The sequence below is a fragment of the Lethenteron reissneri genome, chromosome 25 (assembly GCF_015708825.2).
Source record: "Lethenteron reissneri isolate LAM-NWPU_2019-01 chromosome 25, ASM1570882v1, whole genome shotgun sequence".
In the NCBI taxonomy this organism is placed as follows: Eukaryota; Metazoa; Chordata; class Hyperoartia; order Petromyzontiformes; family Petromyzontidae; genus Lethenteron; species Lethenteron reissneri.
Window position 1 is genome coordinate 10,333,922 of NC_083803.1, and position 126,634 is coordinate 10,460,555.

Genomic DNA, 126,634 nt, shown 5'->3' on the forward strand with positions numbered 1-126,634 from the left:
TCCCACCAGTGTGCATATGTATGTTGAACTTAGTTCGCACCTAATCGGTCTATAATGTAAATGTTGCTTACATCCAAACTGTGATTGTATAAGGTGTGCACATATTGAGCGTCCACTCTACCATACATATACAATGTGAATTGCCCAATCAAGATAACATTTTAAGTTGTTCATATTCGAAACCGCTGCAACGCCACCATCTGATTTGTGCCTCGGGGAGGTCTCGGGGCGGCTGTGAAGGCGTCCGAGTGAGAGATGTCCCTCCGTTCATTGCGATGAGCTTCGAGTATTTTAGCCACGCCGTTTGAGGCCCATTCATGGCGGTGAAAAGGTCGCCCGTGGCTGTAAATACGATGTCACAACGCTAGGGTGCACTGTGCAAATATATCAGGTCCACGGCTTTTGGCAGTCAAAGACGTAATGTCGTGTGGACTTGAGGGTCATGGGGACAGCATTTGAGTGCGTTGTTGTTTTGTTTCGTATTGTTTATAAATGTCTACCGTTGGTAGATAATACAGTTATATCACTTTCACGGGAAGGCCAATAACATTAGAACACCATCTTTTCGGAGGTCACTCACAACAGCCCCGCTTAGTGTAAATGTCACGAGCCGCCACTGAGCACCGCCCAACATTCGATTACAAATACAGGGGGGGGGAAGGGGTTGAAAAAAGTGCGTCTCATAATCCGGAGAACACGGAAAATTTAAAAAAATCACAGACGGTTGTCAACTGTTTTGCTCGTGCCACTCCCTACAATTGGCTATTCCAAATGAATCGTGGTACGCCTCTGAATGCTAATGATGGCTATAATCGGCCAAGGGGGCGATTGCCCCCAACACTCTCACCACACCCAGCCTGTAATCCCATCAGAGATAATCCAATTTTGTTTGAGCTGCCACGGCAGAGATGTGCAAATTAACTTTCACACCTCCAATGAAACCATATTTGTGGCACAGTGTAAATGTAGTGGGGTTAAAATGTTTCAAGAATAATCGTGATATTCAAAACAGAGCATTAATGGTAGTAAACAACAATGACCAAAATGTATGGACAACAGCGCGAGATAAACCAACGGATTTATTCAAAGCAACAGCACAAAATGCAGTGTGAGGGCGAGCGGACGGCCCAGATTGCAGTCAAGATGAAACACACAAAGCGATGCCTGGAAGCGTGCTGACCGTCATGATAAGGCAGCGAGCTAGCTGCCCGACGCAAGCTCAACGCAACGCGAGGGAGAGGCACGAAGAAAGGAAACCCGACGCACAGATGTAACAAAGAAGCCCCCACTAAAAAAAAAAGTCAATGTAAGAATGGTCCGACCGGCGTGCGAAAAGTAAAGAGAGGATCATCCGCCAATGTGGCTCTGAAACAATCTGCAGCAATTCCATTTTTGTGTCCAGGAACAAGGAGCGCCGCAGAGACGGCATGAGAAGCCAAACACACATCTTGAGAGCTGTCCAAATACTGGAGCCAAGATATGACAATGCAATGGAAGTGTGAAGGCAAGCGAAAGGACACGTCGCATCAGATGCCCGCTGTGTATTTGGGCTACGGCAGTGTGCCACCCTACCGTAGTTGAAGAAGGGGTGATGGGCTCACCGTTTTCTCTCGTGGTGAACTGCTGTCACCTTCAAAGTCACTTTGTGTTCTGCGACTCCTGTCTGGTGATGAATAGTGTTGGGGTATTTTTCTTTTTTGCTGCAACATACCCTTCAAATTCCATTTGGGAGAACGATTGTTTCCATTCAAAGAACCCACGCTCCACACGTGTTCCCTGTGACGTTAAATGCGTCCTATTGTACTAATACGTGGCCTAGATTGTTGTTCCCACGTGTTCCCAGTTGTATGCCTCATTCCCACCCCACCGCCTCTGTGGCTACCCCACACACTTTACTTTTGACCTGCTCCGAAAGGGCACAAAATAAAAGTGCCAACATACAGAGCATAAACTGACCGCCCACCCTCCCGTTGGTTTTGATGACTATTAGCAGCGAAGGCAAAAGCACAGGTTGTAGTGGAACACGACATTGTTACAACATTAACGGGCAGGAATTTTTTTTTTAACATATTTGTCCTAAAAACAACGATGTCATAAATTATTTGGAGATCATCAACACGCGCGCACACACACGCGCGCCTTGCAGAGCTCGGCGTGAGCGAGTGTTTGGTTCTGCACCCTTGGCCTCTTGCTCCCCTCGTTGATCCTGCAGAGACAGCGTGAAGCGGGCCTCGTGTGGATAGGCAGCATATGTCTCGCTGCCGGCGCCGCCCCACGGAGCCGACATCTTCCCACGGGGGCATCGCTGGCGTCCGGATTTCTCAACACCACGCAAGCCCCGGGGTGAGACCTTGACTGCGCAGTGTGTGTGTGTGTTTGACGCAGAACATGGCAGATGTATATAAATAAAGAACCCTAAATGTCCTTGAAATGTGAGCACTTACATTTTTTGCTGTTATTTTTGTTGTTGCCATTATGCAATCTTTATATTAGAACAAAGAAATGCATGAGATGGGTTCCCTTTCCTTTCAATGCTGATGATTTTTTCAGCATTCAACATGACGTGTTGTACATACTCATCGTGGTACGTTTTATTTTCCATTTCAATGTTGGTATAATAGGCTCAGGAGTGCCTCTCTCTTCAGAGTTCAAGCATCGGTGGCTACAACAAAAGCAGACTGCACTGCTGTGAAAATATGCTGCTCACAGCAGTTTCGCAGAGAGCTGCCTTACATTTCTGTCAAAGGAGGCCTCAACGTCGGAGAGGCACCCAGATTTATGCACAGGAATGGATTAATCAATAGGCGGTTCGTTTAGCATTTAATTAATTAATTATGATGCTGATAAAGTGTCCATTATAAACGCATATACGTATGTGTATTTGTATGGGGTAATATAAAAAGTGATGCCTTAGGGCTCTATTAGGGTTTTTTTATTTTCTGGGTCTCCAGATTCTCAAGATTGCCACTGATTATTGTATTTTTGAGTGCAATCCCACGCACATGAGCATTCAGGCTCAAATGACCACCTGCAATGATGATATAAGCTCACGATTGTGTCAGTAAAGGTCTCCGGTGTGTTCTCGGTTTGTACTCGGTGTTGTTTGTGAGAATGTCTGACGTTTCACTCCATGTATTGCAAGCTTCTTCGGGAACTCAATTCAGTTCGTCGAACATCTTCTCGATAGACGTGCAGTACAATATACAAATACTCAGCACATATTATAATCACCGCCCCGTGGACTACTGTCGTTGGGCACTTTTCTCTACATTATAAAGTTCATAAATGCAACCACATCCCAAGACGCTGTGCAAAACAGCGGGACATGGGCACTGTGGGGAAAGAAGGCACATTTGTGTCTTCATTTTACAATGCGACCGAGAGAGGAAAAAGTAGCAAGATCGTGAGTCATCGTTCAACTCGAAGAGTAAATGATCACGTCCTGCAGGTGGTGTATCGATTAGACCGTCCGAAGCGCATTATTTTCTCTAAATGGTTCAATCGTGTCAAAAGCGACATTCGTGATAACCTTTTTCCATCTCGACTGTTTCACAGGAAAACACTCCTTAGTTTTCGCGTCACGTGCCGTCAACCCTTAATTGCGACTGCGAGCAATACGCAAGTTTTCTTTGACGGAGTGAAGCAAGATGCTTTGCCGTAATGATCACCAATCTATTTAAATATCGTAAGCAAAAGCTTTGACAAGGGGCCTGCACGTTGGGCTGATCATGGATTTTCACGTGGGAGGCTGATTGTGTTTGGTTCAATACTGTTTGCCAATTCAACAGTCTCCTATCAATCTTCCCAGCAGATTACGGGAACTCCGAGACTGCAACCGTTTCCTCGGGCAAGTCCGCTACGTGGGAAGTAACAAATTACCGACTGAGAGTGATTTAAAATCAATAATTGGTAAGACGCTGGCCAATCAGCAGGCCTGGTCACCACTTATTTATTCATTTAGGAGCCCTCGCGATAACCATAGCTGGACAATAAAGGTGCTGCAAATGTGCTAATAGTTGAAATAATTAAATATGACACGCTAAGTGGAGTTCAACAGATCCATGAAAGCGGTGGACAGGGTGCGCGCACTGTCACCATTGTTGCAAAATTCAACTTCAACCATTTCTGACACCCTACGGACCTTGGCCCACTAAGAGGCTATGTCAGCTCCACTTCCAATTAAAGCAAAAATCACATTACCGCATGTCAAGTAGATGCAACATATAAGAGAATATAAAACAACAGAAGGCGACTTGTGAGTTAATTACACGCAGTGCACCCCATATGCAGAGGTCTCTAAAATGTAAGGTAATTACAAGGAACTATATTCTGAATTGCATTGACCGAAAGGAGCGATAAATCGATTGTTTGTTGAGAGGATGGTATTTATTATTTATAGTTGTCTTCACAAAGAAAAAAAACCTCGCACATTGTACTCGAGTGTGCAGCTTAAGCGCGAATAACTGTATCATTTTAAGTAACCCTTTGTAAGGGATACTTATTAAAATTTAACGCACACTTTCTAATTAGATTTGCAAAATACTTATGCGTGTGAATGTGCGCACAATGCCAGCTTACTTTAACAGCACGGTGGATAATTGTCAGGATGTGGTCATTTGGTAACATATATTTAAAAAACGTAGCCAGCATCGCAGTCTGATCTAAGCTGAAAGTAATAACTACAGCACTGAATAAAAACGTGTGAGGATGTTTTATTTATTTTTGTTCTGTAGACGCTAGAGAGCTACACTATACTAAGCGCCATATCCATGTGATGATGATCAACAATGTCTACACACCAATGTTATTATTTCGCCTTATCTTTTTTTACCTATAAAAGGCATTTTACAGGTAGGAACTACAGGTTCCACACTGCCCACCAGGGATTATTTGTCTGTCTGTCGTGCATATTTGTCTGTCGTGCACGAATGCGCTGTCCAACCAAGTTCCTACCTGCCCACTCCGAAGGAACGTGTTTTTGTCTGTCTGTCTGTGTGTGGCCGAAACTTGTGTAGGATTTGGCTCGCAAACCGTGGGGTTGACGTTTTTAAAAAGTAGTCAGGTACCACGCCATAAGCCCCGTGCTCAGCCAGCGCTATTCCGATTTCGCGTCCGTCACATTTAAAGTAGTTAATTAGCGATTAAGTGCTGGGTTTTTGCTATTTATTTATTAGTTCGACCCTACCAACTCACACGCGTTCGGTGGGGGGGGGGATTCTCTTTCGTGTGGACACTGCGGAAGGTAGCACGCGCAGATTTACAGCTCCCTTCAAACATTCGTTACCATGACTGTTTGCTCATCACAAATTGCTTTTTATAGGAAAGAAAACATTTAATGACAGGGGTTAAGCAATGTTTTACCCTAAGTAACACGATTTTCCTCTCCGACTACCACTATCTTTGCCTTAGCGACCACGTCTTTATGTGAGGCCATGACACTTATGCACACGTTTTCTCTTTGAAAGTAGGTACATTTCTAAATATCACTGTCGTGCTCATAAAAACCAGGTTTGATGGGAAGAAGAGCCTTTTTCTGTACTCTTGAGGCATCAGCAGCCACGCAATATCACTTACTGCACAGGGGCAAACCAATAAATATACTCAATTACGTCTTCATTCTATCATATTTACACTTGCCCCCGCAGTACGAGGGTGGAGCAGTGACGTTATGTCAATGACGCTTGATTGGTGCGCATCTGCTCATAGTCACAGGTGGGTGAGGTTCATTTTGAATTCGTCGACTTTCATTTATTTGCCGCCCTTGCTCGCGGCAAATGTTTGCACCAAAATGGCAGAACACCCTCGCAGTCGCTACTTTACTTATTATACACGCATGCATTTCCCCTCTCCCTTGCTTCTTTCGACCAAGTAACGTACATAGAAAACTATTATTTACAAACTTATTTAGTCTATATCCAAGTTAGAGTGTGCGAGTGCACGTCCATGTGTGCGTGTGAGTCCATATATGTGTGTGCGTTGTGTCTGTGCGATTCCGTGTGTGTGCGTCAATGTGTGTGCAAGTCAATGTGTGTGTGACAGTTGCTGTGTTTGTTTGTGTACGTCCATGTGTGTGTGCAGTGTGTGTTTAAGTCGATGTGTGTGTGTGTAAGTCCACGTGTGTGTCTTAGTCGATGTGTGTGTGTAAGTCCATATGTGTGTGCGTAGTTCCATGTGCGTGTGAGTCTTTGTATGTGTGTATTTAAGTCGATGTGTGTGTTAGATTATGTGTGTGTGTGTGGGTCCATGTGTGTCAGTCGATGTGTGTGTGTGTACATCGAAATTTATGTCTGCGTGAGTCCATGAGCGTTTGTAAGTCGACATGTGTGTGTAAGTCAATGTGTTTGTGTGTGGGTCGATGTGTGTCAATGTGTGTCAATCAATGTTTGTGTGTGTGTGTGTACGTCGATATGTGTGTGTGAGAGTCCATGTGTGTGTGTGTTAGTCCATATGTGTTTGTGTAAGTCCATGTGTGTGTGTAGGTCCATGTGTGTGTTACTCTATGTATGTGTGTGTTTAAGTCCATGTGTGTGTGTAAGTCGATGTGTGTGTGTGTAAGTCGATGTGTGTGTGTGAGTCGCTGTGTCTGTACATCGATATGTGTGTGTGTAAGTCCATGTGTATTAGTTGATGTGTGTGTAAGTCCATATGTTTGTGTGTGTGTGTGTAGTTCTATGTGTGTGTGAGTCTATATGTGTGTGTGCCTCGATATGTGAGTCTGTAAGTCGATGTGTGTGTGAGTCGATAAGTCAATGTGTCTGTGTGCGTAAGTCGATGTGTGTGTGCATAAGTCGAAGTGTGTGTGTGCGCGTCGATATATGTGTATGTGTGTGTGAGTCTATGTATGTGAGTGTGTGAGTCGATGTGTGTGTGTACGTCCGTGTGTGTGTGTGTGCAAGTCGATGTGGGTGTGTCGATGTATGTGTGTAGGTCGAGCTGTGTGTGTGTGCATCCGTGTGTGTGTGTAAATCGATGTGTTTGTGTGTGTGTGTAAGTCCATGTGTGTGTAAGTCCATGTGTGTGTGTGTCAGTCTATGTGTATGTCGCTATTTGTGTGTATAAGTCGATGTGTGTGTATGTGTAAGTCTATATGTGTGCGCGTTTAAGTCGATGTGTCTGTGAGTCTATGTATGTGTGTGTTTGAGTCAATGTGTGTGTGTGGATCGATGTGTTTGTGTGTGTGGGTCGATGTCGGTGTGTGTATAAGTAGTGGTTTGAGCGTGTCTTTTTCGACCGGGCAACGCCGGGTACTTCCCGCTTGCGTCTTATCGATACTTCGGACTTTAAATGTTTAGATATATCCAGGCTGATGTCATATCATGTTTAATGTATGCCGTTTACGAACAAAAACACCTGCTATCTCGCTGTAATTTTACCAAAGCCATCTGCTAATATGAAGTAAGCCAATTATAAAATAAAAGGTGCAGTCCTGCAATGTTTTGGTCACACCACTGCTGGTGGAAGGCCCTACACTAATGAGATAGCCCCCCTCCCGTAGATATTTGGCCTACTCTTCCACGCTGGCCAGACAATTTTGACCTCCCGATCGACTGACTCTGGTGTACTCATCTATACTGCTGGGTGGACAGATGGGGGGAGGGGGGCAGGGGATTTTAAACATTTGCCCATTGTTTCACCTTAACCACACCGAGATATCAAACCGGTGACCTCTTCGGTGTAAGTATACAATGCTCAACCATTACACCACAGAAGTATCAACATGTCTCATTTATGGTGGTGTCAACTCAAAGTGGCCCCATTGAAGAAATTTGATTTTAGTGACCAAATTTATTAAGTTAAACTATGCCAAAACAGTAATCTCGCCTTAGACTAATGCTGCAAACAGCTGCTGCTGTATCGCACACAAGGGGTAATTTTAATTTCACTTTCTGTAAATAATTGTCACACGTAGTCCAAAGAGCTTTAAACCACTGGGATTTCTGTTTGTCTCTCTCTCTCTGCAGCTTCCGCGTTATCCGTTAACATTCTACGAAACGTAACTAACCAGCGCTGGGAGTGAGGATTGGAGCTGACTCAAATTCGCACAGGTGCCAGAAGTTTACAGCGTGACATTTTCTACAGCTGCTGCTGCGGGGAAACCACCTCCAAGGCCCTCATTACTGCGTGGCATCTGCGTTTCCGGGCGTGGGGCTTCACCCAGCATTATCCGACATGCCCCATTGATCCCATGCCGGGCGACTTCTCTGGAGCCAAGTAGCCTTTATGAGAAATAGGAATTTGATGTACACACACACACACACTGGTCATGGAAGATCTTGCTTTGTATTGCACCGCGATGGCATTTAATAAATTCCAGGACATGCCCATAAACAACCTCCCATTGTGCATTCGCATTCATACTGAGCAATTGTCTAAATTTATGACTGCCGGTTGGAAGGTGTAATTTCGAGAGAATATACAAAACTATACAACACATTTTAATATTTTTCTCCATTGCGATGGAGCAAGCAGAATTGTGTTCATGTAAGAGCGTTTGTGTGCAACATTACACAATGCAATTTTAAAACACATAAGGAATTCCAATTCAAGCGATGGAAAATGTTAATTTTCATTATCTGATATTTTTTCTTCCAAAGATGTGTTGACGTCTCCATTAGTAGCAGTCAGGGCAAACAGCCACTATAATTGGCTTGGCTGGTTCATCAAAGTGTGAAACCACTGCTTTATGTGTACATGTATACATATGCCAAGTATGCTACAATTTGAACCTACTTAGTGTCTCATACATTAAAACAAAATGTGCAGTAGAGTTAAAAAATGCTAAAAGAGAGAAGGAAAAAATCACTGCATGGGATTCAGCCAATTAATTGTTAAAGTGCAGATATTTTATTTTAACAATATCCGTCTGATTCTTTTTAGTCACCACTGCCACGTCAAAAAGTATAATTTTTTTGTATTTTTATAAAAAGTGTGCATCATTTTGAATATAAAAAATACCATTTAAAAAGTCATCATGCCATGACTTTTGAAACACTGAAAAGTTAACTTCTCAAAATAATATAAATTAAATTTTCATATGTCAATTTTATATTTATTTCCTCCAAATTCAGTGTCGGTTGTCCAATCGTTGTCAGTCAACAGATGAAGACGTTGCTATTCGTAAATCTCGCAGCTGACAGTGAATCACCCTGTCAGAAAACAACCCCGGAAGATGAAATCACAGAACTACTTTTGAAGTCGTTTAAAAATACGTGTTTATCTGCACTAGGCTCACACCTTTTTTTAATGCCCTGCACAGAGCATCTATGGCATATCAATCAAACAAATATAGTGAAAACCCAAGTGTATTATAACGCTCTTTTTGTTAAGTCACTAAGACCATCAACTGTCTATATTTGAGAAGCTGGTCGACTCACAGGTAGTTAACATTTGATTTGAACCCAGCATCTCAGTGGTGCTGACAACTTTTTTGTACATTTGTCCAAATGTGGTTTCGTTAAATACTGTACTAATCTTATTTTATACTGTACAGTCCTTGTCTATCCCCTGCTGAATGAAGGCCTCCCCCATCCCATGTTAGTCATCGGGGATATATGACCATACTTCACCAAGCTGGTCAGTGCAGGTAGGTGAATGTGAGGCCCATGATCGATGTTACTGATATTAGCGGTGACCTGGGCCTGAACCCAGGTGACTGGGTTAATTGTGCAGTGCGCTAACCATTGTAGCACTGCTCTCCTCCAGAAAAAAATGTACAGCAGTTTGCTGTCTCAAAGGAAGAGGAGATGAAAGTCTGCTCACCGTGTTCCTTGCTATGTGCGAAAGCACAACGAATGTCATCAAACCCACGCCCAGATGCCCGACAGTAAAAGCGGCCCTTCCCAATGAAATGTGAATTCCGCCCCCCGTTGCTGCAAATAATAAAGCTGAACATTGAGGGCATCTCTGGTGCAAAATGCCATTGCATCACGAAGATGCTCAAGTTTCAAAACATCATGTCCTGGCGCTGAAGAAAGAAACACTAATCTGGACCAAGAGTACCCTCGCTTAAATATGAACAGTTACATCCATATTTGGTCGGCCTTGCAACGTACGTGAAGACCGAGCTGAGGGATTCGGTACAGGTCCTCTCCTAGGTTCTACCCCAGGTCCCTAGGAGTTACTCTCGACCAGACCACCACCACCACCACCACCACCTCGAACAAACCAACAGAAAAACAAAAGCACGAGGAAACATTATTCAGAAACGTGACATTGTAGGGAAGCAAACGCCCACACGTTGCAGAAATGTAAGCAGTCTGGAGTGCGAGCTCTCATACCTCGTCGATATCAAAATCATACAGTGCTTGGTGCCATCAGCGGCACCCTAAACTCCTCCACTCCTGTGGCTTCCTGTGCTGCCGAACAAGATGAAGAGAAACATCACTCTGCTGCTCCAACAATACCTAATAGAACCCCCACGGGAAACCTTCTCCGGATTCGCGCCTCCTTTTGAGCAGCCGAAAATAAAGACACGGGCACCCGCTGATCACAGCACTGCTGGTGGTGGAGTGGCTAGCGCCCTGCGCTACAAACCCGGCCACCCGAGTTCGATTCCTGCTCAAGGCCAACACCAGTGACGGTTATCTGAACCGGTCCTGGGCCTCCCCGAGGTCAACTCAGCCTTAAATTAATACCTGGTGCGGTGTGTAAACATCGTTACTGGGGAGACAAAGGCGACCGGGCGTGGTTGCTGGCCACCCACGCTCGCGTGTGCCGTGCCGGCCTTCATAGGTGCTCGCTTAACGGCACTTGCCCCAACAGTCTGTTGAGTCTACACACGGGGAATCTTTGTCTTTGGTTGTGATCAGCACGGGCCGCCGTGGACGTGGCGGACGGCAACGTCGTATTGAGGATCCGACTGTGGAAGCACCGGGGGCTGTCTCTCTTCCACGACCAACAAGGGCCCTCTCTGCACAGCGCTCCAACGTGGGAGACGCGCGTCCGTCTAGGGGCGCAAACGGAGCGATTCAAGATCGCGGTCACCAACGAACGCGCGCCACGCGTGCAACAAAACATCGCGGTGGCAACTGCTGATGCCTCCTCCTTGGAATTGTTGGGGAAGAAAACAATTATTCGCCTTCAACTTTGAACTGTAACGCGTACGAACAATTGTTACTTTTCCTAGCCCTGCCGTGCGTAAGAGGCCGACTCATAATGCTGAGAAAGTGCTGCGTTGCACTGTGCTCTTTGAAAAGAATAAATGTTTCAGCACTTTGCACTTATTTTAATCTTAGAAAACAAGATCTATCATCGCGTGTTAACTTCTAATATGGAAATGCCTGAGGCTTAAATGAAGAATGGTGCAATACTGTGAGTGGTCAACACGTTTGATGTTTTGCGTAATACAGCAATATACATTGATTTGTATTTATTCACGCTGCTACATAGTAGAGGCGCTCTGCTTTGAGTTGATGTGTTGCTCTGTAGAAGTCTGTCAAGTTCACTCGATACAAATAAATCATCATCAGCCATGAATTATCCACTGCTCGATAAAGGGTTCATGCCAACAGCATACCCGCGATCCTGCGATGACACAATCCATCTCGCTTTCCTCGATGAAAATGAGAAAGTTCCATTGTTTTGCTGCTCCCATCCAGAATGCATTTCATTATAATACCCAGTTACTTTTTGTTTCATCAAACAGTGCAATGTACCACCGAGGCACTTATAAATAGCTCGTAAAGCCATCAACGGTGCTCACTTCTTATAAACAACAACTGAAGGTGTCACTTGAAGCACCCACTGTGGCACATAGTTCACCCTCTGCTTTGTTCCCAGTCAACATGTGTTTGTGCTGCTCGAGTTGCTGCGTGTTCATTAATTGCTTTGCAGTTTTGTGCCGGCGAGTAAAATATGCTGTGGGTCTGAACTTGGATGTGTGTGAATCCATAATAGAGTTTTTTTGGGTTAGATCGTGATCTAAACCAAAAAAACCTCTATTATGGATGATATTGGTCGCAAAAGCCTACGTGTTAAACTGACGTGTGTGAATGTTTATCACAGAGCTGGATAAAATTCCATTTATTGAGGTGCTGTCATCAATTAATCTACCGGTTATCCAATTGATTAATCGAGTAATCAAATACCATACACACCAGTAGGAGGGGCGGAGGGGAGGGGAGCAAGAGTGTCACCTATATCAATGTGTGCCGCTGGACGGGAGGTGATGGGCGGGGATTGGTGATGTCGCCGGCAGCATCATGCTCGGCACGTTGGGCCTGGCTTGTACGGGGGTTTCCCGTCTTCACGAGGCAAGATGTCAAGACAGTTGCTATTACAAAAATAACCGAGGCAATTGACTGCATGTCAACAAAAAGACGAATGATTGTGGTGTGCACATGGCCACACATGTGTGTGTCTGTGTAGGAGTGTCAACCTAACATCAGCACTGGATCACAATATCTCATACGCAATGAATTGGCATTCACATGTGCTCCCTAACAGCATTCACTTGCCCCGCCAGCCTGTGTGGGGTTTTCTCTAAAGCAGGTGTGGAGTACAGCCAAAATACCAAGCAGACAGCAACAAAGAACACCATCAAAAGTTGCATTAGGTATAAGAGTGAATACGTTTCTATCCAGGGAACATTGAACGCTGAACTGCCACACCAATCTTCTGACTCCCTATTCTGGCATCCATTCTGTCACCAAATATCCACAGAGGAACACAAACTGTAAGGGAATGTACACATTTTCCTGCAAACGACAACCACCTACCCATCAAACCAAGACCCCATAAATGTCACCTCGCCACTGACTCAAGTCTCGATCCCTTTTCTGCATTTTCACTGCTGTCACCATTCAAGAATTTCATGCATATTTGGAAGAACACTACTGCTGTGCAAACAGGTTGGAATAACGCATCCGTCCAGAATACATACCTCAATCGAGACCCAAACCATCACACCTCCTGGCTGTGACATTCCTCGAAGACACTGCTATATCCATCAGCCACATCAGAACATCAACAGGCCGATGTGCTCATCTCCTTCATAAATGTAAAAGAAAGACAAACCGCTGTAGTGCGAGTGTGGCCATGCAACCCAAACTATAATAAACCACTGTAGTCTGTGCTCCTTCCACGCAGGAGGAATAGCAACTACTCAAACTCTTTGCTGACGCCCTCTCGTCACGGCTATCAGACCTCGTCATTGGCATTGAGCTCCTGGACATATGTCTGCCACACACAAACAGAATATCTTTGTAGGTGTTTGCCCGTGCACTTGCTCAACGGTATCAAGCACAACAACAACAATAATAATGAGAGCAGCACCGGCCAGATGTTTGTTTGTTGGCCCTGCACACAATGAAAGAGGGTGCTGGGTAGCAGCGCACATGGCTGCCTGCCTTCCCGTCTTCCCAGGAGAGCGCATGCTGCACCAAGTAATCATTTTCGGATGAGTTGACCCAAGGGAGACCCCTCACCACATATGGGGGCCGCTCACCGTGACCCTACACGTCACATGGACATACACTGCATTCTGCCAGCAATAGTTTATGCTTCAGATGAAGCTCGTCATATATATTCTCGGTTGGAGGTGGGAGGGGGAATCAAAACATTGCATCTATCACCTGGAAGCCCCCCTTGTCCTGTCCCTTTTACTTAGCTACAGTTCCGGCAGAGAATCCAGCCATGCAGCGTGCTCAGTAAAATTCAAACGCTCAACAGAATTATAATGCGGCGGTGGGGGTCTATGTAGAATTTGTCGTGTCACTTGCTTTATGTACACTGCACACCATGGCATTAATATCCCACAAGGCACTATTAATATTAAGCAAACATGGGGTTATGTTTTATTGTCTTAATATGTGCTTAAGTGGTTACGTATCGTAGAGCGTCACCGCCTTTGGCAGAATTTGCCACGTTTATCGGACACATTATGCGCACACCTTTACTGTGGATTATTTTCATTAAAAACAGGAGCGATGTGTGTTCATACATAATAATTAACACCATTTGAAGAAGAACAACCAAAACACTGTGCTTATAAACACATTAACATAATAATTTGGAGAGTGATAGCTTTGTTGTTTTTTAAACGTACAAATTTCAAGTTCATAAATAAATATCACGGAGAATGACCAGGGCTGCCTGCATGTCAATCCAGCTTGCTATCGCCCTCTACCGACGCTTATCAAGATAATCCCTTACCACGGGCCGTGCTGCACGGCAATTTGTCTCCCTTCTCGGTAACTGCACTCGGGATGGCAGCATGAGAGGAGGCCCCTAGGTGGCATTCGTCTGTGACAATTATGTTTAGGTCTCGACAGGCCAGAAGAGACTCACATTCGGAGGCCATAGAGCCAGCAACCCTTGCTTAGCAAGAAAAATTAGCGCAAACTGATGCCTGGTGCCAAGGTTTATGCAAAGCCTGTCCTTGCCCTCTGACGATACCGGGACAAAATCTTACCTCATTCCATTTACTGACTAAACCTGTGTAAAAAATTCACATAAGCCCTTCTGCAAACCGCTCTGAACTCGTGACACCATTAGCAATCGTGTTTACACAAATGCTAGTTGTATTTGATTACAAATTAGTAACAAATTAGCGTAGAAATTACATCTTGTTTATTTTCACAAGGGCGTCAGACTGTAAAACATTTTACAGCGGAAAACATTGCACCGTTATTATTAATATTCTGAGGTCTTCACTCTGCTAAAGAAATGTATAAATTACTCAAAAAAAATAATGTTTGGCACGAAGACAAAATATATATGCGGAAATAAAGAAATAAATCCAAATTTGCTGCACCATAAAGCACAATGCAGTCAATATCTGTTGGAGGCAATGACGGCAGGTGACGTTTTACTGCTGTGAGACCATTCCAACTCCGTGAAGATAAACACGCGCGTAGCAGCAGACTTTGAGGCTCTCGAGGTCAAATTTTTCAACGAAACTTTTTTCTAAGAAATGTTCTGATGCAATGCACTCAATGACATTGCGACATTTGTGATTTACCCCACTGAAACTCATTAAGGCATATTGATGTCCGGAAAAAATATAACAACGCTTTAATGTGTTGCTCGCGATCAATGCTTTTGCCAGTATCTCCTTCTTCGAGAGCCAACGATAAATGCGAACATGCAGAGGCTTTGTGTGAAATATCCAACCGGACATCCACGATCAACAGCTTTCCGAGTAAAGCAGCACAGAATTAAAACACGTAGCGCCTTGGTGTCCCACGTGGCAGCTTAAAACACCTGAACCGAACTGTCATGCCTTCCAGGATGCTGGCGATAATTAGGTATTTTGCAAAGAAAGGCTGCACATATTGCACGTGTCTGCGTTGTGTAAATTTGACGTGCACGGTCGTTAACATTCAAAACCACAGCTCCTTATCAGTTCATCTCACCCATGGATAGTTTGCCTAATTAATATTTTTTGGATGAAGTGTTTGCTCTTTTAGGATGGCATAACATTCAAATGGCATATTTTTAAAAGGCTAATTATATGTGTAGTGGTACACTATGCAGTGCGATAGCATTAAAGTTTAGAATGTAAATTTGTAAGCCTTTATTGCAATTCCCAAAAATACTCTATCAACACAATAGAATTGGCAAACAAGAATAGTGCCCGAGTAGCACCAGAGTAGTGTGCCAGAAGACAAATGAATGCCGACATTTATAAGTAACTCATGTGATAAGCCATTGATTACTGAGTTTCCCAATAAGAAAAAGTTGCCTATTCAGCAGACCTTTAACTGTCGGGGAAACAGTTCCAAGTGTAGCCGGTGTGAGCTCACCCGTGATGAATCACGCGTCTATGATTGTGCACTGTGTGGCACATGGGAACCTAAGTAACAATTTGTGCATAGCTACGGGTAACCAGGTACGTTTTTGTTATTACTATTATAAGTGAATGCGACGGTGATCAGGGATTGGACCCATAGCCCCACGTGCACGGTAGAGTACGAGGTACACTCACCAATTTAGATGTTGGCGGACTTGGTGCCAGGTAAGCTGCACGTGGCATTATCTCCAACAATATATAACTGTTCAACTGATATTACTTGAGTTTCAATCGACTGACAGGAACACGGTAACGTGAATCGACTGTTGATTGAGTTGTTGGTGGTAATGATGATATGCACAATTAAGACATTGATATTAAAGTAGATGTCTACGTATAAAATACGTATAATTGAGTGGAGAATATTAACACTGGCACTCAATCCCATTGATAGAGAAATTGAGCTGCGGTGTTGTGAAGTAGAGGGTGTTTCTGATTACTATTGCAGGTATGAGATGCATACATGTCAACCCACACGATTTACCCCGTATTATTGTACAGGGAAATTGAGTTTTCAGCTCCATACGACGTACAGCAGTTTCAATACGGGCAACAACAAAATGTTTTTGTCTATTTGTTTGTGTTTTCTCTCCCTTGTTATGAGACTTTTTAGGATGTACGTCGATATTTGAATTAGTCTGTATTAAGGTAGGCACTGATAAGGGGTTGACAGGTATGGAGATGTTCACTTAATTTTTTATTTGTATTGTTTGCTGTTTTTTTGCGCGGAGAAATCGAATAATAAGATGACGTCCCGCCTCGTGGTGAGTTTTTATATATTTATTATTATTACGAGTGTTAATTACTTACTCTCTGATTCTTTCGGTAAAGTCACGTAGGTAGAAAAAATAATAGATCATTACTAATACGAATTATATTATCATTAATAATACATCATTAACATTAATAATAATAGACCATTAATGCCTCGTCTACAGCAGTCTGATTCTCTCACCTGAAGACGGTCGCTTGTTGTTGCGATCGAAACGTCGTGATCTTTTATTATTTTTTCTACCTACGTGACTTTACCGAAAGAACCAAAGAGTATGGATTCCTGCGGTCACGAAAACTTCAGATCAAGAGTGTGTTAATTACTTGTTTATTTTTTATCAATCCAACTCCAATCAATAGATATAACGGAGTTGGAAGATGATTAAAGTGTTTTGGTGATCAAAAACTTTGAAGCAGTTGTTTGGAAAAGTTTTTAACATTTGATATTGTGTTGCGGTGGACTATTCATTGGGAAGGCACAAATTGGCAGACTTAGAGCTTAATTGTAACATTGAGCTACTGGGGTGTTTTTTCACAGACTAAATTCCTGATTCGGGTATAAGAAAGAATTGTTTTATATGTTCATTGTCAGTAAAATATGATTTCTCTTGTTAATATAATCGTATAGAAAATATAATTATTAAAATTACGTATTGTTTTGTTTAAGCATTATTATCAGGGGCTGTAGGAGGTGCTACATATGTTTCGGGCAGATGCCTGACGTTAGATATGAAAAATGTTTCCGGTTAAATGTTTGTTAAAAAATATGTTTCAATGTTCGATATGATAAGCGGCTGTTATCATAATTGCGATTTGGGCGGACTTGGTACTGTGACATGGAGGGTATCTCTGATTGCTATTGCAGATACGCGATGCCCTCCTGCAGACGACTTTTAAAATAAAGTTTTGCCGTTTCACAAAATCCCCTGATGCTCAGCTGTTGAGAAGTGACTCACCTCTCGGCAGGACAGAACACATCGCTCAGTCACTACTCATCGTCTCCAAACTTTATTTTTGTTGTTGTTGTCTATGTGGCCGGCGTGTCACTCCCTGCACAAGGATTCGCGACGGGAGGAGAGGGCGACAGAGCGGACCAGCTACACAAGCAAACTTTAATTGTGGTTCTAGATTTGAAGCTTGATACAGTAAATTTAGCTGTGACGGTCCCACCTGATGACGGATACTTGTGTTGCCTCCGAAACGTCGTGATTTATAATTCTATTTCTATTATTATTTCTCTTATTTTTTATTTTACCTACGTGACTTTACCGAAAAAACCTAAGAGTATAGTTTAATTGTGGTTCCAATGTAGTTACGTCTTTGCAAATAAAAGTATCGTACTGTGTATTCTAAATAAATGTGTACACATCAGAAGGTGTATGAAAAATAGCATCATTATTTAAATTCAAATGTTAAGATTGGCATTTGGAAATGCCACAATAAAATCAACGATGCAATCGTGTGGGTATAAGTGTGCACGTGTGTGAACGCGCGCGTGTGCGTGCGTGCTCATGGGTGTTCATTGCGAGTGGCCGCTCACGGCCAACACCGGCGACGATGATCTGAACGTGTTCTGGGCCTCCCCGAGGTGGAACTCAACCTCAAATGAGTTGCCGGTGCGCTGTGCGTCGTAAACATCGCCACTGGGAAGAGACAAAGGCGGCCTGGTTGTGGTTTTCACTTCAAGTTCATTTATTAGGTATAGCCCTGTGAGCAATTCGGCTCTTGAATCGGGTGCAACCGCAACACACAAAAAACATGAACAAAAAACATCTTAAAGTGAATATGTAACTGAGTGCAAACAGAAAATCCAAGAAAGGACAGCAAAATATTGCAGAAAAAAACACCGTACACCAACGCTGTGTGCAAAAATCCCAGTGGGATGCAAGTCAAACAACCAACTTGCGCCCCCAACACACACAGTCTGTTGTTACAGGCTATGAGTCGGCCCCCACTCCCCTGCATGCTACAGCAGGGTGCAGTTGGCATTGTTTGCGAAGTGAAGAGATCCTTTGGCCATTGGTAGCTTCCGTGTTAGAATAAGGGTGGGAAGTTGCTTGGCAACCGTAAAGCTTTGGCTGAGAAAATAAAAAAACCCGTACAACCCTCGGAGATTTAGCTGGAGAAATGTAATAGAGTAACATCGTCATTAAGGGCTGAAAATGGCTTCGGGCGTGGATTTACCAACTTTGAAAAGTGTCCTTAAGCACTTGCGCGACCTCGGTATGTGACATGCGACTTAAGACCCCATCGTTCACAAACCCATTATTATTATTACAATGTGGCTAAAGCGTGTACTAAATACGCCGCACGCTTACTCACAGCTCCAAGGAGTCTTGTGCAGTAATGTGTATCCAGTAATTCCATCTATGGCTGGAATAAGCCCGCAAGGCAACGGAGCTCTCTCTGTCAGGTATAATTTATTTCGTTGCTGTGTGTTTGTAGAAACTGTTTGCGAGCCATGCCTAGCTAGCACCGTGTGCGCATCACCGCGACTTAGCCCACGGCAAAAGTGTTGTGATTTTTTTATTTTGCCCGATAGAGTGAACGCTTGGTAATGCGACAGCACGCGGTGCTCAGCTCGCTAGCTGCCCTTAGTTTTTTTTTTGGGAAGTTAATTAAAACGTTAATTCAGTGACTGAGCACAATGTTCATGTGTGTGCATACTTATTGAATACGTTCAAATGTCAATTCTAGATTTAAAGGTTTCGTGACTGCAAGTATTCATACTTTTTTTTTCACTTGATCCAGTAATTTCGGAGGCAACACAAGACGGAAGCTTGTGTTGCCTCCGAAACGTCGTGATTGTATTTATGTTAATGTTTTACCTACGTGACTTTACCGAAAAAAACAAAGATTACGTTCAAATGTCGGTGGGTGTATGTGTCATTACGTGTTTGCTGTGTGTGCGACGTAACACGAATATCACTCTTTCCATCTCAAGGGATCGTGGAGGTGAATTATTTTAATAAATACGATGGTGTGTTTATATAATACGATGGTGTGTTTATATAATTGTAATAATTACTTATAGCAGAACATGTATGGTTGCATTTTTTTAAAATCACAGTGCCGGTTTGTACTTTTCTAACCCATCGTTTTATGTTTTCGTCTCGTCTCAGCACATCATTTCAAGAAGGATGAGCATGGATTTCAGGAAGAGGAAATTAGTCACTTTGAAGAAATTGCCATAGCCATGGAAGAACTTGTAAGGATAAAAAAATGCATTTCCTGATATGAAACGTAAATAAGTATAGTATACTCTTTGGTTCTTTCGGTAAAGTCATGTAGGTATAAAATAAAATAAATAACGACGTTTCGGGCGTAACACAAGCGTCCATCATCAGGTGGGAAAGCATGGTCTGCATTCCGAAAACGGACCATGCAGACCATGCTTTCCCACCTGATGATGGACGCTTGTGTTGCGCCCGAAACATTGTGCTTTATTTTATTTTAAACCTACGTGACTTTACCGAAAGAATCAAAAAGTATGGATTCCTGCAGTCACGAAAGCTTCAAATCAAGAAAGTATAGTATATATCCCGCATTCGATCATTCTAAACAACTATCCATTAAAATACCGTAGGTCAAATGGAATGAATCATTACACCCACACACTGCAGTCGAGGAGACAAAACAGCTGAAATAATTGCAATATTAAGAACAAGACTTATATTTTCTAAATTGCTGCTTCCGATGAAGGTCAGAAAGGATTTTCTTTGCATATAAATGCTACCTCTACAACGTGACACGTTGGCAAAAAAAATATATAGGAATGCAAACCTGTGATTTAGTGTGGCTATTTTTACTCCCAGTTCTATGCTGTGACAAAAGACACAATATTCAACTGTGATTTTACAACTTTTCAAAGTCATATTAAAACCTACCACACTGGAAAACTGTCCAAATTTAGATTACAGCAATGCTCTCATAATGGTTATAGTTTAAGTTTGATCTTGCCCTAACTGAGATATTCTTAATGTTGGATTTCATGTATCTAATATGGATAATCATAAATTCCATGGACACTGGATTTGTTAGTCTTGCTTCGGTTACCTTCAGATGGCATTAATCCACAGCACTAAAACTTCCTGAATTATGCCATTTATTCCCAATTCAGAGCCAATAACAATGTTCAGGAAAATGAAGATGAAATTCCATTTAGAGAAACAATTTTAGTCGCAGATTAACATTTTAGAAGGGGAAAGGTACAATGTTGTTATGCTAGACAGTGCATGGCACTCTGTCATTACACAGCAATGATTAGTAGACGGGAATACATAGCATTCACTTTGAACTTTAAAAAATGTTATGTCGCTCATAAGCCATGGCAGTAGGTCGACAGTTTAGCTTATAACGGTTTTAAGTGCAACATATGGACACGGTGATGACACCGCAAATTACGGTGGGTAGAGAAAACGTGAGTGAGCATGGGAGGGTTGGAGGCCAACAAAATAGCAGGGACTACACCATGAGACCACGTGTGGGTCACAGAGCCGATAATGATGGCCACGTCTTCTCCTTCTGTCACCCCAACTGCTGTTGTCACTACCGTCGTGTGGATGGGGGTGCCTCTGTGAAAATATTGCATAGGGCTGGCCGGCAGAGCATTCTGTAAAATAACTTGCTTCCACGCGCCACAAAATCACAAACAACGTTGTGACTGCATTTAAACAAGCCTCTCTTCCCATAGCTTTGTTTTAGTTTGAGCAATTTATACACATTTTATAGTCCCCATGTAAAAAAAATGCTTTATGTGTATGTCGATCACGAGGTGTAACGGATAGTTGAATAGAATATCCACCCCAATGGTTTTGATCTTGCGGGTTTTTTGTGCATTACTGCAGGATGCAAAAAGAAGACATGCTCATGATCGATTGGAAGTGGAAACCATAAAAGCGAGCCTGCTCAGGCAAAAGCTCCACACCATTCCAAATGAAATCAGCCGGGAAAGAGCCGGTGCGTAGTGGCACGGTAGCATGCCGCGCGTGTAAAGGAGTGTTCCGGACCTCGTGCACTTGACCTTACGATCTGTGAGCTGTTAATGGATCTGAGGACGGTTAATGAATCATAAAGTTTATTGGAATGTGTGATATTGGTCACATAAAACACCACAGGTACGCAATACATTAGGCTTCTGATGACAAATTGATGTATGACCCGAAAGAAATCCCTCGAAAAAAAACAAGCTTAATTCTGTTTTTAAACAAAGCTAAAGGGACCTCTTCCACATCAAGCATATTCAGTCAAAATACGCTTTTTGTGTCTTTCATGATTCGATTAATTTCAAGTAATGTAATTTACAAATGTAAATAAGTCTTTCTTGAGTACATCATTAATGTGCTTTGCAATTGATACAGAATGAAGTTATTCATTTTTAAGAAATACTTCAAATAGATAATTGCATAGGCATGTTTGCGTTCACTCTGGATGAACCTTTCAAGGTTGTGACAATGCTTTGTCTGTTCCAGCTGCAGTCTCGGCAGCGCGAGACACGAATTCAGCAGAGCTCAAAAACCTGCGGCATGGACTGAGCGCAACCTTGGAAGAAATTCAGGAGCTGCAAAAGAAACATAATTTTTTGGAAAATGACAATTCTGCACTGATGTCAGTCTATTGTTACAAAAAAAATCATTTGAAACATGCATGTAGAATATTAACAGCTAACAAAAACACATTACAGAACTTCAAATATTGTACACAAAAGAAAGAAATAGAAGGCAGCATTTTTTTGCATCTGGTATACCGAATACAACGTGAATGGTAGTTCTGCTATCGTCAAAATGTTATTGCGGCGGATAGCAATGCACGTGTTTGTTATGCTCATTTAGCGTTTGGAATTAAATGGGGAGAAACACGAGCACAACTTTTCTGAGATATAGCATGCCCTTACCAAATTCACAAAGGGACTGTTCAAATGAGTTGAAGTGCTTTTTGTTCTTATTAAACTCATAATAAGGCTGATTTCAAGTTATAAAAGTGTAAATGCCATGCTATTTTCTTAACACCAGCAAAAGATTGTGAAAGTAAAACTTTTCCTACACAGTCTAAAAACTGTAAAAAAAAATATTCCCACAATGTTTTGAGATATTTAACTTTTTTTATGTGCTGGAGTTAAATCATATCAATATTTTTTTTAAACAATTTTCAGATGTCTACCAATGCCAAGACAATGTCACGTACCAAAAACATCATGCTCTGTCGCACAGTAACCAGGTATTACATAAATAGTTCATATTATGCAGCCTTGGTTATAACGTGTATATTTTTGCATTCTCTTTTGCAGGCCTGAATTGGAAAAATGGCAATCACAAAAAGATGAAATCATATACCGACTCAATGAACAAATGTCAGAACGAGCCAACATGCAGATCACACTCAATGACACACACAAGCAAATTCAAGAGTCAAGAGAGACCATCAGTCGACTGGAGGTGGCACGGGAAGACTTGCTGAAAGCCATGGCTCAAGAAAGAGCCCAGTTTGCACTGAATAAGGAGGGAATTCTTAAAGAGGTCACATTACTATTTTGTGTTTTTATAAAACTGTAGGGGTGGTTGGCACAGAGGTCAGTGCACTGCTGATGTCCCGGGTTCATATCTAGATTTCACCAAACCATGATTAACCAGGTTCTCAGTCACAGTGGTCTCAGCTCAGGCACCAATTACTGCAAACACAAAAAATATACTTTTGAAATACGCTTCAATTAACTTGACAAAATTACAGCTCTGGTAATTATAAATATTGCCATGTGAAGAAAATCACTATAGTAAATGGGAAAGTGTCAGACCCTAGCGTGCACAAAAGGTCACTTTGATGGATCTCTGAAGTAGTTATTTGATTTCACCTTCCACGAGTTATTCTTCATGATGCGGTGATACACTGCTCTGAGAGCTCCCATTGGACATTTCTTCATCTTTTGAAATTACTTCGGTAACACAGTACACAGTTGGAATAGAATTGGGAAAAAGGAGAAAAGTATGCTTTTGAAAAAGTATTTTCATAAAGCTAACTCTGCACTCTAAGTTGGATAATAAAATAACATCTCCCCATTCTCACCGTTAACATTTTATAGGCTGTTGTGTACAGTAAAACCATAAGCACTGGATGCATGCACTTTTGATTCACAAAAACCATGAATTATTAATTTTATGTAAATTACATCGAATGTATCTCCGCGTGTTTGGTAACAGATGGAGAATGAGAAGAGTCTCGTGGGAGCACAGAGGGAGATGAATGCAGAGAAAAGAAAGGATGTGGAGCAAGTGACTAAGGAGCTGAGTGACCAACAATGCAGACTCGATAACCAGTATCAGGTACACACCGATAGCAGTTTACTCCTGTGTAAATAAAAAAACATGTGGAAAGAAGAACACTTTTGTTGTTCAAAATGTATTCAAGATTATCTTGTGACGGCGGGGGGCTTACAATATGCATTTTCCTGTCCCATGAAAACACTGAACAAAGTTGGACATCAGCAAAAAGAGTGTTTTTTTTCTTGGACGATGAGATAAAATGCATGTGCTGTTTACCAAAATGATATCCTACCACTCGTAAACACTGACTTCAATTCCCAACCACGGTTAACATCAGTGATGAGCGACATCTGTACTTGTCCTGGGACCCACCCCCCTTTCATCAACCGCACTAACTAGAGTAGGGAAGTATGGTCAAATTAAATCCCATGACTGACAAGGCATGGGGGGAGACTTTCATCCAGAAATATGTTGATAGCTTAATTTTTTTGCAAACATGTCAAGAAACATCGACAATGACAGTCTACGCAGCATTTGTTTATGTATACATTATATATATATATTTTTTAAACATCGACTTTGACACAGAATCCTTCTTCGCACACATAAAAAGAAACGTTCCCAGGATCGTCCCGTTGTTATTTTTTGTTATCGAAGCTGTCTTTTGAAATCTGTAAGTCTTCCCATGACATTAAAAGTCACCAGATGTTGTCATTTGCTTAACAACACAGCACTCAGCCTGATGCGTGTACATGTACAATAGTTCCCCCCCACCACCACCACCACCTCCATCATTGTGAAATATTCCTCTTCCAAATTATACGTCCCAGTTTTTAAATCCTTTATATTAAGTTCACTTGCTTGCTTGCTTGCGCGCTTACGACCGTGCAAATCTTTCGGTCGTTTTTTAACCCACTTCCCGTGATCCAATCGAGCTGACATTTTGCACACAGACTCGTTGTGTGTGACAATTTATTTTCGTGAACAGTTTTTTTCCAAAATGTTCCACTTTTTAGGAAAAATAAAAATAAATTTTTAATTTAAAATACCAATGTGATAAAAATGAAACTCTTACTCAAGAAAAACAGAAATGAATAATAAAATAAAACCGATGCCACGCATATAAAGGATTTATAGTGAAAAACTTAGTTTTTACGGGTAAATTTTTTTATATTAAATACATATATATATACCTCAAAGGTGGCAACCATATCTGCACTATATATTGAGATCACCTCCTCGAAGGCAGCCTGGAGCCTCATTAGCGTCGTGCGCCTTGTAGCTGCTGAGTCGCGTGCAGGGTTCGCTGGCGCTGCTGGAGGCGGCTCGCGTGCGGGAAACGGCACGGCAGGAGCAGGGGGTCCAGCAGCAGCAGGAGCTGCGCAAACGCAGGTGCAAGAAGCCACTCGCAGCAGAGCGGTTGCACTAACAAGAATGTGTGTAAATTTCGATTTAAAGCTTCTTTCGTGACTGCAGGGATTCATCTTCTTGCTTCTTTCGGTAAAGTCACGTAGAAGGGAAATAATAAAATAATAAAAATAAAACAGAATAAAATAATTCTCACGACGTTTTGGCCACAACGCAAGCAGCCGTCCTCAGGTGAAGAATGAAACACCACCAAGCTTGGAGCACCACCAAGTTTGGAGCGTATATTTATATATATATATATTTGTATATATATACACTCCAAGCTTGGTGGTGTTTCATTCTTCACCTGAGGACGGCTGCTTGCGTTGTGGCCGAAACGCCGTGAGAATTATTTTATTATGTTTTATTATTTTATTATTTTCCTTCTACGTGACTTTACCGAAAGAACCAAGAAGAAGAATATGTGTGTGTGTGTGAGAGATTATCTGGTGCATCTTACCGGTCATCTCAGTCAGCCAAAGTATGGCACCTGCAGGGTCTGTCCCGAGACCTGTCAGCGAGCCTTCGACACTTCACGTGGCCTCAAAGTGCACCTGGCCTGGCACAGGCGCCGTGGTGACGTTACCGTCACCTAGTGGCGAATGGCGGTTATTGGTATTGATTATAATCATACTCGTAGTATATGAGAATACAGGCAGACCTCGCTTAGTGCTCAAGGTGCGTTCCTGGAGAAGTGAGCGCTAATCAAATCAGCACTAAAAGGGGCCATTATATCATTGTTTTTATGGGGATGTGTTCCTGACAGCGTTGTTTCTTTCGTATGAGCTATATATGAGAGCTTGATTGAGGTATCGGTAAGAGCGCCAATAATAATCGAGATGTTAAACATGATTTCATGAATAAAAAATAATTTATTATTACGTCGGTAAGTATCTACCCACGAGTGTATTCTACAGAACTTCTATAAGGCAGCGGTGGGAGACAAAGCGCGATAACGAGAATCGGCAGTCTACGGCGTCGCGCTAAGCGAGGTCTGCCTGCAATATTTCTGGCCGGATGATCTGCATGGATTCCTGTCTGGCTGGGTGCCGCGCTCCAAAGCGCGCAAGCGTCGGGGTTGGTGATGTCACTGCGCACATTTGCGTGATGACATCACCCGCATCCCCAAAGCGTTGAGCCGGGCTCATGCGTGCTGAAGTCACACGTCCCCCAAGCGTGTATCCCACGCAAATGTACAGGATATCATGCTATAATATAATCATACTGTCTCTGTCACACTACCATATTATATTAGAACAAAGGAGGGAGGTGAGGGAGGGAGGGGGACAGAGGATGGAGAGACAGAGAAAGGTGCAGCGAGAGAGTAAAATGGCATGCAACGGATAGGAAAGAAAGAGAGAAAAGCGGAAAAAGGACAGCGTGGGAACGTGATATGCAGTGGGAGAGAGGCTTAGGAAAAGGCAAGAGAGATTGAGGTGGGGAAATGAGAGGTGCGAATAAGGAAAGTAAGGGTGAGAGGTGAGAGGTGAGAGAGAGAGAGAGACACAGGGAAAGAGATAAGGGGGGTGGGTGGATAAATGTGCGAGATGAAGTTGAGAGAGGAGAGGCGACAGAGGAATTGAGAAACAGAAAAAGCGAGACATAGAAATACATTTTGATATACAGTACAGAGAATGAAATAGAAATATGGAGAAATACAGCACTATATATAAGAATAATAATACTTTTTTCCAGCTGATTGACTGGGAGGGACATACACAGTCACGTCTAAAGGATGTGCTAGTTGCTCGTACTGTGCAGGGACTCCTCGAGTTACGAACGAGTTAGGTTCCAGAGGTCTGTTCGTAAGTCGATTTGTTCGTAAGTCCAACTTTACTCCTGTCGATTCCAAACATGTTGGCCAGCAACTACACTAAACACGTAGAATGGATTTAAAAGTTGTATAATCTCCTGTCGATGTAGATGCCACTGGTTCTTCATGTTCTGCATATGGAGATGCCACTGGTTCTTGATATTCTGCAGATGTAGATGCCACTGGTTTTTTGTATTCTGCAGATGTAGATGCATTCCCAGAATTTCTGCCTGGGCATAAATTCTGGGAATACTGGGTAATGACACCAAACAACCACCGCCATCTATTACGAGGCGGTTGAACTTACGACTCTCGGTCGGAACAGGCAGCTGGACATACGGACAGGTTTGTTCGTATCTCTGAAAGTTTGTAAGTCGAATGTTCGTCGGTAGAAGAGTCCCTGTATATTTAATAGAAAGCTTTCATGCCACTGCCATCACAGTATCACCAAAAATAATGTTATTAGAAAGCTCTATGCGATGAAGAAATGCCATTGCCAGAAATGTCGCCCTTTCAGGGCGATGCTATTGATGAGTGTGCTTTAGTTTTTTTTGAGAGAGTTATCGCTCTTTGTGCTTTCATACCACTGCCATCACAGTATCACAAAAAATAATGTTGTTCCATTGAAAGGACTAAGTCGACCGCAGTGGAGAATTGATGCAATGTTACTCACACTTGCGCTATGAATCCGGTGGCACCTAAGTTAGATTTCTAGCCACATCTAATGACGCCAGCAGTGAGTAATGTCTGAATCGGTTCTGAGCATGTGCTCGATACCAGTGTAATATCCTACTACCCATGACAAACTTTGGGGTAGAGCAGTGGCACACATTGGTTAAGGGCACTGTGCTACAAACCCGATAAGCCCATTCACCAACCCTCACTGACCAGCATGGACAAACAGTTTGCATGACTGACACAGCATGGAGAGGCTCATCCAGCAGTGAATAGGCATCGGGCTATTGATTATTTAGATTGTATTAATTAGTGCCTAAAATTATCGTACAATCATTGGATATTGCTGCTGCTGTACAGCCACTGTGACACCACATTGGATGCCTATGATATTTTAACTTAGGTGTTCTAGATACCAATTGTGAATAATAATTCCTCTTATTTACCCAGAGAAGCCTCACTGAGTCATAAGACTTCGTTTCACGAGGGTCTTGCATTCAGATGTTTGACCAATCCATGAATGCCTGTTAAGTATATGGGAGGAAACTGGAGTACACGGTGAACACCCGTGCATACAAGGCAGGGATGTTTAAAGCTCCGCATAGATAGATTCAAGAATAAGTTTCTCTAATACCATTGCCCAGTGACCACATGACAGTGGTCATAAGAAAATAAATAATTCCGTTAAATGACCAATTATAGCTCTGGACCTGCAAAATTATATTTCTGCCGAGATATTAATGTATTGTCTCACCAACGTATAGTCAATGGAATAGTAACTACCCAAACCTTCCATTAAATTCACCGCTTCTTGCACCAACTTTAAATGGGCAGCTGCCCATGGTGTGGCTGTAATATGGCTGCCGTTTTGCAAGAGTTTGCACTCTGGCATTTAAAAGTTTCACGTGACACACACGCACATTGCACGGGTAATGGATGAACACGGTAATTTTTGATCGATTGGTTTGGATTTCAATGGCAGTCGTGTCATCAAATACACGGTTCGCAGATGGAACTAAGCAGCTGCCTGAGAAGAACGGTTCTTTGGGTAAGCGCAGCCGACTGATGCATAATACATCACCGCTACATTCCAATTAACAAATTATGCATGCTGCTGGGTTGCGTAAATTTTTTTCTACAATAAAAAAAACACTCAGACTTCCAGTCCACAGGGAAGGCCTCCTCTAATGGTGATCACACCACAAGCCGGAGTCTTGTGCTGCCTCTGCAGTCTGAAGTCAACGGCATGTTTTAGGCGATAATGTAAAATATAACCTGGGAATTGTCATTGTGGGCGCAGTCTAAATGGCTGTGCACGAGCGGAAGATTAATCAGTAATGAGTGACAGATGAAATATGTGCTTGAAACGCCCCTGTGATGGAACGTTGCAGGGTTGAGCAACTGCAGGTTATGCTGGTGGAGCACAATTTTTATTTTTCATGTCAACCAATCTTCTCCAGTTACTTGCATATGGTTTAAATAGCTTTAGATGTGCCTGTTGATAGACTGGCATGGAAATATGAACTTTGTACAGCTCATGCGAGCTGCTCATTTGTGCATGTTTTTTACAATTTATTTAAGCAAGATAACACGAACAATGCTCGTACTGGAATTGTTGTGAACGTCTTCTTGGTTCTTTCGGTAAAGTCACGTAGAAGGGAAGTAATAAAATAATAAAAATAAAACATAATAAAACAATTCTCACGACGTTTCGGCTACAACGCAAGCAGCCGTCTTCAGGTGAAGAATGAGACAATGCCAAGCTAGGAGCTTATATATAAGCTGCGTTGGAGGTGGAGGAAAGAGCGCCTTAACAAAAGAATGTGCATGTGAAGAGGAATTTAGCATATTCATGGAAAATGCGTAGGAGGTGGGCGGGGGGGTTTCAAAGTCATATTATGCCCATGCATTATGCAGGATCAACAGCACCAAGGGGGGGGTGCAGGGATTAGCAGTAACAAAGGAAAGGAATGTTAATGATATGTAGCTGCAGTTACTCAACCACCACGTAGAAAACTAAAGTATAAACTACATACAAAACTAAAGTATAAATAGCATAGCACCATCAGTATACTTACTATACTCTACACTAAGCTGAGTTACTAACAGCAAGTAATACATTACAATTCTACGTCGTAAAAATTATATAATATGCTTCCATCTAAACTTTATTCTATTGCATCAACGAGCATATACCGTACTATATACTGCCAACATTAAATTATATACTGTATTGCTGTAAACCAACCTATATCTTATACATTTAATATAACACTATGTATTATTCTACCCACCCTAATGTGTGTCGAAATGGTTTATTACGTCCTTCCAATGATTGCTAAGCCAGAATCCATCTTCTCGGTTAAAATTGTCTCTGTGTTTGTATATGTGGATCGCCTCATGAACGAATCTCTCATGATAGCCAGATGGCTTGCAGAGAACCTCTGTCTTGGAGAAGTCAATGTCATGTGAGCCCACTGAATTGTAACAGTGATCTGCCATGGCTGAGGTGTTTGTCCTACCGTGTTTCAGGTCTGCCTTATGTTCACGGATGCGGTCCGAGACATGTCGTTTGGTTTCTCCAATGTAACTGCTACCACAGAGGCAACTTAGTTTGTAGACGCCAGGGTACTGTATGTCTGGAACCACATCTTTTACAGACGGGACCAGATCACGGATTTTATGTACTGTGTTGAATCGGACCTGGATCTTGTGTTTAATCAGGATTTTGGAGATCTTTTTTGTGACCCCAGCAATGTAGGGTAAGGTGATGGTCTTGAAAGGCTCCTCAACAGGATCCTTCTTGATGGTTGGAGTGATGGCTTTGCGGATTGTGTAGTCGGAGTAACCATTAGCCTTAAGAGCTTGGCGTACGTGTTTGAGTTCACTGGAAATGTGTTCATGGTCGGAGATGCCCCAGACGACCTGCTTGTCAGTTTTGATGTGGTTTCCTTATTCACCAAGGTTCCTGTACCTGATACCATCGCAATCATTGAAGACTTGGTTCATCATGGACTGAATGCTGGGGTACCCCCCCTGGTGAGACACTGCTTAACCAATACATACTTCACCTGGAATGAAACTTTCTACAAGCAAACTGAGGGCACCCCAATGGGCTCCCCCCTATCTCCGGTTGTAGCCAACATCTTCATGGAGAAATTTGAGACGGACGCCATCCAGACTGCCACTCTACGCCCGACCTTATGGAAGAGGTACGTAGACGACACTTTTGTCATCTGGCCACATGGCCGTGCTGCTCTAGACCAATTTCTCGACCACATCAACTCCATACACCCAGCCATCAGATTCACCATGGAAGTCGAAAAAGATGGCAAGCTACCCTTTTTGGATGTCCTAATCAAAAGGAGACCTGATGGTTCAGTGAGCCACTCTGTCTACAGGAAAGCCACCCATACGGATGCTTATCTAAAACCGGATTCCCACCACCATCCATCCCAGAAGAATTCCCTCATCAAGACTCTATATCATAGAGCCCAATGCATCTCCGACCATGAACACATTTCCAGTGAACTCAAACACGTACGCCAAGCTCTTAAGGCTAATGGTTACTCCGACTACACAATCCGCAAAGCCATCACTCCAACCATCAAGAAGGATCCTGTTGAGGAGCCTTTCAAGACCATCACCTTACCCTACATTGCTGGGGTCACAAAAAAGATCTCCAAAATCCTGATTAAACACAAGATCCAGGTCCGATTCAACACAGTACATAAAATCCGTGATCTGGTCCCGTCTGTAAAAGATGTGGTTCCAGACATACAGTACCCTGGCGTCTACAAACTAAGTTGCCTCTGTGGTAGCAGTTACATTGGAGAAACCAAACGACATGTCTCGGACCGCATCCGTGAACATAAGGCAGACCTGAAACACGGTAGGACAAACACCTCAGCCGTGGCAGATCACTGTTACAATTCAGTGGGCTCACATGACATTGACTTCTCCAAGACAGAGGTTCTCTGCAAGCCATCTGGCTATCATGAGAGATTCGTTCATGAGGCGATCCACATATACAAACACAGAGACAATTTTAACCGAGAAGATGGATTCTGGCTTAGCAATCATTGGAAGGACGTAATAAACCATTTCGACACACATTAGGGTGGGTAGAATAATACATAGTGTTATATTAAATGTATAAGATATAGGTTGGTTTACAGCAATACAGTATATAATTTAATGTTGGCAGTATATAGTACGGTATATGCTCGTTGATGCAATAGAATAAAGTTTAGATGGAAGCATATTATATAATTTTTACGACGTAGAATTGTAATGTATTACTTGCTGTTAGTAACTCAGCTTAGTGTAGAGTATAGTAAGTATACTGATGGTGCTATGCTATTTATACTTTAGTTTTTTTATGTAGTTTATACTTTAGTTTTCTACGTGGTGGTTGAGTAACTGCAGCTACATATCATTAACATTCCTTTCCTTTGTTACTGCTAATCCCTGCACCCCCCCCTTGGTGCTGTTGATCCTGCATAATGCATGGGCATAATATGACTTTGAAACCCCCCCGCCCACCTCCTACGCATTTTCCATGAATATGCTAAATTCCTCTTCACATGCACATTCTTTTGTTAAGGCGCTCTTTCCTCCACCTCCAACGCAGCTTATATATAAGCTCCTAGCTTGGCATTGTCTCATTCTTCACCTGAAGACGGCTGCTTGCGTTGTAGCCGAAACGTCGTGAGAATTGTTTTATTATGTTTTATTTTTATTATTTTATTACTTCCCTTCTACGTGACTTTACCGAAAGAACCAAGAAGATGAATCCCTGCAGTCACGAAAGCTTTAAATCGAAATTTGTTGTGAACGGTAAAGGGTGCAGTCCCGAAAATGCTCGCTCATGCCACTGTTGCTGGAAGGGCCTCCTCCAGAGGGAGCTCAAGAGAGCCAGCCCTTCTAGACGGTATATTCGCCTACTTGTCCACGCTGACTACATATCTTGGAAGAGGTTGGAGTACCTGTAATATCTACGCCACCACGAGCGACCTAGCGATCGACTTAACCGCAGTGTTCACGTTCACACTGCTGGGTGGACAGAGGTGGAGTTTAAGAAACGTGTCCATTGTTTTCAACTGCTGCACAGGCAGATTGAACCGGATCGCAAGTCCAATGTGTGAACAAACCCATCATGGCAGCAATTCCTGAAGTGCCGATACTTGTTTGATTGGCCAAAGTTGTCGTGCAAATATATATAAATCTTACTGTTTATCTTTCAGCAAACGCTTAACCGAGGGCTTGACACACGCATCTCAAACACTCGGCAAAAGAATTAGCGTCCTCCGTGAAACGCAATCCAAGGTAACATTTGCATCACGCCACCCAGACACTTAAAGCCTCCACCCCACGGTGCACAGGAGTACATGCTCGCTGTGCTCACTTCAACTGTTTCGTGCCAAACTTTGCGTCAGACGAATAAGGCGTTGGCGGACGCTGAAGAGATGAAGAAAAGTCTGCAAGCTCGGCGCTCCGACACAGAGGCAAGGCTCGTCCAGGCACGGGAGCTGGAAGCCAAAGAGCTCGCAAATAAAGAGGACGCAATTAAACAGTGAGTAGGAGGGACAATCTTGATTTGAAGTTTTCGTGACTGCGGGAATCCATACTCTTTGGTTCTTTCAGAAAAAAAATTACGTAGAGAGATAATCTACGTGACTTTACCGAAATAACCAAAGAGGAGGGACAATGTTGCACTGACAAAGGAAATCATTTAAAGGTGTTGAGTGCATATTGAAAGCGCTCTGAGGTGCCAGGTTTTGGAGCATGACCCAGACTGGAACTGAAGTTGGAATCAATGGCCCGTATCAAAGTGATGCTTTAAGCACTACCCACTAACCCAGTGGCCCAGCAGTACACATTAAGTCGTACAATCTATCAAAGTGAGCACTTTGATAGCTGGGAGCTCCATGTCTAATTTAGCATTTTACGTCATTTTGAGCCATGTTGCTAAGTGGAGGTACATTACAACTAGATTAGCACTATTCTTTGGTTCTTTCGGTGAAGTCACGTAGATAGAAAAATAAAAAGTGAATAAAATAATAAAAACAAGAAAAACACGAATGCAGACTGTAGCCTGGTTCTTATTTGGAGTGTACTGCCAATCTATAATGTAGCCTGGTTATTAAGTTTGGTGAGTGTACTGGTCTGGGTGATGGTACTGGCAGTCTATAATGTAGACTTATATTCTTTGGGTCTTTCGGTAAAGTCACGTAGATAGGTTCAAAGAAAATAACAAAATAACAAAAAACTACGACGTTTCGATTGCAACACAAGCGGTCGTCATCAGGAAAAGGGGGGTTATCTTCTTTGAACCTATCTACGTGACAATACCGAAAGACCCAAAGAATATGAATTCCTGCAGTCACGAAAGCTTTAAGTCAAGATTTATTGTAGACTTATTATTGGTTCCTAAAAATAAGCACTGTTTGATAACACTAATTGTGTTGCGCTAATTTGTAGTTTTTTTGCCATTGTGCTGCATAGTTCTCTGATGTGTTTTCGGATTGTACCACGAGTCTTTTGACATGCCAGTCTATCAGCAGCACATTTGTCATGCAGTACAACAAGTACGCAGAGAGCTATCCCAATTTTGTTAGTGTAGCTGTGAAGGACGCATTGACGGTGGAACATTGCCTGGTAAAATATAGCCACTTTCACAGCTTAACAATTCGATTTGACACCAATAACATTCACAGTTTCACACTCATTGGGCCATTTAGAATTAGCTTAAACATAGAGAGCTGTTATCCTGGCCCCTGTGTGGTCACAACTGGCTCCATCGACACTGCAATCGATACTGGTTCTTTTAGGACTTCCCACCGAAGCGGTCTCAGGGATGGTCGATGGAGTCTCATTTATCAGGGATCACTTCTAGGAGGAGTTAAGGTCAGCAATGTTCACGCTGCCAAGATCCATTTCTTTGAGCCATCATGAATTGATTGCAACTGAATGCACCGAGTGCAACAATACTTTGTGTTATCGCTACCTTTTTAAAATATATATGACAGTTCCATTTACACAGGTGTGAAATAATCATTGGTTTATTGTAACATTCCTTTTAACATAGAGACGTAATTCAGACCATACATTTGCATCATTTTATGATTACATAGTAGACAAAAGTGCGCGCAAAAAAACAAGCCAAAGTATCGTGCACGCTCATTAACATCAATAACACTGATGCATCTCATTAAAGCAACCATTACGCGCCACATATTTGCATTTAGATTGCTATGAAATTCGCCCAACATGAATAACAAATATTCTAATAATGCAACTTGAGACAATTATTAATCAACGCATATTTACATTCGAGAGCGTCAACATTGTGCAAACACCTCGCGGCGTAAACCTGTGATCGAAATGGCTGCAGGTTATGCTAGGTGCCCACGAGGGCCACTATTCTGTGATGTAAGCGGAGGTGCTGTGCGTGATTCACCACGTTCGACTCGGTTTCTAACGCACACACGCTCCCCCATGATACCTCATTCCTACCGACTTTCCACATCAGCCGAGCTCCCATTCCTCATGTAAATCACATCATGTTTGCACATTACGCTTATCTGCTCATTTGTCGACATGGGACGGCTGTCTGTGTTTGGCCTCCAAAGACTTAAAAAAGTTTCCAGGAAAATACTTAAAAACCTAACATGTAATGATGGCTAAATATTTTATAACATCTAGGGGCATTTGCAAACATTATGATTTGTTACTCCACTGCTTCCACCCCCCCCCCCCCTTTTCATTCTGGTGCTTACACGTTCGTCAGGTTTCAGGCGTCAAGATCTTTTATAGATGAGAAGACAGAAATGATAGCACGACTCCAGCGGGAGACGGTGGATCTGGAGGAATCCATGCGAGAGACGCAAGAGAAGAGCAAGTGAGGCTGCCACGCGCGGCGCACTGCTGCATCGTCTGACCCTCGCACTCACACGACCCTGCCCTTGTTAACGGTCTGCAGAAAGAGAAAGCAGAATGAACGATGCCGACACTTGGCTTCCCGTCAAATTGTTCGTGTTTGATGCGTGTAAAGCAATGCTGTCTGAACCTCTCATTACAAGAGAAAAAAATGCCACAATTTTTTGTTATATAAATAAAGATTATCAGACACAGCACTGCGTATATTTAAATCATCATTTACCATATATAATTCAGTCGATTTTGATTTCACACTGTGCTATAAACAACTTGAGTTCAATTCCTAGTCACGGTTAACAATATAGCCAAGTGATATCCGAACCAGTACTAGGCCTTATCTTTACCAAACCTCACTGACCAGTGTGGTGAAGTATGGACAAACAACCCCCATGACCAACATGGCACGGTGAGGCCTTCATCCAGCAGTGGATTGACAAAGGACTGTCGTCTAATATTTCAAAAATGTTATTGTGTATGTTCACCACAGCTGCAGGATCTGGCCAAAGGTAAACAATGTTGGAGAGATATGGTGGTATCAACGGCTTTGGCCATGATGACCCTTTTTATCTTGAATTCCATATTTAAAGTGTCAGTAACACCGCTATGCTGAACTGTTTATATTCTATGATGTAAAAGGGGCTACGTCAGATAACACGAAGGGGCACTATGCTCGCATGGAAGTGGCAGTCATGACATTGTTGCACAGAGGTAATGTTCGGCTTATTATAAAGCCCATCTCTATGTACTAATGAAGTCATTTCTGTGTGAGATGGCGGCAGTGAAACATGAATTAATAAGTGTGAGTCTGTTCGTGCTATGGATATACCATGTCCTAGCCCTTTTTAGCATGCCCCACATTCTTTTTTTCCTAATTATGACTTATTTTGTTCACATTTTCACATCTCCCATTTTAATGGCAGGGCAGTAATGAATTCCTACAACCAGCAGCTTGAAGAGCACAAGGAATGGCTGGCAAAGGCACGGCACGAAAGGTGAGATTTATTGGCTTAGGTTAAGAAGAGGAAACATTTATTTTACACGAGATGGGAACCGGTGAGCCACACAACTCTCGGAAGTTCACGAGCTTTTTCCACTCACGAATTTAAAATGCAAAACTTTATTCGCAGCTTCTGACTGCTGAAAGGTTGAATGCATATATCCATTTTGTCTCGTGAGCGTTTTCTGCTAAACAATGCAATCCTCTACAGGATTCCTCCTGCTTCTCGTAACGCTGTGTATCTTTTGTGAGGATGGCGGTAATCTCCGAGAAGGAAAGTATCCAGATGGAGATCAGGGAAATGCGAGCAGAAGCAAACAAGTTCATTCTGCAGCTGGACGGCCAGCTTGAGAAGGATGCGCAGAAGCAGAGAGAACTCACAGATGAGGTTGGTACATTTCCTGCATGCTTAATTACAATACACATGCCCAAATGAATGTTACATTTTTCATTTATATGTAGTGACATCGCGGATGTCACTGTGTGGTGCCGGCCCTAGAGAGGCACGGCGTGTGATGTACTCACATCGCGGACACCACGTATGTAGCGACATCGTGAATGTCACTGGGTAATGCCGGCTCTAGCGAGGCATGGCGTGCGATGCATTGTCATCGCGGACACCCCGTAGGTGGGTGTAGTACCAGCCCTAGAGGGGGCTCGGTGAGCGCTGGGAGAGCGCTCAGTGGCACCACGCGTGGTGTGCAGTGCCGACCTCTATAGGAGGGAGTGGGAGAGTGTCAGCCATGGGATGAGGTTACCCTGGGCCATGGCACTCTGGTTGACCCTGGAAGGCACGTGACCAGTAAGATCTACACAGGGGCCCCAGGTGAGGGCTTGGGGGGTGGTCACGTGTCAGGGTGAGATCCTACGGGAAGGGTCGAGAAACGACAAAGAGGTTTCTTGAAGGTGGTCGTGACCAAGGGCGGGGCCAGCCACGACCCGGGAGCAGGTAAACCGGCTCCGCACGGGGACCGGGGCTCAGCGTTGCTGTTGTCATCTGAAGATCTACGATCTACGTTCTACGTCCAATAAGAAGTCACCAACACGTGGACGAGGACCCAAGCCAGGACCCTGTCCGTTGTAGCTACTCCCAGTGACTATCGTAGTTAGCCTGGTGGTCCACCACCATCGGTTATCTGGAAAAGGGCAGTAACCCCTTTGTGTTAATGTGTTGGTGTTCATAAATGTGTGTTGCCCCCAAAGAGTACGTCTGCGACTCAGTTAAATCCACTACATATGTATGTTAAAATTATATTTTTTGTTTAAGGTGGTGGCGTGGTGCAATCATGCACATAGCTCCTGTTTTAGCCACAGTAGCTTATATATCTTCAGTTGAGTGTTTAAAACAAACATTTTCAGAAATAACTAGCTTGTAAAGGGACTTTTAAATAACATAGAATGGTACATTTTGGCGATGATGTGTTGGCAGTGGTAGATAAGCAAACAAATAACTAAAACGCTGGGCATTCGTCAATTGAAAAATTTACGTAACTGATGTGTCAGGCAATTGCCCTGCTTCATAGCACACGAATGAAAATGGTGTATTTGGGCTACTTAAAAAAAATGGACATTCACTGTATTATCATAAAATATACAATCTAAGCAAAAAGCAATAAACACATCTGAAATGATCTCAAAGCTGAAAACGTATCACCTGTCCTGGATTATAGAAATTGAACAAATTACAACCTATACAGAATTCCACAAGATTCAATTTCATTTGGGAAAGCTTACAAAATCTTGCAAATGTCATTGAAAAGGTGAACTGAAGACGCATCTTTTTTTCCAACGTGTAGTCCAGGCAGCTGCAAACGGAGATAGCGGAGAAAATCCAGATGATCCCCGGTCTGCAGCAGCACCTGACAGAAGAAAAGGAGCAGTGTCGTCATCTGGAATGCGAGCTGACGGCCTGCGTCAAACGCATCGAGGTCTGTGCTCTTAATCTCCAGCACCCACCCCCACACTTACAGGAGTATCTGTATTCTGCCAACAGAAAATGGAAGTAGCGTCCTTATAGGTTGTGTGCGTTTGTGTATGTGCACAGGGGTTTTATTCACGCCTGCATGCATGTTCATTCATTGCAAGTGATACTCTAAATATATTATCCTGGGATTTTTTTCACAATATACTGCTTTAAAAAATACTTCAAATGAGAATTGCATCGAGTTTAATATCTACATGATTAATCAAACATTTCATTGTATGGTTTAGAGCCCGTTTTCCCAAAGTTACCTGAAAATAATGTCCATTATCTGTGGTTATGTAAATACTGATTGGCAGATCTCACTTGCAGGAAGACGTGATGATATCTCAGCATCTTCCCAATAGTTTACCCTCAAACAATGAAGCAATAACACTTGAAGTTGTATCAATTGCGTTCAGGAGGAGTTGGTGCGAGTGACAGAAGTTTGTGAGCAGAAGGAGCAAGAGATGCAGCAGACAGCCCCTGTTCTGCAACAGCTGCAAGCCGAGCTGCAGGGGGCACAGAAGCTGTACAACGAGAGGAAGCACGAGATCGCAGGTGGTGCCTGGGGCATCACCAAGGCCTGGGAGGGGTGCCCAGTCTGTGAATGTTAAGACTAATACGCCCTTTATATATCCAGAAAGCTTCCACGTGGGACGAAATTTGAATAGCCAGAGAAGACCCGCACGGAGGGTGTATCACTCAAAAGCTCCCCTGTGAGGAATTTCATAATCTATTGCGGTACTTCCATCTCTTTGCATTGCAGCCGAAGCCTACAGCACCTGGTGTTTGTTTCCAGACTGCAGCCCCAATAACATTCAGAGGGACTGAGCCCCCTGTTAATTATTAAGTCAAACATTTTTGGAACATTCACATCGGGAATGAGAGCTAGAGCAGAATACATGATAAACAAGAGCAGAACTTACCGTTACTTGTTCTGTTTGGCATTTCACATTTTCAGCAAAGTTATTATTTAAGATGGTTAACCAAATCCATGAATGAGTTTTTTCATGATTAGTTATGTTTGGCGTCTAAAATCAGTTTAAAGTTTAACGTTGAATGTTAAATGCCCCCTTATTTTTAAATAAGGTCAGAGTTCATGGTTGCCAGACAATCCGCTAAGTACTAACCAGACTGGTTAGTAGTTAGCTTCTGAAGGATCATTCAGCGTGATATGGCCTAAATAACCACTCACTTTCTCACCAGCCTGAAATTGAGGCTTTCATAACACAAACGCGTGGCGATGGCAAGAATGAATACCCCATCCTCTAGAATGTCAATTTATTTTATAGAGCATTAGGTACAAACAACCCTCACTTGTACTTACATGCTGGTAAGAGGAGCTGGGAGAGTATATCATCTTACCTGACCATGTAGACGCATTTCTTAATTGCTGCGACATTGATCGATATGACATGTTAAATATTACAAATGCTCCTGTACATTAGTACATCACTCAGAGAAGCCCTGATGAAGCCCTGAGAGGCGGTATCATTCACCATTGCGGAGTACAGACACAAGGCAATTGGTTCCAATGCATATCGGTAGGCACTAACGTATTAAGACATATATATTTTACACCCCGGGTGGGCTTTACTCATATTTTCAAGGATTAGGGCCGAGATGCTGGAGTCAAATAAAACAATCATTGCACCTGCTGTGATCATGGGAAACCACGTGAATGTGGCCTCTGCCGCTGCGCAAACACCCCCCAGGCCCGTGGCTCCTTCACCCTCTCTCAACATCGCAAGAAATTCTGAAAAACAAACTCTGCACTTCGGATGAAAAAAAAGTCGATTTTCATGATGTGATAAGTGGAGAAATCAAAATGTGAATAAAAACTGGCCCTATGTAGGTTACTCAACGATAGATGCACAATCTGAACTCACCTACAGCCACCTTAAAAAAAGCCCGCACACTATTGGACTTTGATCCACGAGAATGCAGATTTACACCGACTGCGGGTAAATCCACAGACTGCAGTAATTTACTGTGCACGTATTTAATGGACAACTCTTCTAAATTGCAGCCATTAAGAGTAAAAGGAGACAGATGGAAGAAATGTCACGTCAGATGCAACAGGAAATCGAAAACTTCAGCACATCAAAGGTAGTACTTAATTATCCACGCCTAATGTAACTGTACCACATTAAGATGTTTAGTGGGGTAGGTTGCTATTGTCCACTGCTGTACATTTCACAGTTGTGTATTTAAACAATTAAATGTTATAGACATTCCATTTGGCCTTAAGACTGTAAGCAAGTGCTATGAACGACCACTTATTTAGACCACCAATGCTTACAGGGCTGGCGTGGCCAGTACCATATCTAACTTTGCCTTTCTAAGCAGTATTGATGGTGACTACACCACAGCCCCAATTAACTATTTTAGCCAAGCTAAAGCAGAACAAAGTTGTTCTTTGATAATTGTCATTGTCACCGTGCAATCAGTAATCAGACCCATGACACTGGGATCGTAGTGTCTGTTACGCTGACTGCTATACCATATGCACACACGCACACATTTGTTACAGGGACAGTTGCAATCAGAGTTGCGAGAGGCCAGAAATGAGTTTCTGCAGCAACTCAAAGACCAAGGAGATGAGCTGCAGGCGCTGGAGACAAACATTTATGAGACATGTGGGAAACGGGAACAAGTTACGATGGAAAACTGCCGATTTAAGCTGGTCAGAATTAACTATCTTCTCCTCCAACAGGGGTCGGGAACCTTTTTAACTTGGGAGAGCCATAAAAGCCAAATATTTCTAAATATATTTCATTGAGAGCCATATAGTATTTTTAACGTATAATAAATGAAATATGTCTTACTTTTAATGCCACTTCTGGTGCTACGTGGTTTTGCAGATGGCCTTGTAGTCAGGTTCATACGTGGTGAGGTTGAGCTTCGTGCAAGCGTGACCCGTGAAATTTATCTTCAAAACTAATTTCTGTTTACTTTAAAATGACACGGTATTATTAAGCAATATCACAAGTATTTTAAAATCAGTTCCAAACTGATTTTTTTTTCAACTCAAAATTGTCTGGGAGCCATATGCCGTCACTGGAAGAGCTATATATGGCTCGCGAGCCATAGGTTCCCGACCGCTGTCCTACAACATGAACGTTGCGCGCGATTAAACGCATTTAGTTGGTTGTTTTGTGACTTAATGTCATCAAGCTGACTTTTAACCTCATTGTAAATCACTGTCAGTGTAATGTCAAGTTTGCAGAAGACATTACCCAACTTGAAACCGATGCTGAAAATCACAAGCAAGCCATGAAAGACCTTGAGAAAAATCGTTACACTTTGGAAGGTTGGTGTTTATTTTAACGTTGAAAGAAGTAACCATCCGATTATGATATACGAAGTAATTTTAATATATGGAGCAATGTATTTTTAACTTCGTTCGCACCGTATGTAACCAACCGTGATAATCGTAATTGCAGGGAATATTCCTTAACAGCTACACAAATCTAGCCTTTAAACTTGTTTACCATACATTTTTTCCCTTTTTTTAGCAAACCTCCAAGAAGGCTGGGTGAAATGTGCCAAGTCTCAGAAGGTAGGATTAATACCGCTTGTGTTCATGCCATTACCGTGCCTAACGATGGCTGTAATAAGAATCTGGGGATCGCTAACCACACTTATTTTAAAGATAGATTTTTCCAACCCATTGGGAGGGAATTTTTCTTTGGATAATCGAGTTTGAATAATGAAAAGAAATGCAATATTTGATCATACAAACATATCGTAGTTGATTGAGCAGAAATCAAAAACACTAACGTGAAATGTCTGCAAAAGAAACTGTCAAAAACAGTCCAGCCGTGTGGGTCACAGTGTTTGAACATGTCTCTCTTAGGAATACGACGAGGGAGATGAGTGCATTGTGGAGAGTCTGCTGGAGCTCATGAAGAGAACCCAGCGACGACAGATGCACATTGGGAAAGTGACCTTGGGACTCGAAGATCAAATGAGTCTCTTTGGTAAAATTCTGGACCGAACGACAAAATCCTGCCCGCTGGGATAGTTTTACTCATGTGCACTTATCGCCTGTGCCCTCAGAAGCAACTGTAAATTTCTTAGAAAAACAAATTCACTTTTTTTGAGTAATTGCACGACTAAGATTGTTTGCATGCATCCATGCAGTTTCTCGTTTAAAATGCCTTATTTTTCAATTTGCACTAGGAATACCTTACAAACTCTGCTTGATGGAAGTGAGGATTCAAGATAGATACCCTTTTTCAAATTTGTATGCAGATGCCAAGATGTCCAAAGAATATTTATGGCAGCTTCACATTTGAAAATTCTTCAAAACATAAAAATCATCTTAAATGAATACTCAGATGTTTGCTTTCTAATAATGTCAGTCTCCTTATGCTTTAATGGATATCAATTGTTTTTACATGTGTGATGTTGTAATCTGTATGTTCATATAAACACTTCCTCTTTTAAGTAAAATAGTAGAAATTTGAACAGCTGTAACACGTTAATTACTTTAACTGATCACCTTGCTTTCACATATCCCCCCTGCACGAGTTGCCATAAACATGAGATGGTAAAGACTTGTTCTTGTTCATTTTATTTTACATCATGACATATTGTACACCTCTACAATATTACAAGCAACAATAAATATAATTACACCAAAAAAGCATACATAACTTATTCCATTGAGTTCAGGTTTTGCAAGCAAATCATATTTCAACATTGATTCAAGAAATTATAGCATCTCCATTTTAACATAAATCACACATTCTCTCTTTATGAAGGATGTACACAAAGGGGTTTATACACAGTTTTTTGTCAGACTATGCTGCTCACCTTGGTCATTCTGAGAAATGCTCATGCAGGACACAAGAAGAATCAATGCAGACTGAGCCTGGCATACCAACAATCTTTATCACCTTTCGGTCTCGTCATTTAAACGAATTTAAACACCCATATTTGCCAAATGTGCTGGCCCAGATTTTTCAATATACACGTTCATTGTGCTGTCCAATGCATAACCATTCCCCCTTCTGTTAACACTGAATCTCCTAGCTGCCTCTGACAACCAAGGCCAGCATGCAATATGGCTAATAAAGATAGTGTTCAAGCTATTCGCTGCTCCACTACCTACTTATCTTGCTACCTGGTGTGATAACTGCACGGCAAAACATATACTAGCAGTGATATTTTCTCTCACCATTACAATTCTCAGTAAAATAGATGAAGAAAACAATTTAACTTCTAAAAATGTAAAAAATAAACCAATGTGAGTGCTGTCAGCAGCACAATATTTTGTACAACCTCTCGTGTAAGATTGGCGGCATCTGCACATGCATTACCAGAGTGCATGTACAACCTCAACCCGCATTGAGCTCCGAGTGGATCCGCTCTGGGTCAGTGAACTTAGCGGTGAGCAGGTAAAAGAGAGCTGGTCCTGGCACAAGTGCCAGCATGGGTAGATCACTCTTCAGGCTTTCCAGGCGGGTGATCGAGATGATGCCATAAGTGTGCACCACCCAGTGGCTCAGCAACACTATCAGGTTTCGCTTGTTGGAGAACAACGTTTGAATGTTCTATGAAAGGGAAGGGAGGTAAACAAAACAAAAACACACTTTTTTATAACATTGCCAAGTTGTGACCTAATCTGTGTGCAAATACTTTATCGGATATCATAACTGTTGACTGTATAAGTCCCGTAGCTGCTGCTATATGTTAACACAAAATGTTGGGAGGCTCCCATGTTAAATTACTGCAAGATGGTGTACTTGATTACATAAGCACAGCTTATTCGCACAGGCACACATAGTGCCCTCTGCTGGATTGTATTTTCCAAATTTCTCCATTTTCAGACTAATTAAATTCCAATGAACACAGTAACATTTTACCATAAAAAAACTACCAAATAAAAGTAACGCATTTAATTGCACAACACAATTTTACATATTGACTGCTCTTCCACTAATTGCGGTGATAAATAAAAATACACTTACCACGATTTTCATTAATGCAAAGTATACAGCACACGTCACAATTGAAAACACCAGTAGAATGAATGGGAAGGCAAAATCTGTAATTGAAGACAAAGGCATTACATTGTTATTTTAAAATAATCTATTTATCGTGTGACCATGCTTAATTTGAACTTGTAAATAACATCACAAAACCATGAGAATAAAATATTAAATACATTCACCATTAACACCCACAATGGAAAACTATGCAATAGACTAAAGCCCCAAACGTAAAGAAGTTTAAAAGGGCCACTACCTGAAATGTTAGCGCATTATATACTATAAATTAACCTATAATATGTGTCTGCAGCGGTGTTAACACAAATATGGTGCATATTTTGTATTTGTTCTTGGGTACTATTGCTAATTTAATTCATAATAATTGAAGAAGAAGATACAATCTGGACAAACTGTAACACTTTTAATGTAATGTGAAAACAAGTGAAGATCAGTAAAGTCAAGGCGTTTATGTGCTCTGTACAAAGGGGACAGGACTGGGCCCTCACAGAGCAAGCCGGCAGACACAGCCTGCACGAGAGTGAGGATGGGGAGAAAGTAGAGCGCGGCATAGATGCTTTGGAAGCGATCCGCCTTGCCCAGGCTGCCGGCAAGGCGCTTCACCAGGAACGGCCGCACCACCATCATGAGCACCAGGCAGAATGCGTAGTAAATGAACACGATTGTGTACCTGTGCGCACAGCAGAGACAGTTATTGACAGGCCCTGCATAACAAGCAAACAACTCACAAAACTAAACAGAATTAATAGCTAAGTAGATGAGATATATGCATCCCATAATAATTGTTTTTTTTTTTACATCACAGCCTGGTTTACATGCAGGCTATTCCGTTGACCAAGCATGCAAACCTATCCAGAGCAATGCACACTATATCAAAAAGAACAAATGCTAGCACACAATCTAGTTTAACGCTGACGTTTCATGTTCTGATAATGGTATCCGTAAGCCCATGGCAAAATGCAACCTTTTGAAATGAAAATGTCTTTCGTATACCAGAATAACCGATTACATCAACAAAAGGAAAATGTAATCCCTGGCTGCGCACATTTTTGAAGCAGCATAACAGCACGACTCGTGCAGTCATCCCGGAGAAGGATAATTGTGCGCAGCGGTGTCATCTGGTGATGAGACCGCTTACTCACAGGGGAAACACTGCCTCCTGCGTGCAGTGGATGGTGTGGATGTAGTCGGGGCTGGGGTTGAACAGCATGGTGTACCAGTCGGAGAGCATGTGCGAGCGGCATGAGCGCACGTGAAAAGAGCCCAACGGGTCACTGAGCAGCACCGTCACCACGGCAGCCGCGCTGCACTCCAACACTGCGGAAAAGTGCAGCAGCAGCGCACTGCACGCAGCGAGAGGGTCACTTGCTGACAAATGGGCATCGCTGGAAAGATAATGGGTGTTCTCTTCACTGCACAGACGAGTGTTTGGAACAGCATGAACACTTCAGGATAATTTTAGCCAAAAAAAAAATTTCATTCGTTTTTAATACGAATAGAAATGCAGCTTTGTGATAAAGGGACTTACATGAAAATAGTTTATTGGATCAAAGAGTTAAAATTTAGGAATTTAAATAATTCCAACTTAATTTTATTATCACTTTCAACAGTTAAAAGGAAAACAAGAAGAGAATATAATACAAGCCTTTTGTTACTTAACTGTTATTCCATGAATATGCAGCCATAACCGTTGGACATTAACATATGGCTGGGCATGAATGTATAATTGTACCTATTTAATCATAACTTCGGTACATATAAATGGTAATCTTGCAAACATTACAAAACATAAAAAAATGTTTATAAACAATAAAAGAGGGCTCATCAGAAAGCCCACATACATCTATAAGCAGCAAATCATGAATAATCACGTGTGACACATTCGACAACATATTAGCCAGCTTGGGATTTGGACACTCGTGATCTTATGATAAAAAAACATCAGCAGCTGCTTTGTGACAGCAACCATATGGGCACCGTGCACACCTCTTCCTCCGCGAGTACCACTCGATGAAGAACCAGTGCAGGATGAGGGGAAGCATGGCCATAAAGCCGAGGTACAGCCAGTCATAAAGGTTTGGAGATTCCTCGCAGCGTTGACAAAACTTGTCCTTGTCCGGCCTCTCGCCCCGAGGGCACGCCTAGATCAAAACAGCCGTGCAATCACTCTCATGAAGTGCAAATCAAAACACCACGATAAAAAAAAAATTCTTAAAATGCAATTCTTAATTGTGTGCCATAAGTATACAGCAATTCCTCACCAACCACATGGATTAGGTTTCTGGAAAATACCGTGGTAGACAAATCATAGCTTAACTTGCTTGTTTATTAACTAAACACAGTACATTACACAATAACATAATAAAACATAAATAAACATTACATTACCTTTAATATTAACGATGATGATGACGATGATGACAGTGAGATGATGGGGCAAGGGGTAGTTAGAAGGGGTTCAGCCCACCCTCCTCACCCCACCCTCCCTCTCTACTTCTGGGGCATCAATGACAGATGAGTGGCCAGGCGTACATATACGTTATCAGAACGGATTCTGAAGAAAAACTTAAATAAAATAACTTTATCGGTACGTCTTCCAACCTGAAGATGTGCCGATAAAATTATTTTATTAGAGGCTCCTACAAGGCCATGCAGGAGGGCGTGTGGCACAGTTTGGTGCCAGCTATCAGAGTGTGGTCATGTTGCTACAGTTCTCTGCGGTGAGTACAGTACAATGTATTTTAAAATAACGGCGCTCTGCCTCTAAATAAAATTTACGTGACCTGCTTGAGCGTTCCAAGATTCAACGGTGAGCAGGACCCACGCTGCAATTTGCCGATATCTCGGAATGGGAAAGGTAAACGTGAATGTGGTTGCGGTGCGACGCTGTCTATGCACTGCGAGAATTACAGCACACACAACAAAAGAGACGAACAGCCGTGGCACTGAAGACAACTGCAGCCGATCAACACGTAAAGGCGTGTTGCGGACCCGTGCTTACCAGCGGATACTCAAATTTCCAGACCGCGGTTGGTAAATTGGTTTACAAATAATAAACCGTGTATACATGAAACCGCGTTTGTCAAAGTATTCCTGTATTACAAAATGAAAGCAAAGTTTAATGTAGAGATGTGCAGATTAACATGTGCATTTATCTTTACAATAATAACAGAGAGACGAATACTCACGCCACATTCACTGTATGTATCATTTCCGCCGAGCTGGCGTCGCCCGCAGTAGATGCCAGGGCACAACTGCTGCATGTCCACAGCTGGAAGGGAATAAGTGCATTATAATCATATGTATATCTATAATGACATTTTAAATGTTTGTCCTGGTTACAAGTGTTTTAATCCATTTTGAATAGCTAATTGATAAATTAATTTTGAGCCAATATGTAATTAGTGTCATCATGAAATTGTGACTTGTATGCTCAAATCAGGGTCTTAAAACGAAAATCCTGAATCATTTCTTCAGCATATTTTTATTTATTTATGGTGCTATGTAAATTGTTGTTGTATTCCTCTCTGACCATTTGATATAAACCAGCCAACAGCCAAGCAAAGTAATCCAATACTTAGCTTTCATCCTTTGCTAGCAATTTGGGGACATGCATGCAAATATTCATTTTAAAAAGAAACACAGGACAGTTGTGGCACCTAGAGTATGTAAGCCACAGGACTTAACTGACCAACTTTCACTAAAATGTTTGTCATTTTGTCCATGACTGCCCAAGCATCCTATAAAGTATAACCTGCACTATAATTTCTGCTAACAAGGATAAAGGTACTGGCATTTATTCAGCAAAAAACCGACACAGAAACAAACAGCCTCCAATGGCCTGAGGTTTAAAAACCAATCCGCTTTGATCATTGTAGCGTGATGACATGAAAGTCAAAAGTACACAAAACCCTTAAATCCCCGTGGGGTATTTTAAAAAACATATCAGTGGGAGGTTTGGAAATTATTTCTGTGACCGTGCCCTGACTTCGCTAATGTTCTACCATGGCATGACTTAAGTTGGCTCATTAAGCCTCTGATTAAATAATTGCCTCCATGACATCTGCTGAGTGGAATTTATGGACAATGGCTTGCAAACCTCTTCACCGTCATACACAGGGCAGATACAATCCCAAGAGAATTCAAGCGAGCTAAAGTCATCGCCATTCTGAAACCAAGAAATCCCTCCAGCTACAAGCCAATATCCCTTTTCCCTCCACGCTGATGGAACGTGCCATTCTTGCCAGACTTTCTCCCACTATCGATTCCCAACTGCCTCCCGAATAAGCAGGATTTCGAACTGGCTTTAGCTGCTGCAAACAGATAGTTGCCTTCATCATCCTCATAGAAGCTGGTTTCCAGCATCATCAGATAACTGGTACAGCAATGAGTGACCTCTCTTCTGCCTATAAACTGCTTGACGTCATGGCCTACTGCTGAAATTGGCCAAAATTATCAAACGTTGTACTATCGCACGATGCTCAGCAACCGTACTTTCAGGGTACACCTCTCTGGTAAACACATACACAAGAGAATAATGAACAATGGCGTCCCTCAAGGCTCATTAAGAGCACCGCCACTATTTAACATATATCAGAATCTTGATTAGGACTGGTGGACTCTGATGAGCTATGAAGCTCTTCACTGATGTCCAGTAAATATATGTGGCCTGCCATAGGCATCATCTAACAAGTTCATATCTGTAGATAACATAGTCCTTGCTGTACAGGGTATAAAGCTCGAGAACATTGCCAATACAGCTGATCTAACGTTTTGGAGACATTTCCATCACTGGAGACTGACCAAATCTTTCCAAAGCCACCCACAAATGCTTTCCAGCTGAACAATCATGCAGCAGATGTCACCCTTGATGTGTCCTTCTGTGATCCTACTCCTAGATAGATATCTAGGGGTTAGCATGGATAGAAGCCTGACCTTCAAGCCCCACATTAAACAGATCTGTGAGAAGACCAAAAGAAGAATCACACTGCTACAGAAACTTGCCTAAACGACCGGAGGCGCTTCAGCCGATGTGCTGCAAACTTCTGACCAATCACTACTTAGTGGCAGGCTATTGTGCTCCAGCCTGGTCCGGGAGCTCACACATAAAACTGCTCGATGCATTATGGAATGCGCATCATTACCAACACTGAAATAGACACTTAATTCCCTGGATCCCTGTTCTCGCGAATATTCTGCCAATAAATATCCACAGACATGCTAGCTGAAAAGGAGTTCATACCTTTTTTTCACAACGACAACCTACCTATCATCCAAGACCTTAACAATGTACCTCAAGTCCTGATACCCCTTCTGGGATGACACCATCACCATCCTAATATCTCACCCAGATACAAAAGAATGCTGACAAACAGAATTATAAGAACACGGACATCCAGAATTTGAGATGGAAAAAGAGGCCACAATTTAACTGTGGTCATGCAATCCAAACTATGGACTATATATTAAACCACTGTCATATCCGCTAATTCAATGGAGGAACAGCAAAACAACAAGCCCTCTCCTGAAGCTCCCTCGTGGAGAGCAGACCTGACATTGGCATTTAGCTCCTGAATATATTGCTGCCATACGCTAGAATAGAATAGTGGAATATAAATCCATGCAGTTTGTTATTTGGAGGGACATGGTAATATTACCATTAATACCACGCAGTAATAACATACTTATCCAACAATAATCCATGCATATACCAATACACCATTAGGCAGTAAACTCATCACACAGCAATACTTCAATTACAGTGATCCACAGATACACACTAATGCTTTACATTATTACATGCTATGTGTAATATTAAGGAGATTGTAGCATAACATTTACCAAAAAATTTACTCAGGGCACATGGAAACCAATAACTGATATTGGTTTGCAATATCCCAGAAGTTTATTTACATTTTCAATACAATGAAAATCCCTGCATGGGTTAATAGGGCACTGCATTTAATATAATAACACAGGCAAAACGCATCTATTCTCATATCAACTACACTATTCACAAAATCATCTCATGTATTAAATGCACCTTTTCCCACGTTACAGTTGCACAATTTTGTGTCGAAAGAATAAGGAAGTCACATGTCCCTTGTCCATGGGAATTGTACTTTTATGTAGTACAAATGCAAATTGTTAGTGGTGTTCGAATGTTAACAATTACTGTAGTAGCTTATGAGTCTGTCTGCGTAAGTACATGCAAATACATTTAGCACTGTTACAAAAAACAGTGCTAAATAGTTGATCATACAATCAACTATTTTTTAAAGTTAATCTGAGTATCTTATCCCTTATTCACAAAGGCGCCCTGGGCATTAGTGGCAAAATATGAGCGTTACCTGTAAATACTGTAATATTTACTGTATGATACTGCCTGATAATAGAATACAGCAAATGAATAAGATGTTGGCAAGTGTTTTTCTTACCGAGAGATAATGTATTGCATATGTAATGTTATAGGTGCCCTCCCAAAACATTGGTCTATTAAAAATTGTATTGTACAGTTGCATTAAACAATTAGGCTCAGTGACATATTAGAGTATATAAAATCAAAATCAATCCTCACCATCAAATAAAAATGGGTAATTTGAACAAAAAAACACAGAGTTGAATAATACCTCTGAAGAGACAGCTGTCATTTTCACTCTTTTTATAATCCTGTACTCAGTGCTTTCTGCTTATTTATGTAATAACATGCCAAGATAATAAGTAATGTGAAGGGTTTTTTATATTCTCTAAGATTTAAAGAATATTCTGGCAACAGAATTATATTAATCAGAGCACAAATTGAAAAGTTAGAGCAATTTTAAATTAACCGTTTCAGCCTTCTGTATTCAAACACTGCAACCTCTTAGGGGTGATTGTGATGTCTTCCGAACTTTGGTGGTAACAGTCTGCAGCCACTAACAGAGTTATTGTTGGGGTGGAGAGGAGCCCTGCCAGCAGCCATCCAGGAAACCCGAGGCATAGATGATAACATTCAGGGAAATCTGGTTATTTTATTTACACTCTAAACGACCAAATAATTTCATAAAGACAATTTATCAATTTTCTCCGCATGTCTGTATTTGATGCATTTATTTTGAAAAATGTGAGGTGGTGTATGGGGATACCATCGTAAGATACAATCTTTTCAGAAATTCATTCAGTGACCCACTTTCTGCAGAAAAGCTGGACTTTTTGTCAAAGGTCTAAGATTTTTTTTATTCATGATCTACTATGCTATATCCACTGCCGGATAAAGGCCTCAACAAGTCACCATCATCCTTCATGGTTCCACGATGCAACAATTCACCCAGCACCTACACATGAGCTGATTTTATGCTCAATCTCTTCTCGTGTGCTCTCACTCCTTTGACCACTGGTTCGTTATCCTTGCCCACTGGCTATATACAGTGGTGACGTCTCCTGCCTAAGCGCCAGTTTATTCCTTTAACCTGCATCGTTCTCTAATCCGTGGTATTCTTTCTTTCTCAGTGTAATCATAAGCATGCATCTCTCCACGCTCCTCTGTGTACGTTTGAGATTGTTTTCCATCCTCTTTATCGATAACCATGTTTCTGCTCCATTTCATACAGGAAATAAACACGGATTAAAATGTTTCCCCTTCAGACACATTGGGATGTTGCTTTTCATTACCAAGTCCAGATTTCCAAAAACATTAAAATTAACCCACATTATATTGATCTCAGTTCTAGTTCAATAACTGCCATTGGTTCACATTATGTTGCTGTTTTCCAGCCATGTTCCCTTCACAATGTTTCTACTTATTTAGCAAACTTGTTGTACGTGAATTTTGTTTTCCCAATATTTACTTTCAGCCCAACATTGCAGCCTTCTCCATGAAGATGTTCTACTCTTGTCTGTGATTCATTCCCATTTGACGTTATAATGACTATACAACTAGAAAATCTGAGATGATTAATAAGTTCTCTATTTGTTTGCCTTTGTTCCTCCAATCAATTTTTTGCAAAACATCACCCCATGTTCCTGTGAATAACATTGGCGGCGAAACCGTGTCTCTTATTTAGCTGGCCTGCCGCTCCTGACACAATTATACGACTCAGCCACTTAAATGTAAAATTATAGTTGTTGCTCCACGTTAGCCATACGAAGAGCGTCTTCAAAGTCTGGGCATTATGGTATTTGATCTAAACGGTCAGTGGTAGAACACGTCCACATTGCTTACGTAGTTTGTGTGGCTTATATACATCGTCCATTATTCAGCTCTCTGTGATAGTGAACAATGTATATAATAGTACTGTATAAACATGCATTTGCTAGTGATCAAACAAATCTGTTTAGCACGTAGGCTTTCGCGACCGACCTAACCCAAAAAGCTCTATTATAGATTTTTAAAATGTTGGCATCTTATAACTTTTAGGTTGACGTTCTAATAAAAACACAAAGGACAAGTATTCAGCATTACAAACCAACAAAGAATACCAAGGTAGAAATACATATAAACAATCGACAACACGTACGCATGGTGTAAGGAGACCGAGATGTGGTGGGAGAGGTGGTCGCTCCTCGCCGCCTCTGGCCGGGTTTGAGGCTTCGTTGCCGGCTGCCGATCCAGTCGAGGTCGGTCACGCACTTGCGAACTAGGCCTTACCGGCCTTAAGTCCTCAAAAACGCACTAAACACGAACAAAAACAGCCCAGTTAAGCCGTGCAGCCATCGCAAGAGTTACTAGTAAATGTTTAAAATCACAAGTGTAAGTTTATATTGACGGCGCTTTAGTTAGGGGGGTGAACGCGTGAGACGGAGACGCACCAACCCGGACGTGACCGGGTCCCCCCCACGCGATGCCAGACCAGAGGTTTAATTACTCCGTATTCTTTTAAGTTTCGTTTTTAAGATTTTTTATTTTGTTGACAATATAACTTATAACACAGGTGAGATGTTATACGAGGTGACGTTAAGGTTTCAGGTTTAACACGCAGGCTTTCGCGACCAATGTTATTCCATAAGATTTTTTTTTACGGGTGAGATCGTGTAAACATGTTTCGTTTATTTAAAGTCACGTAGAAGGGAAATAATGATAAAATAAAACAAATATCAAACAATAAAAATTCTCACGACGTTCCACAGCGAGAACAGCTGTGGATTTCACACCTGATGACGATTGCTTGTGTTGCAGTCGAAACGTCGTGAGAATTGTATTGTTTGATATTTTTTATTATTTTATTGTTTCCCTTCTACGTGACTTTACCGAAAGAACCAAGAACAGGTGTTAAGATGTTAAAACACCTAACATAAACATTGTGAAAGCAATAATGTCTGCGTTAACCACACGTACTTACACCATTGGAACCTCCTTTGCCAGTAGCACAATGATACTTGGTTTTTTACCCTTTTATCTGGCAACAAAACTGACACCTTTTTTTTACAAAGAGTCATGTTTGCATTGACCACAATACCTGCAGTCGGAATGCAAACAAAAACACAACTCTGATAATGTATGCACTGTCCTTGAAATTGTGCCTTTTGGTGTCATCTGGTCCAACACCATGTGAGACTAGGCTCTAAAGAAAGCTGTCTCTGGTGTGGACCAATCAGTTTCAAAGACAATGCACAAATTATCAGTGTTATATTCTTAGGTTTTTTCGGTAAAGTCACGTAGGTAAAAACATGAAAAAGTAAAATAAAATAAAAGTAAAATAAAATAAAAATTATTTTATTTTACTTTTGCATGTTTTTACCTACGTGACTTAACCGAAAAAACCTAAGAATATGAATCATTGCAGTCACGAAAGCTTCAAATCTAGAATTATCAGAGTATTGTTTTTTGTATGCATTTGACTGCAAGTATTGTGGTTAATGTAAGCATAATTCCTTGCAAAAGGTATCAGTTTTGTTGCAAGAAAAAAGGGGGAAAACCCTATTAGTTAACAAACCTATTCTTATTCTTAGGTTTTTTCGGTAAAGTCACGTAGGTAAAAAAATATAATTAATAAAAGTAAAATAAAATAAAACCTATTCTTACATTTTGATACTGGCCAGGGAGGTCCCACGATGCAGAAACAAGTTCGCTCGGCTAAACAACCCGAACTTTGATTCCATTATGTAACACAATTTTTGCTAATGGTTAGTGTTATTTTCTAATTGCTTATACCTCAAAAGTACATACAATAGCTGTTATTCATCCCAAACAAATTTTGCTTTTGTGACCAGAACTTGCACACGTTTTCGCATTGAAAATAGGTACATTTCAAAATATCACTATCCTGGTCACAAAAGCAAAGTTTGTGGGGAATAATAACCATTTTCTGTACTTTTGAGGCATAACCAATTAGAAAATAACACTTACTACCCAGGAACAAACAATAATTGTTACACAGTGACTATTACATCCCGAAGCGTTGTGCATAATAAGCGTACGTGTCTGTAGACGGACCGCAAGTTAAACTCTCCCACGGTCCCATATCTCTTAGCGGTAAAAACAACAACAACAAGCTTCGCGGTGCTGTCCGCAACCGATACAAAAACAAAGTTTTTATTTAAAAAACAAAGTTTTTATTTTAAAAACGCGTTTGTAAAACGGATGCCTCGGAGGCGGAAAAGGAAAAAGCCGCCGCCCGCTCCCTCACGGGATCCCGTAGCAGCTGACGCCATTCACGTGACCGGCCCCTTCCCGCGGTGCGAGCAAGTGACGGTCGCGAGCGATACAATCACAACAACAACAACAATCACCAGCGGCAATTATAACAACTATGCTTGCCTCTGGTCATTCATGGTGACAATTATAACGATGACGGCTAGACCGTGTCGATCTGCTGCTTGCGAGTTTTAAGCCAGGCAACTTTCAGGCGTGGCGGCCACGGAGTGAGTGGAACGCGGCGACTTTGTGGACCTGAATTCAACCAGGTGAGATCACACTGAGATGTGACCGGTTGACGGGCTTAATGATAATTCAACCAGGTGAGATCACACTGAGATGTGACCGGTTGACGGGCTTAATGATAATTCAACCAGGTGAGATCACACTGAGATGTGACCGGTTGACGGGCTTAATGATAATTCAACCAGGTGAGATCACACTGAGATGTGACCGGTTGACGGGCTTAATGATAATTCAACCAGGTGAGATCACACTGAGATGTGACCGGTTGACGGGCTTAATGATAATTCAACCAGGTGAGATCACACTGAGATGTGACCGGTTGACAGGTTATATGATTATTCAACCAGGTGAGGGGCTATATGATTATTCAAACAGGTGAGATCCCTTTGAGATGTGACCGGTGAGGGGCTTATATGATTATTCAACCAGGTGAGGGGCTATATGATTATTCAAACAGGTGAGGTCCCTTTGAGATGTGACCGGTGAGGGGCTTATATGATTATTCAACCAGGTGATGGCCCACTGAGATGACTGGTTGACAGGTTATATAATTAATTATTCAACCAGGTGAGGTCCCTCTGACCGGTTGACGGGCTATATAATAATTGAACCAGGCGAGGTCCCACAGATGTCACCGGTTGACAGGTTATATGATTATTCAAGCAGGGGAGGTCCCTCTGACCTGTTGATGGGCTATGATTATTTAACCAGGTGAGGCCCCACTGAGATGTGACCAGATAACGGGCTATTTGATTATGCAGCCAGATAAGTTCCTTCTAAGACGTTACCAGATGAGGTCCATCTGATTAATCATTCAACCATATTAAGATTATTATGGCAATACTTTATTGTATAAGGAGAGGTTTCTCATTCAATGTCCCATTGATTATAAACATTTTTGGGAGAATGAGTGCCTGAGCAATGCCCATTTTCGTGCATTTGCTACGCTTGAAAATACTAAAATATACCTTATGCTTAGTGCTCAATGGGTAGATGTACTTTTGCAATTTTAAAAGTTCTGCTCTACCATGACTAAGTTCTGTGTGTAGAGCCTCTCACGTGTGACCAAATTTCATACACTTTATAAAACAAATTTGAGTAAGTGGTGTGTAAATGATTCATATTTCTTAATCTATTGTATGTTATAATCATATGGTGGCAGTTGTTAATACTCTTTGATTGAACCATGGCTGTGAATATATTTTTTTAGTACAGTAAACGAGTGCTTATTTCATGGCAGCTAAATTATCATTCTGTAATAAAAGTGTTGTTGTTCATGAGGGCACAGGGCCATGGCATCCAGCAAGTACCAAACGGTTGTGGAGGGGGAGGCCTCGGAGACCGACTCAGATGAGGAGGTGTGTACCACTTCAGTATCAGCAGAACCCAGCGCATGCGTGCTGGTCACAGGAGAGGCTTCCGAAACGGACGAGGATGAAGGGGAGGAAGCAGAAGAAGAGGTGAAAGCTGCCCATAACAACGGTCTGATACAACACGAGGACCTGACCTCGCTGACAGGGCAAGGTGCCATCTCATCGTTGACTGTGGAGAGGAGACCCGGGAGGGTGGAGATCTGCGGCGAGACAGAAGTGCCCGCGCAAATCTCCCGGCCACCGGGGACGAGGAGTTACAACACGCTGCTGCAACTGAAGCTCCGAGAAAGCAATGCGCGTCTGCGGGGTGACGTGGCCGAGATGGTGCGCAAGGCATACACCACGGCCGCCAGGGACGTGCGCAACACCACGCAGCGGCTGGGCGACTCACAGGTGGTCATCATAGAGGCGTCAAACAGCCTGCACCAAGCCCTGGACAACCTACACAGCATCCGCGACAAGATGGACATCATCACCAGCTGCAATTTGCTGCCAGAAATCCACCTGCCTGCCGAGTACAAGCCTTCCTGATGCCTCTCACTGAAGGGTTATCTTATACACCTGAATAAATACAAATATACAAATCCCAGGAACACGTTTGTTGAATTCATATAACATGTTTTTCAATGTATTTGTTGATTTGTCTTGGTCCATGTAATGTATAAATAAATAGTTTTGCAGAATTAATGTATCATTATGCAATGCATAACTATACTGTTTATGCAATGCATACTGTTATTGCATTGCATAAACAGTATGTTTTGTAATCGGTGGCACAGTGGTTATGACCAAGACTAACGTAAATCGTGAATGATATGTGAACCTATCATAGTCAACCCTGGCTGACCAAGAGCCCCCATGAGCAACAGGGGAGGCCTTCCGGAATTGTTTGGCAAGGGCTAAAATCATGATGGTAGAATCCAAAATATTTAAGCAATGAACAATAATTTTTATTTGATCCTTAATTATGTGTCAGTGCAAGACAAATGGCTTGAATTACTTAAACAAATTATTTGGTGTGTTTTCTTCCGTTTTTTGAAGCAGCAGCAATTTGTAAAAGAGGTGTATCTCAATTTTCACTTGATTGTTGCCAGATGTGAAATCCTCAAAATGCTGGGTACTATACTGCATTTGATCAATTCTAAAATGCCTTATAGGTCACTTAAATGTTTAAAGGTTATGCTTTACAACAATGTGTACCTCTAGACATTTATTTTTATCCCCCCTCCACCGAGTGTATTGTTATTCTGCCTGTGTAATTTCTATTGAGATATGTGCACCTACAATGTGAATGGGTCGTGCACCTCATCACCTAATGTAGGTGTTATATGATATGTCCTGAACTGTAATGTATCTCCTAAACCATATGCGAGTTCTGTCGAGTTATCACGTGTACGTTTGAATATGCAGTTTTGGAGATATGGACGGTGAAATAAATATTGCACTGCATGGCCTTGTTCAATGAATGCGGTTTTATCCAAGACAGTAAAGTACATTATTGTGGACCGAATAATAAAATTAGTCTGAGTTTCCTTGGGATGGAAATCTGGTGTCGGATGTGCAGGCAGTCCCTGAGATACGAACGTTCTAACTACGAACGAACCGCCATAAGATTATTTTCAACCATCCGACTTGCAAATGTTCGGTCATATCAACGAACCACATAACTATTTTGTTCATCGGAGTGATCCTCCACAAAGTGTAATGAGTCCCAGCATCCCGTGTGAAACACCCCTTCCGACAAGTAAGCCAGTATCAGGACTCAAGTGAAAATAAAAATGTATTCCTTTTATGTTCTATTTACGATACAGTATTAAAGTATTACATGCAAATCTACAATATTTTTTAGTTTAAGTGCTTCCCTTTTTTTTTTACAGTGCTTCCCATTTTTTGTTGAACCATAACACTTTTTATAAACACTGCCCATATGTACAATATTGAGTTCCGAGATAACAAATCTACTTACGAATGTCTCAGGAACATAACCCGTTAGTAAGTCGAGTACTGCATTGCATGGTACACGTACAGACCCATTTGTTATTCTGCTCCTGGATGACGGATTCCCCATGCCCCAATGCTAGTTGTGGGGGTTATGTGACAAAACGTTCACGTTGGTGAAAAGGTGGTAAATTAGAGAATAGTGCACGACCATTACAGTACTGTACTCCAATGGATTTTGCCAATTGCCGAAATTAGTTTTGTTTCCTTCAGTAGTGTTTTTGGCTAAAAAAAATGTGTACGTATGCATCACTGCCAACGGTATATTTTACGAAGTAAATCAATTAGCCGAGCACGAAGCTAATATTGTGAACATTATTTGAATCCGTTGCGTTGGCAGTGGTGCACAAAACAAAAAAAACATTCATCAATCACATTGTGTAGCCTTTTAAATAATCAAATACAAATAGGCGACGTTTCAGGCAATATCCCTTCATAATACCGTGCTTTCGTGCATTTGAACGTTCATCGTTGCATTCAACTCTCTGCGAAACTTTACCCCTGTCAATTCCAAACATGTACGGCATTTACACTAAACATGGGGAATATCTTTAAAAGTTGTATAATATGTAGATGCCACTGGTTTTCCATGTTCTGCAGATGTAGATACCACTAGTTATTCATGTTCTGCAGATGTAGATGCCACTGGTTCTTCATGTTCTGCTGATGTAGATGCCACTAGTTCTTCATGTTCTGCAGATGTAGATGCCACCATCACCATCTATTGCGCAGCGGTTGAACTTACGACTCTCGATCTTAACAGGGCAACTGGACAGGAAACCAGGTTTGTGCGTATCTCAGTTCGTAAGTCGAATGTTCGTAAGCGGAGGAGTCCCTGTTTCCGAGTGTGCGCACAACACCGCACGCTCCTCCGGAGCACGTGACTTTGGCGCGCGCTCTCGTTGCGTACCGAACACGTGCGCGCAAGCGCGCGCCGCGGCGGGAATGAGCGAAGCGGCGATTGGCTGGAGCGTCGTTTCCCCCCCCGCCACCTCGTCCCCCCTTTGTTCAACGCCGCGCGTCTATTGGCTGCAACCTTTTTTGCGCATCGCGGTGAAATGGGAAGAAGCCCCGCCCACTCCACCCCAACCCCGCCCACTCCACCCCAACCCCCACCCTACCCATTTCGGGGCAAACCGTTGAAAGTGAGAGCGCGTCACACGGGTATCTAATTCTCGACGCCATCTTGCTCGGGGTGTGTGTGAGTGAAAAAAATGAGATTCCATACGCGCGCGTGTCGCCGCTCGATGACGCAACCCCCGCCCAATGCTAATGAATGGACAAGCCACTTGACCAACATGGCCGCGCGATGCTTCGTCTCCATCGTCGAGGCGCCGGCCCGGGCCCCCACCCCCCCCCCCCCCCCCACAGCTCTTGAGCACCGGCGTCTGGAACGTTCCTCTTGTGAACGCGCCTCGCTCGTCCTCAATCCGCCGTCATCCGCGCCCGCCGAGCCCCGCGACACGCGCCGACCGAAGCCGCTCGCACCTGCCTCGTCCTTGCCCTCGAGTTGGAAGCAAAATGCCCGAGAAATCCGCGTCCGTTCGAGGCAGCGGAGGGAAGATGGGAGGCGCCTACCAAGACCGCGAAAAGCCGGCCATGATCCGCTCCAGCAACATCTGCGCCGCCAAAGGTGCCAGTGCTTGCTGCTGAGTTGTTTGCGTGCCATTTGGTCTCGCAAGCCGCATGGTTTAATGACGAGAACACGGCTAATGATGTCGCATTAACTCGTTACGTCGTGGTGAATGTTTGGCAGGAGACTTCACGCGTGCTCATTGACAACCCGCAGCTTCCATTCATTCGCTGTTGTGCCCATCCCAGTCAACGGTGGCTTCGTGGGCAATGTGCGTTTTAATTTTTTTAACGAAAGATTGAGGGAAATTTTAACAAATTTGTAACAATCTAAATGTGTGGACCATGCTGGTTATGCCACCTTGGCGTGAGATTTGTTAGACGTCAGGACGCAGCTCAGCGGCGTCGGTGCAGCTGTCCAATGTCAGATACATTGACACGTTAAGGGCGAGGCCACAAGTCTGATATGGAAACACGCAAAACAAAGGCTCCGTTCTTGCAGTCCCATTAGATTGGATTAGAGCCACCCACCCGTTATGGGAGAGAGGGTGATAGTTGATCATACTTCACCGTATATGGAAAGTAATTTTGAAAAGACACTCCTACCTTGAGCATTGAGAAACAATCCTTTCGTTTCCAATTCTAAAATGGGGCCTCGTCAATGTACCGGTGTATGTAGTTGAAGACATGGATTTGCTTAATGAACCCCAATACGATTATTCTCAAGTCGAGGTGGATACAGCAAGGATTAATGTCCAGTATATGGGCGTTTAAGTCAACGTTGCCTGTGTAATAAACATACGATGCAGCGTTAAATGCACCCGTGTGACGGGAGTCACGGTCATGTTTTCATGAAAATGTGAGTATGTAGTGATACCAGACGAGTAAAGTGAATGCTGTAATGCGTCCTTGTTTTTAAAATTCATGGTCAAAATTGGTTTGAACTCGGGACCAAGAGCTTTAGGGCCTGTCTAAAAGTAGCAATTTTTCAGGCTGTATTTTTCTTTAATAGCTCCAGTTAAAGCTACAATCATCAGCTCACTAAATGTACAATCATTGTTTTTATTTGTGAAATGCCTTTATAACATTCCCAACCCTACTACACATTTGGCGTATTGTACACGACATGGGTGTTTTTTTACGTCCAAGTACAGAGGTCAAGTGTCAACTCAAATATACACGGGTTCGGTCCAAATAAGGCAGGCAATTCTTAAGTAGATGAAAGGGAAAGTGACATTACATTCTTAATTTGGAGCTTAATTTATTATTCTTAATTTATTATTTTCTCTTTATACGTGACTTTACCGAAAGAACCAAAGAGTGACATTCCTACCCAACGTGTAGCGTATTCGTTAACCTGGAGGAAAGCTGCAATGCTTTACGTTGTCAGCTGAAACCCAAAAGCTTTGGGTGTTTGTCGCTAGGGTTACGTTTTCAGGGGCGTCACAAAGTAGATGTGTTGTACGCGTCAAATGCGCGCTTAGACCGTTGTCGTGAAGGTGTATAATTTGTGTTTGTTTTCAACGTCCTATTTCGGAGGACCTCATTATGTTTGAACTCTCACGGACACGTGGCCGTAGTCATCCGTGAATAAATATATACTGCGCTGTGCTTAGTGTTTCCTCCCGCCCCTCATTGGACATTGCACACATTTTTATATGAACCAAAATCCTCATTCGACGTTTGCCATCATCAGAGATTTGAAATCTCTTTTAGCGAGACGGATTTCTAAATTAACTTTGGTGTTCACATCGGACAAATAATACACAACTGCGACAGTTATTACTTAAATGCACCCCCCCCCATGTAAAAACGTGAAATTTTGTCTCATTCCTTAATTTACAACCACTTTGGACACGGTTTATTAAGTGCAGGCTTGCATTCCTGTCTCTATCGACCTGGCATATTAAGCTGATGGCCAAAGCGTCTCCCTTTTTTGGATATGTAATTGCCCCAATGTGGTACTCCTTTTAATGACCTTTGAGGAATTAAGTTGACCCCTCAATTGTGAATCAAACACTAATCATAGTAGCACCCAGCTGATAAGCTGCTAAATGATTAGTTGTTACACTTAGCTGAGTAATGTTTGATATCAAGTTTTCTGTACTATAGACTTGTCAACTTGCACCTGTTCAAGTCTAGGCTCAAGACCTTTTCTCCTGGGCCTATCTCTAATACAGATGTGCCTACATTCTGTCCAATGTTTTGAATTTCATTCTCATTTAGATGCTATATAAATCAGTATTGTGTGAAAGTTGAGGTTTTTCTCCGTGCGAGGACTCAAGTCTCTTGTGTGTGTTGCTTCACAGCGATTGCCGATGCAATCCGAACAAGCCTCGGACCCAAAGGCATGGACAAAATGGTATGAGAGGCAACCCTAACGTAAATTGCGGTTTCATAATTAACTTTTGTCTCATGAAGTTCACAAGACTCAATGGCAATGTTATGAAAGTATAATACTATTAATAATCTTGCACCACGTATACAATAGCTTTAAATGCAGTTATATGCTTGTCATTAATACCACAACTGTAATTGGTGATCAGATCCAGGACGGTAAAGGTGACGTCACAATTACCAACGATGGAGCCACCATTCTTAAGCAGATGCAAGTGACGCACCCTGCAGCAAAAATGGTGAGTGTCTTTCGTGTTAAAATGGTTTAAACTATGAACTTTATGTTCACTAACACTTGCATTTGAGCAGGTTCTACAGGAAGAACTATGCCGTTGTAGATTCTTGGACCGGTTTGCTTGTTGTAGTTTTCTTACAAAGGATGACTTATTCCATTACTGGTTGTGTCCTTGTAGCTGGTGGAGCTCTCCAAAGCCCAGGACATTGAGGCAGGAGATGGCACAACTTCTGTTGTGGTCATTGCTGGAGCTCTGCTGGATGCCAGTGCAAAACTGCTGCAAAAAGGTATTTTGCACGTTTTAAACAGTTTTGAAATCTTCCATTAAAGATGAGGTGAGTTGCACACTTTTTTTTAATTACCACTTATGTGATCTATGCAGGAATCCACCCAACAATCATCTCCGAGTCATTCCAGAAGGCCCTGGAGAAGGCTCAGGAGGTTTTGGAGTCAATGTCCTTGCCTCTGGAGCTGTCTGATAGACAGTCCCTCCTCAACAGTGCGACCACAGCTCTCAACTCAAAGGTGGGTCTTCACCTTTGGTTATCTGATAGGCCAAGTGCGAAGCCTGCCAAGTACATTTTTTTAACATAACTATCCGCAACCGTGTTTGTCTTTACACCACGTTGAGCCCCACCATCAAAGACCTAAAAAATTACAGCAGTTTACATTTAATGGGCTGCTGTATACACTTGGTTAATTGGGTTGCTGGAGAGTGGGATGGGTGTAATCTGAAATATCGGTAAGCGCAGCAGGTGTTTTCAGTGTTTATTTTATTACCCGTTCAGGTAGTGTCCCAGTACGCCAGCTTGCTGGCACCGATGAGCGTGGATGCCGTTATGAAAGTGATCGATCCAGCCACGGCCACCAGCGTTGACCTCAATGACATCAAGCTCATCAGGAAACTCGGGTAAGAACCTAGCTGTTTGTGCAGTCTTGTATATTTGCTTATTTCAGCGTGGTTCACTGAATCGGTATGAACCTATTTTTCTGTTTGTGTTCATTGCCTTTGTATGTTTTTCAGGGGGACCATCGACGACTGTGAGCTCGTGGAGGGCCTGGTTCTCACGCAAAGAATCTCCAACAGTGGGATCATTCGAGTGGAGAAGGCGAAAATTGGCCTCATCCAGTTCTGCCTGTCCCCACCCAAGACTGATGTAATTAAATTATATATACAATTGGTCTTTTTTACATCTAGTTTTATCATGGAAAGTCCAGTTTTACAATGGGGAGTCCAGTTTTAAACATTGAAGTTGGTTGTGGCCGTTTTACAGATGGAGAACCAAATCGTGCTTTCGGATTACACCCAAATGGACCGTGTTTTGCGTGAGGAGCGCACCTACACCCTCAACCTGGTCAAGCAGATTAAGAAGGCGGGCTGCAATGTGCTGCTGATCCAAAAATCTATTCTGAGGTGAGCTGGGCTGAGAGCATCACTGCATTATTTTACTGTGGAGCTGAAAGACTTTACATTGTGTCAAAGAGAAGTAACATGAATATTTGCTTGGAGCTGCTTGAAATTTGCCATCACTCACCAGAATGGATTTGCTAATCGCAGCACTTTTTTGCGATTTTATTCAGAGATGCTCTGAGTGACCTGGCACTACACTTTCTCAACAAGATGAAAATAATGGTGGTGAAGGACATTGAGAGAGAGGACATAGAGTTCATTTGCAAAGTGAGTAAAGGTTGAAAATAATGTTTTCCATTGATTGTGTATTGATATTAAAATGCGATGTGTTAACACTTATTATTGCATTTCCCCTAGACAATTGGTACCAAGCCCATTGCTAGTGTGGATCACTTCACTGCTGAGATGCTGGCATCTGCTGAGCTTGTGGAGGAGGTCAGTGTGGGCAGCAGCAAGGTGGTCAAGGTACGTGTGCAAATTCAAAATTCAGCAAAATTATTTCATCATCTCTACAGCACCCCATACCTTATTTTCTGCTCAAATAACGTAATAAATTACCCTTCCGCATTCTTGAGAATCGGACATTACCAACCAATGTGTCTTTCTGCAGGTTACAGGGTGTGCGAACCCGGGCAAGACGATGAGCATCCTGGTCCGTGGCTCCAACAAGCTGGTGCTAGAGGAGGCAGAGCGCTCTCTCCACGATGCCCTCTGTGTCATCCGTTGCCTGGTCAAGAAGAGGTGCGGAAGTGTAGTGCACCGCACACAAGCCGCCACCCTTGCTGTAAGCATGTGTTAACGCTACATGCTGGTTGTGAAGGGAACGTGAAGCTGAGTTCTGCCTCCCCGTCAATCCTCCCTGTGTGGTGATCACAGGGCCCTGATTGCTGGAGGCGGAGCCCCCGAGATCGAGCTGTCACTGCGCCTGACGGAGTACGCGCGCACGCTCAGCAGTATGGAGGCGTATTGCGTGCGTGCCTATGGCGAGGCCATGGAGGTCATCCCCTACACGCTGGCTGAGAACGCAGGCCTCAACCCCATCAGCACGGTCACAGAGCTGAGGAACCGCCATGCCCAGGGCGAGAAGACTGCTGGCATCAATGTCAGAAAGGTCAGTGGCATGCTGTTGACCACACAAGCATGTTGTGCCATGTTAAGTAGATTTTTTGTTGTTCCTGATTGTCTAAAGGGTCAAGGGTGTATCGCATATATTGTTGGGATACCAATTCAGTGCAACTATGAAACAGCTTCACAGCTAAATGACCTGTCAATATACTGCACATATATCCACATGGTGTATTTTGATAGTGTTCAAAGACCATGGTCTCGTCAAATAGAATACTGATGAATTATCGTTGGTCATGTAAGTTTGAATTTACTTTAACTGCTGATCAGTTCATTTCCACTGAAGTCCATTTGTTTGTGATGGCAACTAGGGTGGTATCTCCAACATCCTGGAGGAGCTCGTGGTGCAGCCCCTCTTGGTGTCCCTCAGTGCAGTCTCCCTGTCCACCGAGACGGTCCGCAGCATTCTCAAGATCGACGACATAGTAAGGCACTCCGAACCACGAACTCAGGCCTGACTTACACTGGTCTACTGCATTTGAGTGCATATTTATGAATGCATCTGAAATTGTTTGTGCTCCTGTGAAATACTTGTATGATCACACATTGAAGACCGATGGGACCCATGCATAATCTAAACCAGTGGTTTTCAGATTTTTTGGTGTGGCAGCCCCCAATCAAGACTAGTCCCGAGACCCCAATACCTAAGTGTAATTGATAAAAAAAATTACTTGTGCGTTGCTGCTTAATATCCCAATTAGTGCACAAAATTGCAGAGATCACCTGGTCATGTAGTGAGTGTTTAATATGCTTTTATTGTATCTTTTTCAGGTGAACGCCAAGTAAACATCTACATTTAAACATGGTGAACACGACATGGCAGGAACAAAGTAGCTTCCACATTGCGTAGAAAACAAATATTTTATTTGGCTGCAATAGCCAAATTGTTTGAAATGATCACATCGTCTTGTCTTTTTATTAAAAGAAACAAGTGTCACATTACACTGTTGAGCACTGAATAAAAGCTGAGATTACTGAAGTTGCAGCTGTCCTGTGCAAATTCCATGACTTGCTTCTCACCTGCTATTGGTTGGCATGTGCCATGATCTGGGTCTGTCAAGAGAAATGTACAATGAGGTTTTGTTAATCCAGTGCACATTTAAATTGAAGCACAATAACTTTGTTCACTTCAGATTGGAGTATTACCAACACCAATTAAGGGCAGATTCCCAAGTGGGGTATGATTTGCTTCCCTTGCTTATTGTGGCATTCGAGGATTGCAATTATTAAATTATTTGTATCTTGTAAGGATAACAACTCAATGGCCACGTGTACGCACATGACATACAGCCAAACAATTTCAAACATCAATTCTTACACTATCTATGCATGTTTAATAAGCTTAATGCCATGAGTTGATGCATTGTGGCACCCTTTAAAAGTCGCATTATCTGGTATAGTTGCTGGGGATGACACGCACCTTGAGAAAAGGCAGTGCATTGGTGGCCTGAAGACCCAGACTGCGGAGCAGAACCACAGGCCCGAGTGTGGTGGAGTATAGTCGCTTGAGGCCGTCAATGGCCAGCATGGTGGGCAGGTTTTGCCTTTGCTGGGTTGTCTCGTACTTGCTCAGGTGTTGCAGAGAGCCTGAAGAGAAAGAGAGTAATCTACAATCCAACTTTAATTTTAAAATCATTCTGCCACTTCCATTTGAATTGCACACTGAACATGCTAGAATGCGCTTTCAAAAGCCAGTGTTTATCCCTACAAGTATGATAAATGCAAACAAGTTAACATTTGCATGCTGCCATAAATGGTAGTACTTTATTTATGCTAATGTACCTTGCCTGAAAAGTAGCCAGTTTACAAAATCTGGTATAGAACTGTTTCAGAGCTGTTGCTGGTGGATGATGGTAAACAATATACAGGCGTTTCTGGGAACCTTCAAAAATTGGATCGTCGTTAATCCCATAGATGGTAGAAATGGTACAAATATCACTTGTTGATTTTATCAGCCATATTTAACAGTTTAACCAGTAAAAATCCACGAAAATACTTGAACAAAAGCCCAATTCCCAGTCACGTCGGAAACCACTGTTCAAGTGTTCCGAATCTTGTCCAAAGATGCAGCGTAAATAAGTTTCTACATTGGAAATCGATCCATGGTGGCATATAAACAAATGTGGATCGTAAATTGGACCATCGCAAACCGGGGACTGCCTGTACTTACAGAAAACGCCTATAGTTTCAATACAAAGGGGTAGTCCTGTGAAACCCGCATGTTAGAGCAGGGCTTTGCTGGCTCACCCAAGTCGCTGCCATCGTATGCGGCTTGGCTTAGCACATCGCGCAGGCAAGCAACATCTCCAAAGCCAAGGTTGACCCCCTGACCCGCCAGTGGGTGAACGCGGTGTGCTGCATCACTGTTGCAAATAAAGCAGAGGTTTTAAAGAAACCCACATGGTCATTAATCGTGAAAGGAAAGCGGTTGATTTGAAATTTGCTTCATGACATCCATACACAAAACATTTCGTACATGTTTAAAATAATATTTCCCCAGCGCTTTGATAAATTGCTGTGATGCAAGATCACAAAGACAAGAAATTAATGTGTGCATAGTAAAAGTTCCTGAGAACGTGAGCCCTCAGAAGAGCAGGCCACCTTACCCGATGAGGGCGAGGCGAGGTCTGACATAGTTTGTGGCATGGCCCAGTCCCAGTGGGAAGGACGCCCGGCTGGCTGGGTCCACACCCGACACGCTGGGAGGCAGCTGACGAACTGAGGTCCCCCAAGGCAGAAGTACCGTGAGCAGGGAGCGGAACACGGAATTTGCCGTGTCCACAAGTTCAGAGCGATTATTCTCGCTCCACTGACTCAGGGAAAGGGGGGGAAAAAAAAAGGGATTTTAAGCACGACTTGAAAATGGTGTAGTAAAATTCGAGGAACAGCTATGCAAGTGCAGAAATCCATTCTCAGCAGTAGTGCAAAAAGCATTGCCTGAAAACTTAACAAAAGTGGTTTATGAGGATAAATTAATTTAACAAAAAGACTTGCACCGTTTACTTATCAATGAAAGCGTGGAATAAAATCAGACATTAATAGCTGCAGCGACTATAAGCATAAAGCACTTATTACACCATAAAGTACTTAAATTGCTTTGCAGACTGGACATCAAATATGCAGCCTCGGTTAGCCGCATCAAGACGTGAATAATGCTGAGCTCTACAAAATAGATGCCAGAACTTTTTAATGTGCAAAGTCTCATAGCAATTAAATATTTCCATCACTCGAAGCTTCGCAATCTTTAAGGCCTGCTTTATAAAAGATGGAGGCTCTCATTAGTCTATTTTAGTTTAATAATGCAATGATTAACCATTAATTTTTCTTGATTTTTTTACACGCACATGCTGTTTCCCCATCTGCATTGTGTGACTTTGCAGAAAATGACCTGCTTAGTTTCCCAAACAGGCTTCCTCTCGGCAAACCATATGTGATGTCAAGGCTGTAAAGCAGCTGTGCTGCCTGGTATTTAAGGGGCTTAAAGGTGTTACAATTTGCATGGCACTTGCATTTCCTCTGCTCACAAAGGCGGAGTTGACAGCGTCGACAAATTCCTCGTGGCCTGCAGCGAGAAGCTCCTTTGCGTGTTCATGTGACGTGGACCACACGAGAGAGCTCAGCCGCTCACTCAGCTGAGACACAAAATGACGGGGTTACCGGATTGACTTAACATCTTTCGCTGCAGTCTTAAAATTGATCTGGACATCCTTTTAATATTAAAACGTTGACATGCATTTATATTTACCGGCAGCATCGCGATGGGGCCTGTGGGCAGGAACCTCTGCCAAGCAACGTTGTTTTCCGTTGGCTAAAAAAAGACAATATAATATTCAAGCATCTGATGAATGTTAAATCCGTTTAAAAACAATGTGAAATACATATAAACGGTTACACTCACATTTATTTTTATTACAGTCCACACTGTTACATTTCAACTTAGTTTTTCTGTGCCTTTATACAATTTTACAAGACATTACCGCAATTTAATCCTGATATTTATTTGTGCATAGCAACACTTTGGCATACAATCTTATTCCATAGAGTATAATACACCACTAGTTATTTCTTATAATGCACCTCTGAAAGCTGAAGAGTGGCCACAACGGCTGACTGGTCATAATTCCACCGCACTGTGTGGATGCCAGCCGACTCCCTTGCCATCGAGTTGGGCCCATCTGCACCGATCTGCACCATTCTCAGGCAAACAAACCAAAACAACAAATGCTCACCTAGCTAAATGAAGGTATGCAAGTTGGTTGAGCGATAGCCCAGCACACATTCAATGGCGTGGATAGGGAGGGACTCACCACAAGTTTTGTCCGCAGGATGCGTCCATCCGCCAGTGTTACGCGTACCCACGAGCACCTAGATGCCTCCTCGTTCTTTTCGATTAGCTCGGGCCCTTCTTCGGCCTCCTGTCGCTTCTCAGGAGCCATGACGGCCAACGAGTCGGGCCACTCGTACTTCACCACCCGAGTCTTGTAGAGAACGCTGACATGATCTACCACACACCACCAAGCACAGCTCTATACAATCACCATCATCCATATGATCCTTGTGGCGGTACCCCGAGGTACCAAATAATACAACATGGCTGAGGCAATTAAATATTTTATTTCTGGGACACTATTTTTTCCAGGGGTGTACTTAACTGCACGGCTGGGGTAACCAATCAATCCGAAATCAGTGCTGCTCTGCGATGTCGAAACGCCAAACATTATCAGAACAAAATCCGTTATCGAAAAATTCTACTTTGAATAGTGCATCGTGTACAGCTCGTCGAGATGAGTCGATTGTCGCATCACCGACCATCAACAGACTAAAAATTACTGCATCACGGACATTATGCGAGAGCCAGGGTACTATGGTACCCCGGAGTACCACCATAAGGTTCATATGTCCAGTGTTTCTTCCAAAAGTAATGACTTTCTAAGAGCATTTGCTACTGGCAAGCAGTGAGTGAATGAAAATGTTGGGACTAGGTTTTCCCCTTTTTTCTTGCAACAAAACAGCTGTGTTAAGATGTTAAAACACCAAACTGAAACCTTTTACAAGGAATCCTGTCTGCATTAACCACAATAGTTGTGGTCAGAATGCAAACAAAAAACATACTCTGATAATATATGCATTGTCTTTGAAACTGATTGGTCCACACCAGAGACAGCTTTCTTTTGAGCCCAGTCTCAAAATGGTGTTAGACCAGAGGACGCCAAAAGGTGTACAGCACAAAGACAATGCACTATCAGAGTAATGAGGGCTCGGGTGAGCATCTACATCATGGGACCTCCTTTGCCAGTACCAAAATATGAGAATAGGTTTTCCCCTTTTTTCTGGCAACAAAACAGGTGTTAAGATGTTAAAACACCAAACTGAAACCTTTTACAAGGAATCATGTCTGCATTAACCACAATACCAATCAGTTTCAAAGACAATGCATATATTATCAGAGTATGTTTTTTGTTTGCATTCTGACCACAAGTATTGTGGTTAATGCACACATGATTCCTTGTAAAAGGCTTCAGTTTGGTGTTTTAACATCTTAACACCTGTTTTGTTGCCAGAAAAAAGGGGGAAAACCTATTCTCATATTTTGCTACTGGCAAAGGAGGTCCCATGATGTAATGAAAATGTTGTTTTGCAATTTCCAGATTTGCAGCAATTATACTCATTTTGTGGGGGAAAGGCTGCGTACAATGCAAAAGAAATCCAACATATATATATATATACATACATAAATTGTCCCATATGGTCAACAAACGCAATGTAAACGGAGTCGTATTTAATTGTAAAAGCAAAGGATGTGGTTTCCATGGAGACAGCACCAGAAAGTGTCTCGAGTTGCCTTGTGAGAGCTGCCATCACCACATCGTTCTCCACCACATAGCCCATGTCCTCTACAAGGTCCTCTTTGTCGAATGTGATGAGGGCATCTGAGCAGGCATCCCAAACCTACCAGTGGAGGGAGGTTGAGGAAAAAGGAGATCTAAGGACAACCTGCATCATCAACATGACATCAATTAATTCGTGACCCAGCAAACGCTGAATATTTTTTTATATTAGCAAGTAATCTTGGAAGCGATTTATGATGGCTACTGCTAAATATAGTTTTGTTTATTTTTAAAGACAACTTCCAAATAACAGCTCCTGCTGTGAGCTCTTTAAATATACAATCATGTGTCACTGATTGTGAACATGTTAATGCACCTGTCCTTCAAAGCCCTGTGGCACTTACCTGCATTCGTTTAAACGCCTTGCTTCTCATGTCGCACACATGATCCCAGGCTCCCACATCTGCAAAGCGAAATGTGGTAAACAATATGTAACTTATACTCGAAAGACTCAACGAATGGGTTAGCAGACGTGTATTAATGCATGAAAACAGATTAAGCTCATGATACATGTGTAGTGAGTCCAACTGAGTCGCAGACGTTATCTTGGGAGCAACACTATTTATTTAACAACTTTACATTACATCACACAATCTACACTCGGGTATTGAATGCCCCTCTAACCACGCTACGGCAGAACTAGACACGGTTCAGATGGACGAGGTGTAACCGGTACATCCCTAGCTCCAATCAGCACCTCCAATTAGCACTGTTGAATACGTACGGTGTGAAAGAAGTTCTAAATACATACACATAGCTGCCTGGCTGTGGAAATGGCGGCGTGCGTCTCTTACGGTCAAGCAGCGTGATGGATCCTGGGCTGAGGGCGCTCACACGGTTGCTGTAGGTGGGAGGCAGGGTTCCAAATTGCTTGGGCTTTCCAGCTTCCAGGAGGAGAATCCGCTTGTCAGACAGCACCGGATCAGTGCCTGCCAGCGAGAGTTGGTGTTAAGATGTGTGGTATTGCATGTAACTTTTGTTAATTTTAAAGTGTTTTATTACTAAGACTAGTAGCCCACAAATCCTTTGGACGTGACCATCCGTATCTCCCTTCCCTCCAGCAAAACTTTTTCCAAATATAGTATAATAGTATGAGTGTATCTCACGCATTTGTGGGCAAAACACGGCCGGGGTGGGTAGGGTTGGGGGGAGGCTGGCTGGCTGCTTGAATCCAGCTCAACACTGTGGTGTGATGCGGGTGATGTCATCACGCAGATGTGCGAGTTGACATCACGACCGTGCACGCGCATTTGCGCGCCAGCCAGGCAGGAATCCACGCAGGAAGCAAGACAGCATTTTTTCTAATATAGTATGACGATAATTCTAGATTTGAAGCTTTCGTGACTGCAAGGATTCATATTCTTAGGTTTTTTCGGTAAAGTCACGTAGACGGAGGCTTGTGTTGCCTCCGAAACGTCGTGATTTTTATTTTATTTTTATTAATTTGAATTTGAATTTTTTTACCTACGTGACTTTACCGAAAAACCCTAAGAGTATGACGGCCACAATCAGACTACTGTGTCTTATCTTTACATTTCCATTTATGAAGGAGATGTTGATGTTCTGATTGAGTTGATTGTTACACCAGTGTCTTTGAAGAGGACTGTCTGAGCCAAGAGGTGCGATTTTTGGGTCTATAATTAGGTATTTATTCTGGATGCCCGCCGACTTGCAATTTATCTCAAATGCAATAATGGGGCGACCGTTATGGCGAATGAATTAATAATTCCGTTAACACATTAACATGGGTCATTATCAGCCCATGGAGCAATGAGCCCGCAGAGCCAGCGATCCATTGAAGTCCGGTGCAATGTTCATACAACACCACATTATGGTCCATTAAGATATTTTTGTAATGCTCATCCGTAAAAACGAAAAGCGTTATACTGCATATCTAAGCGTTTTATACCAAAGCCAGCAATCCCTAATTGACCTGCTGGTTGATGGCATACAATAACTTGATCGATACAGACATTTTACCTTAATCAAATATATTTACATTGCACACTGTCAGAGTTTTGCTGAGTGTGCAATGTAAGTCAGCGTGACCAAAGTGAAATCGCTTTAAAAATATTTGCATACCCGTCAACCCATACGGTTTAGCCGTAACCTTATACAGGGAAATGTAGTTTTCAGATCCATACGGCATACAGCCGTTTCAATACGGGCAACAACAAAAACATTGTCTATTTGTGTTTATCCCATGTGATGGAGGATGAACGTTGAGATGGAGGACACGGGGTGACCAATAAGGTCTGAATTGGTCTATAATAAGGTAAGCACTGATAAGTGTATAATAATAGGTGTTTACCCTTTCTGACAATAAAACAGGTGTTAAGATAATAATAGGGGTTTTCCCCTTTTTTCTGGCAACACAACTGAAACCTTTTTACAAGGAATCATGTGTGCATTAACCACAATATTTGTGGTCAAAATGCAAACAAAAAACACACTCTGATAATATATGCATTGTCCTTGAAACTGAATGGTCCACACCAGAGACGGCTTTCTTTTGAGCCTCGTCTCAATTGCTGCCAGACCAAATGAGGTCTAATGAGGTGTTAAGATATTATTGGTTATTACGGTAAAGTCACGTAGAAGAGAAATAATAAAAATAATACGAATAAAACAATAATTCTCATCGACGTTTCGATTGCAACACAAGCAATCATCATCAGGTGTGAAAACTACAGCAAGAAAATTGTCGTGAGAATTGTATAGTTGTATTTTTATTATTTTATTATTCCCCTTCTACGTGACTTTACCGAAAGAACCAAGAATATGAATCCCTGCAGTCACGAAAGCTTCAAATCGAGGTGTTAAGATGTTCAAACACCAAACAGAAACCTTGTGCAAGGAATCGTCTGCATGAACCACGCGTACCTGCGGCGAACATGCAAACAAATACATGCTCTGGCAACATATTGCATTGCCTCTTTGAGACGGATAAGGGGCTGACAGGTATGGATTTATATCGAGCAAAGCAACCGACCTCTGGCGCTTGCAGGCTGCATGCCATGCCCTCCTGAAGCCGGCGCGACCATCTTACCACGGGTGTGAGAGAAAGCCACTTGGGCCCAAAGTCAACTTCAACGCGTTGCAAAACCGCGTACCGTCATTAAAAAAACTCAAAGTGCATCAAATACACTCAAAACACACGCGGGCGTCGTTTCCCCGAAATCGCACCGCCAGTACATCATTGCAACCCCCCCCCCACCCCTACGCAAGTTGGCCGCAGAGCATCTGCCAACGAGGGGCCCACGCGCAATGCAGGTGGTGGCGGTCGCGACGCGTCGGACAACCAGGCCTCTCTCACCGAGCGCGCACGCCAGCGCCGTGCCCACCATGCCGCCGCCGGACACCACCACGTCGTAGTGCGGCTCCTCCTCCACCTGCTGCTGCTGCCCCCCGTGCCCCACGCCCCGGGCGGCGTGGTGGCACGGCCTGGCCGCCGCGTGCTGCCGCCCCGGGGCGCACAGAAGCCGCCGCAGAGTTCGCGTCCAGGCGCCGCGCAGCGCGCCCCGGCACAAGGGCACGCAGGCCGCCATGAGCACAGCTGCTGCGGTGGGGGGGGGGGGGGGGAGGTCGGAGAGCGCCCCCGGGTGGCGGATGCGTTCACCGGAGCACCCCTCACACCCCCCTCACACCCCCCCCTCACACCCCCCCCTCACACCCCCCCCCTCACACCCCCCCCTCACACCCCTCCCCTCACACCCCCCCCTCACACCCCCCCCCCTCACACCCCCCCCCTCACACCCCCCCTCACATCCCCCCCCCTCACATCCCCCCCCTCACATCCCCCCCCTCACACCCCCCCCTCACATCCCCCCCCTCACACCCCCCCCCTCACACCCCCCCTCACACCCCCCCCCATCCACACCCCCCCCATCCACCCCCCCCCACACCCCCCCCCCATCCACACCCTCCCCATCCACACCCCCCCTCACACCCCCCTCTCACATCCCCCCCTCACACCCCCCCTCACACCCCCCCCTCACACCCCCCCCCTCACACCCCCCCTCACACCCTCCCTCACACCCCCCCCCTCACACCCCCTCTCACACCCCCCCCTCACACCCCCCCCTCACACCCCCCCTCACACCCCCCCTCACACCCCCCTCACACCCCCCTCCTCACACCCCCCCCTCACATCCCCCCTCACACCCCCCCTCACACCCCCCCCTCACACCCCCCCTCACACCCCCCCATCCACACCCCCCACCCAACACCCCCCCCCACCCAACACCCCACACATCCCCCCCACATACCCCACGCACCCCCACCCACAACACACCCCCCCACACCCCTACGCCCCACCTCACCCCCCCCACTACCCCCCCCTACGCCCCACCCCCCACACCACCCCCACACACCTCCACCCGAGACCCCCCCACTACCCCACACCTCCACCCTACACCCCCACCTCACACCCCTGCACACCTCCCCTCTACACCCCACACCCCGCCCATGACATCGCGAGCGCAGATTGGCGCGGGGAGCGGTGGTACTGACATTGGAGGTCGCGGTTTGATTGACGAAGGCGTTCAAGTTTGTTTGAAACGGATGAAGACCATTGGTTGGTTGGATGTCATCTACTTCAATAATAATACTGGTAGGAACCTCCTGGTTCCACCAGCCCACAGGGGATTATTGTGTCCGTCCGTCCGTCGTGTATACAAAAATGGGAGGGGTGGGGCTGGGTGGAGAGGGGGGGGTGGGGAGGGGCTGGGTGGGGAGGGAGGCAGGGGCTAGGTAGGGTGGGGAGGGTGGTGCTGGGTGGGGAGGGGGAGGGTGGGTAGGCGCTGGGTGGGGGTGGGAGGGGTGGGGCTGGGTGGGGAGGGGCTGGTCACCCCGTGGTGCCCTTATAAAACTCAACGTTTAACCTACTCACGCCGGCTTGTGCCCGCCCTCACAGTCGGGCATATTTGCGGAATACACCACGCCGCGGTTGACCCTGGCCATTGACCAAGCAACCCAACGTTCTAACCAGCTGCCTCCGCAGGAGGAATGTGTTTTTGCATTTGAGGTGGAGGATGCGTTATCTCATACCCGTCAACCCCTTATCAGTGCCCTACTTTATTTCGGACCAATTCAAACCGTATTGGTCACCCTGTGCCCCTTATACATCTCAACGCTCGTCCTACAAAGTCCCATCACAAGGAAGAAAGACAAACAAATAGACAAAAAATATTTACAGAACATGAAGATCTTCTTGGTTCTTTCGGTAAAGTCACGTAAAAGGGAAATAATAAAATAAAACATAATAAATACGACGTTTCGGCCACAACGCAAGCAAAAAAATAGAACATGAAGAACTAGTTGCATCTGCACGGACAGAAAGTTAATTTAAGAGGGCCAGCCCGCAGAAAAGTTGAACTATCTCTCGGTGACAGGTTAAAACCCTCTTGTTACTTTTAATTAACCTCATTTGTCTTGATTCGGGAGAAAAAAGGACATTAGCTTATCTTCATTCAACAGTGACTATATTTACAGAACATGAAGATCTTCTTGGTTCTTTCGGTAAAGTCACGTAAAAGGGAAATAATAAAATAAAACATAATAAAATACGACGTTTCGGCCACAACGCAAGCAAAAAAATAGAACATGAAGAACTAGGTGCATCTGCAGAACGTGAAGAACCAGTGGCATCTACATCTGCAGAACGTGAAGAACCAGTGGCATCTACATCTGCAGAACGTGAAGAACCAATGGCATCTGCAGAACATAAAGAACCAGTGACATCTACATCTGCAGAACGTGAAGAACCAGTGACATCTGCAGAACATGAAGAACCAATGGCATCTGCAGAATGTGAAGAACCAGTGGCATCTACATCTGCAGAACATGAAGAACCAGTGGCATCTACATCTACAGAAAATGAAGAACCAGTGACATCTACATCTACAGAAAATGAAGAACCCGAGGCATCTACATCTGTAGAACATGAAGTACCAGTGGCATCTACATCTACAGAAAATGAAGAACCCGTGGCATCTACATCTGTAGAACATGAAGGACCCGTGGCATCTACATCTGCAGAACGTGAAGAACCAGTGGCATCTACATCTGCAGAACGTGAAGAACCCGTGGCATCTACATCTACATAACATGAAGAACCAGTGGCATCTACATCCGTAGAACATGAAGAACCAGTGACATCTACAGAACATGAAGAACCAGTGGCATCTCAATCTACAGGAGGTTATACCACTTTTAAAGCCATTCCCCGTATTTAGTGTACACGCCGTACAATCGATAGGAGTAAAGTTGGACTTACGAACAGATCTCTGGAACCTAACTAGTTCGTAAGTAGAGGAGTCCCCTGTGCTGTCATAGGCGACGTTTCGGGCAATAGCTCATCGGTATTGCTAGCCCCTCCCCCTCATGTGTAGCCCCGCCCCCGATCGTAGCTAACCCCGCCCCCTCCGTCGCTAGCCCCGCCCCCTCCGTCGCTAGCTCCGCCCCCTCCGTCGCTCGCTCCGCCCCCTCCGTCGCTCGCTCCGCCCCCTCCGTCGCTAGCTACGCCCCCTCCGTCGCTCGCTCCGCCCCCTCCGTCGCTAGCTCCGCCCCCTCCGTCGCTAGCTCCGCCCCCTCCATCGCTAGCTCCGCCCCCTCCGTCGCTAGCTCCACCCCCTCCGTCGCTAGCTCCGCCCCCACGCATCCCCGGAAGTGGTCGCCTTAGAGTCGCGAGGCTGCCCATGGAGTCGTCGCCTGCCGGGTCGGGCTGCTCCGGGTCGAGCCCTCGCCGCTGGTCACCCCGGACCGACCCGGGGTCAAGGGAACCCGCTTGGGACATCAGTGAGGACAACGACAGCGACGACGGCAACAACCCATGGATTCAGCAGCAGGTACAGACATGCGCCCCGCTGAGATTGCACGAGCCAAGTGGACACCACTGTTGGTGTTTTTGATAGATGAACGACCGCGTGGACGAGTGGGTGAGCGGCGGCGGGGGGGGGGGGGTAGCTGTCTATGTGTGCGGCTGTCGTGGCTTCTGCTGTCCTTCGTCTCATCGCTCGTGGTCCCAGTGTCATGTCGCTACTGCTCTGGGTCTCGTCCGCGTTGGCGCGGGTTGATTGCCGCTGACCGCCACTTCCTCCCCCTTTTGGGTCCCACAATTTCGCGTTGTTTACGGTTGCCGTGGCGATGCTGACCATTCACCGAAGGCCTCCATATACACGGGAGAACGATGCAGCTTCAACATGAAATGTCTCATCGGGCAGCCGCACACCGAGGCCGTGCGCGTGGAGCTGCCAGACACGAGTTAGAAGCTTCGTCAGAAGGAGAAAAAAAACTAACAATTTTTAGTTTTATAGAGCTTGTATGGCACTTTGCTCATTTGTGCTCATTGTTTACATTCGTTGCTTCGGTGAATACGTGTACAGTGATTAACAGGTCAATTAGAGGTAATACCTGGGGTTTTCCTGAAAAGAGATTGACGTTTCAACTGAATGGTCTTCCTAAGGAAATTACAATTTTCTTCCAAAGACAGAAAGTTAATTTAAGAGGGCCAGCCCGCAGAAAAGTTGAACTATCTCTCGGTGACAGGTTAAAAACCTCTTGTTACTTTTAATTAACCTCATTTGTCTTGATTCGGGAGAGAAAAAGGACATTAGCTTATCTTCATTCAACAGTGAATATACAAATGGAAAATTATTATTATAGAATCAGAAAATGTGACTTCCAACGGATAGTTTTCTCCCACACAGAGCACCGGGAGAGACCGGACCACAAGTGTGGAGGACACTTTCATTACCAGGAAACTGCTGGACTCACTGCTGGCAGAGGCGGTGAGTGAGCATTCAAGTGAGGCCTTTGCCTCCAAGCTGCAGGAACTGCAGACGCTGCAGGGCAGGCAGCTCGCGCGTCTGGAGGCTCTGAGCCGTGAGCAGGGGCGCCGAGGCAGCAACGATCAGTCCACGGCCACTCCTCGCCATACAGACGATGAAGGCCATCGCCAAGGCCACGACGGTTCGGGGCAGGAGGCCAAGGAAGGAGATTCCATCTGCTCTCGAGACCCACGACGTCCTCGCGCCAGGTGTTCAGTGGCCGACGAGTCAGAAGACGGTCGCAATGAGTTTATGCCGGAATTGGCATTTGGGGTGAACATTTCTGGCACCAGCAGTCACAGGTGATTAAATATCTTTACATGTTACTGCATCGATATATTTACGCTCGTGTATTGATGTGTATTTTGAAAACAACGTTGCATAATGTATGTTTAAGGCCGTTTTGTGAAAAACATTTTGCTGTTTTTATGCATTGTCATTCCTGCAGATTCCAGCCGGAACTGCCGAGAGAAAGCTCATCCCTGCATGATGATGCTCGGTGGAGCAACCATTCGTTGGAGGAAGGAAGCAGCTCAGATGAGCATGCAATGTCAGATGGAGAGGATCTGAATGTGAAGCGCCGTGCCGAAGGCAGAGACGGTGTTCCTTCGCTTCTCCACCACATGTGGGAAGGGTTCAGCGTCGATGATTACGCGCCCTGCGAGAAGCCAGAGCATGTCCGAACCACGTCCGAGTCATTGACATCAGTGAGTAGAAAATCTGCTGCAAAGGTATCGTGCCACAAGCACAGAAAATTACTTCTTCAAATATGTTGGTAAATTGAGTGGAAAATAACTTTTGATATCTTACATAAGTTTTGAAAGCAGATATTTTATGAGCGTTTTGAAATCATCTGCCAGAAACCGATGGAGTGGACACCAAAAATCACGATACCCGAGCCCTTCGGTATGACGGTTCGGGAGGAGGAGAGGAGGCGGCACGGGGTGAAGTCTCGCTCGGCCCGTCGTCTGGAGAAACTCGTGCAAGAGCAGCAAAAGCAAGAAGCGGAGCTGGAGGCCCTGAGAAAGAAACAATTCCGTGCCACTCCGGTGCCAGCTCACACTTTTAAGCCGTTGTTCACTGCGATGCACCAAGACAACCGCCAACCAAATAAAAAATCTAACACAGCCTCGCGGGATGACAAATCAACGACAAAGATGCAGCAGGCAGAGGTGACGGGCAGAGGAGATGCGGGGGAGCAGCGTGGATTTAAGGCCAAGCCTGTGCCACGCAGCGTGTACGACCCCGCAGTTGCCGAGCGGATCAGGGAGGAGGAGCTGTACCGGCGAATTCGCATGCGCGTGCGAGCAGACGAGACCCTGAGAGAGTCGGCGCTGCCGGGCGGCATGGCTCGCCGTGCAGCCTCTCCCAAGAGGGCTCGTCATGCCTGCTGCACGAAAAGCAAGCAGAGGGACCAGTCCAAGCCCTCCATTCCAATAGCATCCAGTTCCATACAAATACACAGGTAATATATATTTAGTTCACCTTGGTGTCCAAACTCCTATAATTGTAATTAATAACATCTATTTATTGTGCATAGATTGGAATATTTGGCCTGTATCCATAGATGGCTTTGTAATGGTTAACCTTACCCCACACATAAGCCAGCTGTTGACGTGATGCAGAACGTTTAGTCAACGAATTCATGGCTCTACCTTGTGCAGGGAAACTCCTAAGGATCTGCTCCAGAAGAATAACTTCCATGAAGTGACCATAGGTCACAATGGCAACAGTCGAACGGAAACTCTCGTGGGAGGCCACATGCCGGGTGTTCACATCATGTTTGAGGAGCAGAGTCAGGACGACTCCGATTCAGGACGTCGGTCGAGGTACGCAACGTGCATCTGGTTCATGCCTTATGACAGTGATCCCACAACTTGCGTTACTGACAATGTTATTCAACAAACAGATCACATTTTTAGATGCTAAAAGAAGAAATGTGTTGTTTTGAAATAATTAATAGGAATAATTTTAGTCCTAGAAGTATAGCCATTTTAACATGTAGGCTTTCGCGACCAATATCATCCATTAGAGGTTATTTTGGGTTAGATTGTGTAAATATATATGTCGTTAAAACCCGCCATCACCCGATATGTTCTGTTTACGTGACAACCCTTTCTAGTTGGCTGTGTCTGGTGGTGGCGGGTATTAACGACACATTTATATATTTACGCGATCTAACCCAAAAAAAACCTATGCGATGGAAGTATAGCCATTGTTTTCCTGTCACTGGTGGTAGACGTTTTGACCAACTGTTTTCAGGAAATATTTAAATTTACATTCAGTCTCAAATGTGCTGCAGTCCATGGATGAGTCATTGGAATTTGAGAATTGTTGAGTACATATATGCAGTTTTAAGTGATGTGAATTTCAAAAGATTGTGTAAAAAGGCAAATATAAAATACCATTATCCCTAGCTTTTGCAGAATTTGAATTGTCTCGTTTGCTTCGGTGACAACTTAATGCAGTGAACCACAAAATCCTGTTAAAATTATTGTTATTAAAAAAACGTCGAGCTTACAGAAAAATTTAGTAACTTAATGACAGTGTTTGAAGTGAATATGGGTGTGAATGCACTCTTTCTGGTCCCAAGTGTGATTTTACATTATGTACCCACTCAACAGTGCATCGTCATCATCCAGTGTGGCAGATGACCCCACGCAACACGGGGGACCCGCACAGCATTGGCCCCTCACTCCCTCGCAGGCGGGTGGTGGAGTGCGGGTTGGATCCCGGTCCCGTGGCGTGGCCAAACACAGGGACAAGCGGAATTCATTGTCGCTCAGTGATGAGTGGGACAGCGACTACACTGAAGACCACAAGAGGTTTGCATGAATAGAAACGGAGCTTTGTGTGTGTTCTGAAGTGTGGTGACTCACATTTAAACTAAACTATATCTATTTTACCAGGTAAGGCCCACTGAGCTATGCAGCTTTTTTTCAGAAGTGACCTGGCCACAAATGATAGCTCAACGAAGTGGCTTATAAAATACTCTAAAAGTATAAATGTGAAGGGAAAAAAACCTGTGTACCTGGCGTGATAGTTAACATCTCGGCAACATATTTAACTGAAATTGATTGCACTGGAGAATCTCAATTACTTAAGAATTACTGTCAGCACACGTGTAAATGTTGTGGATTTGCTCTCCAATACACCAGTGTGTTGTACTAGTAATGAATTGGCATGTTCTGTGCACGTGACAAACCTTACTAATTGGCTGTCGGGTGGCGGTGAGGTTAACGACACATTTACGTGATCTAACCAAAAAACCTATATTATGGATTTCATTACCTTGTCGACATTTCTGCAGATTTGGTAAAACATGAAATTATGGACCAAAGGGGAGTTTGACCACCATTAACCCTGCATAAAAGTAACGTCCAAGCCTCCCTTATCTCGGGAATATTCGTAACCCCTGTACAAAAGCAGTGGAATTGTGCAGGTTTTGTAGCAGCTTCGTTTCATTGGTTATATTGCACTTGTTTGATTGGCTTCAAGCGAGACTGGTACTGCATTGTGTGTGCACACAGGGTCACACGGACCGAAGGAAGAAAACAAAGAGGCCAGCTCGGATTCCACCCCTCCCAGAATGAGCGCTCCATCTCTTGGGAGGATGGATATATACGCAAGGACATAAGACAATGACATCCTGAAAAAAAATATTTCCCGTACAGTTAGAACAGTTGCTTAGCTGTCAATAATGGTATCATCCATTTTTTTTACAGTTTTTTTGAGACAGCAAGTTGAACTGCGTGGTTGCTGTTGGCAACATACTGCAATTGTATGCTTAAAATTTTCAACTTAAAAGCTTGAGTGATGAACAGCACTGACAGACGCATTTCACCTGATGTTGGTGAGAACTTAGGACGTGTGTGTCACCAACATTGGTGGACGTTTAGAGGTTTAGGGATACAAATCGTAGGAAATAAATCTTCATCCTACCAAGTCAGTATATGTGTGTGTGTATAGTTCAATTGACCTTGATAAAAATGTGTTAAATTATAATTATTTAATAGCGATGATGATGTTTTTAATATTGCGCCGGGGCATCAAGGTCACCCTTTATTTTTGTAATTAGAAGTGAAGTTTAATATGTGACGATGGGTGAAAGTAACCAATTTAAATTGTGCTCAAAAGCAACCTGCGTACACGATTTTAATTGTTTTGCATTTCAAGATTTTTGTCAATTGCAATTTTTGGTATTAACATTCCACGTTAATGTTTGTCAACACATTATTTTCATCTATCTTCGTATCTTAGCAATCTGTGAAATGTAGCACTAAAGGTAAGCAACTTGTCTTCACAAATTGGGCTTGCAGTGTACTTTGTACAACGTCTAAAACAAAGCTACACAACACATTGTTGGTCTGTCTCTTTTTATCCAGTGTTGGATTACAGAGTCGTCGTTTAATGCAGCTGCATCTGCAAATAGATACGTGAATCACGGGCAAAGGACAAGTGTGTGTTTATATATATACAGTACGTTGTATGTGTAGTAGGCAGTAGCGTAAACAAGCGTGGGGGCAGGGAGGGCCTTTGCCCCCCACCCCGTGGCCAAAGCTACGAGTTGGGGCCCCCTTGACAACTGCCATAAGATGTTTTCAACAACAGTGCAAAGGAACAAAACCTTATTTAAAACGCGGTTAAAATTAATTTACGTGAAAATGCTTTCATTTAGATTAATGTTTTGATTTAATTACAGCAGTAATGTAATATTGCAAAGTGGTACTGCGACGCTGTCGTGGCTGCATTCTGCGAAGGCGGAGTGCCCCTACAGCGTTAAATATCAAAGACCGTGAGTGTAACGACGATGTGATTAGGCAAGAGGAGCGGCGATATTTAGCCTCAGTGAGACAAATCAAATATTGGGGGCCCCACCTGACCGATGGCCGCACCCCCTGAGCTGATAATGTCGCTACTACGCCACTGGTCATAGGCACAAGAGGAAGGTCTTGGACCTTGTCAAGGCGCTCTCCTCCTCCCACCCAGCTTAAAATACGCTGCCAAGCTTAGCAGTGTTCATTAGGATGCTGTTTCTTCACCTGAGGACGGCTGCTTGCGTTGTGGCTTGAACGTCGTGAGAACTTTATGTTTTATTTGTATTACTTCCCTTCTACGTTACTTTACCGAAAGAACCAAGAATACAGGGGTGGGAGGTCAACATTACGGGAGCCACAGGAGACTGCGACTCTTCAGAGATTGGGGTCCTGGTTGTTGGAGCAGAGAACAACTCGATATTTTGTGTAAACTATTCCTTAAGGTGTAAAATAGCAAACCCACACCGATGCTTATACATTTTTTCCATCACCATTTTAATGTCAAATGAGTAGATGGTGGTTATCACTTTTTGCACTTCATAAATTCCAAAGTTCACATTTAAAAGGAAAGTCATTTTCTTTAAAAAAAAAAGCCAAAATCATTCAACTGCTGGGAGGTCTTGACTGCAATCTCCTCGATACTGCCCTGGACATGACGCAATCACGACTGGCTGTGTCATTGTATTTGCACAGTTGTCCTGATGGTTTGCATTGGTCAAGAACAGGACTGGGAAATATTGTATTTAGTACCTTTACGCATTCAGCAGATAAAGCTGTTGACACGTCGGTATATATAAATGTAATTGACCGATATCATTCGGGACCGTCCATAAATTACGTCACGCACCTGGGGGGGGGGGGGGTCAGACATTGTGACGATGTGTGACGATATTTATACTGGTAGGAACCTCTGGTTACACCAGCCCACAGGGGATTATTGTGTCCGTCCGTCGTGCAGAGAGGGGGAAGGTGGGGAGGGGCTGGGTTGGGGGTGAGGCTGGGTGGGGAGGGGCTGGTCACCCCGTGGTGCCCTTATAAAACTCAACGTTTAACCTACTCACGCCGGCTTGTGCCCGCCTTCACAGTCGGGCATATTTGTGGAATACACCACGCCGCCGTTGACCCTGGCCATTGACCGAGCAACCCAACGTTCCTACCAGCTCCCTCCGCAGGAGGAATGTGTTTTAAAGTTGCGCATTTTGATGTGACGTCACATTTCTCAAACCCCTCCCCCCTCGTCACAAATCGTCACAAATGTCTGACTCCTCCCCCCCCCCCTCCAGATACATGACGTCATTTATGGACGGCCCCTATCCTAATAGTTTTCGATGCTTTATAGAGAGGATCTGCCTCCTGCAGCTGGACCCTGCAGACCGATGTGGCCTGTAACAATCGCATGGGTTAGGGACCACTGCGTGACATCCCTGCTCCACTCACACCTGGGTGGATAAGTGGCTGATGAGGCTGCACCAAAACAAAACAACAACACTCGACGTGCATGGACGAATCAACGCTCTGTCGTTGGCCGACCGACAGAATTCGTGCGTTGCTGTGCGTCGTGAACACGCTGGGAGTCGTCCCAACCCAGATCCATAATTTTGGCGCAGTCCACTATGGTAGTGGAGACCGCGTAGGCTCGCGTTCCTGCGAATGCCAAGAGCAGCCACCTTGGGGCGTCTTAGCGACTGCTAGGGAGGCGAGGCTGCCTCTGCTACGTGGTCCAGGAGCAAACAGCGGTGCCACCTCTCATTGGCTTTGGCAGGCATCCCACAGACAGCCAGTTGCAGCTGCCGGGCTGCATGGTCACACGCGACTTTCACAATTGATTCTCATGCGGCAGATGGATTTGTGTCGGCATGAACAGCTACGCAATGTCAGCATCACAGCAGCACTGGGTGGTGGGAAGACTTCAATTGCATATCCTTGAGAATGCTGAAGAAGAGGTGGGGGATAGATGATAAAAATGGGGGAGAAATAGAGCCCTGAAAACCACACTGTGTAAATATACACCTGTGCTAGGATCTACTTTTCACGTTTGATTTGGTACGTAAAGTGGGAGGCGTGGGTGAACGGCCTTTCAGCGAGGAAACTCTCAACCCTGGCCTGGTAGACACCCAGGGACTATACTTGATGTCACTTTTCGACCGAGGGTCCTGCTAAGGCCTACAAATATTAATATTTATGTGAGCATTACATGTTATGTTTACCAATACAGTAATTTAGGTAAATTAACATTTTCTCTTGGTAATATTTCATGTTCACTCGGTGCAAATGCAAGCAGTACAATGTAAATAATAATTCTGTGTGACACACCGCAACTTGCAAACATGGGGCTCTGTGAAATAAAAACACTTTAAATGGACAGGTTGCAAAAACCTGCTGTCATTGTGCAATACGTTATGTCTGCCAAAACACACAGAACAGTGGTCAAAGTTTATACAGTTTCTACTTATCCTGCAGGTAAACATCTACTGACACTATGCTGACGCGCATGTCAACGTACAGGCGTAGCAATAGCATCTATGGATGTAAACAAACGTTATACCAACACAAAAGTGCACGTATGAACGTGAAGGCTGCGTTCTAGCATGACTACCTCCGTCGGTCACGCGACGGCCCAACACCCGGGGTGCACGCCACTGCATGGCACCCATGTCCCACCATGCCACCAGCATTGACCAGCAGCGGTGGCGCCGGCCAGCACATGAGCAAGTCACCGGGACTGTGCCCACGGTTTTACTGGGCCTCCGAGCAATCGGGCATTTGGTTCTGGGTTCATTTCACCATCGGGACCCCTTCAAGTTACCAAGCAGCACATTTTTTCTACGTCTTAGCTTTTCTGCAACATCTTTCTAAAGCTTCCTTCAGCAAGCCTTCCGCTCTGGAAAGTCAACCAATCCGGATTTTTCTCATCCAATTATATTGACAGGAGCGTCAACATACGGTGTGAGTGGACTAGTGGCCACAGGAGGTAATGACAGGGGAGTCAGGCTGCAGTACGAATGGACTGGTGGCAACGGGAATGATCGAGAATAGGAGCGTGGCCAGGTGACAGAAGAGGACGGTGGAGTCTGCTGGTGGAGCGAGCGGTCTAGAACCAGCAAGAAGGTTCCGGAATGGGGGGCGTGGCCTCAGACCGTATATAAGGGAGATGCGCGGGAGACTCGGGGCTGTTGCAGTGGAGGGTCTCCGCCTGTCCGAGTGTGAGCACGTGGCTCCATAACAAAGAACCCATCTCAAGGCAATTGCGTCGAAATCGTCATGACACTATGATTTGTTGCAATTAGACTTGTGTCCTCCTGAACCTGCTCTATTAGTCTATCCATCCAACCGATTTTATCCGTTGGATTCCCGTACCCACAACTCGAGATTTTCCAGACTTCCCACCAGACCCGTGGTCAATTATCTTAACCACAGCAGCAAATACAATTACAACTGTAATCGACCCCAGCTCTGCTTCCAAAAGTCCTCCATTCTCATCGTTTATGCCGAATATAACACGACACTCAACAACACATGGGGTCTTTACGCACACTCAGCTGGGCTCACTGAAGAAGGAGCTCTTAAGTTAAACTGCGAGCGTGGTGACGGACTTTGGGACCGCATCACCGAGCGGGTGCCCAGTCGCCCGGTGGGCCGGTGCCACCGATTCACCGCGTCTCTCAGTCGTGCTGCGCAGAATGCACGCCGCAGCGCTGCAGGGTGCGGCGCACGTGCACCGTGGCCTCTGGCGCGAACCAGCGGCGCGTGTACATGATGCTCATAACGTCCAGCAGCAGGTTCCTCTCTCGCCGACTGCGGGGAGAGACCACATGGCAACAGGGGCGAGCGGCAGACGCCAGGATTCAGTTGGATCTTTTGAAGGGGGCGTTAAATTCCCAGCCACGGCTAACGTCAGTCAGCGGTGAGCAATATGTGAACCGGCACTGGGTAGTACAACGCGACTTCACTCACACTGACCAATCGACTGCTAGATAAAGGCCTCCCAACACCGTGTTGGTAATGGTGGTTGTTTAAACGCATTTCACCACGCTGGTAACCGTGGACTGGGAACTAAACTGAGGTCAGCGGGTTCAGAGTGCAGTGCATGAACCACCGCCGCCACTGCAACCATTCAATGTTTTGATATTTAATAATAGCATCTTTCTGGAAGAGTCCGACTTACGGATCTAAGTATACTCTATACAATATTAATATAGACTTGCAATTGCAATGAGTTTGTGCTAAAGGAATTCAATAAAAATGAAAGCCTCATTCGTGGTAAAGAGGAGGCCTACACCAATGCATCACTTCATGAATTAAATGATATTCTTAAACTCACAGCGCAATTTGTGCAGTTTATACGGAAATGCTGTGCTGTTACATAAAATCACAGGGACAGTGTGTGGTTGGCTCGTGCGTGGACAGGGTTGGTATGCAGGCCAACTGATGTGTGGCTGACTCGTGGGCAGGCTGGATCATGCGTGGCTTACGTTTGCCTTAGGGCTTCCCGGGCACGGCTGAGCTCCTCAAGATAATCACCCTCCTCCATGTAACTCCCATCTTAGAGAAGGCCAGTTGACACACATTACATACGCATAGACACCCATGCATCCATATATAATTCATTAGTACACCAATCTATGCAATTATCTAATACAAAGAGAGATAGATAACGTTGCCTTTTAACAAACTAATGGCGATCGAGACATGCCATGTTTGCCGCATGTGGAAAGGGCGCACCCACCTCGTTGACCCAGCTGGGTCTCCGGACCGAGGAATGGCTGCTTGAACGGGTGCGAGTTTGGGGCCCTCTCCATCCGCTCGACCGTCCCTCTCAGCAGGGCGGCCTCGGCACCCAGCTGCGAAACGACGCACACGTGCAGCTCGTCTGTGAACCCACTGCTGGATGAGGGCCTCCCCACGCTGTACACGTGTGTGTGGTTTTATTGACCAAACTTCACCAAGCTGGTCGGCGTGTGTTGGTGAAGCATAGACGTGGGAGCATTGGAACAAAATGGGTTTTGCGGCACTGCCCAATGCTGCTCGTGACGTAGCCCCGCAGCCACCTATGGCAGCCGGGTGTGCATGGCGGTCACCTAACCAAGCACTATCCAGGCTCAAACTTGCTTAGCTTCCGAGATCTGATGAGGTTAAACTCATTCTGGGTAATGTGAATTCATACATCGTGCGTTATTTAGTGAACTACCTTCTGCCATTGGCGATGCCATACAGTACTTTACCATACCATACACAACAGTGGTGGCGAAGCTAGGAAAGCATGGTGTCCAGTTGAAGACTCTAATGGTATGACAATAAAGGTAGTATGACTGAGATAATTATAGAAATAATAACATGACACATGTTAGCACCAGCCTGTCCTATTAGCAAGGTAAACATGATTTCAGTTAATTTTACAAAACTGCTCAACTCTCAACTAACAGGAATCAAATACAGTAAAAAAAAAAAAATCTTAAACCCTTTAAGATTTAGCATGGTATAGATTTTTGTCAGTTTTTTCCTCAGGTAAAGATCGTAGATTCTTCATCATCAATATCATACAAATCTAGTTCCTTCCGGTAGGAATGAGCCCTTAATCGACTCTGCACAGTACAATTTTCTCAAGTAGGTGCCATGACTTGCTGACAGACCGATCCAAAAACGTAACATTTCTGATCACGTAGATACAATGTACGGTAATACACACCCTCTGAAGACGACCATTCAGCTTTTCAATTTCCGCCAGCAGAATTTCCTGGAAGAAAATTCAACTTTTAGTTTCTTGGGGGCGGTAAAAAAAAAACACACGGCAATGACAATTTTGTTTCATCTGACGAAACGTGCTGAGCGAACAGGAAGTTGGGCCCAAACCTTCTCCCGTGCGGCGTCGACTTGTTGCTGTCGCGTCTGACCTCTGAGCTGGCCGGCCTCAGACCGTGAGTCCTGCAGCTCCTGCAGTAGCCTATCCTGCAGGACACCACAGCGCAGAATGACAACCCGAATCGTCTGTACCGCGCCAAGTTAATACCACTGACATTCACGTCCTGTCCGGGGAGATGGCAGCAATACAACGTTGATTTAGATTTATTTCCAAAGTATATCTATAATAGTGACAAAAAATCAGCAGACAAAATCAATTAATAATGCATGACAAAGTAATGTACCGTTTAAGATCTTGTTCCCATGAAATAAAAGTAATATGGATACTTAATAAATTAAAGATTTTCTGCTCACATCACACACCGCTCAATGTAGTTTCACAAGCGTGCGAATTTCGATTTAAAGCTTTCGTGACTGCAGGGATTCATCTTCTTGGTTCTTTCGGTAAAGTCACGTAGAAGGGAAGTAATAAAATAATAAAAATAAAACATCATAAAATAATTATCACGACGTTTCGGCCACAACGCAAGCAGCCGTCCTCAGGTGAAGACCAGGTCTGAATTCAGACGCTGTCTCCCCGACAGACCTGGTCTTCACCTGAGGACGGCTGCTTGCGTTGTGGCCGAAACGTCGTGAGAATTATTTTGTTATGTTTTATTTTTATTATTTTATTACTTCCCTTCTACGTGACTTTACCGAAAGAACCAAGAAGGAGCGTGCGAATCACAAGTGCAGCTCAGTTCTCATCCGCCGCAAGCAGCTCTCAGCCATTAGTGAAAATTACACATTCTTATGGTTGGAGCCTTGTCTCTCCATTGAACTACCTCTTGGAGACTTCGCGCAATATGAGACTCAGTTTTCTTGACCACGCGTTGCATCGAAGTCGTGAGCTTCTGAACGTAAGTCACGCACTCTGCCACAGTGTGGTGCAAACCTCCATGGTGAAACATACCTCAAGCGAGAAAGCAGCCTGGGCGAAGCGTGCCTATGGGTAGGACTGGTATAAGGGCTTGAATGGCTAGTGTGGTTAGGGTTAAGGCTAGTGTAAGGATGTGGTACTCTTAGTACGGTTAGGTGTAAGACAAGTGTTAGGGTCTGGTTGGCTGCTTCAAGTAGTGTTATGGATAAGACCAGTGAGGTCGCGAGATGTTGACTAGCTCGCCTGGTATACAGGAGCTCGTGGGTTCGATCCCGACCCTGATACCTGCTGCTGTATATTTGGAGTTTGCGTGTTCTCCCCATCGTCGCGTCGATTTTTCTCCAGTTTTTCCCTCCACGTTTAGAATCAACATGCGTTCAGAGTATTTACCTGCTATAAACTTCAACCTGATAATCCAATTCCTTGAGCTATCATTTGTGTCCAGGTCGCTTCTGAAAAAAGAGCTATATAGCTCAGTGGGCCTGACCTGGTAAAAAAAAAAATAGTTCATTTTAGTTTTTAGTTTAGGTACATTCGCTCACGTTGTGGCCTCCATTACCGTGCATGGTGTTTCCTGACACGCGAAACGTTCCTCTTTACCCGAGCCACTTTCCCAACTCTAACGAGGTGAGCCCCGTCAGACCCTGACACTCTCCCGACACCCCCGACCACAGGAGCCCACCGCACCTTCTCGCCCTCGAGCGTGGCCAGCTTGCGCCGCTCGCGCTCCCGGGCCTTGCCGAGCTGAGCTCGCAGCTCCTCCAGCTCGGCTGAGAGACGCTCCCTCTCAAGTCGCCCGCCCCCTCCTCCTCCTCCTGCTGCGGCTGCTGCCGCCGGGCCCGGATCCACGTCCCTCTCGCGCTGGAGCTGCGATGTCAGCTCCTCCACCTCCACCAGCAGCGAGTCCTGCAGTCGCAGCCACGGACAGAGTGAGGAGTCCAACTCTTCATATTATTGTAAGGTGCTCAGGAGCACCGCGGGTGACAGTAAATATAAGCAGAGCTCTGTTCTGCGTTTTGACATATAACTAAAAAATATGAACAAAATGTTTTAGTTCATGGACCTATTGGTTTTCCAGAAAAACATCTCATTCATCAATAACACTGCCTTAAAAGGAAAAGTATATAAGAGAAAACATTGCAGCAATGGCACCATCTTCATAGCACACCATAGGGAGGGTCATTGCCTAAAACGTTGCCAATTAGAAACACCACTACTCCACACGTACATGCTGTGTCGACATCACCTTCCACTACAAACAAACATGCATTGGCATCCTGGAAGGCTACAAAATCTGCCTCGGGTTTTCCAGACTCAGGCGATAACTCGTGGAGGTGCATTAATTGGCCGTGGCTTCATCATCAGCAGCAGTGGCAGCGCTTTCTCCACCAGACGGGCGTTTACAGCCCGCGCAACTTCTCAGGAGGACCATTCTGGTGGAGCCCAGCACTTGTGCAGCAGCATCACCACCACCTCCTCCACGCTGCCATTGCAGTTTTACATTCCATCTATAAAAGCAATACACTTGCACTCCTCACCTGCGAATAGAACACCTGAGGCGTCGTTTTTTTCTATGAAAGGAAGCGAGTCACATAAGTACTTCATTCTAAAATTAATACTGCGATGAAGCTTCGAGTAGAAATACATCAACAGATTGCACGTCATTGTTACGAACAGTGAGACGCGCCTGTCCCATCAATATTCTTCATCTACCGCGGACACGAGGACCCTTACTCTCTCTTTCTGTGCGGCGGCCATCGCTTTCTCTGCGGCTTGCGCCTTCTCCTCACATCCCTGGTGCCGCTCCACGCTCGAGCCTCTCCTCGCTTGTGCATCGTCATCTCCCCGCTCCGGCGCGATCAGAGCCGCCTTCGGACCCCTCTCCTCCGCCCCACGCCCGTTCGTCTGCGCGCCTCGCTCCTCCGCGACGGAGAAGACCTGTGCGCAATCCCCGTCGCCGGTGAGCCACGAGCGACGCGGGACGTCATCCTCCGCGCCGAGCTCCACCTTGGCGTCGCCACCACCTCCTCCTCCTCCGCCACCGCCGCGTGAGGAGTCCCCGCGCCCCGGAGCCACGTCCCGGGAGCGGAGCTCCTGCTCCAGCTCCGCCACGCGCCGCTGCAGCGCGTCCCGCTCGCGCCGCGCCTGCACGACGAACTTGTCGTACTCCTCGCGGATTCGCCGCTCGCGCCGGCAGCTCGAACACGGGCCGCTCGCCAGCGTGGTCTGAGACGGCAGCTGAGCGCCCTCCACCTCCGCCGCCACCAGCCGCTCCAGTTTGGCCGGCGGCCGCTGCTCCCTACCGCCTTCGGACGCGTCCGCGGCGGGGCCGAGGGGCGGCCTGCCACCGGTCGGGAGGCCGCCGCCCCGTCCCTCCGCGCCTGACGCCGTGGGTTTGGGCGACTTTGGGGACCTCTCGGAGAGCTGCGGCAGGGTCACGCGCTGCTCCCGGAGCTCCTTGCCGGAGTCGTCGGGCAGAAGAGATGGCGGCTGGGCGGAGCGGGTCCGATCGAAGGGACGTGGAGATGGAGCCGGGTGTATCGGAGGGAAGCTGGTGCTGTGCTGCCCGGCTGGTGACAGCTGCATGCGTGCACACATTGTTCATCGTCGTCGTGATCATTCACTGGGTGCATCTCATCTAACACAGTGCTCGACAATGCGTGCCACTGTAAAGTGTGGGTGGGGGACATACATGCAGCCCACATATATGTACAGTACGTTGAACTTCTTTCGCACCGTACGTAACAAACCGTACTAATCGGAGGTACGGTGGAAGGACAGCAAACAAAATACAAAAAGCAGTTATAAAAAAAATTTGTTTTCAATCTAGATTTAAAAGTGCATAGCTCCAGTGGCTTCCTAATATCTGAAGGAAGTGCTTTCCAGATGGCCACAGAAGCGCATCTGAAAGCGCACGACGCAGTGACCGTCTTTGTTCGATGGTCAGCCAAAAGCCACTGCGAGGACGACCTGAATTTGTGTCATGGTTTATGCTCCTTAACGAGATCAGCGAGGTATTGTGGTTCATTTGTGGCAAGAATTTTGCATGTAATGAGCGTGTCCATGGGCTGTATTCTGTCTACAATTCAATTTCATACGGCCTGCAGTCTCGAGGCCCACCACATTGAAACGGCAAGCATCTTAGCACCACTAATTGGATACTACAGGGAATAATTTTCCACCTGGAAACCCTGTGTTTCTATTTGTCACTACTATCACTACAAGGGCCGTTTGCAAGTGCAGAAGTCGGTCCGAATCCTTCATGCAACACATGAAAAGTTGCCTCTCTGGCAAGGACAAGTTGAGGTGTGTGTTTAATGTGTGGCCCACAAAGGGTTTTTGAAAGTCCTCTTGGGCCCTCAGTGACGAAAAGGTTCCCCACCCTCCCGTAACGCAACCTTACCCTCTTCAGCCCCTGTTCGATGGCGCTTGTCCCTTCTGCGTCACTCTTGTCTGCTGCTTCTGACGCCTGTCGTACAACGCAGCAAACCATTCACAGCGTCAACTTAAAAACTACGATCGCAATCCACAAAGGTGTTTTCACACATAAATCACCAAAAACTAAAACATGTTTAATGTAGGAAGATGCCACTGCCTGCAGATGGCGCACCAACACCGTACATGAACCATATTGGTGGTTCCCAGCCTGTGGCCGGCGGAACTCTGGCAGATGGAAAACTTTCGAGTAGTTTTAATTTTGAAATTAATGTTGACAGTTGTCTGCAAAAAAACCTTCATGGTTTCCAGGGACCTGCGAGTCTAGCAAGCTTAAGAATCGCTGCCACAAACAAAACCATTTGAATCTGCGGTACATAACACCGTATAACACGTCAACACGCATTACTCATTGCATAGGAGTTTAAAGGAATTGCCCCATAATGCGTTCTTGGTAAATGCTATGATTTTAACTCAAGAATAAATAATTCTCAGCCTCAGGAAAACCGAATGCTTTTGCAGTCGCCGCACGCACTCGGTGTTGCGATTGTGCGGCTGTTTTTGGAGTGGATGTTCTGTTCCGCACTGTGACAGTGCTCGCAAAAGATTGATCTGCTTCTGCAGGAAAACTAAAATCTCAGTAACACCGAGATACAAACACACACGATCAGGGGTTACATAAACACATTTTGTCTTTATTTGATCATTAGCGTCATTCAGGGCCCCCTTAGCCCAAGGGTCAGATCAGAATTTGGTTCCATCTGAGGTGGCAACAGTTTAGTGGCATGATTCCTTTTTTGACCAATATATATATTTAATGACCTGCAAATATTAACGAGTTTTCAAACAATTCACTTTCATTGGCCATATAAAGCAATTCTGACCACTGACATTTTGCGATCTTGAGTGGTTAAATATCTCGTCAGGGCCCATGAACTGCCTGTGGCTACAGCAAGTTATTCCGATGTGTAGGGTCACCCAATAAGACCTGAATACACTCAGTAGATTTTAGAGCAATTGTGGCCGGCAATCATCATTGCAAATGGCATACTTTCCAACCCTAACGATTTACGCGGGAAGTTGCACGTTTATGCCGATTCACCGCATTCCAATTTTCCACAAACCGTCGACCAATTTTTGGTGGCCAATGTTGATGACCAAGTACATTAAATGGCTGCCAGAGCTCCGTTGCTTCGAGCCAATGCCGTACTAAGTTGCCATAGTTGCCAACAGTAAACGCATTTACAATGAGCCTGCGTGGCATTTAAGCATTGTATAAGTGCCAATGCTTAGCCTAAATTCATAAGACCGACAGAGACAATTGCCCTCCTCCTTCGTCTGGTGTATGGCTCGATAATGTGTGTAAAGCTAACAGGAATATTGAAGTTTGTGAGCAATTACCCTCAAGTTAATAATAATTTAAAATTGTATCGCGCACAGTTTTCACTCTCAGGGAGCGAGAACAACTCAGACACATGAGGAACCACAGACAGCCTAGAAGGCAACCACACTGTGAGCCGGCACCAACGATTTTCCAAGCTCTGTCATCCTTTAAATATTTCAATGTTTTTGGACAATTAAGGGGCGTAAATGCATGTCGGTGAAAACCGGAGCAGCCGGAAGAAACCCACGAGTGCAGGGAGGCAAAGCTCCATCCCCAACAGAAGGGACAGATAGTATCAGTCCGTGCTTTGCAGTACCGCCCTGCTCCTGGCGAGCCAGAGTACGGCTCCCCTTTGACAGCCATGGGAAGGGCATTTTGCAGCACTCGTGCGGCGATCCGCCAACCCTTGGCACTTGATTACAGGCAGCCACGTGCAGGTGCCACCGCCCACCCCTCATGCATCGTGGCATTTAGTGCGTGGCGCTGGCGCCGGAACGAACCCGCACGCTGATGTTGCGGATGGGGCGGCACGCAATGGTGCGTGCGCGAGCGGCGAGCTGCAGGGCGCCGTGCGCCTCGTGAGCAGCCTGAGCACCGGCGCTCAGTGTCACCAGCAGCGCCGTGCAGCAGCTCCCGCCCAGGCTGTAGCCAACGGTGGGTGGGCGGGTGGGTAGGTGGGCGGGTGGTTGAGCGGGTGGGTGGGTGGGCGGGCAGGTGGGCGGGTGAGTAGGTGGGTGGGCGGGCGGGTGGTTGAGCGGGCGGGTGGGTTGGTGGGTGGGTGGGTGGGTGGGTGGGCGGGTGGGTGGGCGGGCGGATGGGTTGGTGGGTGGGTGGGTGGGCGGGTGGGTGGGTGGGTGGGTAGGTGGGTGGGTGGGTAGGTAGGTGGGCGGGCGGGCGGGTGGTTGAGCGGGCGGGTGGGTGGGCGGGCAGGTGGGCGGGTGGGTAGGTGGGTGGGCGGGCGGGTGGTTGAGCGGGCGGGTGGGTTGGTGGGTGGGTGGGTTATCAGGTGGGTGGGTGTGCGGTGATCGTGAAATGGGGGGAGACAGACATGGCAAGTGTGTCAGTGAGATTTTTTTTCAGATTTCAAATCGAATGGCTAAGGCTACTGTGCAAAGTAAGTGAACATGGTAATTAATTTAGCATATCGTAAATTTAACTAATTATTTATTTGCTGACCTTTGAGGGAAATGTAATGTGAGAATGTGTGTGGTACAAGGTGGCGAGATGTTATCTACCTTGCCTGGTATACAGGAGGCCGTGGGTTTGATCCTAAACCTGACGCCTGTATATTTAGAGTTTACATTTTATCCCCGTGGTCGCGTGGATTTTGCTCCGGGTCCTCTGGTTTTTACCTCCACATTTAGAATAAATATGCATTTAGAGTATTTGCCTGCTATGAATTTCCACATAAGCCACTTCGTTGAGCTATTATTTGTGGCCAGGTCGCTTCTGCAAAAGAGCTGTATAGCTCAGTGGGCTTTACCTGGTAAATAAAAAAATCATTTTAGTTTTATTTTTTCCCCAGTGCATCCGTATAACGTGTGCACATATGCGTTTGTGCATTTGTCCGCAGTAACAACGCATGCGTGCTGTAGGGTACCAGTCGCGGAGAATGCGCGTGAGCTTGGATTCTCGGTACGGGATGTGTTGGCAGCCCGGGGTGGTCAGAGCAAAGATGACCTGACACGGCATCCACGTAAACCACATCCGCGTCAACAGACAACAAGTACCGAACAACGTATTTACATCTTCCCCGCGTACAGCGTTCGTGCTCGACTCGACAAGAATTCGCCCATTTATTTTGATCGCCCTTAATTTTTCTTCGCCGTGTTCCCTTGCAGATGACAAGATGGTTGGGGCCCCCCTCGGTTTTGAAGTGGCGCATCAGCGTCTGTGTCGGCGGAGCGGGGGGCCCGCGCGGTCACACGAGTGCTGGAGGGGGGGGGGGCGAGGTGTGACGCTCACGTTGGCGAGCAGAGTGAGCGATCGGTTGACATTCTTAGCATCGTTGATATCGTCCTCGCCGGAGGTCGGGAACAGCCTCCTCCCGCGCTCCGAGTCGCCGAGCGCTCCTCTCCGCACCACCTGCACACGGTCACGGGGAGGCGGTGGCGGCGAAGGCGTCGAAGTCGATTGGGAGAACCCGTGAATGTGGCAACGCGTGCGGCGGCGGCGGATCGAGTTGTTGCTCGCGTTCGTGGGGTAGATGGCATTAGCCCTGATTCATGAACAAAAATAATTAGGGCGGGGGGGGGGGCGTGGTGCCGAGGGGGTATCCTGTCCAATTTCCTGAAGCACAGCAATTTATCAAATCGTTGGGAGGGCGAATCATTAGACACCCTGGCGTGTATGGGGGAATACTGCTGTACGCGCTTCGCACTGACCCTATGGGGAGCAACAGCACGGTACTCTGCTGCAATCAATTCACTGCTCCGGCATCTCAGTTCGATTCTCAGCCAGGCAGTGGGATAGCGTGGTTGACATTGGCCCTACTGCGGGGAATTAAGTGCGCTTGGGCCACTCTGGTCAGTGGGGCCCGGTGCAATTGCACTGCCTGCACACGCAATCGCTACCCAGTCGACATGTAACGTTGGGGCCAATGTTTCACGTTGCCCGGGTACGCCGCTGCCCATGTGAATGCACAGAGATGGGGGTGAACAACGGTGCTCCAGAGACACGGACCGGCATTCCAGCACACGTACGTGGGATGGTAACCTTCAGCTGAAAATGAAGAACAGCTGCTTTCGTGAAACGTTTTTCATATAAAATGAGATCAAAGGGCACCGCGTGTATGGCCGCTGTGCTGGCGATAGATCACGCAGAGTGAAGCGGAGTGGTACTTTACCCGTCCTGATCCAGCGAGATCCACCTGGCAATGGAAACAAAACAAGTCACGCTCAGCTGTGCATGCACCCCGTGTGCAAAACCGCGTCCCGCTGTTGTTAAATAAACACAGAGTTTGTGCGAAAATAAATAAAAAAGTTACTTACAAGTGTCAGCCTTCCTGTTATGATGGTCGCTTCCTGCGCTGCAAATATCAAAGTGTTATAGATACAAGTGCTGTTCTGTACGTGCAGTGCGTCCAACGCAGCCCAGCTGTAGTAGCGCTTTCACCGCTCGTTGCAGAGGTTCGCGGTTCGAATCCGGCAAGCTGCCCTAGTTATTACTGCAGTGTGTATTGACCATGTATGTATGTTAAACTTCTTTCACACCGTACGTAGCCAACTGTGCTTATCGGAGAAAGGGCAACAAACTGAACACAAAAAGCAGTTCTAAAGAAATTAGTTTTGAATTAAGATAAATGAGTTATCGCTTTAGACCATAAAATACTAACCATGCTGTCTGCATCACAAGGGACATTATACATCACTTCATATAATTTAAAATGAGTAGGTCATTGTTATGCCAGAGTAATGGTGCAAATTTGCCAATTCGGAGAAAAAAAATCCACGAATTTACTCAATTGTGATTGCACCCAAAGAAAAAAATCCACGAATTTACTCAATTGCGATTGCACCTTGTAATCATCGCCCCCTACTGGAAGACTAACGCCCGTTGGCAGGGCAGGTGCTGAGTCACCTAGTGACGCACAGGGACAGCTGCCACTGAAGGTGCCCCCTTTCAAATGTGCTGAGATATAAGACGCTTACCACGCAATCAATAGAAAAACCATTAGAACTTAGGAAACATTCAAACAACATTTTACAAGCCACATTAGCAGCAATTGTTGAAAAAAGCACAATTTGAAAGAAAAAAAAACTACCAAATCACCTGGAATGTGCCCGATCTTGTCAGATCTCTTAAGCTAAACAGAGTTGAGTCCGGAGAGTGCTTGGATGGACCACCACCACGCATAACAGGTGCTATAGGCTACTATGTTGTGGGCAACAGAGGTCAGTCCAGCAAATTCCTTTGCTCTCTATGCTCCCTGCCTTCACCAACCCACACTGACCAGCGTGGTGAAGTATGGTTAAATAGCCCCCCACGAATCGACAGCATGGAGAGGCCTTCATCCAGCAGTGGACTGACAAAAAAAGTATTCTACATGCAGACACGTACAGTATATCCTCAATGTAAACAGCAACACGGGGACTCTTGCATTAGTAATACGCAAAGCGAGTGGAATGTGTGGGGATCACTTACGTTGTTGTTGTGTGTGGACCACAGTCTGCACAACTGTGATATAGAATATGGTGTGGCTCCTACTGCCAATCTCTCCCTTGGAAATGCCTGGATCACAGATAAACGAATTAAACTCGCATTGGATACGGACGTTCAATTGCATAACGTTGCGTGTAAAGTCTCAAATTGTCATTTTCCCTTGTCGTTCATCCCAAGGTTAAACGTACAAATAGCACGTCTTTTCTGGATGCCAATAACAATGGTTATGCTGTTGCTCTGCTATAACATCCGCTGAAAGTGAGCTGCCGCGATACGATAGAAGAACTTAACAAAGGAAGCTGCGAACTTGAGCTCAAGATAAATACGAGCAAAACAAAAGTTGTGAAAAAATGTGGGAGGGCCCCAACTACAGAACACGACGGAGTATGTGTACCTCGTGGAATTATTAAAGACGGACCGGGATCAGAATGGTGTAATTAAAAGTGACCAATAAAAGGGCAGAGTGCTTGAATAAAACTGAATTTTATCGTGATTTGTAACAACGCATGTGCCAAATTAGTGTCCACTTGGTGCACGTTTATTGCCTGCTATTGATAAATATAAAAAATACATGGTCTCTGACAAAGCAAGTGGGACGGAAACTGAAAAGTCTGCACAAATGCATGGAGAGGTGAATGCTTGGAATTACGCAAAAGACAGAGATTAACACATCCATCAATCTGAGACCATGTGCAAATTCGAGACATTATATTGCCTGTTAAGAAGAAGTGGGCTGTGCAAGACGCACCACTCAGATCGGTTAATGGCCAGAGGAGACTGGTAATGGAATGGCAGCCAACGGAGGGAATCCGCTCTCGAGGCTGACGACTGTGGAGATGGAACAATGAGATCAGCTCATGTGCAGCAGCAGCAGCAGCAGTAAGATGGATTGTGACATCGCGAAACCATGAGGTATGTCAACTATGTGGTGGAGGCGATCATGCAGCAGTGGATAGAACACGGATCGTGATGATTTCTTTCAGTTTTAGCTTCACACAACTTGGTCACACTTGAGTTTCAAGGTTTTGTTAATGATACGGGAGAATTTAAGAGATCGCTCATTCGTTCGAAGAAACTACTTAGCCAATCAACTCCAAAACAATTGAAATGTCTTTAAAAAAAACTCAATATACTCGTCAACTTAGTAGGCTTTCATGACCAGTATTATCCTTAATAGGGTTTGTTTTCAGTGCGATCACGTAAATATAAATGTGTCGTTAAACCCGCCACCAGCCGACACAGCCAATAAGTAAGGTTCATCACGTAAACAAAACATGCCAATTAGTTAACTAGTCCAGCACACCGGTGTGTTGGAGAGTAAACCCACAACATGTACAATTAAAGTACGACGTTTCGCCATTTAATTACAACCAGCCTCATCAGGCGACAACATTTCAAGGCGACAGCCTGATGAGGCTGCCTGAAGAGAAAAATATATAACCGTCGACGTTTCAGGCAATGGCCCTTCTTCATTGCCGTGGTGACGTGTCGTTCTATGGCTCGACGCTGCCGTGCAGCAGAAACCAGCGGACCAAAAGGACAATCAATCTTGATTTGAAGCTTTCGTGACCGCAGGAATCCATACTCTTTGGTTATTTCGGTAAAGTCACATAGGTAGAAATAAAATAAAATAAATCACTTCGTTTCAAACGCAACACAAGCGCCCGTCCTTAAAAAAAAACTCAATATACTCGTGATTTCTTTTATATTATTTTTACCGACGTGACTTAACCGAAAGAACCAAAGAGTAGGACAATCACTGTCACCCGGAATGCTCCTCTGCTCGGTGCTCGCGTGCCAGCAGTCTAAGGGTTTCTTAGGAACCCGTAGAAATGCGTCGACTCTATGAAAACAACAAAAACCAACAGCGCCCTTTGATTGTGCACACAGCTCCGATTTTACACTGTAGTTCGCTTTCATGTGGAAGGGTTCCAATTGGGTTATGGCAACGGACACCACGTGGAGTTTTTTTTCTTCCTCCATATTTCCGACTTTAGTTTCCTCTCACGCGGCCAGGTTCGTCGACCTTGCGATGCTCTGCGTTGTTTTTAAACAACTTCGCTTTGAGGTTTGAAAAAAGCTTCGCAATCTCTTTCATTCTCATTCATAGCTCTGTACAAACGCAATCCTTTTACCTTGAACACACCTGTAAAACACGACCAGGTATGTAGCTCTTATTTGCCACCTTTTATGAGGCACCTGGCCAGCATGGGAAAGTGGGCCAAAGGGGCCCTCTAGAGCTCCCTCTAGTGGAGGCTCTTCCACCAGCAGTGGTGTAATGGAGCTTGCGGGGCTGCACCTTTACCAGTTCTCATCAGCCTGGGCCTTACGACAGTATGCCATCGGGTAGTAAAGGTGCGTTCATAGTAATGATATGTTTACATGTAAACTTGTAATAAAAAACATCTGTGCTATTTTGTCTTGAAGTCGAGTGCTTAATTTCACTCCTGTTCATACTCTTAGTTCTTTCGGCAAAGTCACGTAGGTAAAAAATGAAATTAAAATTAATAAAAATAAAACAATAAAATCACGACGTTTCGGAGGCAACACAAGTCTCCGTCATCAGGTGGGACCGTCACAGCCAGATTTGCTGCACTTATTGTTTTATTTTTATTAATTTTAATTTCATTTTTTACCTACGTGACTTTACCGAAAGAACTAAGAGTATGAATCCTTGCAGTCACGAAAGCTTCAAATCTAGAATTCACTCCTGTTCCTCTCGGTCAGTCACCCGGACAAATGTTGTTGCACCCGGCACAACACATCGAGCACGTGGCCGTGGCTACAAGTCACGTGTCATCTCCAGCCCACCATTAACGCAGTAAATGTGACAAATGAAGCCCTGGTGATGTCTATTTATTTCATATGGCCATGTGTGCACATTCCACTGCCTGGAGCACGCTGTGAGCTATGCAGCAGGGAGGGTGCAGGGAGGGAATGGAGCAACAGTCGCAGGTATGAGCTCGTCTTGTTTGTCTGCTCTGCTTGGTTATTGGAACCTTCAGGCGATGAAACGTAAATATTTCCCTCTAAGCAAGCAGCAGAATTAGTGATAGTATTACACAACAACCAGTGCACTGAAAATTACATTTTTTTGTTTCTATCCAGGAAAGCCTCACTCTATGAGTCTCAAGATTTTTTTTTTTCAGGATGGTCCCGCATTGGGATGTTTGGACTAATCCATGCATATATGGTTTGCAAGTGGGAGTAAACTGGAGTACTCAGAAAATCCACCTTGCCCACTAGGGGATACATTTTCAAAGTTCCACACGGAAGGATTCACGAATCCACTTGCCATCCCCTGGCCACCCGAGAGCCCAACATGGTTCACAGACCTTTGTCTGCAAAGCTCTGGATTTATACCGGCGAGTGCCACCACACCCAGCATTTGTAACAGCCACCGATGATTGCAAAAATATCAGTCGAGTAATTCACCTGACCTCCAGCATGAAGTGGACACAATCCCCACCCTCGGTGAGTTAGAGTTTTTTTCATTTTCAGGTACAGGTGGTAGATTCATTACCGGACAGCAGAGGCAGCACGTGTTGTGATATAAACAGTGCTGGGTTCTCTCAAAGCACGTCTCCTGGGAGGCTGCATGGATTTTCAACAGGCCCCATCTGGTGCGGGTGTCTCTGATGAAGCTGCTATGATTGCAATCGCTTTGTTTTTGATCAAACGGAAGACCTTGAGCCATCACTTTCTGTGTGGTATTTAAAAAGCGGGAGAAATAAACCGGCTTATTAGAATCAAAATGTCTTCATCTAAGACGAGAGTACCTTACCGCTCTGCCAAACCGCATTGTTTATTACGACAGCCAATACCGCTGCAATGTACCATGGTGTAAGTTTACAGAAATGTGATAACTTGAATTGCATGGAATCCATCATGTGTAGCTCATTTCAACTTCAACTTATTCACTGCATCATGAATGGATATATTCCACAGAATACAGAGGTCATAATATGCATTTCTATCCGGTTCGTGAGTAGTATAAGTATTTTGGAACTATGCAGATATATATTTAGCCATCCAATCGATCTTCCAAACAATCTGTAAGAAATTAAATGGCACTCAGTTGAGCACTGCAATGCAAAGACAAAATCCCCCATATAGCCTCAACAAAATGTTGGGGCAAGTGCTGTCAGCGAGTACCTATGAAGGCTGGCACGGCACACGAGGGGGTGGGTGGCCAGCACCACTCCTGGGCGCCTTTATTTCCCTAGTGGCGATGTTTACACACCGCACCAGGCACTCATTTGAGGCTGAGTCGACCTAGGGGAGGCCCAGGACCGGTTCAGACAATCGTCACTGGTGGTGGCCGTGAGCGGGATATGAAACCGGGTGGCTGGGTTTGTAGTGCAGTGCGCCAACCACTGTACAAAGACGTGCATACACACACCTGCGCTCCGATTGGTCATGCCCTTCCTGAACGCCTTGAGCAAACCTTCCACGGACGTCACCTCCGTCTCGACGAGCCCCTCCAACGACACTGCCTCGTCAGTCTCATGGATTCGGATTCTGTCTGTATGCTGGTGATCCTTCGGGCAAAATGACAACAACAGCAACGGTCAAATAAGTTCATCAAGTTGGCTGAGTAATGCAAAAATGATAACGGTATTTATTGTAGCTTTATTGTAGGCGGATATCCACTCTACACTATGGTATATGTAAGTGTATAGAAATCAGAATGTTATCATGTGAAATGGGTGACATTCACAAGTTGGCAGAGGGCTTTTTGAGTCTGACGAGCCCTCTGTGTAAGCAATGTCCCATCGTCTCCACCGAGACGGAGCAATCCGCTAAACTTCAATGACCCTCGGCCATCAATGTGAGGATCACACTGAGAATATCTTTGGTTGTGTTCTTAGAAAAAAATTATAACCCACACACGTAGATTAGATATCAATGACAACCATTGCTAGCACGATAGGAACACTTCACAATCCACTTGTTATTTTGTAAAAAAAATGTTTTTATATATAATTTCCCCACATTTTTTGTCCACTCAATCCACTAATTCTCAACAAAAGCCTAGTTACTCTCTGGATAATACTTTTGTGGGTAATCAATTATATATATTTTCACAACACCATTCATTTAGAAACTATAAAAGCACAACTGATACCTTTCTTCAAATTTGGTGATTATCACATTCTGTGTCCCGGGCTCCGATTCTGTTGCCGTGGATGTGAGCGTGTAAATATTGAATGAACCGGCATTCTACAATGGGAGTTTATTGACCGGAATGCAAGTGACTTGTCGTAGGCCAACCAACCAGAAGGTCGTACAGTCGCTCATTCCACAGCTGAATGAAGGAAACGACGACCCGATGTGTGCAGCCAACGCTTGACTTTTGTATCCCTGCACTCGCAAGTCAGACACGTCAAAATGAGTGGCAAGAGTAATGTTGCACGCGAATGGTGATTTATAGACAGCAAATGGAACAATTGCGACCACAAAACTGGTCCTTGTATGCCACATGACGTGAACGTACCACGTGTTTAATTCACACAGCCTTGTCTGAGACCATCAACTTAAAACGTCCAGATTATGCCCATTTTACTATTGTCAATGGCAAAATGAGTGGTGTTGGATTCACCGCAGCAAAGGTTTGGTACAAAAAATAACAACTCTTGACACAGTTTTATGGACCAAGTTTGTTTTAAATTCTAAGGCTCCCTGGGGTCTCGTGTTTTGATGAAAAACAAAACTGGCATTCTTAAATTCCAGAAAAAAACAAGATGTGTGTTAAATGGTCCATAATCTACTCATGGCACTGTCACTCGCTTTAACAGTTTGAGCATTAGATTAACGAACAGTACCAACATTACTCACTTCCAATTCACGCACTCACACAAATGCAAGCTTGTTTTGCCTAGGGTGAGTAAAGTCAACATGGGTCCTATCCACGATCCGCGTATAGAACTGTTCTGGCCAACCATCTCCAAGAGACAAGAACACACCGCCTTAGGCGACGGTGGTGATGCATCAACCCAAGTCATGCCCTACTCCAGGAGCCGTGTCCACGCTGAGCGGGTAGATGGGAACCATCTTGAATGCTAGGGGGCAGAGGAATAAAGTTTCTGTGGGGGCCCATGTGGAGTAGCCAAGGGGGCCCATGTGGAGTAGCCAAGGGAACCCATGTGGAGTAACCAAGAGGGCTCATGTGGAGTAGCCAAGGGGGCCCATGTGGAGTAACCAAGGGGGCCCATGTGGAGTAGCCAAGGGGGCCCATGTGGAGTAGCCAAGGGGGCCCATGTGGAGTAGCCAACAGGATCCATGACCATTATTAAAGGAAGGCACAACCTTTCCTCCTGCCTGAAAGTAAATTGCGTAATTTGCGGGTACAATTGTTCAAATTTGGACCACGACGTCAGTACAATACGGCCTATTCTCCTCAGGAAATCTTCAACGTCCAATGTGAAGCGGGCGGTGAATGCGTCATGGTTAATAAACCCACAATATTAACCAGCGTGGCCTTGTGTATTTGACCTGCGAGCTTCTGCAATAAGCAGCGAGCACGCGCTACCACTGGGCCGCGTCCTCGCTTGTGCGAAATTCTGTGATGTGAGGTGCACTCTTGTGACTGAAACACTTAATGCGTAGGTTTTTTTCCGACTTCATGTATCTTATGCCAGAGATACGTGGCGCAGTTTCAAGCAAAACGTCGCGTATCTAATGATTAATTTTGGCTGCGAGAATTATTCAGCTCAACAATAATTGGCGTGTTCAATGTCTGTAAGTGCAACAATTTAATGTGTGTTGGCTATGTCCGTTGGTGAGGTGGGGGGTGGGTCTGTCTAACGACCCAGATCTGGCCAGATAATTTCGTGGCCTAACCCAACAATCGATTGTGGTTTAAAGCTTTCGTGACTGCAGGGATTCATCTTCTTGGTTCTTTCGGCAAAGTCACGTAGAAGGGAAATAATTAAATAATAAAATAAAACATGTCGGGGAGACAGCGTCTGACGCTGTCTCCCCGACAGACCTGTTCTTCACCTGAGGACGGCTGCTTGCTTTGTGGCCGAAACGTCGTGAGAATTATTTTATTTTGTTTTATTTTTATTATTTTATTATTTCCCTTCTACGTGACTTTATCGAAAGAACCAAGAAGATGAATCGATTGTGGATCAAATAAATAAATAATTATTTGCGGATTTGTGCACTCGCCCACCCTGGAAGATGTCCTCAGCTGCGCGCGAAAGCAGCCCGCGCTGGCGGCCTCCGCCGAGCCCCGTGCCGTAGAGCGAGTGCGTCTTCCCCGTGGCGGGCGCGCCGTACGTGGCCACACAGCCGTGGAACCCGTCGAGCACACGCCGCGCCAGGGGCTGCACGCACACACGCACATATATACAAAGACAAAGATCCCCCGTATAGCCTAAACAGACTGTGGGGGCAAGTGCTGTTAGCGAGCACCTGTGAAGGCCGGAACGGTACACGAGGGGGTGGGTGGCCAGGACCACGCCCGACCTCCTTTGTCTCTCCCCAGTGGCGATGTTTACGCACCGCACCAGGTACTCATTTGAGGCTGAGTCGACATAGGGGAGGCCCAGGACCGGTTCAGATAATCGTCACTGGTGTTAGCTGTGAGCGGGAATCGAACCCGGGTCGCCAGGTTCGTAGTGCAGCGCGCTAACCACTACACTACCGCATGCACACACACACACACAACAAAGACAAAGATACCACGTGCAGCTCTAACAGACTGTTGGGGCAATACTGTTAGAGAGCACCTATGAAGGCCGGCACAGCACATGAGTGGATAGGTAGTCAGCACCACGCCCGGCCGCCTTTGTCTCCCCAGTGGCGATGTTTATACGCACCGCATCAAGTACTTATTTGAGGCTGGGTCGATTTTGGGGAGGCCTAGGACTGGTTTAGATAATCGTCACTGGTGTTGACCATGAGCGGTAATCGAACTCACGCACGCATACACGCACACGCACGCACCGCCAGCATTTTAGAAAAGTTTTAAATATTCGCTTTCGGGGATATTTGCTTTTTCTGAGTGTTGGCAGTCGTGCGAGACACGTGAGTGCCTCAAGTAAAGTGTCTCAGTAACCATGGTTTACCATCTCACCAAGCAAGCTGAGATGTAAACCAGGTCTGGTATTGGTGCCATCTCATTGCTCGAGTACAAAAAAAGCTACCAATGATAGACCACGCCACAAACACTTGTGATAAGTTATTTTACATCCCTTTGTCATTGCTTTGCTGGACAAACGTCTCCCCCTGCTGTGTCAGTCATAGGGGTTGTTTGACTAAACTACACCACACTGGTGAAGGAGTGGCGGTATACAGGACTGGCCAGATATCACTCACCACTGATGTAAGCTGTAGCAGGGAATCGAACTCAGGTCACTGGATTCACAGTGCTCACCGCTACACCACAATTCCGTCCATAAGCAACGTATTCATTAAATATGTAGGCGTGTGAACGGTGTGGCGACATCCACAGCACTGGCCAATATGACCTGTTAACCTTTGATAAGGCACATAATAGTTTCTATTGATTATTTGATTGAAATGTGTTCTTACACTTGCAGTACACGAATCGTGTGCAAAAGAAATCAATAAGTGGTATGTGCTTGGTCCAGGTTACCCCTGCAGCCACAAGAGACTCTAAACTCAACACAACAGCAACGACAAAACTATTGATACTTCAATTGACCCCGAATAATCATGAATTACCCAACACATCTATGACATGGCTGACCTCACTAACCCTCACGTGATAGCCAAATACAAATGCTATTTTAATAACTATTAAGCCCATCAACAACACGGGCAGCAGACGTTATTTTGCCCTACCCAAAGGTGCATGTCGTAACTTTCCTTCAGGCAACACACAGTACCACAATGTAATTATTTCTCAATTAATATCGACCCTTTAATCTCACGATACATGCATCAAATTGCGTATGTAATTATGTTTTCCCCTGATTCGTGTCTACTGCATATTGTGTGAAATGCTTTAATGTTTCCCAGCAGCCCCAAGAGATAGCATTCAAATATTGATTGAATTCTCTGACGTGGCAGCAATAAAGTGGTCGAGTGATTTGAATATCAATCTGTGGCAACACACAGGAGCATAGGAAGACATCTGTGGCCACTAGAGGTTTTATACGATTCACAGCAATGTTTAGTTTTTAAAAAAAAACCTGTCGATGCTCGAATTAAATTGCGACCCTGAATTACGGCCATTCATTCGAGGAGGAGGTAAATCGTCCCACCCACGGCGTCTCTTAAATAATTATGCATCGAGTGAACAAGTGACGACGCTGCAACACGATGGAACAATGAATGGGCGCCACAGTGGCAAGATGCTAACTACCTCGCCTGGTATACAGGAGGGTCGTGGGTTCGATCCCGACCCTGCCGCTTGTATGTTTGCAGTTTGCATGTTCTCTCTCTCTCTCTCCCCGTGGTCGTGTGGATTTTTCTCCGGCTCCTCTGGGTTTTCCCCTCCACATTTAGAATCAACATCACGTGTTTAGAGAGTATTTGGCCGCTATACATTTCCACATAGGCCACTTTGTCGGGCTGTCATTCGTGGGCCAGGTCGCTTCTGAAAAATATCCATATAGGCTCAGTGGACCTTACCTGGTAAGAACAAAAAACAGTTCAGTTTTATAATAAAAACAAGTATCGTTTAGATTCATATCGGCCATCGTTTTTACGGAGAGCAGCGGCCGCTACCTTGGCAATGGCCTCGTACACGTCCCTCTGCGAGGCATCCTCGTCCAGCACCGCGTCAAACTCCAGCACCTGCGTCTGGTTCCCCTGTCACACGCGCCGAGCCGCGCAAGCACCAATTAGCAGCCGCCACCTGCTCCACACCTCACGCGTTACGTTCTCATTTCAGGCCGCAACCGTCGACTGGAACACGCGCGTCGATTGCACGCCCGCTCGTGTCACGGCAAGCGCCGTTAGGCCTGCAGCAGTCGCTCGCTCGCTCGCGTGAATGGAAGACGATGACTATGGGTGCCAGCAGAGAAGAGGCCTCGATCCAACGGCACACGGCAATGGATGATGACCAAGATGATGAAGATTGCTTGGGAATTGTAGAACATCAACTTTCTCAAGAAAGTGCGGATTAAGTATAGAGAGGAAAGCCGAAGAGTTTGTGGCAGAAAAGTGGCCTTGGCTGAAAGGGAAAATCTGTATGGCAAATCTCCAATGTGTTTGGGGTTTGTAACGCATGTTGTACAGTACGACCAGAAAATACCATCGGAGCGCTACGCAGCTAAACCGCATAAACCCATTGAGCAATGTTGCGGCTGATTATGGGGTATGGAGAAAAGTGATGGTGTATGATTAAGCTTAAAAACAAACACTGAACTCCACAGAGATGAGAGCGTTTAGGTGGATGACGGATGTATCAAGGACAGACCACATCACAAACGAGACCACTAGGGAATGAGTGAAAGTGGCACCCATTACCGAGAGCATGATGGAGTATCGTCTAGACCAGGGGTCAGCAACCTGCGGCTCCAGAGACGCAAGCGGCTCTTTAAGGACTGCTTCGTGACGTTATTTATTACGGACCGCAGTCCCGTACTCACACGCATTGCGGCTCTTGAAATAATGATTTTTTTGACCAAATTCGAACAAAAAATGTCTCTTCTTGTATTTTAGTTGCCGACCCCTGGTCTAGAATGTTTGTACATGCCGAGAGAAGAGACACGGATTACACGGGTAAGAGAGTGCAGAACAAGCGTTTAATCATTTATTTCTGCATCATTATTAGTATCATCGTCTGCTTGTCTTGCTGAGCCAGGCGGCAACCAACTCATCATCACAGCGGTGCACTCGGATGCTCCTGGCGTGGTTATCTGGCTTGACCACCTGAATGTGAAATTGTAGTCGTTGCTCCAAATCTCCACCAGCCATACGAAAGAAGGATAGCTGTGTGGAGGGAGGGCTCTGAGACCACCGACCACAATTTCGTCGGAAGACCCAAAAAATGGGGGACGGTGAAGACAGAAGAAGAGACAAGGAACTGTGGCGTCGACGGGGATTTGCGCACAAGAAACGGGAGTGGGGAGTGAAAACCCCAAAAGAAAGCCGACCTCAAATAATGGGAAACTGCACTGAGAAGAGACGATGAACTTCTGAATGCACCAGTCCTCACCCGGCCAGTGTTGATTTGAACTCCATGCTGTCCTTCTACTTTCACGCATCGCTTTGTCTCTGCAGCACAAGACACAGTGTGTCAATGGATACCGTGACAAGGCTATGGCTGAAAATGGGAGGTAATGATCATTATCCATAGATTGTTATTATTACTACGTGTGAATTACTGGCTGCACATGGCATCAGTCTCTCTCGGGGTTTTTCAGTCTCTAGTGAGACGAGCAGCTGTATTCATTGATGATCGAAATAATAAAGCGGCGTATGACGTTCATGATGATGATGCTGTTGATATTGATGATGATGGTGGTGATAATAAATATCGTCCTGCATGTGCCTATCTGGTGGACTAAGCGCTGATATTGAAACGACTGCCATCGCAATAAGTCTCTAAATTAGACCACCTGGACCTGTTACCCAAGACTGGAGTTTTGTAGCCTCCTCAAACTAGACCCACGAACCACCACTCATCTTTAAGCTATCAACCAAAAAAAACACGCCGTCTTGCTTCACAGTAGATGTTAAAGTTCCCATGACATCGGTTACAAGAGCGGGCCATTGTGTGCCGACGCTATGGTCCAAATTTGCCAAATGTAAAAAACGACCCACGAATTACTCACTTGGTATATAAATAGCAATAATCGTCCACTACCACAAAAACTTGCCAGGACCCTCCCCCAAAAAAGTGTCACGAGACTCAGTGGGTAAACAAATGTAAACAAATTTTTTTTTAAAAATACCGAGCCGAATTGTATTGCAGCCCGACAGATCGGCTCATCTTTAACTCAGAGTTATACCGCGAGCTACTGAGTCTGCCGTGCAAAGTTCTCAGCGATACAATTGCAGTAAACCACATGCCATCGTTGCGCCAACGTTGGAATACGGTTGGGACCTTTGGCCCAACGTTGGCGCCCTACGTTCCACGTGTACAGGGATGCTCTCTGCGTATTATTGACGTGGGGGGGGGGGGGGGGTGGATAATTCGTGAAACTCCAGCTGTGCAGACCACTGACGAGATCCAGCGTTGGCGAGATCGCCCGTTGACCAAATGCGTTTCGCCACCGAGCCTCGGCAATGATCTCGCATTGGGTTTCGTGCCGGAAAACCCACGCCACCGATGGACGATGTTAACCGAAGCGTCTCCTCCCCCGTTGCCCTCCACGCATGTGGCCCCCGCGCGACCACGCGGCACGCCTGGGGGGACGCACCGTCGCTCTTGTCGCCCGGGCGCAGGCGAACCAGGACGCGGAAACTGTCCCAGGGCGCGTCTTCGGACTCGGCGCCTCGAGTCGTCTCCCAGCCGGTGGCGCGCTCCCCCCCGCTGCACGGTCACAATGGCGAGCAGAACGCGCGCAACGCATGAAACCAATGGCTTGGTGATTAGGTTGGCTACGTACGGTCCGAAAGAAGTTCAACATACATAAGGAACATTAGGCTGCTGCTGCTGCCAGTGGTGCGCAAGCACAGCTATAACGAATACACTCAAAGCGTTCGTCAATAACAATGTCGTGGCCTTAAAAGGCTAAATGTGTTACTGGCGACAATTCGGCCAATGGCCCTTCTTCACGTAGCACGTAAATAGAGTGGCAAGAGAGAGAGAGAGAGAAGGAAATTGCCACGATTTGTAAATGACATCGATTTAATTATCTTTTAAAACTTACTTTATTGAATTACATCGGAAATAAATAACATTCATATGAATATACTTCACCAACCCGCACTGACCAACTGTAGTGAAGTATGACTTAAAAATAAAAAAACAGCCACAATGACCGACATGGCATGAAGGCCATGTCCAACAGCGGATTCACCAAGGGCTGAAAATAAAATAAAATAATTTAAACACATTCCTGCGGAGGGAGCTGGTAGGAACGTTGGGTTGCTCGGTCAATGGCCAGGGTCAACGGCGACGTGGTTTATTCCGACTGTGAGGGCAGGCACAAGCCGGCGTGAGTAGGTTAAACGTTGAGTTTTATAAGGGCACCACGGGGTGACCAGCCCCTCCCCACCCAACTCCACCCCTCCCACCCCCCACCCAACCCCACCATCCCCACCCAGCCCCTCCCCACCCTCCCAACCCAACCCCTGCCCACCCACCCAGCCCCTCCCTCCCCACCCAGCCCCTCCCTGCACGACGGACGGACACAATAATCCGCTGTGGGCTGGTGTAACCAGGAGGTTACTACCAGTATTATGATCAGGTCTAGGAAGGCTCGACGCGATCGATGAAGTGATTATTTCAACCGTCGATGATGGTCGCAGCTCGACTTGGCATCACCGGCCCCGGTGGCTCAGCAGCAGAGCGAGCGGCTCGCAATCGTTTGATAGTTCACATCCTGGTTTGGGGTTGACTCAGCCCATAATCTCTTCCAAGTCGATGCAATGTGTATCACTTTGGCAGTGGGGGGAGGAGTTAAAAGTGATTGTCTTATGGATATACTCGCCCCCGCCATACGAATGTGGAATTTCCAGCACTGGCTCTGTGCTGCGAACGTGGAGATGAGCACCACCTCAATGCTCATTCCATTTGAGCAGAAAATCACGTGGTGTATGGGTCTGTGACATTTGGCTGGTCTCTATGTAAGTCTATGAGTCTCTATGTAAGTCTGTGTTTCATGTACGTGTGAGTCTATAAGTCTCTAAGTCTACGGGGTCTGTATGTATGGATAGTTGATGTGACTGGGGAAGAGGCACGGTCAAGAAACACGTAGAGAAAGACAAGCGCGAGCAGCCGACCCCACGCAACAATGGGACTAATTATACTAATAATGCGTCGGAACAACAACAACAGCAGCGATGGTACAGCGCTGGATTCTCACTCTTTAGGTGGCGTCACGTCCTCGTCTCGCTCCATCGGGACCCCTGCAAGGGGACGGAGACGCGGGGCCCGATCCTCCCTGTGATCCCCGTGCGGGGGTCCTGGGTCCTCTGGGTCCGCCGGGTCCCCTGTGTGTCCCGATGTCTTGCGTCGCTGGCGCGGGAGCCGCAGGTTGTCTGTGGAGTTGGGGATGTCCGCGGAGCGGGAGAAGAGAGCCGGGAGGGGTGGGGAGAGAGATAGACAGGAGGGGTTAGGGAGTGAGCACGTGCAACAGAACTCTCCAAATCACTGCTGAGTCAATCATCATGATGAGCATCATCAGCCAATTAGCCAAGCCTGACTCTGCTGATGAGACACGGACATGGAATGTCGAACACCGGTCCTGAGTTGTCTTGTGTTAGACCAATGCTGCTAAATAGATGGACTCCCTAAAGGCCGCGTGGCCGATGGAATGTGTAAAACAAACCATTCATGAAATGTTACGTGGAGAGACGACAATGAAAAGGAGGCCTATTTTGCATCGTATTTATTTAATTTCTGCACACTACCTATGTTTGTATCCACGACGAAGCTAATGCTTATAGTTATGGTATGTATCAACAACCATCTGCTGGATTAAAGGCTTCCCCAAGTTGTCACAGTCTATCATTCAAATACCGTACGAACAATTCCTCGGCCATGTGATGGTACATCGAGAACGACAATCTGTTCTAAAATCATAGATCATCATTCTCGGGACACATGCAAAGTGTGTTGCATAAAAACAACGTGACGATTTACCCTGCGTGAAAATAATTAACGGTTACATTTAGACGAATGGGGTGAACACAGCTGTACAAACGACACTCGAAAGTGAGAAACAATACAAACGAGACGATAAACACGAGGCCAAATAACCACTTGATTAATATACATCGAACGGCGACCGGAATCGTCAAAAAATCATCGAATCTCCGTACGGGGAATAAACATCTTGCATCTCAAAACTACACACAAAGACCGTGTTAATGGATAAAGGGTTGCTTCCTTGTTCATTTTAGAGTGACAAGCAAAAAAACCGTACAACCATTTGTCAATCCACTGCGAGATGAACGCCTCCCACCCTACACCGCTATCGGTCGCTGTGGTGGCTGCTTGGCCATACATCACCAAGCTGCCCAAGAGCGGTTGAGATCATCACTCGCCACCGAACGCAGGCGTGTGGCCCGGAATAGAACTCGGGTTGCCGGGTTTACACCGCAGCGCGCTAATCATGGCGCCACCGCTCAGTTTCAGTTCAGTTCATTGATTAGGTATAGCCCTGTGAGCCATTCGGCTCTTGACTCCGGTGCAACCGCAACAAACAAAAAAACATGAACAAGAAACATCTTAAAGTGACGACGCGCAACAGAAAAATCCAGGGAAAAAACAGCAAAGTCTTCCAGAAAAAGCACCGCATATCAATGCTGTGTTGCAAGAATCCCAGTGGGATGCTCCAAGCGGGGCACCTTTCACACGCGACAGCTTCCCGCGAAGTCAACGAAGCCAACAACAGCAGCAGCGGTGGTGGCCACGTCTGTGCAAATGCAGCGGTGACCTATTCTCCCTGCCTTGGATGGGTTACCATCGCCGTGGTTAATCATACAAAGACAGTCGACTGTGCAGTGCAATCACTCGGAGGCTTTGATGCTGTGCGATCGAGTTCCATGATTGATTCTAGATTTGAAGCTTTCGTGACTGCAAGGATTCATATTCTTAGGTTTTTCGGTAAAGTCCTTGATACAGCTGTCGTGGAACCGTCACAGCCACGACAGCTGATACAGCTGTCGTGGCTGTGACGGTTCCACCTGAAGACGGAAGCTTGTGTTGCCTTCGAAACGTCGTGATTTTTATTTTATTTTACTTTTATTAATTTAAATGTTTTACCTACGTGACTTTACCGAAAAAACCTAAGAATATGAATTCCATGATTGACCCTGGATTCGGTACGTTCAATTCTCTTTCATCATCATCATCGTTGGCCATGGTCAATCCACTGCTGGATGAATTCCTCAAACCGCCTCCACCTCTCACGATCCTGCTATAGCAGTTATGCAACAAGCACACGCACTGATTCAATCGCTCCACCTCCCACGCGGACGTCCTCGTGGACACATTCCCGTGCCCTGGCTGGCGCTCCGTTATTATTCTCGATCGTCGTCCCTTCCTGAATGATGTCATTAAATCCGCGTGTGTGCTCGAAAATCCGTGCGTTCGATCCCCTTTCCTGGCTCTCAATGTAATTCCAAGCGTGCATCCATCCGCACTTTCTTAGCGCACCCTTCGGATCTCTTTGTCACAACAATGGCCCTCACTCTGTAGGGTTTCGCGGCTGTGCCGCATGTATCTCTGGGGTGTTCTTTACGTTGTTACACCGCGTGTTGTTTGACGCAATGTCCCTGGGGGTCTATTGCTTACAGGATTCGGCGCTCTCCCCGCCGCGTCCCGGGTTCGATTCCTGGCCAGGGACCTTTTTAAATCCTTTATATTAAGTTCACTTGCTTGCTTGCTTGCGCGCTTACGACCGTGCAAATCTTTCGGTCGTTTTTTAACCCACTTCCCGTGATCCAATTAAGCTGACATTTTGCACACAGACTCGTTGTGCGTGACAATTTCTTTTCGGGAAATTTTTTTTCCAAAATTTTACACTTTTTAGGTAAATTTTGTTTTATATTTAATTACCAATTGCTTAATGGTGGCAGGCAATCATCTGACCCATAGGTGGCAGCCATCTCAAGCCAGAGGACGAGAGGACTCTAGCCGCTCGTTTCAAAGACCAATGTGGGCTGGGTTGTGGCCCATTGAACACGCATATAAATGAGTTATAGTGAAAAACTTTGTTTTTACGGGTTAATTTTGTTGTTGGACAACATGCGATAATAACCAGAAAATATACCATAAAGCAACGATGACTGTTATCCATCAGAACGCGCTCAATAATAGTTTTTTTTTCAAGAGGACACATATCTTGGCAATGTCATTAGGTTGATCAGCGATCTGCTCGTGGGAGTAGAGTCCAGAATACCCAGAAAAAAACACGCAATGAGTACGCTGGCATAAACAACTCAAAAACTACGCACAATTTTTTACATATATATTTGCTGTACTGCCATCTCATGTGAACCCCACAGTCCAGCGCGTTTGTTTCGGAAACTTTGCCTTCTCTACTTGATCCACCAACCCTTACCTCCTGCGCCCCCCGTCCGGCCCAACAATGCGTGGGACCACACGGAGCGAAACGACGAGGAGGAGGAGGACATCTGTGTCTTGTTAATCATTACAGAATTCATTAACGAGCGAGAGGAGGAGACGCACTTACTGGCACGGTCTGACGGGATGTCCTGCATCACACGGTTGCTGGATGGCGGGTGAAAAATCTCTTCCCCGAGATGAATTTACCCTAAATTAATACACGTGTAGCTATAGCTCAGTGGAAGAGTCGCAAACTCACCACAGTGTAAATGTTGCCACTACTGCGCCCACTTTCGCCGCGACTGACTGAGGAGGCGGTGGCTGAGAGACCGCGTGTTGCTGCGGCGTGGGATCGAGACGGAGAGGGTTTTTTTTTTTTGGAGAAGGCAGCCGTGCGAGTGGCAGATTTTTTCCCCCCTTTTACACGATTATTTATTTAATTTGTGTCTCCCCTTCTTCTGAAGGAGACCTCCACTCGCCGGGGAGCAAACATTTGCTTCAAAGGGGCCGGCCCCCTCTCTGGATCGTGTAGCGGCGCTCGCCACAGCAGACGCATGCACGCACGCACATGGGTGTCCGTGAACGTCGCGTGGTTTTTTCGCGTCGTCGTATCCCCCAGGGGCCCGCGTTTGCTCTCCGTCGCTCGCCAAGGACCCTCGACGCCACGGTGCAAACACGCGTCATGGAAAGAGAAAAAAATGTTGACGAAAAAAAACTTTGCTTTAAGCCGTCGTTTGAGTTTTAGCTGCCAGCGGACACAGACCGCTGAACGTTGGAGGAATGGACAATCGTGGCGCTTTTCTACTCGATGAGACGGCACAATGCGCACGCTTTCGTTAATTACACCGTACCAAAGAGACGACAATATACGAAGTTTCGAACAATGGCCCTTCTTCACAACATAGAGAAGATAGGCCAATGAGTTGTTTTAGTGTTCTGTACTATTACACGACTACCAACTCAGTACAGTATCACATTTCTGTTCGATGGACATGCAAGATGTTTCATGGTGATTTTTGTAAAAATATAATTCGCATGATTTATTTACCCAGTAAAGCCTACCTGGGCCTCGTAACACTCTTCTCAAGAGTATTCTGCTGCATTGGGGAGGTTGTCCAATTCTTTGCGCGAGAGTTTGGCACACGAAGGGGTGACGATTCTCACTCACCTGGCCACGCCTCGCTGGCCAATGCCCAACAACACCTGGCAAATCTTGACTTAAAGCTTTCGTGACTGCAGGAATTCATATTCTTTTGGTCTTTCGGTAAAGTCACGTAGATAGGTTGAAAGAAAATAACAAAAAAAACTACGACGTTTCGCTCATCCTCCTGATGACGGTCGCTTGTGTTGTGATCGAAACGTCGTAGTTTTTTTGTTATTTTCTTTCAACCTATCTATGTGAAAATCTTGATTTGAAGCTTTCGTGACTGCAGGAATCCATACTCTTTGTTTTTTTCGGTAAAGTCACGTAGGTACTGTACCTACGTGACATAATAATTATTTTATCTACCTCCGTGAATTTACCGAAAGAACCAAAGAGTATAAACACTTGGCAAGCCCTGGTGGGTGACTACCCATCCGAGCACTTACCAGGCCCAAAACATGCTTAGCTTCCGAAATCTGACTGAGAGTTTGCGTATTCATTGTGGCTTTGGTCGATGGGTGAGTGACAGCCCTCACGTGTGAAGACCACCAAAATGTGTGCAGCCAGCCACTTATACACTCAGTCCGAGTTTCAAAATCAGAATCTTCATTTAGACTGGAGAAATCCGATGACCTATGAAGATCTTTTTCACAGATGTCCAGTACTTTTTTCACAGATATCCAGTACTTTTTTCACAGATGTCCAGTATACACTGGGTAGTAATAACGATAATAAGTAATCACGAATATAGCCGCCCACTTTGGTAAGTAAATGCGCACAGGTGCATTCATGTACAGCAGCCCCTTTTGCCAACTCACTGCTGGATGAGGGCCTGCCAACGCGAGCGCGTAAACGCACCGCGTTAACGTTGGGCACGGAGTACATTGAAGAGGAAACTAAATCAGCAGAAAATATATCCTTCACCCAGCCGTCTTTCCAGACGAAAATAAAAATACGAAGCATTTCTTATACACGACCGATCAGCTGCACGCGGCCATTTTGTGAGTGCATCATATCAGCAGCATTGAGTCAAGACAAGCAAAACCCTCGACCGGGTTCGACACATCAGCAGAGGCAGGCTGACTTGAATCAATACCGGTGAACTCCCGTTCTTACAGGCAAGGGACCCGCTCTCTCTCTCTCTCTTTACAATATCGGTCCGAGTTCGACTATTACACCGAAGGACGGTGATTTCCCGAAACGTGAGCGGTATTTATAGCACAACGCACAGATGATAACGAGTCCTTCCACATGTGAGCGCAACAAGAGACAAAGAGAGAGAGAGAGAGGGAAGGGGTAAGAAGGAGGAGAGCAGAGCGTGACATCTTTTGTGAAATCTTTCATTTAAAAAAGGGGGGGGGGGACACATACAGCCAAGCATTAAAAAAAACCAAAATGATTAACGAAGCACAGTGCCGACTACACCGAGCATCTTCTTGTTTCCTCTGATCGTAAGAAAAAAAGAGACACGTGTCAATGTTAAGGCACAAGTGAGCTGCGAGCCAGTGTGGTACTCTCAACCCACGTGCTTTCGCAACGCACACCGTTGCGCGCACACAGGGCGATCATTCGGGCACCGTGAGCACGACTTGTCAGGGTGTCGTTTAGTAATAACCATGAGACGCGCGCACGCAACGACACCGATTCCACGTGCAGACTCTTCGCAGGCTGTCGGGACAAGTGCTGTGAAGGCGAGCGCCGATGTTTCAAAACACACCGCACCAGATATTCATTTATGGCTGAGTCAACCTAGGACTGGTTTAGATCATTGTCAACTTGTGTTGTCCGTGAGTAGAAATCGAACGCTGGTTGCCAGTGGGTTCGTGGTGCAGCGCGCTAACCGCTACACCACCACTCCCGACCGCCACTCACCACAAAAAAGACAAATATCCCCCGTATAGCCTTAACAGACTGTTGGGGTAAGTGCTGTTAGCGAGCACCTATGAAGGCCAGCACAACACACGAGAGAGTGAGTGGCCAACACCACGCCCGGCCGCCTTTGTCTCCCAAGTACACTAGGTACATTATTTTAGGCTGAGTCGAACTAAGGGAGGCCCAGGACAAATTTAGCTAATCGTCACCAATGTTGGCCGCAAGTGTCGCCAAGTTCGTAGTGCAGTGCGCTTACCGCTACACTCCCACTCCGCAAACGCGCAACACAGAGACACACACACACGCGCACTGCTTACGATATCCACTTGTCAACAGCTTCTCTTTCTTCCACCACCGCGGCCGAGTGTCGCTCCGCAGACGACCGACAGCTAAGCTCCCATCATCGCCTCTGCAACATCATCCCATCATCACGGAACCCCCGGAGGGCAGCGCAGACGGGATGGAGTGGGTTGGGTTGGGGAGTTGAGCGATGGAGGAGGTGGGGGGGGGTCGCCTCTCTGTGCTGCCAAGTGAGTCGTCCGCGGGACTTGGGACGGCTCCTGCGTGCGGTGGCTCACAAAGAGGAGGCAGCTCCCTCTTTCTCCTCCTCCTCCTATTCCTACTCCTGCTGCTGCTGATCCTGCGCTCGTCGCTTTGCGCTGTAGGGCTGTTCCGTGTTGGGTGACATCCATACTGTGGCACATCCATATTCGGATTTTCAGGATTGCAAGACGCTCTGGAAAGTAAGACGTCCAGTAGCCTTAGCATACCGTTGGTGAAAGTGCGGTTAGCGAGCACCTATGAAGGACGGCACGGCACACGAGGGGGTGGGTGACCAGAACCGCCTTTGTCTCCCTATTGACGATGTTTACAATTATGACCACACACACACACATCCGCCCCTCTATAAAATATAGAGGGGGTGGTAGGAGTGAGTCTTATAATCCGCAAAATACGGGAGTACAAATCGGAGCGGTGGCGCAGTGGTTAGTGCATTGCCCTGTGTATACGGTCACCTGAGTTCAATACCCGCCCACGGTGAACATCAGTGGCGAACAATATCCGAACCGGTCCTGGGGCTGATCCCTAGATCGCTCTTTGCCAATCTGCACTGATCATGAGCACCGCGATGTGATGTTAAGCAAACTCCGGCTACTGACATCCAGAACGTGATTGACAAAGTCACGTCGCGTGTGTTTTATTGAATTAACAGACGCGAAAGCCTCCGTCGCCACGTGACATCTATAATGCACAAGTGTCAGTGCGCCCGTCCCTTCGTCACGCTCGGGATCTCTCACACTGTTTGCCGAATGAAAATAATGAATGAAACCAAACATGATATTTTTGCCGACGATATTCCTGGAAAATCGTCGCTTTTATGAACTTACAACATATTGACCCCAAAAATATCAAAAAAATACTCGTCGGAACATCCATTTGGACATGATGGTGCAATTGGACCACGTCTTGCATCACTGCATCTGCTTATACTGGTAGAAACCACCTGGTTCCACCAGCCCACAGGGGATTATTGTGTCCGTCCGTCCGTCGTGCATTCAAAAATGGGAGGGGTGGGGCTGGGTGGAGAGGGGAGGGTGAAGAGGGGCTGGGTGGGGAGGGTGGGGAGGGGCTGGGGAGGGTGAAGAGGGGCTGGGTGGGGAGGGTGGGGCTGGGTGGGGGTTGGGAGGGGTGGGGCTGGGTGGGGAGGCGCTGGTCATTCCGTGGTGCCCTTATAAAACTCAACGTTTAACCTACTCACGCCGGCTTGTGCCCGCCCTCACAGTCGGCCATATTTGCGAAATACACCACGCTGCCGTTGACCCTGGCCATTGACCGAGCAACCCAACGTTCCTACCAGCTCCCTCCGCAGGAATGTGTTACCAGATGCGATGATTACTGACTGCTTGAAAGTAGCAAAACCCGCGAGTGTTATTGGGACGCGACATTGAATATGTCTGCGTAACACTTCAGAATTGTAATCTGCTGCCGTTGTGCATTGTGTAACGGATAACAGTTTGAACTATCTGGGGCAGATGTGCATCGTCATGTGCGTGAAATGAGCCAAGTAGGCAAGCGAGTGTCACTGGCAAACAGCAGCTTTTGGTTTTCCAGATTCCTGTGCACAATGTCAGATTGACTCCGCTGTTGGGCATTGCACCGTATTGGTTTTAACAGCGGAGATCCTGCAAACGGTATGCATATATTTTTTCCTATTTTCAGACTCAGATCCTACAACATTTAACATTCGCTGTGTACGATTTCACAAAATCTTCAAGAAGGAAAAAATATCATGGCTCACTTGAATTAAGTGCAGCCCCCCTCCTTACAATCATCTCCAGCTAAGTGATGTCACCACAACACGGTGTTTTGGTGAGTGCGAATTCCTCCAGTGCAAAAGTAAGATGTATCATCATAAGAATAGTAATGCCAATAACGTCTACATTTATAGGCAGATTTTAAACAAAGCTTGCAAAATCCAGATCACTTGCATTTTACTGAAGTTATATAGCGCACAAATACCAGGGTAGCATTAGCAATGAAACAAAGTAACGATGTAAGTCAGTCACCCGATGAGCATTTTGCAGCAAATCGTTTTGACAGCATTGTATTTGCTCGAGCATCTAAACCGTGGAACGGTTTTGACTTCACTGAGTGTCATCAGCAGATTCAGACACTTTTGTGGGACGGGATGAGCACACAGGTATGAAGACCATGAATTGAGCACGTAAAGTAATATGCAAATTCAATATAAAGTCTAAGATTTTCATTACACTGCGATACCGCCGCACATATACTCGCTAGGTTGGATGGTCCATTAAAACCAACCTTTGATTCTTCATCAGTTTATTTTAAGAAAGATCATTGTGTAGGTATACACAACCAACATTTAACACCTGTATATAAAATTGTATTTTAAAAAATCTAACTTTACTTGCTTCTCAACATTCCGGTTTTGCAAATAAACCAAATCAATTGGCATATTTTCCCACGTGACAACTTGATTTTATTAGCTCTGTCGGGTGGTGGAGGGTTATAGTTAACAATTGGCATCATACCTACACGATCTAACCCAAAAGAAACAAATTCTGAAGTTACTATTGGTCATCAACGCCTCCGTATAAAAATAATACCAAACTTTATTTTGCATTGCAGTAAGAAATTATTTTCGATTTGTTGATGGACTTTCTGTCTCGCTTAAATGCATTTGCAGTGTTGCATTCTGTATGTAGATGTAGACAAAGAAAATGTCTTTGCCTTAATGAAAGCCATACATTAGTGTCAGCAGAAATACGTGTTTCAGAGGTGTTCATTGCCAGAAAAGGTTTAGAGTAGAGCTCAGTGAGAAGGGCAGTGATGGCTCGTTAAAAAGTTCTACAACCATCGTAAACCATACGCTCATCCACCCACCCATCCACTCACCCTCCTAACCAGCCACCCATCTACCCCGTTAGCCACCCACCCATCCACGCAATCATCCACTCATCTATCCACCCAGCGATCCACCCAACAATCAACTCACCCATTAAACTATCCACCCAGCCACACATCCATCCATCCACCCAATCACCCAGCCACCAGCACATACAGCGGCTCACATACCACTCCCGCTCCCTGGACAACCCCTCTGTACTCTCGATGTGTCGGGGCGGGGGGGATGAAAGGGGGATGGCTTTGCTCTATTTGGATATCGTGAACTATAAGGGCCCACAGTTGTGGGTAGACGTCCCTCGGTATAACGAAGTGCTTAGTGCACGTGGTAACGTGTTTTCAAGCTGGGGGAGGGCACGCCCCCGATTCCATGAACGAGAGGCCGGGGCACATAAAAGGTGGCCTTGAAATTGTCCATGGTCATATATTTCAGTGAAGGATAAAAACACTTTGGTTGTTCAGTTGATCCATATCAACACTGCGTAAGTGGCTAGAGTTGGAAGGTGGATTGAATGGATGTTATCAGGTTCGTGGAAACACCTTATTATCATAATTATAATACACGGTACAGCAGGCGGTTGTGAGAGATGCTGACCAGGACGAAAATGCGCATCTTAATTCTGCGAGAGGCCAGGATACAACTCTGCACAGCGCCAGAATGCGTTTTTATTTGACAGCGTGGTTTATGAATTCACGACGCACGCCATTATACTCAAATTGCCAAGCGGGACAATCTTGAGTGAATGTGAAAAACAACCCCTGGATAGCGGTGTTAAACGTTTTCTATGGAAACATTCACTCAGACTAACACATTTATAGATTTGTTTCATTCATTCTCAGGGCAACATTGATATGTGTGGTGCATTGGTGGGCCCTACGCATATACGAGCTTTTAGTATAGGATACGTAGGCGTGTTGTTAGGGTACACGTTGTTCTCATTAGTTTCAGAGACCTTGGTTTATGTAGCCAATATCCATTGCCTACTAATAGAAACAAACGCAACCACAGTGTTGTGGGATTTCAGAGTTGTATTAACCAAGAACCCCGAGGCTCTGAACGAAATTTTTCATGATTTCATGTTCGTTGGCGCCAAAACAAAAAACATGTGATGCTCTTTACATGTCTTGGCTTTCCAGCTTGCCGTGGTATTGGAGCGATCCACGAGTTCACACTTCTTCTGCGTGCATGATTAAGATTAACAAGGAGAGTTATGCATGAAATTAAGTTATTACTACCATTATTATAATGAATATGACAACCATGCTGAATGCAGCCAATAACCACTTCATTTAGACAGCATAAAACACATGTAATATTGGCATGTGATTTCACTCAGAAGTACGTATGTATGTTGAACTTCTTTCGCACCGTATGTAGCCAACCGTGCTCATCGGAGGTGCGGAGGAAGGACAACACACTAAAAACACAAAGCACTTCTAAAGAAACAAAAATGGGTCTTCACTTGTAAAAATAAAATAAACACCATACGTTTCAATACACTTGACAAATACTGTACTCCTTAAAAAGGCGCCGGCCAAAAATCTCAGATTTTGTAGGCTTGGCATATGAGGTTGCCAAGAGATGGCAGTGCAGCAAAGGATTCCTAAACCTGTTTTTGTGGAGATTGGAGTGTTACTCCCTTGTATACGTGTTTTTTTTCTGCGTGTACTCTGTTACTTCAAATATGCTCAACCCTTCTGCATGGGATTGGCCAAACATTCTAATGCAAGACTCCCCCTGGAAAAGAAGCTTGAAACTCAGTGAGGCTTTTCTGGGTAAATAAAGGCCATTCATTTGTTATTATCCCAAAAGCAAAACCCCTCCGGAAGAGAATATTGACACTCATTAAGCCGTTCTTGGGTACATAAATGACATCAATATGCCTTTTTTTTAGCCGCATCGACTCTAACACCAGCCGCCGAAGATAGCGGTCCGATGAAGTGTATCTACACGCAAAGAGGCACTCGTGCAGAGGACGAAGGGCCTATAGGTAATGGCTCTCGGGCTAAAACAAGCAGAACCTCTTCGCAGTCCTTGTGAGCCACTGGACGGGAACGGCCCTCGCCATTGTGCGCGGGGACATTCCTGTGGCGGCTCTGCTGGCCCGCGACGCATCATCTCTCGTTGCCGAGGAGTCATGGGCTTGCTCTCTTTACATGCGGTGACTGTAATGTGGGGAGCGGTGGCGCAGCGGTCAGCACACTTTGCTACGTACCTGGCGACCTCATTTCGATACCAGGCCTTTTCCGATATTTTAAAAGGATTCATATTCTTAGGTTTTTTTCGGTAAAGTCACGTAGATAAAAAATAAAAATAAAAATTAATAAAAGTAAAAAAATATATAAAGAAAAAACCTAAGAATATGAATCATTGCCGTCACGAAAGCTTCAAATCTAGAATATTAGGAGTCGATTGCTACCTATTGCTGTACAGCCCTGGAGTGAGAATCATTAGATCCCCTAGTTACACACTCACATTAAACCTACAGGGAGCAGTAGCATTGTAATTTAGTAAATTCACTGCTCCAGCATGACCCATTTATAACATCGGCATTGATTAAGCAAGCATGACTCAGCTGATGAGATACCGAATGTCGAAACATATCCAGAGTTTGCTTGTGTTAAACCAATACTGATGCAGAAAATAACTCCTAGAATGGGTTGTGGGATATACATGTATTTTTTTTACATATAGAGACGATTTTAATGCTGCATATGTCCACTATTCTCTGTTGTATGTGTTCGGTTGAGTAGTTGTGTGCTTGCAAACAGTGCTTTAATTTTCAAAAAAATTCCCTTGTTTTTTCCGATACGTGTTCAAGTAAATACACAATGATACGTTTATTTCCTTTAAACTGTAAAACAATTACCGTGCCTGCTACAGACGATGACCCCAATAATAAGGCAACTACGTCACTGCAATGTCACTTGACTTCCACATAGGATAACCTTTATTGTTCATATTTGTAGTAAGCAGAGCGTGGTTGTCTAGTAGATAGCGGGGACTCGGGGTCATCCGCAGAGGCGCGAGATACTGCAGGAACTAACCGGCGAGGAGCGGGTGGCAGAACTGGCCTCACCTGGAACACGGGGGCTCTCATGCAGTGGCATCACCGCCCGATGTCGCTCTTACG

General features: G+C 45.0%; 7 protein-coding genes across 16 annotated transcripts; 4 read left to right on the forward strand and 3 right to left on the reverse strand.

Annotated features, from left to right (window-relative positions):
- Positions 1-18,624: 18,624 nt before the first annotated feature.
- CCDC175 (coiled-coil domain containing 175) lies at positions 18,625-43,153 on the forward strand. Of its 4 annotated transcripts, none has more exons than XM_061559238.1 (19): positions 18,625-18,784; positions 19,684-19,769; positions 21,409-21,520; positions 22,039-22,168; positions 22,848-23,076; positions 23,755-23,877; positions 25,100-25,209; positions 32,959-33,040; positions 33,151-33,287; positions 35,505-35,615; positions 36,574-36,645; positions 36,903-37,038; positions 38,447-38,578; positions 39,033-39,171; positions 40,643-40,722; positions 41,147-41,299; positions 41,824-41,926; positions 42,132-42,175; positions 42,473-43,153. In XM_061559238.1, the coding sequence occupies exons 1-19, from the start codon at positions 18,724-18,726 to the stop codon at positions 42,638-42,640; spliced, it is 2,208 nt and encodes a 735-aa protein (XP_061415222.1). In that variant the 5' UTR covers positions 18,625-18,723; the 3' UTR covers positions 42,641-43,153. The 4 variants fall into 4 exon arrangements, with proteins under 4 accessions (XP_061415222.1, XP_061415221.1, XP_061415223.1 ...); XM_061559237.1 differs by having other exon boundaries at positions 18,626-18,784; positions 22,033-22,168; positions 42,473-43,152; XM_061559239.1 differs by lacking the exon at positions 18,625-18,784 and adding an exon at positions 18,816-18,974 and having other exon boundaries at positions 22,033-22,168; positions 42,473-43,152.
- Positions 43,154-43,175: 22 nt separating this feature from the next.
- On the reverse strand, positions 43,176-53,453 carry JKAMP (JNK1/MAPK8 associated membrane protein). 2 transcript variants are annotated; one of them, XM_061559241.1, is made up of 8 exons: positions 53,418-53,453; positions 53,126-53,280; positions 47,819-47,901; positions 46,617-46,771; positions 45,773-45,973; positions 45,119-45,300; positions 44,592-44,668; positions 43,176-44,174 (listed from the first exon to the last, which is right to left on the reverse strand). In XM_061559241.1, the coding sequence occupies exons 2-8, from the start codon at positions 53,127-53,129 to the stop codon at positions 43,959-43,961; spliced, it is 918 nt and encodes a 305-aa protein (XP_061415225.1). In that variant the 5' UTR covers positions 53,130-53,280; positions 53,418-53,453; the 3' UTR covers positions 43,176-43,958. The 2 variants fall into 2 exon arrangements, with proteins under 2 accessions (XP_061415225.1, XP_061415227.1); XM_061559243.1 differs by having other exon boundaries at positions 53,422-53,447.
- A 1,789-nt stretch (positions 53,454-55,242) lies between these two features.
- BLOC1S3 (biogenesis of lysosomal organelles complex 1 subunit 3) lies at positions 55,243-58,327 on the forward strand. 3 transcript variants are annotated; one of them, XM_061559246.1, is made up of 2 exons: positions 55,243-55,511; positions 56,754-58,327. In XM_061559246.1, exon 2 carries the CDS (start codon positions 56,781-56,783, stop codon positions 57,390-57,392), a length of 612 nt encoding a protein of 203 aa, XP_061415230.1. In that variant the 5' UTR covers positions 55,243-55,511; positions 56,754-56,780; the 3' UTR covers positions 57,393-58,327. The 3 variants fall into 3 exon arrangements, with proteins under 3 accessions (XP_061415230.1, XP_061415229.1, XP_061415228.1); XM_061559245.1 differs by having other exon boundaries at positions 56,770-58,327; XM_061559244.1 differs by having other exon boundaries at positions 55,244-55,511; positions 56,777-58,327.
- A 1,888-nt stretch (positions 58,328-60,215) lies between these two features.
- CCT4 (chaperonin containing TCP1 subunit 4) lies at positions 60,216-66,578 on the forward strand. Its single transcript, XM_061559247.1, has 14 exons — positions 60,216-60,492; positions 62,741-62,793; positions 62,978-63,067; positions 63,242-63,350; positions 63,446-63,588; positions 63,852-63,973; positions 64,088-64,220; positions 64,338-64,477; positions 64,645-64,741; positions 64,832-64,939; positions 65,085-65,215; positions 65,351-65,585; positions 65,911-66,024; positions 66,371-66,578. Exons 1-14 carry the CDS (start codon positions 60,381-60,383, stop codon positions 66,383-66,385), a joined length of 1,602 nt encoding a protein of 533 aa, XP_061415231.1. The 5' UTR covers positions 60,216-60,380; the 3' UTR covers positions 66,386-66,578.
- On the reverse strand, positions 66,335-75,067 carry COQ6 (coenzyme Q6, monooxygenase). 2 transcript variants are annotated; one of them, XM_061559249.1, is made up of 12 exons: positions 74,804-75,067; positions 72,282-72,416; positions 71,832-71,890; positions 71,422-71,548; positions 69,907-70,100; positions 69,677-69,784; positions 69,345-69,407; positions 69,124-69,231; positions 68,206-68,408; positions 67,847-67,962; positions 67,020-67,186; positions 66,335-66,652 (listed from the first exon to the last, which is right to left on the reverse strand). In XM_061559249.1, the coding sequence occupies exons 1-12, from the start codon at positions 75,033-75,035 to the stop codon at positions 66,623-66,625; spliced, it is 1,542 nt and encodes a 513-aa protein (XP_061415233.1). In that variant the 5' UTR covers positions 75,036-75,067; the 3' UTR covers positions 66,335-66,622. The 2 variants fall into 2 exon arrangements, with proteins under 2 accessions (XP_061415233.1, XP_061415232.1); XM_061559248.1 differs by having other exon boundaries at positions 69,109-69,231.
- Positions 75,068-78,164: 3,097 nt separating this feature from the next.
- LOC133347187 (protein fam-161-like) lies at positions 78,165-83,759 on the forward strand. 2 transcript variants are annotated; one of them, XM_061559251.1, is made up of 7 exons: positions 78,165-78,335; positions 79,197-79,618; positions 79,765-80,023; positions 80,177-80,781; positions 80,981-81,145; positions 81,941-82,141; positions 82,847-83,759. In XM_061559251.1, exons 1-7 carry the CDS (start codon positions 78,186-78,188, stop codon positions 82,959-82,961), a joined length of 1,917 nt encoding a protein of 638 aa, XP_061415235.1. In that variant the 5' UTR covers positions 78,165-78,185; the 3' UTR covers positions 82,962-83,759. The 2 variants fall into 2 exon arrangements, with proteins under 2 accessions (XP_061415235.1, XP_061415234.1); XM_061559250.1 differs by having other exon boundaries at positions 79,765-80,047; positions 82,847-83,755.
- A 598-nt stretch (positions 83,760-84,357) lies between these two features.
- Positions 84,358-120,512, reverse strand: LOC133347189 (kinesin-like protein Klp68D). Of its 2 annotated transcripts, none has more exons than XM_061559253.1 (22): positions 120,389-120,512; positions 113,847-114,021; positions 112,236-112,348; positions 111,029-111,087; positions 109,594-109,677; positions 107,069-107,222; positions 105,170-105,255; positions 104,294-104,432; positions 99,874-99,960; positions 98,721-98,758; positions 98,576-98,599; positions 97,696-97,815; positions 97,331-97,410; positions 96,231-96,372; positions 94,315-94,380; positions 92,646-93,491; positions 91,599-91,817; positions 89,984-90,079; positions 89,820-89,867; positions 88,860-88,974; positions 88,606-88,675; positions 84,358-87,928 (listed from the first exon to the last, which is right to left on the reverse strand). In XM_061559253.1, exons 2-22 carry the CDS (start codon positions 113,879-113,881, stop codon positions 87,796-87,798), a joined length of 2,754 nt encoding a protein of 917 aa, XP_061415237.1. In that variant the 5' UTR covers positions 113,882-114,021; positions 120,389-120,512; the 3' UTR covers positions 84,358-87,795. The 2 variants fall into 2 exon arrangements, with proteins under 2 accessions (XP_061415237.1, XP_061415236.1); XM_061559252.1 differs by lacking the exon at positions 120,389-120,512 and adding an exon at positions 117,183-117,340.
- Positions 120,513-126,634: the final 6,122 nt, after the last annotated feature.

Excerpts from the sequence above, each read along its gene's own strand:
- BLOC1S3 (XM_061559246.1), top strand. The coding sequence starts at position 56,781 with ATGGCATCCAGCAAGTACCAAACGGTTGTGGAGGGGGAGGCCTCGGAG.
- COQ6 (XM_061559248.1), bottom strand. The coding sequence starts at position 75,035 with ATGGCGGCCTGCGTGCCCTTGTGCCGGGGCGCGCTGCGCGGCGCCTGG. Across the intron at positions 72,417-74,803 it reads GGCGCTGGCGTGCGCGCTCG|GCACTGATCCGGTGCTGTCT; the intron begins GTGAGAGAGGCC and ends TCTCGCTGGCAG. Across the intron at positions 69,232-69,344 it reads GCCCCATCGCGATGCTGCCG|CTGAGTGAGCGGCTGAGCTC; the intron begins GTAAATATAAAT and ends TTTGTGTCTCAG.
- LOC133347187 (XM_061559250.1), top strand. The coding sequence starts at position 78,186 with ATGGAGTCGTCGCCTGCCGGGTCGGGCTGCTCCGGGTCGAGCCCTCGC. Across the intron at positions 80,048-80,176 it reads GTAGAAAATCTGCTGCAAAG|AAACCGATGGAGTGGACACC; the intron begins GTATCGTGCCAC and ends ATCATCTGCCAG. Across the intron at positions 82,142-82,846 it reads TACACTGAAGACCACAAGAG|GGTCACACGGACCGAAGGAA; the intron begins GTTTGCATGAAT and ends GTGTGCACACAG.
- CCDC175 (XM_061559237.1), top strand. The coding sequence starts at position 18,724 with ATGGCTTCGGGCGTGGATTTACCAACTTTGAAAAGTGTCCTTAAGCAC. Across the intron at positions 33,288-35,504 it reads AAAGAGGACGCAATTAAACA|GTTTCAGGCGTCAAGATCTT; the intron begins GTGAGTAGGAGG and ends CACGTTCGTCAG. Across the intron at positions 37,039-38,446 it reads AGAGAGAACTCACAGATGAG|TCCAGGCAGCTGCAAACGGA; the intron begins GTTGGTACATTT and ends TCCAACGTGTAG.
- LOC133347189 (XM_061559252.1), bottom strand. The coding sequence starts at position 117,210 with ATGCAGGACATCCCGTCAGACCGTGCCA. Across the intron at positions 107,223-109,593 it reads TGTACGAGGCCATTGCCAAG|CCCCTGGCGCGGCGTGTGCT; the intron begins GTAGCGGCCGCT and ends GTGTGCGTGCAG. Across the intron at positions 93,492-94,314 it reads TCGAACAGGGGCTGAAGAGG|CTGTCACCAGCCGGGCAGCA; the intron begins GTAAGGTTGCGT and ends GCACGCATGCAG.
- CCT4 (XM_061559247.1), top strand. The coding sequence starts at position 60,381 with ATGCCCGAGAAATCCGCGTCCGTTCGAGGCAGCGGAGGGAAGATGGGA. Across the intron at positions 63,974-64,087 it reads AAGCTCATCAGGAAACTCGG|GGGGACCATCGACGACTGTG; the intron begins GTAAGAACCTAG and ends TATGTTTTTCAG. Across the intron at positions 64,478-64,644 it reads ATCCAAAAATCTATTCTGAG|AGATGCTCTGAGTGACCTGG; the intron begins GTGAGCTGGGCT and ends GATTTTATTCAG.
- JKAMP (XM_061559241.1), bottom strand. Across the intron at positions 46,772-47,818 it reads ATACATACAGTGAATGTGGC|GCGTGCCCTCGGGGCGAGAG; the intron begins GTGAGTATTCGT and ends GTTTTGATCTAG. Across the intron at positions 44,669-45,118 it reads TGTGTCTGCCGGCTTGCTCT|ATTTTGCCTTCCCATTCATT; the intron begins GTGAGGGCCCAG and ends CTTCAATTACAG.